General features: G+C 45.9%; 2 protein-coding genes and 1 pseudogene across 4 annotated transcripts; 2 read left to right on the top strand and 1 right to left on the bottom strand.

Annotated features, from left to right (window-relative positions):
* The first annotated feature begins 11,361 nt into the window (after window positions 1-11,361).
* Window positions 11,362-37,197, top strand: LOC141191695 (uncharacterized; annotated as a pseudogene).
* A 14,173-nt stretch (window positions 37,198-51,370) lies between these two features.
* Window positions 51,371-71,733, top strand: LOC141191696 (oocyte zinc finger protein XlCOF7.1-like). Of its 3 annotated transcripts, XM_073661636.1 has the most exons (8): window positions 51,421-51,487; window positions 52,157-52,342; window positions 52,486-52,621; window positions 52,751-52,930; window positions 53,013-53,136; window positions 53,220-53,317; window positions 53,513-53,603; window positions 70,293-71,733. In XM_073661636.1, exons 3-8 carry the CDS (start codon window positions 52,511-52,513, stop codon window positions 71,312-71,314), a joined length of 1,626 nt encoding a protein of 541 aa, XP_073517737.1. In that variant the 5' UTR covers window positions 51,421-51,487; window positions 52,157-52,342; window positions 52,486-52,510; the 3' UTR covers window positions 71,315-71,733. The 3 variants fall into 3 exon arrangements, with proteins under 3 accessions (XP_073517736.1, XP_073517737.1, XP_073517735.1); XM_073661635.1 differs by lacking the exon at window positions 52,157-52,342 and having other exon boundaries at window positions 51,371-51,487; XM_073661634.1 differs by lacking the exon at window positions 51,421-51,487 and having other exon boundaries at window positions 51,494-52,342.
* Window positions 71,734-131,918: 60,185 nt separating this feature from the next.
* LOC141191721 (acidic phospholipase A2 homolog) lies at window positions 131,919-134,844 on the bottom strand. The gene is made up of 4 exons (XM_073661659.1): window positions 134,704-134,844; window positions 134,391-134,535; window positions 132,908-133,008; window positions 131,919-132,154 (listed from the first exon to the last, which is right to left on the bottom strand). The coding sequence occupies exons 1-4, from the start codon at window positions 134,801-134,803 to the stop codon at window positions 131,934-131,936; spliced, it is 567 nt and encodes a 188-aa protein (XP_073517760.1). The 5' UTR covers window positions 134,804-134,844; the 3' UTR covers window positions 131,919-131,933.
* Window positions 134,845-144,179: the final 9,335 nt, after the last annotated feature.

A 144,179-nucleotide genomic window follows, 5' to 3' on the forward strand; every position in this document is an offset into this window, starting at 1 on the left:
ACAGAGTGAGTGATCTATTCCAAGTGCTTAGGCTCTCATTCTGTAGTGTCTCTTTGAACAGATGCAGAGGCCCCCTTTTTATAGTTCAAATTTGTCCTTTCAAGCCATCATTCACAAGTGAAGGGTTAGGGATGATGATATTAATTTACAATGCTCAAATATCCACAGCTCATCCCCCCCAAATGTTGGCTGGAAAACACCCTACAGTGGTATTTAACATACAGGTGCTTCTCACTAAATTAGAATATCAGCAAAAAGTTAATTTATTTTAGTTCTTCAATACAAAAAGTGAAACTCATATATTATATAGAGTCATTACAAACAGAGTGAGTGATCTATTCCAAGTGTTTATTTCTGTTAATGTTGATGATTATGGCTTACAGCCAATGAAAACACAAAAGTCATTATCTCAGCAAATTAAAATAATTAACAAAAAACACCTGCAAAGGCTTCCTAAGAGCTTAAAAATGTCCCTTAGTCTGTTTCAGTAGGCTCCACAATCACGGGGAAGACTTCTAACTTGACAGATGTCCAGAAGGCAGTCATTGGAACCTTGATTTCCAAATGAAAATTGGAACTCTGAGACCTTGTGGAGTGTGTCAGAGTCTGGAGGAAGAGTGGAGAGGCCACAATCCAACCTGCTTGAGGTCTAGTGTGAAGTTTCCACAATCAGTGATGGTTTGGGGAGCCATGTCATCTGCTCGTGTAGGTCCACTGTGTTTTATTCAGACCAGAACATTTTAGATCACTTCATGCTTCCCTCTGCCAACAAGCTTTTTGGAGATGGAAATTTCATTCTCCAGCAGGACTTGGCCCCTGTCCACACTGCCAAAAGTACCAATACCTGGTTTACACACAACAGTATCACTGTGCTTGATTGGCCGCAAACTCGCCTGACCTTAACCCCATAGAGAATCTATTATAGAGAATCTATGGGGTATTGTCAAGAGGAGGATGAGAGACCCCAGACCCAACAATGCAGACGAGCTGAAGGCTGCTATCAAAGCAACCTGGGCTTCCATAACACCTCAGCAGTGCCACAGGCTGATCGCCTCCATGCCACGCTGCACTGATGCAGTAATTGATGCAAAAGGAGCCACGACCAAGTATTAAGTGAATTTACTGAACATACATTTCAGTAGGCCGACATTTCGGATTTTAAAAACATTTTTCAAGCTGTTGTTATAAAGTATTCTAATTTACTGAGATAATGACTTTTGTGTTTTCATTGGCTGTAAGCCATAATCATCAACATTAACAGAAATAAATACTTGAAATAGATCACTCTGTGTGTAATGACCCAACATAATGAGTTTCACTGTTTGTATTGAAAATCAAACAAATTAACTTTTTGATTATATTCTAATTTAGTGAGATGCACCTGTATCTTAGGAAACATTCATTGTTCAGAGTCCCTGTATGGCAGATGATACATTGTAAGAGAGGATATAAGATGTAGATAACAGCCTTCGTCAATTACCAATATCTCCTCAAGTGATCAGCATTCAGATTTATACGAACAATAGTCTGTGTTGAGCAACCAAAGAAGAACACAGGTTAAAAGAGTCAACATAAAAATAAAGGTATATTGCTCTTGGCCATCAGAAAGTATATCTGGCATAATTAAGGAGGAAAGCTGTGTCGTCACATGGACTATCCTGCGGTGCAACCTTTCATCAATTTTTGTCTGTCTTCCACATCCAGGGAGATTAGCTACAGTGCCATGGGTTGCAAATGTATTGATTAGGTTGCGCACCAGACATCTGGAGATGGACTTGCAACCTTGAAATTGTTGATATTTTTCAACAATTTTGGCTCTCAAGTCCTCAGACTGTTCTCTTCACCTCTTTCTGTTCTTCATGCTTAGTGTGGCACACACATGCACACAATGCAAAGATTGAATCAACTTCTCCCTTTTTATCTGGTTTCAGGTGTGCTTTTCATATTGCCCACACCTGTTACTTGCCACAATTAAGTTTGAACAAGCTTCACATGCTTGAAACAATGTTGTTTACCCACAACTTTAGCAAGGTGCCAACAACTTTGTCTTGCCCATTTTTGGTGGTTTTGTGTGAAATTATGTTCAATTACTTCATTTTTTGGAACAATTTTAAGGGAACCAACACTTTCAGCATTTCATCCTCTACCTGTTCAACTATATTAGGAGGCTTGTAGCAAACTCCAATTAGCAGCTTTCCATTATTACCATTTCCATGTACAGTTACCCATACTAACTCTACATTGTCGAAGCTTCGCCCAATGTCGTCATTGATCACAAGTCTTAAGTTGGATTTAACGAAAATACACACCCCTCTACCTTTTTTTTCTTTCCTATCCTTTCTGAATGTAGTGTAACCCTCTATAGTTTCACCCAGTCATGGCTTTCATCCAGCCAGGTTTCCGTAATGCCCACCACATTGTAATCTGTGGCTGACATACGAGTCTCTAATTCATTCATTTTGTATGCAAGACTTCTTGAATTTGCCAGCAGACATATAATACTATTAAAACATTTATTACTCTTACTCGCCTCCTTTTGTTGAATGTCCCAGCCCCCTTAAATCCTCATTGACCTTTACTGTCTCACTGTGTGTACTCTCTCCCCTTATTTGCAAAACTACCCTCTCTCCCCCAAAATTCTAGTTTAAAAGCTCCTCCCTCCATCTGACCATTTTTTTTCCCTCACTCCCTCATCAAAGCTGCACCCTCCCCATTGAGGTGCAGCCTGTCCCTACTGTAGAGCCTGTAGCTGACAGAGAAGTCGGCCCAGTTCTCCATGAACCCAGACCCTTTCTTTCTGAAACATATTTATCTCCTTAAGCTCCTGCTGACTTTCTAGTGATGCTAGTGGAATCGGCAGTATTTCTGAAAGCACCACCTTGGAGGTCCAGTACTTCAGCTTCTCTCCTAATTCCCTGTAATTACTTTTAAAGACCTTTCACCTCCCTCTAACTTTGTTATTGGTAACAATGTGTACCATGACCGCTGTTTTCCCCAGCCCCACCCAATAATCTGTCTATTTGATCGCATGAATATCCGCCAAATTAACTTTGGAGTTATCTTAAGGACAATAATGTTTAAACTTAACGAGATATTGGAGACGGCGCCTGACCCACCTGGAACCAAGAACTCCCTCTACCCCAGACTCCTGATACCCTTTCAAATCCACCTTAACTATGGACCAGGTGTCCCCTCACATTTTTTTTAAAAGAGAAGAATGGAAAGAATTATTGATTTTCCAGGCAATAGGAAGTTGCAAGTTAACTGTCCCATGATTTAAAATAATAATTTTATTATGACCTTCATATTTAGGTGCAAACTTTGTAGACCTTTTAAGTGCAGATTTTTTGAGGACAACCACATAAAATCCCCCACCTTAAAGATAGGAGCCTTCCTACAGCTGCGGTTAGCAACTCTTTTTTCCCAGTCACTAACTACCAAAAGATCCCTTTTGACCTCCCACCAGACCTTAATTAATTGGGGGCAAAATCTCCTCCTCTGGCATGTAAGACTGTCATCCTGAAAAATTCCCAAACACTGGATGAAAACTACCACAGCTAATAAAAAAAAAAAAGGCAAGGTCCCTGTAGCCTTAGAGGATCGGTTATTTAAAGGAAACTTGATAAGGCACGGAAACTCCACCCAGTCTTTCTGTTTAGAGGAGACAATCCATAATACTGCTCTATTTCCTGTTTCATCCTTTCAGTTTGACTATCAGTCTCAGGATGATAACCTGAGAGAAAAGACAGCTTGATACCCAATCTGGAGCAAAATCTATACCACAAACTAGCCAGAAATTGAACCCCCTCAACCAGAAATTATGTTTTTGGGAACACAATGAACTTTAACGATATGAGAAATGAACAAAGTTGCTAAGCTGCTAGCAGTTGTCAACTTTTGAAGTGGGACCAAAAGAACCATTTTGCTAAAACGGTCCACCACCACGACAGTGTTACCACCAGAGTTAAGCAAATCTGTGGCAAAGTCCATGGACAAGTGGGTCAAGGGCTGGGACAACATTGTTACGAAAGAGATAACCCGCTGAGTTTGAAGAAAGGCTTTTTGCCCTGGCAAAGACTTTGCATTTAGGGTTCATACCCATAGGTGAGAAATAAAATGTTCCGTATTCTTGTCATGCGATTGCTATGCGATTTTCTCAATATATCTAGATAGATATTTTTATATATCTATCTCTCTCACACAAATTACTTCAAGTTGTCATTGATGTTATAGGGGGCAATACACAGTGTTAAGAACTGGGGTATGTGAACCTTTGATCAGGGTCATTCGGATGTTTTTGGTTGTCATTATGATTTAAAAAGAGAAAACACAGTAGTTTGACAACAAATGGCTTCACCCAACCAATAATCATGAGTGGAGAGAATAATGTGTGTGTGTGTATATATGAATATATATAATATGAATGAGAACAACAAAAAATCTCATCTCATCAAGAGAATGCCAAGAGTGTGCAAAGCAGTCATCAAAGCAAAAGGTGGCTACTTTGAAGAACCTAGAATATAAGACATATTTTCAGTTGTTTCACACTTTTTTGTTAACTATATAATTCCACATGTGTTAATTCATAGTTTTGATGCCTTCAGTGTGAATGTACAATTTTCATAGTCATGAAAATACAGAAAAATCTTTAAATGAGGTGTGTCCAAACTTTTGGTCTGCACTGTATATATACACACTGCTCAAAAAATAAAGGGAACACTGAAACAGCAGAATATAACTCCAAGTAAATCAAACTTCTGTGAAATCAAACTGTCCACTTAGGAAGCAACATTGATTGACAATCAATTTCACATGCTGTTGTGCAAATGGAATAGACAATAGATGGAAATTATTGGCAATCATCAAGACACCCTCAATAAAGGAGTGGTTCTGCAGGTGGGGACCACAGACCACATCTCAGTACCAATGCTTTCTGGCTGATGTTTTGGCCCCTTTTGAATGTTGGTTGTGCTTTTACACTCGTGGTAGCATGAGACGGACTCTACAACCCACAAAAGTTGCTCAGGCAATGCAGCTCATCCAGGATGGCACATCAATATGAGCTGTGGGAAGAAGGTTTGCTATGTCTTGTCAGCGTAGTGTCCAGAGGCTTGACGCTCTACCAAGAGACAGGCCAGTACACCAGGAGACGTGGAGGGGGCCGTAGGAGGGCAAAAACCCAGCAGCAGGACCGCTACCTCCGCCTTTGTGCAAGGAGGAACAGGAGGAGCACTGCCAGAGCCCTGCATAATGACCTCCAGCAGGCCACAATTGTGCATGTGTCTGCACAAACGGTTAGAAACCGACTCACTCCATGAGGGTGATATGAGGGCCCGACGTCCACAGATGGGGGTTGTGCTCACAGCCCAACACCCTGCAGGACGCTTGGCATTTGCCACAGAACACCAGGATTGACCAAGTCGCCACTGGTGCCCTGCGCTCTTCACAGATGAAAGCTGGTTCGCACTGAGCACATGTGACAGAGTCTGACATTGGCTTCAGGTGGAATGGGCGTGATGGTAAGTAGAGTTTAATTTAGATTATTAAAGGAGTCTGTCTTTATTTCAAATAAATTATTTTCTTTATGGTGTGGTTGTCTTTTTTTCACATATCATTATCACTGTGGGGTTAGTAATGGGGGTGTCTTATAGACGCCTCTCCATTACTAACCTGGGCTTTATGCCAGGTGGCATCATTAGCTGACATCAACCCCAACCGTATAACCCCACTGTCACCGCTAAAGAGCAGTGTGTAGATCGAGGCTAAGTGCCAGATTTGGCGCATTCTATGGATGTGCCATTTCTGTGGCAGCTGAGGGCTCCTGTTTCTAGGCTCGGAGGGGGCCAATATTCATGGCCCCTTCCTAGGCTATTAATATCAGCCCCCAGCTGTCTGCATAGTCTTTGCTAGCTGTTAAAATAGGGGTCCCCCATTTTAATAGCCAGTAAAGGCAAAGTATTCAGCTGGGGGCTGATATTAGTAGCCTGGGAAGCTCCGTGGATATTACCCTCTTCCCAGGCTTCAAACATCTGCCCCAGCTGTCTGCTTAACTTCTGCTAAAGTATAAAATTACGGGGAACCCCACGCCAATTTTTTTTTTTTTTATAAATTCTTTATTTTAACAAATGACAAGTACAGTAACCAGCAGGGTCACTGTACTACTTATGTATGTGACTGACATTTTTCTATCTACACACGTGGTCAAAATTGTTGGTACCCCTCGTTTAATGAAAGAAAAACCCACAATGGTCACAGAAATAACTTGAATCTGACAAAAGTAATAATAAATTAAAAATCTATGAAAATTAACAAATGAAAATCAGACATTGCTTTTCTGCTTCCACGGAATTTAAAAGAAAAATAAGCTCATGAAATAGGCCTGGACAGAAATGATGGTGCCCCTGAAAATAATGTGACAAAAGGGACATGTTAAATCACGTTGTGTCCACTAATTAGCATTAAAGGTGTCTACAATCTTGTAGTTAGTCAGTGGGCCTGTATATAGGGCTACAGATACTCACTGTGCTGTTTGGTGACATGGTGTGTACCACACTCAACATGGGCCAGAGGAAGCAAAGGAAAGAGTTGTCTCAGGAGATTAGAAAGAAAATTATAGACAAGCATGTTAAAGGTAAAGGTTATAAGACCATCTCCAAGCAGCTTGATGTTCCTGTGACTACAGTTGCACATATTATTCAGAAATTTAAGATCCATGGGACAGTAGCCAACCTCCCTGGACGTGGCCGCAGGAGGAAAATTGATGACAAATCAAAGAGACGGATAATACAAATGGTAACAAAAGAGCCCAGGAAAACTTTTAAAGAAATTAAAGGTGAGCTTCAAGCTCAAGGAACATCAATGTCAGATCGAACCATCCATCGTTGTTTGATCCAAAGTGGACTTCATGGGAGACGACCAAGGAGAACACCATTGTTGAAAAAAAATCATAAAAAAAGCCAGACTGGAATTTGCCAAACTACATGTTGACAAGCCATAAAGCTTCTGGGAGAATGTCCTATGAACAGATGAGTCAAAAATGGAAGTTTTGGGCAAGGCACATCAGCTCTATGTTCACAGACGGAAAAATTAAGCATATCAAGAAAAAAACACTGTCCCTACTGTGAAACATGGAGGAGGCTCTGTTATGTTCTGGGGCTGCTTTGCTGCATCTGGCACAGGGTGTCTTGAATCTGTGCAGGGTACAATGAAATCTCAAGACTATCAAGGGATTCTAGAGAGAAATGTGCTGCCCCGTGTCAGAAAGCTTGGTCTCTGTCGCAGGTCATGGGTCTTGCAACAGGATAATGACCCAAAACACACAGCTAAAAACACCCAAGAATGGCTAAGAGGAAAACATTGGACTATTCTGAAGTGGCCTTCTATGAGCCCTGACCTAAATCCTATTGAGCATCTTTGGAAAGAGCTGAAACATGCCATCTGGAAAAGGCAACCTTCAAACACGAGACAACTGGAGCAGTTTGCTCATGAGGAGTGGCCAAAATACCTGTCGAGAGGTGCAGAAGTCTCATTGACAGTTACAGCAATCGTTTGATTGCCTCAAAAGGTTCAACACAATATTAAGTTAAGAAGAACCATCATTTCTGTCCAGGCCGATTTCATGAGTTTATTTTTTTTTAATTCTGTGGAAGCAGAAAAGCAATGTCTGTCTTTCATTTGTTCATTTTCATAGATTTTTAATTTATTATTACTTTTGTCAGATTCAAGTTTTTTCTGTGACCATTGTGGGTTTTTCTTTCATTAAACGAGGGGTACCAACAATTTTGACCACGTGTGTATCTATTCTATGTGTGTTGTTCTATTCTTTCTATTCTAAATTGTCGGGTATCAATGTATTGCAACTGTACGGGGCTTATGAATTAACAGCTTTTCTAAAGAGAAGGGTGCGTGAAATGGCACTCGCATGGTCCATATGCCGTCCGTTTTTTTTCTAGGACCCATTGACTTGCATTGGCGAGTCTCGTCCGATATACGCAGCAAATCGCAGCATGCTGACGTTTTTTTTCTCAGTCCTATTTTAGCTGAGAAAAAAATTGCATATGAGATGTACCTCATAGATTAACATTGGTACGAGTGCAATCCGATTTTTTTATCGGATTGCTCCCGTCCGTTTTTCTCCCAAGTGAGTATGAGCCCTTACAGACATACTCTTTAATATCCTTAAGAGCATTCTGCCAACAAAAGGACCTAGATGGAGATCTCTGAATGGCAAATGAACCCGCATGTCCAGCTAAAACGGAATCATGTACTTTATTAATAAAATGTACGCATAAAGAGAGCGATACCTAAAGTTTGTTAATAGGTAACCCTTCCGTCGGCGACAAAACCAAACTGGCAAAAAATACAGGGTCCACCAAGCCTATCTGGTGTTTAAGCACTTAGTAGCATCAATATACAACAGGTTCTTATGATCGGTAAAGACCTTATATCTTGCCCCCTCCAACCAATGTCTCCATTTCTCAAAGACTCTACATCAAGGATGTAGATACCCACTTTTTTTTCCATGAAAGAACAGCTCTCATCCCAAAAGCAGAAGCGTCTACCTCTACTAAAAAAAGCAGATTCAAAAATGTAATTTATGAAAATTTTTTAAAGACTGCTGGAGCATTGGTTAACCCAAATGGCATCATCAAATTTTCAAAATGACCCTCAGGCGAATTGAACGCTGTCGTCCCTTCATCACCCTGACGTACGTGTATAAGGTTATATGCCCCTTTCAAGTCAAACTTGGAAAATCATTCATCTCTAGATAATTGTTTAAACATCTCAGGTTAAAGGACAGGTATTGTGAACCGTGATTTTATTAATCTCTCTAAAATCCAAGTACGGACATAACTCTCCATATATATATATTTTTTTAACAACACCCCCCACACACACACTGTGACTGGAGAGGTAGATGGAGGTGGATGGCCGAATAATACCCTTAGCCCTAAAATAGTAAAGTGCTGCGGAATATGTTCCCACAAGCTGGGAAGGGTAATTAATTATAAATAAAAGATATATATCTCTGCGCTGGATCGAGTGAGTACAGGAGTAAGATAAAATAGAAAATGGACTAAGATGCCAAGTGGATATTAAAAATATATGGTTTATTTAAACGAAGGTAGAGAATTAAAATCCGTTAAAAAAAGAGATCATGTAGGTGCTTCTTGTTCACTTCCGCGAGGCTTTGTCTGCAAGAACGTATAAGTAGGCTGGAGGCTCCGGTGGGGGAATCCAAAGAAGATAGATTAGAGATGAGGTAGAGAATTAGTATGGGTGTTGTTGACTGGGTGCACAATTGGGTGGGAAATACCTGATGTTCCTTGGTGCAGATCTGGACGTGCCGGATAGGGATAGATATGGTGGAGGTTTGGTATTTTTCTTTCTATTAGATTCTGAAAATAGACGATGGGATTAGATAAGTGCTATTGAGTAAGTAGCTAGAATAAGTAATAGACTTGATGAAATAAGCTATCTGGCAAAATACCTGGTGACCTTATCTGGTCTATGGAGTCTGTGACTGGTATGTGATAGCTAGTAAAAGGCTTGCCAATGTGGTTGAACCATCTAGAAGAGGAAGTATGTGAAGACCAGGAGTTCTGCGATGGCAGCGCAGCTGGGTGCTTGTGTCTCGTAGATGCCGGCATTGGCAGACTGTTTGGTGGTAGGACCTTTATACCGCTGATAGGTGGAGGGCGATGGATCTCTCCAGAGGTTAGGAGTAGGCCCGGCGGGCGGCACACTGGATACACTTAATCCCGGCCGGTGACTAAGTGGGAGGGTCGCCTCTGGAGGTTGGTGCGCTCGACACTTCAGAACCTGCGAGACACGTGGTTAGGATCCATACGGAGGTCACAGAGGACCAGTTTCTACCCGTTTCGGAAATCTAGTGGTTTCCTTCGTCAGGGATTGGCCTTCAGGGTTTGTGGACTTTTTATATCCGTGCTGGTAAATTGGATACAAATGTCATGTATCAATCAGTCGCATGATAATCCCCTTTCCTTGTTAGATTTAGTTGCAGGCAAATAGTTTGATTTCACTATTGAGGCCCTTTGGTCTCAGTGTCCAGTGTAAATATCCAGTGGCTTCTGCCCTGGAATCTGTTTAATGAAGTCACCCTTTCGCCAGTATTTCTGTACCACTTGAATACCCAGAACTTGGATATTCTCGATGGAGTCTCCATATTTTTCCATAAAGTGCTTTGATAGCGGATGGCCATCAAATTTATTCTTAATATTCCATATATGTTCGCCTATCCTCGTGCTCATCTGGCGAATAGTTTGTCCTGTGTATAATTTGTTGCATGGACATTTGAGGCTATACACTACACCTTTACTGGAACATGTTATGTGGTCTTTATAACAGTATTCGTTTACTCCACTACATGGCCACCTCGTATACACACAACTCCGCTCCTTACACCTCGTACACGCGCGGCTCTGCTCCGTACACCTCGTATACACACAACTCCGCTCCGTACACCTCGTATACACACAACTCCACTCCGTACACCTCGTACACGCACGACTCCGCTCCGTACACCTTGTACACAGGGCTCCGCTCCGTACGCCTCGTACACGCGCGGCTCCGCTCCGTACGCCTCGTACACGCGCGGCTCCGCTCCGTAAGCCTCGTACACGCGCGGCTCCGCTCCGTAAGCCTCGTACACGCGCGGCTCCGCTCCGTAAGCCTCGCACACGCGCGGCTCCGCTCCGTAAGCCTCGCACACGCGCGGCTCCGCTCCGTAAGCCTCGCACACGCGCGGCTCCGCTCCGTAAGCCTCGCACACGCGCGGCTCCGCTCCGTAAGCCTCGCACACGCGCGGCTCCGCTCCGTACGCCTCGCACACGCGCGGCTCCGCTCCGTACGCCTCGCACACGCGCGGCTCCGCTCCGTACGCCTCGCACACGCGCGGCTCCGCTCCGTACGCCTCGCACACGCGCGGCTCCGCTCCGTACGCCTCGCACACGCGCGGCTCCGCTCCGTACGCCTCGCACACGCGCGGCTCCGCTCCGTACGCCTCGCACACGCGCGGCTCCGCTCCGTACGCCTCGCACACGCTCGGCTCCGCTCCGTACACCTCGTACACGCTCGGCTCCGCTCCGCTCCGTACACCTCGTACACGCTCGGCTCTGCTCCGTACACCTCGTACACGCTCGGCTCCGCTCCGTACACCTCGTACACGCGCGGCTCCGCTCCGTACACCTCGTACACGCGCGGCTCTGCTACATCCACACTGTAAAACCCTCCTGACCCCACACATAAACTTCAGCTCATCCAGCACCATGACAACCAGCACAGCAGAGTCCTGCATCCACTGAGGCCCCTGATCATGTGACCCCTGACTCCTCCCCTCCTGTGACCTCATCACAGGTCCTGTGCGCACACAGCAGCCATATATGTGGTGGCGGCTCTGCAGGTGGAGGTATGTGGAGACCCCATTACTGGGCGCAGGGGGCATTAACCCCTTCAGCACGGAGACTCTTTTGGGGTCTTGTGTTGCCCCTTTATAAGAATCATAAGGTTTCTGTTTCCTGTGATAGATACATACGACCCAACTATGGAGACAGGAAGGGAGGAAACGTCTTGTTCTCATTAGTGATGAGGGCGCGTGGATTGTTAACCCTTCGGTGAGCGCGCTCGGTGCTCGGCATCTATGTTGGTGCCGCCGCGGCTCATGTGTCATGGCGGTTGGGCTGCTGTGACACATGCAGGGATTTGCCTAACAAACAGGCTGTTCATCAGACATGGTGCCATTAACAGACGCCTTCACCGAGGGTCTTGAATAAAGGGATCTAATGGAGTGAATAATAGGACCCACAAACCCAAACCTATTTAACAGCGAGAAGACGAACGACCAATTGACGGGTCAGACGCCTTCTCAGCGTCAATTAAGTGACATTTTATTGAATGAAATAAGTATTTGATCACCGACCAACCCGCAAGAATTCTGGCTCCCACAAACCTGTTAGTCTTTCTTTATGAAGCCTCCTACTCTGCACTCATTACCTGTATTAATTGCACCTTGTTAGATGTATAAAAGACACCTGTCCACACACTCAGTCAATCACATTCTAACCTCTCCACCATGGGCAAGTCCAAAGAGCTGTGTAAGGACACCAGGGACAAAATTGTAAACCTGCACAAGGCTGGGATGGTGTCACGGGTGTGTCAGATGTGACAGACCTCTGCCGGGGGAGCGGTCTGGAGGTGAACCAGTACTGGGGGAGGTAGCAGAACCCATGCAGTTAGGGGGTGCCTTTACATCATACATTTCCCCGGAGATTCGCAAGAAAAAAGGCGTATTTTTTTTTTCTGGGAAAAAGGGACATTTTATTAGGACCTGTCCTTCAATTCCTAAACAAAAGGACAACTCACAGCAGAGAGGATTCTCTTATAACATAACCTTCACTTATACCTATAAAACTTTATATCCTATATATCCATTACTGAATCAACATAACCCCTATTAACCTAAGGACACAAAAAGACTCATTACAGATATTTACAGGATACGGTCTCCGGATGAATATATCCAGTCCTGACTGTTAAATAACATTAATCATAATCTAAAGTGCTATTGTGCAATATAGAAAGAAAATGTTTGGTTCTCACCCATTTTGCATCTAGGCACCATCCGGGAATTTCTGTCTGTCTGTTGATCTTTTTCTGAGGACTGATGCCCCCCTGTCATGCCCCTGGGTTTAGCTCCCGCCCCGACACGGGCAGTACCCAAGTGTACCTTCTAACATATCCCACAAAAACCCTCCCGACACGTTTCTTTCTCCTTACGGAGAATTCATCAGGGGAGTATGTTTAGCATTTTGTGGAAGGCACAATTAATGCAAAGAGAGAAGGTGACTCTGTGCCAATAAAGTGTCAAAGTGAGTAAAACAAAAAATTCAATGAGGCTCACAATAGTGAGTGTTCATTACAGTCGTGCAGAGCGCTGCCTCCACTATTTTTCCAAAAACTGTATGAGGAGATAATCCCACACACTCACTTCCTGTATGTAAATAGGTTTACTTTCCCTCCTTTCCAGGGAGTCCTATGTCACTTCCTGGGCGGGGCTTATATGTGTCTTATATTTTGGTTGCTATAATTCCAGGGTTTATCTCTATCAAACCCATTCCTTTTTCAAATACATTATCCCATAATAGTGCTCTCATCAGACTCATTCCATTTTGACCACCTTATATGTATTCCCACTCTTTCAAAACATGTCATTTTCTGCAGCGCGGAGTCTCACAATCACATGACACGGCTGGGTCTCCCTCGATCGCATCATTTCCACCGCCCGACAAGCCGTGACGACGTGACACCGCCGACCGCATCATTTCCGGACGCCCGGCAGGTCACAATCACGTGACATACCCACGTGACATACCCAATCACATAATTTCTGGCCGCCCGGCATGCCGCGATCACGCAATGCAGCCCCATTTTTACAGCCGCCTACACTCAGCCATATGTTACAACATGTGGCCGTGGACTCCACAACGCTTCCGGTCACGTGGCACCCGAAACGCCTCAGTCACACGGCCGACCACATATGGTCACATGTCCCCATATATACCGTATTATTTCTCAATGATTACCACTGCCATAGTGACCATCAATCAAATCGCACATGATGCTCCTTCCTACTTGGGGTAGGCTGGCAGCTTTAAATACAAACTTCATCAGGCGACATAATTTAAATATACCAAAGAATACCCAAATAACTGGAAGTAAATGTATAGATCGCACAGTGCAAAAATAATAATAAATAATAAAGGGTATTTAGTTAACATAATTTTTGCTTCTTTGGTTTCTCTCTGTTCAGTGGCCTTGTGTGAACATGCATCCACATTTTGCATGCACATCAATTTATGTCTCAGTTCAGACCTCCAGGTTTTTTTTCTTTGCAGTCAGTATGCTTTAGTGCATATAAAAGGGTGTGGCCGCCCTTTGTCTGGGCTGACGCGCTCATTCTGCCACGGTTTTATGCTTATACTAGGGATCAAGTCTCTCTGCCTATGTCCATATGTATGTCACTTGACAAATGGTAAGGTTTTTAATACTAGAGTTAGGACTGTCCCATAAGGGTTGCCGTGAAGTTTCGGGATAGCTTATACATTATTTTGATCAAAATTATGTTAACTAAATACCCTTTATTATTTATTATTATTTTTGCACTGTGCGATCTATACATTTACTTTCAGTTATTTGGGTATTTTTTCTTGTCTTTGGTTTCTCTCTGTTCAATGGCCTTGTGTGAACATGCATCTACATTTTGCATGCACATCAATTTATGTCTCAGTTCAGACCTCCAGGTTGTTTTTTTTTATAATTTAAATATACTATTTCATTCTGAAAGCACTCTTTAAGCAGCCTGTTGCCCACAATGTCATATATTATATATCTATCCATAAATTTCCCTTCTTCCTAAGGGTATATAATCCTTAAGGATATAAATATCACCTTCTTTTGAAGGCACTCAAGATTTTAAAGGCTCAAAAATCTGATTTTGACAGGCTCATGTAATGGGACGCTTCACGTAAGCATGATCAAACGGGGGGAAGCGAGGGGGAGGATTTTGTAAGGTGGGGATCAGGAGATACTCCTTTCAGATAAAACAACTATAGCCAAGTTGCTCATTGAGCCACTTAGGGGTCATGGTGTTCAACCGGAAAATCCATCTTGCTTCTTTTTGCTGTAGGATTCTGTCCATGTCCCCCCCCACTATTCATTTTCATGCAACCAATTCCCGTAAATGATATTACTTTCGGATCCCCCCATGCACTAAATTTACATGTTTAGCAATGGGCGTGTCATTATTGATTGCAATATCATTTAGATGCTCTCCTATTCTTCTTCTCATTTCTCGTATGGTCTTCCCTATTTACTCCTTTTTGCAAATACATGTTGCTTTATATATCACAAATGTTGTTCTACAATTAATAAAACTTCTAATATCAAAGGACAGTCCTGTAACGTTACTCATAAAGGTTTTTGTAGTCTTATCATTCGGACAGGCCACGCATCCACTGCAATTGTAGCAGCCATTCGGTCTCCCTGGTAACCAAGACTTGTCCTTTTTAGATTGCACAAAATGACTTTTGACAACCCTGTCTCCAATCGTTTTGTTTCTGTGAAACGTGATTTGTGGTTTTGTACCAACAACTTTTTTCAAATCCTCGTCTATGGTAGAATTCCCGAATATTTTTCTATAATGACCCTTGCTTGTGGGGCACCATTATCGTATGTCGCAATCAACCTAATAAGTTCTTTTCCTTTTTCATTATCGTCTTTTGTTCTTGGAGAGAGCAGATTTTCTCTATTTTGTTTAAAAGCAAACTGGTGCGCCCTTCTCAAAACCCAATCAGGGTATCCCCTTCGTTTAGACCTCTCTCTCATTTCCTTAGCCTGCTGTATAAATTCACCATCAGTCGAACAATTCCTTCTCAGCCTGATGTATTGGCCTTTTGGTATTCCCTTCTTCAGAGGGGGGAGGATGGTGGCTCTCCCACCGAAGAAGGGAATTTGTAATGACGCGCCCCCTGGGCCGTGGGGTACCCGGAGCCGGGCCTTGTAAATGCTGGGGGTTGTAGTCACTGTGGCGGTGACCCGGTCCGTGACCCAGGGCGGTCAATCCAGGGCGTAATTTATATGGATAAGTGTTAATGTCCGACTGCGCCACCTGTGGATTTGTTAACCGCCGCTGCGGAGCAGTCCGCTGAAGCTGGTGGAATGTGCAGCAAGTGTAATATGACTCCCCACAGGAAGAGTGTAGCGTCAGGGCAGCGCGTGTGAATGATGGTGGTTGTGCAGGGCGTCCCAGTGCAGTTCGTGCTGGCGCGGTAAGAAACACGGAGACAAGATGGTGCAGTCCCAGGGTCTTTACTCACGGTTGTCAATCTCCAAGTTACACTGCAGATCATAACTTCCCACGTCGTGCTGTGCGTACTCAGTGAGGGGCTCAGTCCACCCTCGGGTATCTCCAGAGCACTTATCAGGACCCCGTTCTGTGTACCTTCCTCTGGCCTCTTCCTTGTACCTCACACCCAGCGCCGCTTCTATCCGGTACCCTCGGGCCTTAGCGGGCGACGTATGTTCCGTCCCCTGGTCCTATGTGGACACCTTCTTAGGGCCACTGGTGTGGATTATGGTTGCAGCATGTTAGACACTGTAACCGCCGGTTTCTAGTTGAGCCTTGAATGTTTCTCCACTAGTTGAGGGATCCGGTTCCCTATTCTGGCCTTGACCCCTCAACCTCCTGGTAGCAGCGGGCGTACGGGGGGCCTTCTGCATGGCCCGTACCCCTAGGGTCCCTTCTTTGTTCCTGGAGCCTTCCTGCTCCCTCTCCTTCTCCCAGGCTCAGGCCTCCTGACTAGGCCTGCCTGTGGAGCAGAGCTCATACAGAGCCTCCGCTCCCTGTCTCCTCCTCACTACTCCTCTGACTGTCGCTAAGATGGCTACTCTCTTTTATATTTCCCGCTATGTGCTCCCCTTAACTACTTCCTCCACCCATCCACTACATACAGTACAGACCAAAAGTTTGGACACACATTCTCATTTAAATATTTTTCTGTATTTTCATGACTATGAAAATTGTACATTCACACTGAAGGCATCAAAGCTATGAATTAACACATGTGGAATTATATACTTAACAAAAAAAATGTGAAACAACTGAAAATATGTCTTATATTCTAGGTTCTTCAAAGTAGCCACCTTTTGCTTTGATGACTGCTTTGCACACTCTTGGCATTCTCTTGATGAGCTTCAAGAGGTAGTCACCGGAAATGGTCTTCCGACAATCTTGAAGGAGTTATCAGAGATGTTTAGCACTTGTTGGCCCTTTTGCCTTCACTCTGCGGTCCAGCTCACCCCAAACCATCTCGATTGGGTTCAGGTCTGGTGACTGTGGAGGCCAGGTCATCTGGCGTAGCACCCCATCACTCTCCTTCTTGGTCAAATAGCCCTTACACAGCCTGGAGGTGTGATTGGGGTCATTGTCCTGTTGAAAAATAAATGATGGTCCAACCAAACGCAAACCGGATGGAATAGCATGCCGCTGCAAGATGCTGTGGTAGCCATGCTGGTTCAGTATGCCTTCAATTTTGAATAAATCCCCAACAGTGTCACCAGCAAAGCACCCTCACACCATCACACCTCCTCCTCCATGCTTCACGGTGGGAACCAGGCATGTAGAGTCCATCCGTTCACCTTTTCTGCGTCGCACAAAGACACAGTGGTTGGAATCAAAGATCTCAAATTTGGACTCATCAAACCAAAGCACAGATTACCACTGGTTTAATGTCCATTCCTTGTGTTCTTTAGCCCAAACAAGTCTCTTCTGCTTGTTGCCTGTCCTCAGCAGTGGTTTCCTAGCAGCTATTTTACCATGAAGGCCTGCTGCACAAAGTCTCCTCTTAACAGTTGTTGAAGAGATGTGTCTGCTGCTAGAACTCTGTGTGGCATTGACCTGGTCTCTAATCTGAGCTGCTGTTAACCTGCGATTTCTGAGGCTGGTGACTCGGATAAACTTATCCTCAGAAGCAGAGGTGACTCTTGGTCTTCCTTTCCTGGGGCGGTCCTCATGTGAGCCAGTTTCTTTGTAGCGCTTGATGGTTTTTGCAGCTGCACTTGGGGACACTTTCAAAGTTTGCCCAATTTTTCAGACTGACTGACCTTCATTTATTAAAGTAATGATGGCCACTCGTTTTTCTTTACTTAGCTGCTTTTTTCTTGCCATAATGCATGTTCTAACAGTCTATTCAGTAGGACTATCAGCTGTGTATCCACCAGACTTCTGCACAACACAACTGATGGTCCCAACCCCATTTATAAGGCAAGAAATACCACTTATTAAACCTGACAGGGCACACCTGTGAAGTGAAAACCATTTCCAGTGACTACCTCTTGAAGCTCATCAAGAGAATGCCAAGAGTGTGCAAAGCAGTCATCAAAGCAAAAGGTGGCTACTTTGAAGAACCTAGAATATAAGACATATTTTCAGTTGTTTCACACTTTTTTGTTAAGTATATAATTCCACATGTGTTAATTCATAGTTTTGATGCCTTCAGTGTGAATGTACAATTTTCATAGTCATGAAAATACAGAAAAATCTTAAAATGAGTAGGTGTGTCCAAACTTTTGGTCTGTACTGTATATGTAATATACAGTGAAGAAATAAGTATTTGATCCCTTGCTGTTTTTGTAAGTTTGCTCATTGACAAAGACATGAACAATCTATAATTTTAAGTGCAGATTAATTTTAACATTGAGAGATAGAATATCCAAACAAATCAAGAAAATCACAATGTTTAAATTAGATAAATTTATTTGCATTTTGCAGTGAGAAATAAGTATTTTATCCTGTCAGAAAAATATTAAGAATTCCCTCCCCCCCCAGACCCTCCTTCTTCTACCTCTCCCCTATACTATTTGTCAGGAGAGAAGAGCTGATAATCTACCATCTGTCTGTATGCAAATTATCACCACAGCAGAAGTGGCTTGGACAGATGCTGGCACAAAAAAGGTGCTACAACCCCAATTAGCATGTGAGTGTGTTTTCCTCTGACACAGACCTCCGACAATTTACATCTAGCTGAGGAGGACGCAGCTCGTTAACTAAGACAATTCCCCAGCTGCAAACTGCAGGATTTTCGGAGCTGAAATAAAAGATGGAATAACTAATGTTCCATACGTCCTATGATAATGGGGCCCATATTTTTAGTGACAGGGTCAGCCATGGAACTATATGCTTATTTTCCCGGAGCTGTGAGCCTCTCCGGGGAGAAAAATGGACTGCAGCTATACCGTGTGTGGTCTCTGGAGACTCAAGTGGGGTGTCTCCCCTCCAGCTATATTGAATCGTCTCTGCGATCATATAGTAAGTTTCTTCTTTAATCCTTATTATTTTGTGTAACTGCATATGTATTGTATTGTCCCCTTGTGTAAAATCTCCCTTTTGGATTAAATATAACTTTTAATAGTCCTGTTTCTTTTGCTCTGTAATCATTCCCTTCCCCGAAGCCATACACTACCTGAACGCAGGCGTCCGACCAGGCTTGTATTATATTTCAAATTTGGTCGGTGGTGGCAGCGAATAATAATAATTGGGCTATCGTGAAACTGGTAGTAACTGTACGAGATATGACATGGCAATTATGATGGAGGAGGTGGGGGGAGATATGGCAATGATGATGGAAGAGGTGGGGGAGATATGGCAATGATGAAGGATGTGGGGGGGATGGCAATGATGATGGAGGAGGTGGGGGAGATATGGCAATGATGGAGGAGGTGGGGGGAGATATGGCAATGATGATGGCAATATGAAAATGATGGAGAAGGTGGGAGAGAGCAATGATGAAGGAGGTGGGGGGAGAGCAATGATGGAGGAGGTGGGGGAGAGCAATGATGGGGAATTATTTTGACTCTATATGCTGTTAATATCTGGTCTGGTCACGGTGTGGTGGTATTTCTCCCTTGTATGTGGTATTATTCAGTCACTATGTGGTGGTAATATGTGGTCTGGTCACGGGTGTCACTGTATTTCTCCCTTGTATATAGTATTATTTGGTCACTATGGTGGTGGTAATATGTGGTGGTAATATGTGGTCTGGTCATGGTGTGGCAGTATTTCTCCCTTGTATGTGGTACTATTGCTGTTGGTATAGTGGGTTGTGTTGGGTATGGCGGTCATTTGTTCTTTCTGATATTAATTAGAAGATTCTTTATTTCCATTAGTGATTAAATATTTGGAACAAGATGCACTTACAGGGGTTCTCCGGGGAAAACAAGTAATCACCTCTCCACAGGATAAGTGATAAAGTATTGATTGGTGGGGGTCTGAATACTGGGACGTGCACCAATTGGTAGAATGTGGATTTTTTATTCCCATTAGAGTGGAGCTCATGTGCGACTTGACCACTGATCCATTCATTCCCTCAGTTGCTGTTCTTGTTTTTATCTGGAAGCCCCAAAGAGAATGAATGAGGCTGCGGTCAGACATCCCACCTGCTGCTGCATTTTAAAATGGGGATAAGTGTCCTGACAGGGATAAAACTTCCCCATTCTTCCGATAGGTGCGTTTTCCAATGTTCGGACCCAAACGATCAATAAGTTATCACTTATCCTATAGAGCCCATGGATCGGTGATAACTTGTTTTAACCAAACAACCCCTTTAATACAAACTACCTTAATTGTACATCCTAGTTATAGTGGTGCACAGTAGATGCAGGAGCCGCCTGCTATTTACAGTTGACGCTCCACTATAACAGGGATAACAGATAACAGGTATTTGCATATAGCTGTAGAGTGGGCCCCGAGGATCAATTCCCCCTGTGGGCCCCAGACACCCCAGTCTGACACTGGCTGTCTTACATAGTCACCAGTGTAAAAGACTCCTGTCCACAGACTCAATTAATCAGTCAAACTCTAGCCTCTACAATATGGGCAAGACCAAAGAGCTTTCTAAGGATTTCAGGGACAAGATCATAGACCTGCACTAAGCTGGAATGGGCTACAAAACCATAAGCAAGATGCTGGGTGAGAAGGAGACAACTGTTGGTGCAATAGTAACAAAATGGAAGAAATACAAAATGACTGTCAATCGACATTTATCTTGGGCACCATTTAAAATCTCACCTTGTGGGTTATCCTTGATCATGAGGAAGGTGAGAGATCAGCCTAAAACTACACGGGGGAACTTGTTAATGATCTCAAGGCAACAGGAACCACAGTCACCAAGAAAACCATTGGTAACACATTGCGCCTTTAAAGGTTTAAAATCATGCAGTGCCCGCAAGGTCCCCCTGCTCAAGAAGACACTTGTGCAGGCCCATCTGAAGTTTGCCAATGAACACCTGGATGATTCTGTGAGTTATTTGGAGAAGGTGCTGTGGTCAGATGAGACAAAAATTGAGCTCTTTGGCATTAACTCAACTCGCCGTGTTTGGAGGAAGAGAAATGCTGCCAATGGCTCAAAGAACACCGTCCCCACTGTCAAGCATAGAGGTAGAAACATTATGTTTTTGGAGTGTTTCTCTGCTAAGGGCACAGGACTACTTCACCGCATCAATGGAAGAATGGATGGAGCCCTGTCCTCCCTTCGCACTTGGCCGCTGAGCTCCCGACGGTAGCCGCATGGAGGTCAGCGGCGATGCAGCCGGGAGATGACCGGCGCTAGCTCGCAGCGGAAGTACCCGCACAGGCAGGGCCGCTCCCTGGTCCTCACTAACACGGTTCACTGATTGGTCGCGCCATCAATCAGCAACGAGCGCAGTCCGGCCGCGAATTGGCGCTGGATTTGAAACACGCTTCACTGATTGGTCGCACCTGCCCGGCCGCGACCAATCAGCGATATTGGCGCGAAATTTAAAACACCGCTTCTCTGATTCAGCGACTGGCACAGCCCGGCCACGAAGTGGCGCCAGATTTGAAACACGCAGGCCACCGTCGAGAGATCAGCGGCGACACAGCCGGGAGATGACCGGTGCTAGCCGGTCATCTCCCGGCTGCTTGCAGCAGAAGTACCCCGATCGGCGGCCTCGCTCCCCGGTCCTCCCTTCACACTTGCCGTCGGGAGATCAGCAGCCCTAGCCGCTGATCTCCCGATGGTAGCCGCATGGAGGTCAGCGGCGATGCTGCCGGGAGATGACCGGCAGTGCCGCTCCTCGGTCCTCACTAACACGATTCGCTGATTGGTCGCAGCCTGCGAACAGGAGACCCCTGGCTGCAGCCGCAAATAGTCGTGATGTAAGCGGAAGCAAGAGCCGGCTGCGGCCGGGGGAATTATGTGCTGGCTGTGCGTGGTCAGCGATGTTGTCACAAGCAGTATTGACAACATGACGTAATTACAAAATTCATTAGGGGCCCCGGGGGGATACATTGGTGGGTTAATTTAAAGTAGTGCACAACCCATTTAAACACTGCTTCGCTGATTAGTCGCGCCCGGTCGGCCGCATACATATTCTAGAATACCCGATGCGTTAGAATCGGGCCACTATCTAGTGTGTGTGTGTGTGTGTATATATATATATATATATATATATATATATATATATATATATATATATATATATATATATATATATATATATATATATATATATATATATATATATAATATTTTTCCCTTCGGCGGGCTCAATTTCAGCTATTGCTACGTCACTGTGATTTCTGTCTACGTCACTGTGTATAGAATGTGTATAGGATAACAGAGTATAAGAAAGTTCTTATGGACGTGACTTAACGAACATTGTGCAGTGAGTCTGGTTTCCCTATAGTGACAACTCTCATTAGTGCGATTGTGGTGCCCTGCGGGTCCAGTTGCCACAGAAGTGCTGCATCTCAGCCAGAGGTGTGGTACCCCACTCTCAGGTAAGGAGGGAGCACTACACGGGACCCAACCACTCACATCCAACACTACACTACTTCATAAGGGAAGGGCAAGATTGCTCCTAAGGGAGAGCACAGGCCTGATCCCTATCAGGAGGGTGGAACTAAGTGGAGGAGGTGGGTGGAGGAAATAGTTCAGGGGAGCTCAGACAGGAAGAGTAAAAGCAAGGGTAGAAACATCTAGAAGGGTCCATTTTCCTGGCTCCAGTGCTTGGAGCAGGAGTTCAGTGGAGAGTGAGGAGTGGGCCCAGCAGTAGGAGAGTGAGGGGAGAAGACCGGAGCAGTGGGAAAGGCTCCAGACATAGAAGGGATCCTAGGGGCACGGCGAGTGCGGGAAGCCACCCGTGCGCCCGAATTCACGCTGACCATAGAGGGATCAAGGCCGCAGGAGGGGACTGGCCCCAGACTAGTGGAGTACTTTAAAGCTCAGCTAGCAAACCGGAGGTTGCTATATCTTTAGGTGCCGTAGCCACAGTCCACACATAATCGCTGAAAAGGTGGCCATATAGGACCAAGGGGACAGACGAGACGTCGCCTGACAAGGCCCGCGGCCACTGGCTCGGGACACTGTGTCTGAGGCACAGGGCAGGATGGCGAGAGCCAGCGTAGTGAGACGGCCTGGAGAGGTACACCGAAAAGGGTCCCGTTCAAGTGCTCCTAGGATATTTGAGAGTTGGCTGAATCACTTCCCAGGAGGACACAGGACGACATGGGTGGTTGCAAACCGGTAACTGTAACCTGGAGAACTTAACAACTGTGAGTAAAACCTGAAGACTGCACCCCGCTGTGTCCTTGACTTAATTGCCCTGCCCTGCACTACACTGTCCCTGCTGACAACATCTACCTCATCAAGTCCTTTATACTGCCCTGGGGCATAGCTCTACCCGTGGAGAGCCAAACCATCTCTGCTGCGTCACCAACAGCCCCAGTGGATCTGCACCGCAGCGGGGGCCCCATATAGCCGCATACCACGGGTGGCGTCACGAACATTATCCCCAAATCTTTATTTCACCAAATTGACTTTCACTGTTCTTTTTTTGACCTCCCTGGGCCACGGACTGGGTCACTGCCACCGTGACTACCCCAATACAGAACCGGCCCGGCTACCGTGTACCCCACGACCACAGGGGGCGCGTCACGATCATACAACATACAATCCTCTGATTGCTCAGGTGATGCACTGTACTACTGTAGTGCGGTGTATTATCCTTGCCTGTTAGTGTAATCGTAACGGCTCCATACACATGAGATAAGTGTTGGCTGAACAGTCATTTGGCAGACGGCTATCTCTTCCATCTCCCTATACACACAAATATTCCAGCTTTCCTGTGGTCTGTATGAGAAAGTCGCCTCCAGACTCCTCTAGTGGACGATTATCTACAGGAAGAACAAACGGATTAGCCTCTGAAATTCAGGATGACAGATCCTTCTCTGCCCTAACATCATCTGTCGGGAGGCCCCCAAATACTTTATATAGTCGACCAAACCCCCCCCATGAGGCGTGGGGAGCACTGAATATTCATGCTCCTTAATAGCGGCACACAGTGTAGCAGCGGCGCCTGGTGCTGCCGGAATCACCTGTGCCCGCTGTTTAAGGGCATAAATATTCAACCTCTCTCCGTGGGGGGGGGTGAATATTCATGCCCTTTAATAGCAGGCACACGTGATCGCCCTGCAGCAGCAGGAGCCGCTCTGCGGCTACGCTGTGTGCCGGGTATTAAGGAGCATGAACTCACAGTTCCAGCGTGAGGAGCAGTGACTTCCAGTAGCTGATCTCCCTTTGTGAGCCTCGCATGGTAGTGACGCCATGCGCGGCTCACAAGGCAAGATCAGTGCGGGCAGATAGGACGCAGCGCTGGAGGAGAGAAGAAAGGTGAGTAGGAGTGTTTATTTTTTTATGTGCAGCATGATGAGGATTAGGGGGACCATGCATACCAGGATAAGGCTGAGGGGGGGCATACATAACAGGATAAAGATGAGGGGGGCATACATACCAGGATAAGGATGAGGGGCCATACATACCAGGATAAGGATGAGGGGTGCCATGCATACCAGGATAGGGATGAGGTGTGCCATGCATACCAGGGAAGGGATGAGGGGTGCCATGCATACCAGGACACGGATGAGGGGTGCCATGCATACCAGGACAGGGATGAGGGGTGCCATGCATACCAGGATGGGGATTGCTGTGCCATGCATACCAGGACACGGATGAGGGGTGCCATGCATACCAGGACACGGATGAGGGGTGCCATGCATACCAGGATAGGGATTAGGGGTGCCATGCATACCAGGATAGGTATGAGGGGTGCCATGCATACCAGGATGGAGGGGTTCCATGCATACCAGGATAGGGATGAGGGGTGCCATGCATACCAGGACAGGGATGAAGGGTGCCATGCATACCAGGACAGGGATGAGGGGTGCCATGCATACCAGGATAGGGATTAGGGGTGCCATGCATACCAGGATAGGGATGAGGGGTGCCATGCATACCAGGATGGAGGGGTTCCATGCATACCAGGATAGGGATGAGGGGTGCCATGCATACCAGGATAGGGATGAGGGGTGCCATGCATACCAGGATGGAGGGATGACAGGCATATCAGGATGGAAATGGGGGCCACGTATAAAAGGAAGGGGGGCATATATACCAGGATGGGGGATATTGTCAGAATTGGGGGACATTACCCCTATACCAGTGTCAGTAGAAGACCCCCTCCCCCTTAAAAGTGCATCGTGAACACATTTTATGCTTAAATTTTTTTTTCTATTTTCCTACTCTAAAACCTAGGTGCGTCTTATGGTCCGGTGCGTCTTATAGTCCGAAAAATACGGTATTTATGGTAATTTATAAGCCTTCCCTGTCTCCAAGACTATCAGAGCGGTAGCACATCCCTCTGGCCTGCCCTTGTATCCTATTACTGGTACCTCCTGAGAGGCGGAGAAGGAGGTAATACAAGGGCGGGCCAGACGAGTGAAAGAGGCCTGTTTTTCTGGGCACAGCACCGCTCTTTCTCTTCTTTCCATACCCCGGGCGTCCCAGACGCCTGCAGCTTGCTTCACTTACACCTTCCCGGTGAGGCGCCCCCTCACCTCGTCACTGCAGTCCTCAGGAGCGAGATCAGAGAGGCAGAGAAGGAGGTACCGGTAATAGGATACAAAGGTGGGCCAGAGGGATGTGCTGCCGCTCTGATAGTCTTGGAGACAGGGAGAGCTGGGCAGGCAGGAAGAGCTGACCAATCCAAGCAGGCTTTGTATACAACAACCAGCCAATCGCCGGTAAGGTTCATCACTTTAAAATTACCATATTGAAATCAAATCTGATTTTTTTTTTAACTTTTATTGTATGTGCGTTAGAAGAGGGGTAGTCTTATACATCGAGTATATCCCAAACTCTATATTTTAACTGGAAAAGTTGGGGGTCGCCTTATACACTCAGTCTTCTTATACTCCGGAAAATACGGTAGTTATTTCTCATGTCACGTGTAATGAATATCTCCTGCAGTATTGCTAATGCCGATTGTTGGTAAAGGAGACGAGATTTAGCGTCATGGAAGATGAGTCTATGAGAAATGTATTCAGCTTCCGACTCCGAGGAAGAAAGAAGAAAACTAAATACTGTAAAATAATAAATCTCCTCATATGTTTCCCTTATTATCTCCAGTAATTGTATTATTACACAGGATTTTTATGATGTTACATCTGCTCATCTTCTTCTCATTCAGATCCCTACAATATCAGATCCTCTCAGTGAAGATCTTCTATATAATAGAATTTTCCTTATTGATCCATAAAAGATGGATATGGACAGAGACAAGATGGTGGAGAGGATATTACACCTCACCCTAGAGATCCTCTTCCGGCTTACTGGAGAGGTGAGAGATTCTGATGACATCACATTACATCATTCTTATCTATGGGAATAACAGATGGACAGAACTGGAGAGGTGAGGACTCTGGAAATGTCTGGAGTGAGATTTATTACTGTGTCTCTCCATAACCAGGATTACACAGTAGTGAAGAAGACCTCTAGTGAGCGCTGTCAGGACCCTGCGTCTGAGGGATGGGGAAGACCCCTGAGCCCAGTCACAGGGCCTCCACCTCACCCCCTGATACATGAGGACATCAATGACCAGAAGATCCTAGAACTCACCTACAAGATGATTGAGCTTCTGACTGGAGAGGTGACACTGCTGGGAATGCTGGGACATTATACAGTAACGCTATGGAGGGATCGGGGGGATGACGGTATCATTGTATGTGTCAGGTTCCTATAAGGTGTCAGGATGTCTCCGTCTATTTCTCCATGGAGGAGTGGGAGTATTTAGAAGGACACAAAGATCTGTACAAGAACATCATGATGGAGGTTCCCCAGCCCCTCACATCACCAGGTAATAGACAGGATTAAATACACACTGCCTATAACTATCTGTATGTAAAGAATGAATTCAGTCCCTGTATGTGTTTCCCCCAGATCTATCCAGTAAGAGGACAACACCAGAGAGATGTCCCCGTCCTCTTCTTCCACAGGACTGTAAACAAGAAGATCCCAATGTTCCTCAGGATCATCAGGTAGATGGAGAGAAGGTGTCATGAGATCTCCCCTATGATGTGTAGACGGCTGTTAAGGTCTTGTGCTCAGTCTTGTTTTATTCACCATTATTATGTTTTATACTTGTGTAATGAGAACGGTGGAGATGGCAGGATTAGAGCTGATCATAGATGTGACTTCTCCTTCTGTCTGTCACTTTTACAATGTTTGTTTCAGGGTGAAAATCTGACCCATAATCATAGTACAGAGACATATGTGAGGGGTGATGAGCGGTGTAAGGAGGAGATTCCTACATATGACTACCCTGGTGAGTAGTAACCACTAAATACAGAGAAGTCACAGATTCTTCTCAGTCACCGGCTGTGGCTGCTTTATCGGTGGTGTAGTCCGGCTGTATCACAATCGTGTGATCACCATTTTGCCTCTAGATCACAAAATTCTTCTCCACCCAAAACTGTTCAAATGAATTTGGGCATTGAAAACCCTTTTCTAGAGAACTTGCAACCTGGGGATCCACCTACCCCCTGGGATTAGTAGACGCTGACCGTTACCTGCCCAGATCTGTAAACTACAAAGCCAAATGACAGCTTACGTAGAATGTGCTGACAAGTGAGAAAATCACTTGAAGGAAAATATTCTGATGGACCTGTAACAGAAAGCGGAGGGTAATGATGCTGTTGGCTTCCTAGATCCCTGATATCTTATTGGATGAATCTACCTTCTCTCCCTTCTGTGCTGCTGAATGTTCTCATATGGTCCCTACAAGACCAGGTCCAGTCTTTCTGGCCAAACTTCACTTTTATTATCGACAATATTAAATGTGCAGTGAGGGCCAAGTGTGAATTTCTGTACAATAACAACGGAGTTTCCCTTTATTCTGACTTTTTAATTTCTTTTAAAGCTGACTAACTTAAGCAGGAATGGGATAAAACTACATAAATAACATTACACCTGTGCCATGATATGTCTCTAAGCTGTGCGTGGCTGATGGCTGTAATATACATCTATTCACGCCTGCAGGAGATGTGGTGGCATGGCTCGAGCCCTGGTTTCATGGATTCACTCCACGTCATGAATTACATTATTTTTTCAATCCTAAAGAATTCAGATTCCTGCACAATCTCTCCTGAAATGGGGGCACTAATACTTTCTCTACTCTTCTGGTCAGGACTCATCATACCTCCAATGGTCCACCATAAATGAGAGCAACTCCAGTTTAGTGTTGGATTTCTCCCTTCATACATACATTGGTGTTGGGGATGTAACATATATTTTTATTGTTGTATTTTTTTTTACATGTTCATTCTGTATGATAGTTTATTTGGGGTCGGATCGGCCTGCCTCACCTATGTGAGTCTTTAACTACCTAGTAGTTACAGTTACAGACTGAAGGTTTTTTTTTTCTGAAGAAGACTGTTCAGCTTGATCGTTTCAGTCAGTGTTATTATCTGTAGTCACAGTTTTGCCCATTACCCTTTAATCCTTTCTTATGGATCTGGACTTACACAGAGACCCCTAGGCTTGGGCCATAGTGTTACTTGTTGTTCTGTAAAGTGAGATGGGAAGAAGAATAGTCAGGTAGCCATAACCAGGAGGGCAGAGAAAGTACAAAATCAGAATACACAAAAATAGTCAGTAAACTGGCCGGGGTCACAATGGAAAACAAATACACAAGCCGGGAGCTGAGCACAGAGGACTGAACCAGAGGAGAACACGGCTGGATCTGGCCGCTTCCGGCAATATGCTACCAGCTTTAGTAGGGTGCGGTGCTTTCCAATTGCCAGAAGTAGGGAGCAGGTTACTGCAGCTGGACAGCACACACACCCATACTGCCAGACTGGATGGTACTACTGGTTCCATGCAAACTAATCTAAGTGGCTGGACAGAGCCTGCGCCGCCCAGAACTTTTGGTCCCGACGTCTTCTCAATAACCAGCGCCGCCTGCAGAATAAATAGGACAGCACCTGGTGACTGAAGCAGACGTCGCAGGAGCAGGTCCCAGAGGATATGGGACACACCACACCATACAAAATGTCAGCAAATCAGACCAGTAGAAATTCCCATATATTGACTCCATTTTGAAATTATGACCCTCAATTAATTAATCTTTAGAAGTTGTCACTACTTTGACTCCACAGTCACTTTCCGAAAATTAGCACACAGTAGATGTTTCAAAGTGAAAATTACAAATATGCCATTTTATTGCCCAACACGTAGTGCCCAGATTGTGCTCCAGGAGACACACACACTGTAAATGAAGTGGGTTCTTCTCACTATAGTAATGCCAAATACATGGATGATAAATGTGGTTTGGGCGCACTGCAAGGCTCAGAAGAGAGGGGGAGATTTCACTTTGAGAGAACGAATATTGCTGGATTGGTTTTTAGAAACAAAGTTGCTTTTCCAGAGCCTTTAAGCCACTAATAATGTGAAAATCTCTGTTTTTCCACTGACAAATGATGGACCTGAGTGGGGACTTGTTTTTTGTGAGATGAGTAGAAGTTTTTATTGGTATTATTTTTGCCTATGTAACACCCCTTTAGGGCTACCACGGTACACTGGGTGTTATGGGGGGTCTCACCTCTCTAGGGCGCAGTGCCTCCACCAGAATCTTGATTCTAGCTCTCTCTCTGGGACTGCCGAAAGACTGTTATCTTCTGCCAGGGGCTGATTCGGGAAGCCCCTGCCACTGCTCAGTACACACTGACAGGGAACAGGAGTAAAACCGTTTAACAGGTTTATTGCTATACAGCAGAATTGAGGTGGGTTTAAAGGAATACAATACAAGTAACAGTGCTCTATAAAAGTCATATATCTACTTCTACTCCGACCCTGCAAATATAATGTAGCAGGCTTTCCCTTTTTGTTTTAAGTCAGTCCAAATGTTGGGGCCCAGTTGCCGCGGATGTTGGCGTGCAAATGAGAACCGTTGGTGCACTTAGATGAATATTAATGTCAATAGTCTGGGTTGCAGTGTACTCACTGTAAATAGTGCTGGTAGAACCACAAGTCTCAGAAGGGCACTCACTGTGTGTCTCAAACGGTCGGATGGTTCTCTGGACACCAGCTGGGGGCGACAGTATTCAGGACTTTATACGGTGGGAGTGCTGGTAGAACTCTCCGAGTCCTTGATGTAACTTGCTTCAGAGGGTGACAAGACCGCGCTCTCTCCAGCAGCGCGGGTATCTCAGAGGGGGCCGCCACACTTGGCAGCGTAGAGGAATGCAGATCCACACTGCTCCGTCCCTCACAGCAAGCTGCCATGCTCTTTTTTTTTTCTCTGAACTTTCACTTCCTGCCCAGCTCCCTCCCCCAAGTCCCTCCTCATCCAATCCACTCTCTCTCCTTCTATCCTCCCAGGCTGTGTCATCTGACTGAAACAAGGGTCCCTGGGAATTGTAGTCCACTCCAGCTCAGGGGAAAAACGGTTAATGTCTGTAGGTCCCTGTTTAACCGCAGCTGCAAAGCTCTTCTTAGTGTCTGTAAGCTCCAGTATACCGGTAGCTGCCCTGAAAATTCCCTCTGCAGGTGTTACATAATCCCCCTGGTGAGTCATTGAAAGTGTCCCATCACGACATGAGGACTCACCACCTGAAACATGAATGGGGGTTAAGGCATCCTGACTAACACCAAATTTACATGCACACAAACCACCACCTGGACACATGGGAGATACCGGGAAATAAGGCCAAACAATTTGAATTAGGGCGTATCAGCCTGGGGACCTCAGTGGTATGTCCCATTGTATGATAGGTCAGTATCATGGGTGGCCTAGTGTGCATGTAAATTTGGTGTTAGTCAGGATGTGTGTGGATTATTGTACCTTGAAGAAACGTACGGTCCCTGACCAGTACACTGTGCCCCGAGTCGATGAAGCTTTGGATTGCCTGCAAGGGAGCCAATGGTTTTCTGTGTTAGATCTCCTGAGTGGCTACTATCAGATACCCTTGTCAAAAGAAGATCAAGAGAAGACCGCTTTTATCTGCCCCATTGGGTTCTTTGAGTTTCAGAGACTGCCTCAAGGACTGACAGGTGCTCCAGCCACTTTTCAGAGATGTATGGACAAAGTAGTGTGGGACATGCACTTACGTGAGGTCCTGGTTTATCTAGATGATCTTATTGTTTTTGGGAAGACTCTGGAAGAACACAACCAGTGGTTGTTCAAGGTGCTGGATCGGTTGAAGGAGGCTGGGTTGAAGTTATCCCTTGACAAGTGCCGGATTTGCCAGACGACTGTGAAATATGTGGGGCACATAGTCAGCAGAGAAGGAATTTCCACCGACCCCACCAAAGTGGAGGCTATTGTAAACTGGCCTAAGGATTTTGTGGATATTACCGAAGATTTGTACCCCAGTACTCTCGGATTGCGAAGCCGTTAACTGCTCTTACCAAGGGGTATCCCCCTTCCGGGAGGACAGCCCACCCCTCAAGGTCAGGAAAGAGAGTCTATTTACGAGTTAATGAACTTTTTGGGAAAAGATGGACACCTGCATTCGAGAAACTGAAGTCATGTTTGACCCAAACTCCAGTGTTGGCCTATGCAGACCCCAGTAAACCATATGTGTATGTAGATGCTTCTCTCGACGGACTAGGACGGATTCTCTATCAGGACCTTGATGGCTGTCTGCTTCCCGTTTACTACATTAGTAGAGGATTGACTCCCAGTGAACGCAACTACTCAGCTCACTAACTGGAGTTTCTGGCTTTGAAATGGGCTGTAGTGGACACGCTGCATGACACGCTGAGGAAGAAGAAGGAGGATGGATAGAGGTCCCTGCCCCTGAGGTGAAGACTCTGTGCCATAGACATCAAACTAATGCCCTCCCTATGCAGTGCAGTGCTAAATTCTTAGGAGTATCCAGTGAAGCGCTCCCGTTGTTGTACTGCCGAGTGACAAATGTAACCCCTGACTCTCTCCCTCAACTGACTCGTAATCAAGTCAGAAAGGCGCAGCAGGAGGATCGGTCGGTGGGGGTAGTCCAATGGTGGGTTAAGAGGGGCTGGAGGCGCGAAAAGTATGCATTAAGAACAGAGGAGTATGTCCTGCTGACTCTGCAGCTAGAGTTTCTAGTAGTAAGAAATGGACTACTATACCGGGAGGCAAAGCGCCAGAAGGGAGGAGTCCGCAGACAGCTGGTGTTACACCTATATAACATTGTTTGGCTTTTTATTCCAGATTTGGGAGACTGAATGAACAAACAGTTGAACATCACGCTCTACTTGGTCTTGCTATGAAGTTTTCTATTACACTGTGAACTGTAATTTTCTTGGTGAATAATTCAATATTTTTTTTACATGAGTTGCTATTTTACAGTTTAAGTAGAAATGTTAAAAAATATATAATTCAAGAATATTTTATTCAAAAATAATTATTGGTTTTATTCTTGGCAGATGACTGTACCAGGAGATCAGAGGGACAGCTGACATCTTCAATTTTTAAATCAGACGATCTTGAGATCCCAGAGGATACAATTGAAGTGAATGCCATTACTCCAGATCTACCATCATCCCTTCACAGGAAAGATCTTTCACCTGATCCTTTGAAACAGGTCCTGTCTTCTGATTCATTACCGACTACTAAGGAAAATCAAAGTCACAAAATAAGCATTAAAAAACAAACTACTCCTAATTCAAAGAAGCCATTTTCACGTTCAGAATATGGAAATAGTTTTCTTAAACATCAAAATATTCACACAGCGGAGAAAAGATTTTTTTGTTTCAAGTCTGGGAAATGTTTTAATCATAAATCAAATCTTGTTAATCACCAGAGAACTCACACAAGGGAGAAGCCATTTTCTTGTTCAGAATGTGGAAAATGTTTTACAGAGAAATCAAGGTTTATCAGACATCAGAGAACTCACACAGGGGAGAAGCCTTTTTCATGCTCAGAATGTGGGAAATGTTTTAACCAGAAAGCGCATCTTGATAACCACCAGAAAACCCACACAGGAGAGAAGCCATTTTCTTGTTCAGAATGTGGAAAATGTTTTAACCAGAAATCTAGTTTTCTTAAGCACCAGAGAACCCACACAGTGGAGAAGCCTTTTTCAGGTTCAGATTGTGGGAAATGTTTTGTACAGAAATCATATCTTAATATACATCAGAGAACTCATACAGGAGTGAAACCTTTTTCCTGTTCAGAATGTGGGAAATGTTTTAACCAGAAATCAAATTTGGTCAGTCACCAGAGAACTCACACAGGGGAGAAGCCTTTTTCCTGTTCAGAATGTGGGAAATGTTTTAACCAGAAATTAGATTTGGTCTATCACCAGAGAACTCACACAGGGGAGAGGCCTTTTTCCTGTTCAGAATGTGGGAAATGTTTTAACCAGAAATCAGATTTGCTTAAGCACCAGAAAACTCACACAGGGGAGAAGCCTTTTTCCTGTTCAGAATGTGGGAAATGTTTTAACCGTAAAGCAATTCTTGATGGCCACCAGAGAACCCACACAGGGGAGAAGCCTTTTTCCTGTTTAGAATGTGAAAATGTTTTAACCAGAAATCAGATTTGCTTAAGCACCAGAGAACTCACACAGGGGAGAAGCCTTTTTCCTGTTCAGAATGTGGGAAATGTTTTAACCGTAAAGAGATTCTTGATAGCCACCGGAGAACTCACACAGGGGAGAAGCCTTTTTCCTGTTTAGAATGTGGAAAATGTTTTAACCAGAAATCAGGTTTGCTTAAGCACCAGAGAACTCACACAGGGGAGAAACCTTTTTCCTGTTCAGAATGTGGGAAATGTTTTAACCGTACAGAGATTCTTGATAGCCACCGGAGAACTCACACAGGGGAGAAACCTTTTTCCTGTTCAGAATGTGGGAAATGTTTTAACCGTAAAGAGATTCTTCATAGCCACCAGAGAACCCACACAGGGGAGAAGCCTTTTTCATGTTCAGATTGTGGAAAATGTTTTAACCAGAAATCAGATTTGGTCAATCACCAGAGAACCCACACAGTGGAGAAGCCTTTTTCCTGTTCAGAATGTGGAAAATGTTTTAACCAGAAATCAAATCTGGTTAAGCACCAGAGAACTCACACAGGGGAGAAGCCTTTTTCCTGTTCAGAATGTGGGAAATGTTTTAACCAGAAATCAGATGTTGTTATACACCAGAGAACCCACACAGGGGAGAAGCCTTTTTCCTGTTCAGAATGTGGAAAATGTTTTGTGAAGAAATCCTCACTTCTTAGTCACCAAAGTACTCACACGGGTGAGAAGCCATTTTCATGTTCTTAATGTGGGAAATGTTTTACACAGAAATCAACTCTTAATAAACTTCAGAGAAGTCACACAGGGGAGAAGCCCATTTCAATTCTAACCGAAAAATTGTATCTTCTTAAAGGGGTTTTCCACTTCTATTAGTACAACGCCTTCTCATTCCTCATGTTTGGCCTTTTTAAAATAAAAACACTCATACGCACCTCCCGTTGTGGCGCCGTTCCATTGGTGTCACAACTTGCATTTCTGGGGCTCACATAAGGTTATTACATCACACAGTCCTGCTCCCAATCAACGTCGCCTTCGGACGTATTGAAAATCAACAGGAAAGACATGGCCTGGACATAGCAATGAGAGCACTCTCTTCAGACCGGGTTCCTGGGGGAATTATAAGCAATTTCTGGCCTTAAACATGACGTCCGATATTAGAAAGAAAGACAAGAGATCTGAGGTTAATCTGAGGTCCTCCACCTCCGTCAGCATGTCTGATATGCAGTGTTTCTTATCGAAAGTCTTATCATCCTGCTCTGGAGCCATTACTGCCTCATCTCAGCTTGGAAAAAGAAGCAGTATTAACCCTCATGATGCCAGACCGCTCAAGCCTGTAAGCCCTGCACCAACTTCTCTCTTAATGTAGGCCTCACAAGAAAACATCTCCACAAATCTCCCTGTATTCTCACCAAAGCCCACATACTGAGCAGTGCTTGCTGCACAGGGAAATATACTGCCCCAGCCACAGGGGATTTTAATATGGGGAAAGCCATAATTGATTTGTATTTCATATTGCGTCTATCCCTACTAAACAAGAGATAGAGCAATATATACAAAGGCTGAAGACCACGTGCAAAACTGAAATACGTCCCCTCACTTCTAGCCTATCACAGCTTACTGACAAGGTACAGAGATAAGAGGATGATGTCATACAAGTTGTGGCCATCAAAATGCTCAGAAACAAACACTGGATCTTCACAGCCAGCAAATAAACAGTCTGTTTAATATCATTGATGACCAAGAAAATCACAATAATATCCTGAAATCATCAATGCACAAGCTATTATGCCAACACTGTGGACATTGTTCAATTATATCCTTGGTGACCCTATTGATAAGGAGCTGGAGATCGACAGGGCGCACCGTACATTAGGCAATCATGGCCCAGATCCTGAGTGTCCAAGGGACATTATCGGTCACATACATTTTTCCAATGTAAAAGAGGCCGTTGTGAGGAAAGCAGGGGATTTGGGTCCTGGTGATTTCAATGGAAAGCGCATACAATTGCTCACAGATCTATCCTGAATGGCACTTGCTCAAAGAAGGGTATTGACACCACTACTTGATACTCTCTAGGTAAATGGTCTTATGTACTCCTGTGGTACCCTTTCCAGCTGCAAGTCCGAAAAAAATGGAACATTGTATACTTTGAAAGATCAAAGCGCCATGAGACCATTCTGTGATGTCCTGGACATTCCCAGAATCCATATATCTGATTGGCCACCTTCTCCACCATTGCCACAGAGTTTCGGCACATCACAGAAGGCTTTCAATGGATCAGGAATTTGATGGTGATGCACCCAGACGGAAAAGGAACCTGCCAATCATATGAGCTCCTGAAATGAATCTTCTTTTCCCTGATGAGAGAGACAGTTTGCAGATGCGTACTTATTTCTTTCAGAATATAATAAGATATATCTAAATAGAGTTTTAGGTGCCACTCTTCCACTATACAGAACGTCTCAGTTCATATCTGTGAGGAGCTGCCCATTTTCTAAAGACTATGATACTTTTCCAGCAACGGACCACCATTTTTGTTAATATTATTATTTTGTTTTATTAGTGATTTACTTGTTATGTTTTATATAGTTCTGCTGACTTGTCAGTATGTGCACTAGATTCACTTGTAAAATGTCCAGCATTCCACTAATCTGTATCTCAGGAGTATCTAACCATTGTTCCAATAGCCAATAATCTCGTTATGTGTGTGTAGATTGTAGACACAGTGGAGCCATCCCCACAGGGGGTCTTACATGCAGTCTCAGATGAAGGCTTCTAGAATATTCTTCATTGTTTAGCGAAGAATGAATGTTTAAGGGGGAGGGTGTGATCACTTCTGACCTGGGAGGGGACTGAGCCCAGTGGAAGAAAGGACAGACATGTTTTAGGAGAGTTGGGTGAAAGGATTGGAGGAAGAGGATGGAGACAGTGAGTATGGCCTTATACAAAGCCAGTGGAACTACTGAACCCAGATTGGGAATTTGAGGACTGAGAGAACTGTTTTTTGGCCATTTACCTGGAATTGCTTATTACCATGGCTGTGATCAATAAAATATTGTTGCATTGTTAATCTGCCTAGGTGATTACTTACAACCCACAACCACAGATCTTTACAATATCTTATAACGGCATTTAATTTGAGTTCACATTATATTACTGTAATATCAGGCTGTATTACTTTGCTCGCTATATATTCTATGGTTCCCCCTAATAGGAACCCTAGAACTAAAGGTTTGACTTACACCTGTAAAGACAACCCCCAGTTAAGGACTTGCATTGGGATCTGCTTGTTTCGTAATTTCCTAGTGTTTGATATATTCATAATCTATACCTCTTGGCCACTGAGAGGTAGACATTACTATCTACCATCTATACCTCCTCTTTGCTCTTAATCTTTCTCTCCTCCTCCTTTTTTTTCATATAATATGACACAACTCAAAACTCGTTTATTGAATGTCAGAGGACTTAATGTTCGAGAGAAAGGAGCTCAAGTGTTTTATCATATGAATAAACAACAAGTTCATTTTCTCCTTCTTCAGGAGACCCACTTTAGAGGCGATCATATACTGTACCTCAGATTACTAACAGATATTATTCATCTTGGCGTCACAGTACAAATGCTGTTTTGAAGTCTAAGGTGCGGAGTATAGGCCGACACAGATCACTGCCGCATACCATTGTAGAAACACTGTCTGACACTGAGAGGAGGTATGTGTTTAAGATCTCCATCTATTCCAACATTTTGACTTTGGCAAACTTCTGTCTCCCTAATTGTGACCTAATTAAGACATGATGTCAGTACTTAAACTAAAACATTTTCTGTAGGACCTTATCATTGAAGGTGACTTTCATTTTGTCTTGGATCCTTCTTTAGAGGGTTCCTGGGATGGAGTCACCAATCTAAATCACCCAAAAGCTTTGCTAAACGTGCTCCGGTCTTTCCAACTGGTCGATGTATGGAAGATACAACATCCAGATGTAAAGAATTATACGTATTATTCTCCTATACTCAATATGCATAGCCGTAGAGACTTTTCATTAAATTTCCATCACTTGCTTACATGGCAACCTACATCTCTGATAGGGACTGCTATATGGTCAGATCATGCTCCTGTATATTGTTATCTGACTATACCTGACTCCACCAAGGCTTCAACTGTGGGAACTTAAATGATAATCTGCTGAAAGACTCACTCTGTGTCTCAGACCTTCTTGAGACTATAGACTCCTTCACAAATATGAGCATGATGAAACTGCCTTACCATTTCAATGGGAAGCTCTCAAATGCGTCCTCAGAGGGATATTAATAAAACATGGATGCCGGCTAAAAAGAGAAAGCAGCTAAAGTCTCCCATTTGCTTGAGCGGATTGATCTTCTTGACAAACAACATAAATGATCTGCTTCCCTCCAGACATACGCAGACCTGCTTAACGCTAGAAAGCAGCTAAGGTCGTTTCATGGATGGGTTACTCGCAAATATTGTTACTTATGGAAGGAACCAAGCGGAAGCTTCCATTCTCGGTACTAAATATGGGGCGTCCTCGAGAAAATGACCTAAAATGTCTTAAGCTAAAGTTAATATATAAGGTTTGGGATAGGGGTAAAAATATTCTGGGAATTGGAAAGTACACAAACTATACTCCTTTATGGCACAACTATAACTTACCAGAGTTACAGAAACTAAAAGATGTTAGTGAGTGGGAGGATAGGGGTAAATGTTTGGTATCAAAACTCTTGAGGAAGTGATTATTCAAGAGCTTTGAACAAATAAGGGCAGATTTTAACTTTCACATAGGATGTTTTATCAATATCTGCAAATACGTCATGCATATGTGGCACCCCAGGGGTCTGGTTACCACAGTAATAGCAATATTACGTCTGAGAGCAGGTGGGAGGTCTCCTGGTCAGGAACCCTAAGCATGCAACACTTCCTGCCCAGTCCTGGGAGGGGAAGAACTTCCCCTATATAAACTGGGGCTGAGGCGGGGTTAGAGGAGAAGAGGAGGAGTCCCAGACAGAGACACAGTCTGGTCTGGAGTGGAGCAGATACAGGGAGAGCAAGATCAGGAGCTCTGTGGGAGCAGTGATAAAAGGGGTCAGAGACTGGAAGCTGTAGAGCTCGTCCTGACTGAAGAGATCTCACCGGACACGGAGTCCGAGGCTGTGGGGACTGATCCATACCCAGCAGCAGAAACCGACCGGCAGGGGATTTCAGGTCCTCTGGCCAAGAAACCCGAAGGCACGGTCACACGCAAGGGACCAGCACCGCCGGCGTGGAGCGGAGGCTACCAGAAGGCCCCGAGTCACCGGCCATACGGGTGAGCACCACACGGTACACTCAGGGACGTGGGCTACTTCTACCCGCTTCTAGCAAGGTAGCCAGGAAGAGTACAATAGTTGGGGAGGCCTACAACTCCGCCTGGCCAGGGGAGATCCTATCTGCTCACAGACTGACCAGGCCCCGATCGCTAGCCAGTACTCCCGGGAGGGTCTACCTTTGCCACCAGTAAAGACCCTGAACTACACCGCACCGTCTCTGAGTGGTTCCTAGTGCCTGCGTGCAATTCTGCTATCCCCATCATCCACGTCCGCTGCCCTGAGGCCATACCCATCCCGTTGGGGGTTATACTATCCACGCTGCACAACTGTACCACCGGCCTCAGCGGTCTGCCGTGCAGCGGCGGCTTCATAACCGCATTCAACGGGTGGCGTAGTTGAACAATATAACATCTTATTCTAAGTTCTGCCACTTGGTTTGACACCCTGGGCACGGACCGGGTCACCGCCACGAGGACTACTACCCCTATCAGATCCGGCTCCGGGTATTCCCCGCATGCGCAACGCTGCACAACAGAGGCCCAGGGGGCGCGTCAACTTTGGCGTAGTCGGCAGGATCTCGTGCCCGCAACCACCGGGTACTGCGTGCCTGAAAAAGAGACTTTTATACTTACCTGTGGTGAAGTTTCCCGCCATCCGACGCCATCTTCTGCCTTCTTCCCGCCATCCGTGGAGTTTTCCCGCCATCCGACGCCATCTTCTGCCTTCTTCCCGCCATCCGTGGAGTTTTCCCGCCATTGGACGCCATCTTGGGGACGCCGCGCGGGAAGAAGAGGGGCGTGGACTCCGAAAGCGCGCGAGAACTGAAGCTCCGCCTCACGTCCGGACGTTGCGTAAGGTCCTGGAAGGAGCCCAGCAGACGCCGATGTCACAGGAGCGCGACGGAAGGTCCTCAACCCTGACGATCCACTGCGGAGCTGCGGCCTACGGAAGAGGATCATCGCAAGGTAGGCCACGGTCCACTAGGGGGGGAGGAGGATGTCGGATACAGAGGAGAGCTTCACTGCCACAGCCACCGCCAGCGCCACCGCTGCTGCGGTCATGCCTTTCACTATGCCCTATATCCCGGGGGCAGCCTGGCTACCCCAGTACTCAGGGGAGTCACATACCCTAAATGACTTCAGAGAAAGGCTGGATAGCCTCTTCCAGGTGTACCCCCTCACAGAGGAGCAAAAAGTGAGCATCCTGGTGGCTCAATTAACAGGGGCAGCCCAAAGGGAGGTAAAGTCCTGGCCACTCGGGAGGAGGAGGACTGTCGCAGAGATACTAGCCCGGCTGAAGGACACCTTTGATACCCGTACCTCAGCCGAGATCAAGCTTAGATTCTATGGGTGCAAGCAGCGAGCACATGAGAATATAAGGGACTATGCACTAAACCTACAAGAGGCCCTGAGAGCCATTAAGCAGGCCGACCCTGACGGCGTGGGAAACGAAGACAAGCTGTTGACTGAACAATTTATAGAGGGTCTACATTGCAATGCCCACCGAACCCAGTTGCGGGCAATGGCCTTACAGGACCCTCATCTGGACTTTGCACAGTTCAAGGACAGAGCCATCCGGGTGCTCCGAGAACCGGCTCCAGGTGGCGCTGTGACCCACAGACGCCCTACTACCACTTACCACCAGGAGACGGCGCCCTTGTCGGCAGGGCCTGTGGGAGCTGATGCGCAGGCTTTAAACAATGACCCGGCTACAGACCTGCACCATCAGGTCCAAGAGCTAACTAAAAGCGTTGCTGCGCTAACCCGAACTGTGCAGTCTTTACAGGTTTCTACTCCAGGGAAGATCCAGCTGGCATCTGGACCGGAGGACATCCCGTGGCGCCGACCAAGGAGGACCCCACCGGCCAGAGGAAAACCCAGCGACCGATACAACGAGGACGGACAGCCCATCTGCCGCCGCTGCAATCAACCCGGACATATGGCAAGGTACTGTCCTTTAAACTGGCACAACCTGGGGTAGAGGGCCAACCCCTAGGAATAAGATCACCAGGCCCATCGAACTGGCGTGACAAATACGTGGGAGGACGTCCAGTCTTGCCTGTGGTACTGGATGGCATTCCTATGAGTGCCCTACTGGACACCGGGTCACAGGTCACCACCATCCCATACGTGCTCTTCAAGCAGTACTGGAATGACTCGGATATAACCCGCTACCCTGACGACGACTTGAGTATCATCGCCAGCAATGGTCAGCCCGTGCCACAGATCGGATTTAAAGAGGTGACCATTAAAATCGGTAAAGTCGAACTGGCAGCACAGGGACTGATCATTGTGGACATTGACAAGCGCGAGAGTCACCCAAAGATAACTCTAGGAACTAATGTGATTGAAAATTGTCTTGCAGAGGTGATTCTCATTTTACAGCAGGTTGCCAAGAACGCCAGTTCCGGCCAGCAGCGAGTGCTCCAAAAAGAGATCCGGGCACTGATGCGACGGCAACAGGTGGAACTCTCCGGTGGTGAGATTGGTAGCGTGAGAATGTGTGACCCTTTCCCTATTGCCATGCCCCCGAAAAGTGAAATGATGATTTGGTGCCGGGCAGCTATTGGTCTGAGAGGTAGAGATTACCAGGCAATGGTGGAACCAGTCTACTCAGACAGTAGGCCCACCATTTTGACAGCACGGGGGGTGGTCGATGTACGCCATGGGAGGGTGCCCGTTCGCATCATAAATATCGAGGAGAGAGAAGTACACCTGCCCCGGTATGCCACGCTAGCCAAATTGTTCACCATAAACCAGAATTCTGTACAGGCCGTGGAACCCTTGCCTCCATCTCAACCAGAGGAAGGTAACGGCTCTAAGCAACAAATGGAGGACTGGTGTCAGCAACTACATTTGGGTACTGACTCCACTCCCTCACACCAGAAACAGGGAGTCTATCGGGTGGTTCAAGAGTACGAGAGAGTGTTTAGTAAACACCCGTTAGACTTCGGGCGAGTAAAGGGGGTAGAACACCACATCCCCACGGGAGACCATCCTCCCATAAAGGAGAGATACCGACCCGTACCCCCTGCACACTACCAACATGCCAAGGGGATGCTTAGAGACATGAAGGAGGCTGGGGTAATCAGGGATAGCTGTAGCCCCTGGGCAGCTCCACTAGTCTTGGTTAAAAAAAAAGACAACACCATGAGAATGTGTGTAGACTACCGGAAAATCAACCGTATCACACACAAAGATGCGTACCCCTTACCAAGGATAGAGGAGTCTTTGGCTGCTTTAAAATCTGCTAACTTCTTCTCCACTTTGGATCTCACTAGCGGGTACTGGCAGGTTCCTGTAGCAGAGGCGGACCGGGAGAAGACCGCATTCACCACCCCGATGGGACTTAGCGAGTTTACCTGCATGCCGTTCGGACTCTGCAACGCACCAGGAACCTTCCAACGATTGATGGAATGCTGTCTGGGACACCGGAACTTTGAGACGGTCCTGCTGTACCTGGACGATGTTATAGTTTATTCCAAAACCTACGAGGACCACCTGAAACACCTGGCGGAAGTGTTTGAAGCCCTGGCAAACTACGGTCTGAAGGTGAAACCGTCGAAGTGTCACCTGCTAAAACCAAAAGTGCAGTACCTGGGACACGTGAGTGCTGACGGAGTGGCTCCCGACCCTGATAAGATCACCGCGATTAAGGAATGGCCAAGACCCTCTAGCGTAAGGGAAGTACGGCAGTTCTTCGGGTTGGTAGGCTACTACCGAAGATTCATTCCCGGTTTCACCAAAAAGGCAGCTCCTATGCAGGACCTCCTGTTAGGCCAGTCCAGGAAGGCCAAGAACCAGAAGCCGCCCTTCAGATGGATGAAGCTGGAAGAAGAGTCCTTCCGCCAGCTGAAGATGGCCCTCACGGGGGATGAAATCCTGGCATACCCTGATTACAGCCAGCCCTTTATCCTCTACACCGATGCAAGTAACATCGGGCTAGGAGCCGTACTGTCCCAGATCCAGCAGGGAAGAGAACGGGTAATTGCTTACGCCAGCCGAAAACTGCGACCCACCGAAAGAAACCCTGAGAATTACAGCTCATTCAAGCTAGAGTTCCTGGCAGTGGTGTAGGCAGTCACCGAACGCTTTAAGCACTACCTCGCCTCTTCCCGGTTCACCGTGTACACGGATAACAACCCGTTGACACACCTGGACACTGCAAGACTCGGTGCCCTGGAGCAGAGATGGATGGCCCGCCTGTCCAACTATGAATTCATGATCAAATACCGGGCAGGACGCTCCAATACCAACGCGGATGCCTTGTCCAGAATGCCAAACCTACCGGACGTAGGGGAAGATCCAGAGGAACTGGAAGAAGTTGAACTCCCCGCGTTCCACCGTCATGGGACTACCCAGTATTCCCACCGTGTAAGGGGTAAGTAATCCGCTACGTTCAACCCCTTACCTCATTACAACTGGGCGGAAACGCAAGACAGTGACCCCGCCGTCCGACTGGTGAAGGAGATGCTGACTCAGCCAGATGCTCGCCTTGACCCAGACGCTCCGGAGGAAACCAAGCAACTGTGGGCTGAGAAGAGTCGACTGTTCCTTTACAAGGGGAAGTTGTGCCGTAGAATGGTTAACTCCCGGACGCATGAACTGATCTGGCAAGTAGTGGTGCCAAGAAGAGACGCGGCTATGGTACTGGAGGCATACCACGACGGAGCTGGGCACTTCGGATGGAAGAAGCTGGAGTTCCTGCTGCGCGGGCGGTTCCACTGGGTAGGCATGAGAGGAACCATCGAGAGGTGGTGCAGAGACTGTGGCCCATGCAACCTAAGAAGGAAGGACCGTGCCAGTCAGAAGACTCCCCTGCAGTCCATCGTCACCAGGCAGCCGTTGGAACTGGTAGCCTTGGATCATGTAAAACTGACCCCCAGCAGAAGTGGCTACGTCTATGCGTTAACCATCGTGGATCACTACTCCCGGTTCTTGGTTGTAGTCCCCGTCAAGGACTTAACGGCTCAAACAGCAGCTAGAGCCTTTCAGCAGCACTTCTGCCGTCCACACGGATACCCAGAGCAGGTGCTGACGGACCAGGGACCTGCCTTTGAAGCGGAAGTCTTCCAGGAGTTCTGCACTCTGTATGGCTGCCGGAAGATAAGAACAACACCCTATCATCCGCAAACCAATGGACTCTGCGAGAAGATGAACCAGGTGGTGATAGACCTTCTGAAAACGTTGCCCCTGGAAGAACGCAGTCAGTGGCCTGAGAAACTGCCTGATCTGGTGGACCTATACAACCACATCCCTGTAGGTTCTACCAACTGTACCCCGGCTTACCTAATGAGAGCAAGACCTGGTAAGCTGCCTGTTGATCTGGATATGGGAGTCCTGACACCCGAGGACACTTCACCAGAAGCAGACTGGGACACAGAGAGGCAGCAGCAGTACCGGAAAGTACAGGAGAGCGTTGAGCGAAGTCTCTGTCAAGCAAGAGAAAGACAGGAGAAGACTTACAACCAGTATGCTCCCGCTGTTCCCCTGGTACCTGGAGAGCAGGTCTTGAAAAGGAAGAGACGGCTCCACAAGTTGGACGACCAGTGGGAGAAGGACCCGTACACCGTACTGCCATCAAGCCATGAAAACCCCAAAATCTGCACAATCAGTAAGGATGGAGGAGAAACCACAGCCATTGTCTCCCGAGATCACCTGAAGAAGTGTCCCGAGCAGCTACGAAACCCTGAAGAAGATCAAGAAAACCCTCGACCCGCAGAGGAAAGGGAAGAAATGGTCAGTACTGTACTCGGAGACTTCCCTCGGTCTTGGACACAAGTAAATGGCGCTGTTGTGGTACCCGTCCTCACCTTCCTCCAGCCAGCATCCCAAGTGCCTACGGAAAAACAGGTAGAGCTGGAAGAGCAGCCGGTCCAGGAGGCAGAAGACCCCAAACAAGCAGACCAGGAGAATCGACCCTCTGCTTATAGTGAGCCTGCCGTGCCCCTAGTGAGCCAAAGAACCCGTAGACAGCTGCCCAGCTTACCTTTGACAGCTCCTACACCCTGTAGCTTAGGACCGGTCAGTAAGCTCCATAGGTCTACTAGGGCCACTAGAGGCCAGTTGCCAGTACGTTGGAGGATCTAAAGTGTTCAGACTGTTTTATTGGTATTTACCTGTTTACTGTTGCTTGTAAATAATTATGTTTTTCCAGTTATCTTATAGGTGTCTTTTGTGGATTAACCGGAATTCTTTGTATATATGTTTGGAGCGTAACCCAGGAATGGACTAAGACTGCTAAAGACTCGGGGTAGGACAGACCCCCACCTGGTTACGGCTCCCTGTTCTTTGGTGAAATGGACACCCTTATTGCTTCAAAAACTGCACCCGGTTGCGGACACGCTGTGACCGCCTTAACGTGTTTTCCCTTATTGTATTGTTCCTGTTTATACCCTGTTATGTTTTCAAAAATATGTTTAGTCCCGGAGTACTAAATTTTACTAGGGGGGAATGTGGCACCCCAGGGGTCTGGTTACCACAGTAATAGCAATATTACGTCTGAGAGCAGGTGGGAGGTCTCCTGGTCAGGAACCCTAAGCATGCAACACTTCCTGCCCAGTCCTGGGAGGGGAAGAACTTCCCCTATATAAACTGGGGCTGAGGCGGGGTTAGAGGAGAAGAAGAGTAGTCCCAGACAGAGACACAGTCTGGTCTGGAGTGGAGCAGATACATGGAGAGCAAGATCAGGAGCTCTGTGGGAGCAGTGATAAAAGGGGTCAGAGACTGGAAGCTGTAGAGCTCGTCCTGACTGAAGAGATCTCACCGGACACGGAGTCCGAGGCTGTGGGGACTGATCCATACCCAGCAGCAGAAACTGACCGGCAGGGGATTTCAGGTCCTCTGGCCAAGAAACCCGAAGGCACGGTCACACGCAAGGGACCAGCACCGCCGGCGTGGAGCGGAGGCTACCAGAAGGCCCCGAGTCACCGGCCATACGGGTGAGCACCACACGGTACACTCAGGGACGTGGGCTACTTCTACCCGCTTCTAGCAAGGTAGCCAGGAAGATTACAATAGTTGGGGAGGCCTACAACTCCGCCTGGCCAGGGGAGATCCTATCTGCTCACAGACTGACCAGGCCCCGATCGCTAGCCAGTACTCCCGGGAGGGTCTACCTTTGCCACCAGTAAAGACCCTGAACTACACCGCACCGTCTCTGAGTGGTTCCTAGTGCCTGCGTGCAATTCTGCTATCCCCATCATCCACGTCCGCTGCCCTGAGGCCATACCCCTCCCGTTGGGGGTTATACTATCCACGCTGCACAACTGTACCACCGGCCTCAGCGGTCTGCCCTGCAGCGGCGGCTTCATAACCGCATTCAACGGGTGGCGTAGTTGAACAATATAACATCTTATTCTAAGTTCTGCCACTTGGTTTGACACCCTGGGCACGGACCGGGTCACCGCCACGAGGACTACTACCCCTATCAGATCCGGCTCCGGGTATTCCCCGCATGCGCAACGCTGCACAACAGAGGCCCAGGGGGCGCGTCACATATAACACACAACTAGAATAAACGCCATACTGATTGATAGACATTACCCAATAGATACCATTGCTACAGCGGTGGATACAAAATGTCTAATATCCCTTATTTATAGGCAATTACTGGCCCTACTTTTGGATATGCTTTAATAGTTAAGACAAAATGGGAAGAGGATGTGTGTCCCTTAGCTGAGGAGCAATGGGGGGAAATACTGAATTTGATACCTAACCTTTCCTTGTCGAAGACACAAAGATTGTCCCAAATTCTTCTCATTCATAGGGTATATAGATCCCCAAGTATTTTATTTAAAATTTTAATACAAACTGATGACACATGCCCTAGATGTGGTCAAAATGCTGCCAACCTGATACATATGATGTGGGAATATTGGCGACTACTGTAATGTGGTGATCGCTCTTGTACTATCTGTATTTGGGATACAACTTCAGTTGGAACCTAAAATCTGTATCCTAGGACTCCTGGGAGAGGACGTAGACCAGACTCCCATATGGCAATAGCTAGCTCCAGAATATTATTCTAGCCAGATAGTTGTTGGCACTACATTGGATAGAAAATTCTCCCCCAACGATAACAGAACTAAAATCCAGGATAAATGACACTATGCTTGGAAAGGGAGCTTATATATGAAGAAACGCTGTCAAGAAATCCATACACATATGGAACAATGGTTAATTACCCCCGGTATGGCTTCAGAAAACCTTCTCAGAAATACTATACTGGACCGTTTGTCCATTTCCTTACAGTAACCCAGGAATTTATATCCTTATACCCAAGGTGTCAGCGAATAATAATTGTCTCAGTCCACATAATTGTCCCTTCTTAGATATATTCTTTTTCTTTTGATGTCCCAATAGGGAAAAAAATAATCAGTCAGGAATATTTCAGACATTTATGTACAAATGTAAAATTACTATTCCAAAACCTTGTACTATAGAGCGATATTGGGATTTGTATCATTGTACACCGGTTGTTGTATTGTTACTGGTTATTTATTTTTATTTATTTTTTTTGTCACAAAGTTTGTTTACAAAACAAAATGTTGGTAATTATTTCTTTTGTTCAAAATGATCTGATTGAAAAAAAGAAAGATGCGAAGGTCTATAATAGATCAAACATATGCAAAATATCAAGATCGCATGCAGAGGTATTCTTACAAATTCGCAGATAAATGTGGTCTCACATTGACAAGGAGGTTACATCCACACATGTAAAGGACATATGTATCCAGAATAAAAGGGGCACCCGGCTATAGATTCATAACCCCACTGACATAGAGGAAGCATTTCATTGCTATTATAGCTCACTATATAATATTCATGCACAATACCACGACGTGCCACCTAAGAGTCTTGAAACAAAAATTGACAAATATATTATGGACACTACCGTTCCTTCCTTACAGACCCCCGAGCAGGAGGTACTAGACAAAGCTTTCACTGAAGGAGAGATATGAGAGGCCATTAAATCATTCCCTATTGGGCAGGGAGTTAAGGAGATATAGGGGAAAGAGAAAATATACCTGTGTAGCTTATATAATGAGAGGAACAGATGTGTGACACAGTGTCTCACCAGAGAGATCTAGGACTGTAAAGAAAGACAGATACGATAGGTATCCACCACATCATAGACAGCCCCAGTGTCAGAGGAATACAGGCATACCATAGGATTTGTTCAGGATTTCCTAGGTCTGGCGTCCTGACGCGGTATTCACCGCTTGTCAGCGTGCGGCGCCTGTATCAGAGAGCACCCGGAAGTGTTTTATACAGGCATGCAATGAGCGTGCAGAGACCCCGGCCAATAGGAAAATTGTGACCACGGCGGAAGTGACGCTATCGGTTGCTAGGTAGATGAATATCCGGTCATGTGATGCCTATGGTGCGTTCCAGATGGGTGGAAGTATGTGTTCCAAGCTAGTGATAATACTATGGATCAGAGATATCACGTTCCGAGGCTGAGTACTATGTTTTAAATGGATACAAGGTGGATATGGGAAATGCAATGGGGCGGAAGAGGGAGAATGGGATGATCCAAATTAGTAGGACCAGCGGAAATATAATTTGATGTTCCAGAAGGGGGTTAATAGGATATTAACATTGGATCTAAAAAACAAGAAAAAACATGTCAATATCTCTCCAAACATGTAAACTGTCAAAGATCGACGGTTGGGTCGGGAGAGGAGGACTACTACTCCTCTCATCCGACCGCTGATAACAGCGAGAGCAGTAGTTTTCCTCAGCAGAGCCGGCATGCCCGCGGTGAAAAAAAGAAAGAAAAAAAGTAAAAAGAGAAAAAAAAAACTTATGCTCACCTGTCCGGCGACCCCCGGTGTCCTCGGTCCCAGCAATGCTCTCCTCCCGGCGGCTGGCGTTATACTGCTGGGAGTGCGCTCGCTCCTAGCAGTATACTGTGCTTCCAGGACCTGTGCTGACGTGAGCAATCAGCTGATTGGTCACGTGACCGATCAGCTGATGATCACGTGACCTCACCCTGGGAATACTCTCAAGTTCTGAGTGGTAAGCTCACCGGGGCTGATCTTAAGCTGATCAACCCCAGTGACCTTACTCCTGCAAAGCAATGTATACTGACAGGAGTGATTTTACACTTCTTGTCAGTGTACATTGCTGTCTTCTACAGCAGTGACATCAGTGATTGGGTGAATGGCAGTAGCTGATACGAAGCTCTTTTCTTTGGTGATCACAAGATGTCAATCAGACCTTTTCATGACCAAACCTAATTAAAGTTAAGTAAAGAGTTAAATAAACACACAGAAATAAAGCAAACACTTTATTTTAAATACAACAGGTACATTCTTTAATAATTTAAATTAACCAATATACTCACCCCAGTTCTGACGGTAATCCAAGGGTTTAAGCAATGTCCCATCAAATAACTTTATTTAGCTCCAAAAAACGCATAAAAAACAAGGCAAAACCGCACATTTTATCCGCAGCGTTTTTCCTGCCAAAGAGATGCAGAAACGCTCAGGAAATTTCTGCTTCAAATCCTGATCGTGCGCACATAGCCTCAATCTCAAAGGCAAAGAAAGATCTCCTTAGGCACTTTCTAACAGTCCTGGGAATCTGATGTAGTCTACAAATGGATACCTTAAAAACATAAAAATAGAGTTACAAAAACAAGATACTGTCCCTTGTTCACCAATTTATTAGAAAATATGGATCCCCCGCAGGTCCGACATAGTTCAGCTCTTCCCATGACGTTCCCTGAATCCGTTGATAAAAGTGTATGGAGAGTCTCCATAGGCTTTTAGCAGCCGCTACTCCCGGTTCCTGCTGCACTCTGAGACCCGGCGGCTCTGCACAGCAGTGACTTCAGTAACTATACTGCTCATCAGAGTCACCGGGGCACACTGTCCTCTGTTAGACCTGGCAATTCTGATGAGCAGTATAGTTACCAACGTCACCGCTGTTCAGAGCTGCCAAGTCCCACAGAGCATAGCGGGACCCAGGAGTGACTGCTGCTAAAAACCTATGGAGACTCAGAACAAATCTCCATAGGCTTTTATCGACGGATTCGGGGAACGTTGTGGGAAGCACTGGATTACATTGGACCTGTTATTTTCTAATAAATTGTTGAATGAGAGACAGTGCCTTGTTTTTGTTTCTCTCTTTTTATGTTTTTTTGGGTATCCATTTGTGGACTACGTTGGATTCAGTGGACTACGTCAGACCTGCATGTTTTTATTGTGTTTTTTAATAAATTTATGAACCAGGAAAAGTGTTGGGAAATGTTTATTCAAATGAAGTATTTTTTGTTTTTATTTTTGATTGCTGGGTCAGTAATTGGAGTGTCTTATAGACACCGCTTCATTACTAACATCAGGGCTTGATGCCAGCTGTGATTTGTGACAAATTACAGCTGACATCAACCCCAAGACACTTTACACTGATTGTCAATGCATCAGGGCAATTGGGAAGAGCAAAGGCAAAATGCCATAATTGGTGCATCTCATATACTTCTGGTATATTTAAGCTGGGAAGGGCCCAATAACCAGGACCTTCCCAATCTGATATCAGCTCTCTGCTGTATGCTTTACCTTTGCTGGTTACAAAAATAGGGAGGGGTGGGCACATCATTATTTTTAATTATTTATTTATTAGGTTAAACAAGGGTAAACGGCCATTAATGCCATTGGAAAGGCTGTAAAGGGTGAGAATTTATACAGTACAGACCAAAAGTTTGGACACACCTTCTCATTTAAAGATTTTTCTGTATTTTCATGACTATGAAAATTGTACATTCCCACTGAATGCATCAAAACTATGAATTAACACATGTGGAATTATATACTTAACCAAAAAGTGTGAAACAACTGAAAATATGTCTTATATTCTAGGTTCTTCAAAGTAGCCACCTTTTGCTTTGATGACTGCTTTGCACACTCTTGGCATTCTCTTGATGAGCTTCAAGAGGTAGTCACCGTAAATGGTCTTCCAACAATCTTGAAGGAGTTCCCAGAGATGCTTAGCACTTATTGGCCCTTTTGCCTTCACTCTGCGGTCCAGCTCACCCCAAACCATCTCGATTGGGTTCAGGTCTGGTGACTGTGGAGGCCAGGTCATCTGGCGTAGCCCCCCATCACTCTCCTTCTTGGTCAAATAGCCCTTACACAGCCTGGAGGTGTGTTTGGGGTCATTGGTCTGTACTGTATATGTAGGGGGGTTGTGAAATTATATGTAGGACATCTATCATCTCTCTAACTTCTTTCTATCATCTATCGATATCTGTACATAACATTGTTTTCTTAGTTTTGTAATCAGCTTTAGGTTACATAGAGGATTATAGTAAGTAAAAGACGATGTTAATGACGCATTGTATACGGATGCAGGAGAGAAAAAGATGAACGGGATGAACATCGGAGCGATTTATAATCTGCTGATGTGAACGATCCCTTATCTGGACTCTGAATATAGTCTATCAAGGCCGCCCTCCCTGGAAGGGGTTAAACATACGAGATTTCAGCATTTTAGCTCCTGGCATGAAGTGGATAGCACAATCATATGCCGCCATATAGTAGACGTCCGGGAACTGGTGATAATCACCTCATGTGTCGTCTATTTGTCTCCAGGAAAATCCCACGTTCACACTGTGCATCCACTGAGGCCCCTGATCATGTGACCACTGACTCCTCCCCTCCTGTGACCTCATCACAGGTCCTGTGCGCACACAACAGCCATATACGTGGTGGCAGCTCTGCAGGTGGAGGTATGTGGAGACCCCATTACTGGGCACAGGGGGCATTAACCCCTTCAGCACGGAGGCTCTTTGGGGGTCTCTGTGTGGTGTGAACAGTGAGGTAACAGCTGTGGGCAGAATGCGGCTTCGCTGGTTCCCGTCCACATTAGATCCCTTCAGACGACTGCAGGATGAAGGACAGAAGCCCAGAGACGTCCTCACACAATGGCCGTTCCTTCTCTCCTAGTTCCAGCACAGTGATGTAGATACTGGTGATAATCGCCCCCATATTCTCTTTATTCCTCCGGTGCGATGGATTTACCCTCAGGTTCAGCAATGCTCCTCCGCCATCTCTCCTCCACCTCAGCTATTTACCCTTTCAGTGCCACAAAACTGAACGTTCTTACAGTCCCCATTGTGTTCTCTTAGGAAATGTGTGGAATCGTTGGAGGGGTTAATGGCCGCGGGATTAGTGGGGTCTCCTATGTGCTCATTAATTCTCTGCCTTATTTACGGGAGCAGCAGCCGACATATCTGAAATTACACCCCAGACACTGAATGCCATATGCTACAAATTCACCGCTGCAGGCGATCCATTGTGTAATGAAATGTTTTTATTTAATGTGATTAAACCTATTTCTTGTGTTCGGCATATTTACATGGTGGACATTCATCAATGCCGCATCGGTGAAAACCCAGAGGTGTAAGGCAGGTTCTCGTTATCGGCTTCTCTTGGGATTAAACCAGGAGACAGGAGTTGTGAAACGGTCGGGGCCGAGAACAAACAACCATCTCGTAAAACCATCAGACAACCATCTCGTGACAAACGTATTCAGCTGCCGACTCCGAGGAAGAAACTGCTTGTCTGTGGCCTAAAATATAAAGGTTTTATTAGTAGATGTAAAGATGAAAATTAAATACTGTAAAATAATAAATCTCCTCATGTGTTTCCCCTTATTATCTGCAGTAATTGTATTATTACACAGGATTTTTATTATGTTACATCGGCTCATCTTCTTCTCATTCAGGTCCGTACAATATCGGATCCTGTCAATGAAGAGAATTTTCCTTATGGACCCATCAGAGATGCATATGGACAGAGACAAGATGGTGGAGAGGATATTACACCTCACCCTAGAGATCCTCTTCCGGCTTACTGGAGAGGTGAGAGATTCTGATGACGTCACATTACATCATTCTTATCTATGGGAATAACAGATGGACAGAACTGGAGAGGTGAGGACTCTGGAAATGTCTGTAGTGAGATTTATTAATGTGTCTCTCCATAACCAGGATTACACAGTAGTGAAGAAGACCTCTAGGGAGCGCTGTCAGGACCCTGTGTCTGAGGGATGGGGAAGACCCCTGAGCCCAATCACAGGATCTCCGTCTCACCCCCTGATACATGAGGACATCAATGACCAGAAGATCCTAGAACTCGCCTACAAGATGATTGAGCTGCTGACTGGAGAGGTGACACTGCTGGGAATGCTGGGACATTATACAGTAACGCTATGGAGGGATCGGGGGATGACTGTATCATTGTATGTGTCAGGTTCCTATAAGGTGTCAGGATGTCACAGTCTATTTCTCCATGGAGGAGTGGGAGTATTTAGAAGGACACAAAGATGAATACAAGGACGTCATGATGGAGGTTCCCCAGCCCCTCACATCACCAGGTAATAGACAGGACTAAATACACACAACCTATAATTATCTCTATGTAAAGAATGAATTCAGTCCCTGTATGTGTTTCCTCCAGATCTATCCAGTAAGAGGACAACACCAGAGAGATGTCCCCGTCCTCTTCTTCCACAGGACTGTAAGCAAGAAGACCCCAATGTTCCTCAGGATCATCAGGTAGATGGAGAGAAGGTGTCATGAGATCTCCCCTATGATGTGTAGACGGCTGTAAAGGTCTTGTGCTCAGTCTTGTTTTATCCACCAGGATTATATGTTTTATACTTGTGTAATGAGACCGGTGGAGGTGGCAGGATTAGAGCTGATCATAGATGGGACTTCTCCATCTGTCTGTGACTTATATATTTGTTTCAGGGTGAAGATCTGACCCACATTAATACTATAGAGACATATGTGAGGTGTGATGAGCGGCGTAAGGAGGAGATTCCTACATATGACTACCCAGGTGAGTGGTAACCACTAAATGCAGAGAAGTCACAGATTCTTCTCAGTCACCGGCTGTGGCTGCTTTATCGGTCGTGTAGTCCGGCCGTATCACAATCGTGTGATCACCATTTTGCCTCTAGATCACAACATTCTCCTCCACGAAAAACTGTTCAAATGACTTTGGGCAATGGAAGCCCTTTCTGTGCTGCTGAATGTTCTCATATCGTCCCTACAAGACCAGGTCCAGTCTTTCTGACCAAACTTCACTTTTATGATCGACAACATTTAATGTGCAGTGAGGGCCAAGTGTAAATTTCTGTACAATAACAACAGAGTTTCCCTTTATACTTTTCAATTTCTTTTAAAATTGACTAACTTCTAACAGGATTGTGATAAACTACATAAAAAACATTACACCTGTGCCATGATATACAGTGGGGGAAATAAGTATTTGATCCCTTGCTGTTTTTGTAAGTTTGCCCACTGACAAAGACATGAACAGTCTATAATTTTAAGGGTAGGTTAATTTTAACATTGAGAGATAAAATATCCAAAAAAATCAAGAAAATCACATTGTATAAATTAGATATTTTTTTTTTCATTTTGCAGTGAGAAATAAGTATTTGATCCCTCTAGCAAACAACACTTAATACTTGGTGGCAAAACCCTTGTTGGCAAGCACAGCAATCAGACGTTGTTTGTAGTTGATGATGAGGGTTGCGCACATGTCAGGAGGAGTTTTGGTCCACTCCTCTTTGCAGATCATCTCTAAATCATTCAGATTGTGATGCTGTCGCTTGGCAACTCTGAGCTTCAACTCCCTCCATAAGTTTTCTATGGGATTAAGGTCTGGAGACTGGCCAGACCACTCAATGACCTTAATGTGTTTCTTTTTGAGCCACTCCTTTTGTTGCTTTGGCTGCATGTTTTGGGTCATTGCCTTGCTGGAAGACCCAGCCACGAACCATTTTTAATATCCTGGCGGAGGGAAGGAGATTGGCACTCAGGATTTTACGGTACATGGCTCCATCCATTCTCCCATTGATATGGTGAAGTAGTCCTGTGCCCTTAGCAGAGAAACACGCCCAAAACATAATATTTCCACCTCCATGCTTGACTGTGGGGATGGTGTTCATTGGGTCATAGGCAGCATTTCTCTTCCTCCAAACATAGCGAGTTGAGTTAATGCTCAATTTTTGTCTCATCTGACTACAGCACCTTCGCGCAATAACTCAGAATCATACAGGTGTGCAATGGCAAACTTCAGATGGGCCTGCACATGTTCCTTCTTGAGCAGGGGGGACCTTGCGGGCACTGCAGGATTTTAAACCTTTAAGGCATAATTGTGGCACCCCAGGGGTCTGGTTTCCACAGTAATAGCAATATTACGTCTGTGAGCAGGTGGGAGGTTTCCTGGTCAGACATCCTATGCATGCCACACCTCCTGCCCAGTCCTGGGAGGGGAAGAACTTCCCCTATATAAAACTAGGGCTGAGGCAGGGTTAGGGGGAGAAAGAGCAGAGAACACAGACAGAGACACAGTCTGGTCTGTAGTGGAGCAGCTTTAGGAACAAGAAAGATCAGGAGCTCTGTGGGAGCTGTGCTAAAAGAGAATCAGGGGCTGGAAGCTGTAGAGCTCGCCCTGATTGAAGAGTTCTTACCGGACCCGGAGTCCGAGGCTGTGGGGACTAATCCTTACCCAGCAGCAGAAACCGCCCGGCAGGGGATTTCAGGTCCTCTGGCCAAGAAACCCGAAGGCACGGTCACACGCAAGGGACCAGCACCGCGACGTGGAGCGGAAGCTACCAAAAGGCCCCGAGTCACCGGCCATACGGGTGAGCACCACACGGTACACTCAGGGACGTGGGCTACTTTTACCCGCCTCTAGCAAGGTAGCCAGAAGAGTACGATTAGTTGGGGAGGCCTACAACTCCGCCTGGCCAGGGGAGATCCCATCAGCTCACGGACTGACCAGGCCCCGATCGCTAGCCAGTACTCCGGGAGGGTCTACCTTGTCACCAGTAAAGACCCAGAACTACACCGCACCGTCTCTGAGTGGTTCCTGCTACCCCCCCTTCAAACACGTCGGTTGCCCTGAGGCCATACCCCTCCCGTTGGGGGTTCTACCAGCTACGCTGCACAACCTTACCACCGGCCTCAGCGGTCTGCCCTGCAGCGGCGGCTTCATAGCCGCATTCAACGGGTGGCGTAGTCGAACACCGTACCATCTTCTGCTAAACTCTGCCGCTCAGTTTGACTCCCTGGGCACGGACCGGGTCACCGCCACGAGACTACTACTCCTATCTGATCCGGATCCGGGTAGGCTCCCGCGTGCGCAACGCTGCGCGACACAGGCCCAGGGGCGCGTCAACTTTTGGCGTAGTCGGCAGGATTTCGTGCCCGCAACCGCCGGGTACTGCGTACCTGAAAAAGAGACTTTTAAACTAACCTGTGGTGAAGAGATTCTCGCCATCCGGCGCCATCTTCAGCCTTCTTCCCGCCATCCGTGAAGTTTTCCCGCCATCCGGCGCCATCTTTTGCCTTCTTCCCGCCATCCGTGGAGTTTTCCCGCCGTTGGACGCCATCTTGAAGACGCCGCGCGGGAAGAAGAGGGGCGTGGACTCCGAAAGCGCGCGAGAACTGAAGCTCCGCCTTACGTCCGGACGTTGCGTAAGGTCCTGGAAGGAGCCCAGCAGACGCCGACGTCACAGAAGCGCGACGGAAGGTCCTCGACCCTGACGATCCACTGCGGAGCCGCGGCCTACGGAAGAGGATCATCGCAAGGTAGGCCACGGTCCACTAGGGGGGAGGAAGATGTCGGATACGGAGGAGAGCTTCACTGCTGCAGCCACCGCCAGCGCCACTGCTGCAGCGGTCATGCCTTTCACGATGCCCTATATCCCGGGGGCAGCCTGGCTACCCCAGTACTCAGGGGAGTCACATACCCTGAATGACTTTAGAGAAAAGCTGGATAGCCTCTTCCAGGTGTACCCCCTCACAGAAGAGCAAAAAGTGAGCATCCTGGTGGCCCAACTAACCGAGGCAGCCCAAAGGGAGGTAAAGTCCTGGCCACCTGGGAGGAGGACTGTCGCAGGGATATTAACCCGGCTGAAGGACACCTTTGATACCCGCACCTCAGCCGAGATCAAGCTTAGATTCTACGGGTGCAAACAGCGAGCACATGAGAATATAAGGGACTATGCACTAAACCTACAAGAGGCCCTGAGAGCCATTAAGCAGACCGACCCTGACGGCGTGGGAAACGAGGACAGGCTGTTTACCGAACAATTTATAGAGGGATTATATTGCAATGCCCACCGAACCCAGTTGCGGGCAATGGCCTTACAGGATCCTCATCTGGACTTTGCACAGTTCAAGGACAGAGCCATCCGGGTGCTCCGAGAACCGGCACCGGGTGGCGTTGTGACCCACAGACGCCCTACTACCGCTTACCACCAGGAGGCGGCGCCCTTGTCGGCAGGGCCTGTGGGAGCTGATGCGCAGGCTTTGAACAATGACCCGGCTCCAGACCTGCACCATCAGGTCCAAGAGCTAGCTAAAAGCGTTGCTGCGCTAACCCGAACTGTGCAGTCTTTACAGGTTGCTGCTCCAGGGAAGATCCAGCTGGCATCCGGACCGGAGGACATCCCGTGGCGTCGACCAAGGAGGACCCCACCGGCCAGAGGAAGGCCCAGCGACCGATACAACGAGGACGGACAACCCATCTGCCGCCGCTGCAATCAACCCGGACATATGGCAAGGTACTGTCCTTTAAACTGGCACAACCTGGGGTAGAGGGCCAACCCCTAGGAATAAGATCACCAGGCCCATCGAACTGGCGTGACAAATACGTGGGAGGACGTCCAGTCTTGCCTGTAGTACTGGATGGCATTCCTATGAGTGCCCTACTGGACACCGGGTCACAGGTCACCACCATCCCGTACGTGCTCTTCAAGCAGTACTGGAATGACTCGGATATAACCCGCTACCCTGACGACGACTTGAGTATCATCGCCAGCAATGGTCAACCCGTGCCACAGATCGGATTCAAAGAGATGACCATTAAAATCGGTAGAGTCGAACTGGCAGCACAGGGACTGATCATTGTAGACATTGACAAGCGCGAGAGTCACCCAAAGATAACGCTAGGAACTAATGTGATTGAAAATTGTCTTGCAGAGGTGATTTTCATTTTACAGCAGGTTGCCAAGAACGCCAGCTCCGGCCAGCAGCGAGTGCTCCAAAAAGAGATCCGGGCACTGATGCGACGGCAACAGGTGGAACTCTCCGGTGGTGAGATTGGTAGCGTGAGAATGTGTGACCCTTTCCCTATTGCCATGCCCCCGAAAAGTGAAATGATGATTTGGTGCCGGGCAGCTATTGGTCTGAGAGGTAGAGACTACCAAGCAATGGTAGAACCCGTCTACTCAGACAGTAGGCCCACCATTTTGAGAGCACGGGGGGTGGTTGATGTACGCCATGGGAGGGTGCCCGTTCGCATAATAAACATCGGGAAAAGGGAAGTGTACCTGCCCCGGTATGCCACGCTAGCTAAATTGTTCACCATAAACCAGAATTCTGTACAGGCCGTAGAACCCTTGCCTCCATCTCAACCAGAGGAAGGTAACGGCTCTAAGAAACCAATGGAGGACTGGTGTCAGCAACTACATCTGGGTACTGACTCCACTCCCTCACACCAGAAACAAGGAGTCTATCGGGTGGTTCAAGAGTACGAGAGAGTGTTTAGTAAACACCCGTTAGATTTCGGGCGAGTAAGGGGGGTAGAACACCACATCCCCACGGGAGACCATCCTCCCATAAAGGAGAGATACCGACCCGTACCCCCTGCACACTACCAACACGCCAAGGGGATGCTTAGAGACATGAAGGAGGCTGGGGTAATCAGGGATAGCTGTAGCCCCTGGGCAGCTCCACTGGTCTTGGTTAAAAAGAAAGACAACACCATGAGAATGTGTGTAGATTACCGGAAAATCAACCGTATCACACACAAAGATGCGTACCCCTTACCAAGGATAGAGGAGTCTTTGGCTGCTTTAAGATCTGCTAACTTCTTCTCTACTTTGGATCTCACTAGCGGGTACTGGCAGGTTCCTGTAGCAGAGGCGGACCGGGAGAAGACAGCATTCACCACCCCGATGGGACTTAGCGAGTTTACCTGCATGCCGTTCGGACTCTGCAACGCACCAGGAACCTTCCAACGGTTGATGGAATGCTGTCTGGGACACCGAAACTTCGAGACGGTCCTGTTATACCTGGACGATGTCATCGTCTACTCCAAGACCTGCGAGGACCACCTGAAACACCTGGCAGAAGTGTTCGAAGCCCTGGCAAACTACGGCCTAAAGGTGAAACCCTCCAAGTGTCACCTCCTGAAACCAAGGGTGCAGTACCTGGGACACGTGGTGAGTGCTGACGGAGTGGCTCCCGACCCTGATAAGATCACCGCAATTAAGGAATGGCCAAGCCCCTCCAGCGTAAAGGAAGTGCGGCAGTTCCTCGGGTTGGTAGGCTACTACCGAAGATTCATTCCCGGTTTCACCAAAAAGGCAGCTCCTATGCAGGACCTCCTGATAGGCCAGTCCAGGAAGGCCAAGAACCAGAAGCCGCCCTTCAGATGGGAGAAGCTGGAAGAAGAGTCCTTCCGCCAGCTGAAGATGGCCCTCACGGGGGATGAAATTCTGGCGTACCCGGATTACAGCCAGCCCTTTATCCTCTACACCGACGCCAGTAACATCGGGCTAGGAGCCGTACTGTCCCAGATCCAGCAGGGGAAAGAACGGGTAATTGCTTACGCCAGCCGAAAACTGCGACCCACCGAAAGAAACCCTGAGAATTACAGCTCATTCAAGCTAGAATTCCTGGCAGTGGTATGGGCAGTCACCGAACGCTTTAAGCACTACCTCGCCTCTTCCCGGTTCACCGTGTACACGGATAACAACCCGTTGACACACCTGGATACGGCAAGACTCGGTGCCCTGGAGCAGAGATGGATGGCCCGCCTGTCCAACTATGAGTTCACGATCAAATACCGGGCAGGACGCTCCAATACCAACGCGGATGCCCTGTCCAGAATGCCAAACCTACCGGACGTAGGGGAAGATCCAGAGGAACTGGAAGAAGTTGAACTTCCCGCGTTCCACCGGCATGGGACTATCCAGTATTCCCACCGTGTAAGGAGTAAGCAATCCGCGACGTTCAACCCCTTACCTCATTACAACTGGGCGGAAACGCAAGACAGTGACCCCGCCGTCCGACTGGTGAAGGAGATGCTGACTCAGCCAGATGCCCGCCTTGACCCAGACGCTCCGGAGGAGACCAAGCAACTGTGGGCTGAGAAGAGTCGACTGTTCCTTTACAAGGGGAAGTTGTGCCGCAGAATGGTTAACTCCCGGACGCATGAACTGGTCTGGCAAGTAGTGGTGCCAAGAAGAGACGCAGCTATGGTGCTGGAGGCATACCACGACGGAGCTGGGCACTTCGGATGGAAGAAGCTGGAGTTCCTGCTGCGCGGGCGGTTCCACTGGGTAGGCATGAGAGGAACCATCGAGAGGTGGTGCAGAGACTGTGGCCCATGCAACCTAAGAAGGAAGGACCGTGCCAGCCAGAAGACTCCCCTGCAGTCCATCGTCACCAGGCAGCCGTTGGAACTGGTAGCCTTGGATCATGTAAAATTGACCCCCAGCAGAAGTGGCTACGTCTATGCGTTAACCATCGTGGATCACTACTCCCGGTTCTTGGTTGTCGTCCCCGTCAAGGACTTAACGGCTCAAACAGCAGCTAGAGCCTTCCAGCAGCACTTCTGCCGTCCACACGGATACCCGGAGCAGGTGCTGACGGACCAGGGACCTGCCTTTGAAGCGGAAGTCTTCCAGGAGTTCTGTACTCTGTATGGCTGCCGGAAGATAAGAACAACACCCTATCATCCGCAAACCAATGGGCTCTGCGAGAAAATGAACCAGGTGGTGATAGATCTTCTGAAAACATTGCCCCTGGAAGAACGCAGTCTGTGGCCTGAGAAACTGCCTGATCTGGTGGACCTATACAACCACATCCCGGTAGGTTCTACCAACTGTACCCCGGCTTACCTAATGAGAGCAAGACCTGGTAAGCTTCCTGTTGATCTGGAGATGGGAGTCCTGACACCCGAGGACACTTCACCAGAAGCAGACTGGGACACAGAAAGGCAGCAGCAGTACCGGAAAGTACAGGAGAGCGTGGAGCGAAGTCTCTGTCAAGCTAGAGAAAGACAGGAGAAGACTTACAACCAGTATGCTCCCGCTGTTCCCCTGGTACCTGGAGAGCAGGTCTTGAAGAGGAAGAGACGCCTCCACAAGTTGGACGACCAGTGGGAGAAGGACCCGTACACCGTACTGCCCTCAAGCCATGAGAACCCGAAAGTCTGCATAATCAGTAAGGACGGAGGAGAAACCACAGCCATTGTCTCCCGAGATCACCTGAAGAAGTGTCCCGAACAGCTACGAAACCCTGAAGAAGAACAAGAAGACCCTCGACCCGCAGAGGAAAGGGAAGATATGGTCAGTACTGTGCTCGGAGACTTCCCTCGGTCTTGGACTCAAGTCAATGGTGCAGTTGTGGTACCCGTCCTCACCTTCCTCCAACCAGCATCTCAAGTACCTACGGAGAGACAGGTAGAGCTGGAAGAGCAGCCGGTCCAGGAGGCAGAAGACCCCACACAAGCAGACCAGGAGGATCAACCCTCTGCTTATAGTGAGCCTGCCGTACCCCTAGTGAGCCAAAGAGCCCGTAGACAGCTGCCCAGTTTATCTTTGACAGCTCCTACACCCCGTAGCTCAGGACCAGTCAGTCAGCTCCGTAGGTCCACTAGAGCCACTAGAGGCCAGTTGCCCGTACGTTGGAGGATCTAAGTGTTTAAACTGTTTATTTGTATTTACCTGTTTTCTGTTACTTGTAAATAATTGTGTATTTTTAGTTATTTTATAGGTGTCGTTTAGGGATTATCCGGAATCCTTTGTACATATGTTGGAGCGTAACCCAGGAATGGACTAAAGACTGTTAAGGACTCGGGGCAGGACAGACCCCTACCTGGTTACGGCTCCCGGTCTCTTGGTGAAATGGACACCCTTGTTTTCTTCAAAGACTGCACCCGGTTGCGGACATGCCGTGACCATCCTAATGTGTTTTTCTTTATTGTACTGTTTCTGTTTTTACTTGTTATGTTTTACAAAAATATGTTTAGTCCCGGAGTACTAAATTTCACTAGGGGGGAATGTGGCACCCCAGGGGTCTGGTTTCCACAGTAATAGCAATATTACGTCTGTGAGCAGGTGGGAGGTTTCCTGGTCAGACATCCTATGCATGCCACACCTCCTGCCCAGTCCTGGGAGGGGAAGAACTTCCCCTATATAAAACTAGGGCTGAGGCAGGGTTAGGGGGAGAAAGAGCAGAGAACACAGACAGAGACACAGTCTGGTCTGTAGTGGAGCAGCTTTAGGAACAAGAAAGATCAGGAGCTCTGTGGGAGCTGTGCTAAAAGAGAATCAGGGGCTGGAAGCTGTAGAGCTCGCCCTGATTGAAGAGTTCTTACCGGACCCGGAGTCCGAGGCTGTGGGGACTAATCCTTACCCAGCAGCAGAAACCGCCCGGCAGGGGATTTCAGGTCCTCTGGCCAAGAAACCCGAAGGCACGGTCATACGCAAGGGACCAGCACCGCGACGTGGAGCGGAAGCTACCAAAAGGCCCCGAGTCACCGGCCATACGGGTGAGCACCACACGGTACACTCAGGGACGTGGGCTACTTTTACCCGCCTCTAGCAAGGTAGCCAGAAGAGTACGATTAGTTGGGGAGGCCTACAACTCCGCCTGGCCAGGGGAGATCCCATCAGCTCACGGACTGACCAGGCCCCGATCGCTAGCCAGTACTCCGGGAGGGTCTACCTTGTCACCAGTAAAGACCCAGAAGTACACCGCACCGTCTCTGAGTGGTTCCTGCTACCCCCCCTTCAAACACATCGGTTGCCCTGAGGCCATACCCCTCCCGTTGGGGGTTCTACCAGCTACGCTGCACAACCTTACCACCGGCCTCAGCGGTCTGCCCTGCAGCGGCGGCTTCATAGCCGCATTCAACGGGTGGCGTAGTCGAACACCGTACCATCTTCTGCTAAACTCTGCCGCTCAGTTTGACTCCCTGGGCACGGACCGGGTCACCGCCACGAGACTACTACTCCTATCTGATCCGGATCCGGGTAGGCTCCCGCGCGCGCAACGCTGCGCGACACAGACCCAGGGGCGCGTCATAATGTGTTACCAATGGTTTTCTTAGTGACTGTGGTCCCAGCTGCCTTGAGATCATTAATAAGATCCCCCCGTGTAGTTTTAGGCTGATCTCTTACCTTCCTCATGATCAAGGATACCCCACGAGGTAAGATTTTGCATGGTGCCCCAGATCGATGTCGATTGACAGTCATTTTGTATTTCTTCCATTTTCTTACTATTGCACTAACAGCTGTCTTCTTCTCACCCAGTGTCTTACTTTTTTTTATTACTTATGGTTTTGTAGTCCATTCCATCTTTGTGCAGGTCTATGATCTTGTCCCTGACATCCTTAGAAAGCTCTTTGGTCTAGCCCATGTTGTAGAGGTTAGAGTCTGACTGATTAATTAAGTCTGTGCACAGGAGTCTTTTATACAGGTGACTATGTAAGACCGCTGTCTTTAATGCAGGTAATGAGTTGATTAGTAGCGTCTAACTGGTCTGTAGGAGCCAGAACTCATAATGGTTTGTAGGGGATCAAATACATATTTCTCACTGCAAAATGCAAAAAAAAAATATTTAATTTATACAGTGTGATTTTTTTGGGGATATTCTATCTCTCAATGTTAAAATTAACCTACCCTTAAAATTATAGACTGTACATGTCTTTGTCAGTGGGCAAACTTACAAAAACTGCAAGGGATCAAATACTTATTTTCCCCACTGCATCTCTAAGCTGTGTGTGGCTGATGGCTGTAATATACAGTACAGACCAAAAGTTTGGACACACCTTCTCATTAAAAGATTTTTCTGTATTTTCATGACTATGAAAACTGTTTCACACTGAAGGCATCAAAACTATGAATTAACACATGTGGAATTATATACTTAACAAAAAAGTGTGAAACAACTGAAAATATGTCTTATATTCTAGGTTCTTCAAAGTAGCCACCTTTTGCTTTCATGACTGCTTTGCACACTCTTGGCATTCTCTTGATGAGCTTCAAGAGGTAGTCACCGGAAATGGTTTTCACTTCACAGGTGTGCCCTGTCAGGTTTAATAAGTGGGATTTCTTGCCTTATAAGTGGGGTTGGGACCATCAGTTGTGTTGTGCAGAAGTCTGGTGGATACACAGCTGATAGTCCTACTGAATAGACTGTTAGCTGCTTTTTTCTTGCCATAATACAAATTCTAAGTAAAGAAAAACGAGTGGCCATCATTACTTTAAGAAATGAAGGTCAGTCAGTCTGAAAAATTGGACAAACTTTGAAAGTGTCTCCAAGTGCAGTTGCAAAAACCATCAAGCGCTATAAAGAAACTGGCTCACATGAGGACTGCCCCAGGAAAGGAAGACCAAGAGTCACCTCATCTTCTGAGGATAAGTTTATCCGCGTCACCAGCCTCAGAAATCGCAGGTTAACAGCACCTCAGATTAGAGACCAGGTCAATGCCACACAGAGTTCTAGCAGCAGACACATCTCTACAACAACTGTTAAGAGGAGACTTTGTGCAGCAGGCCTTCATGGTAAAATAGCTGCTAGGAAACCACTGCTAAGGACAGGCAACAAGCAGAAGAGACTTGTTTGGGCTAAAGAACACAAGGAAAGGACATTAGACCAGTGGAAATCTGTGCTTTGGTCTGATGAGTCCAAATTTGAGATCTTTGGTTCCAACCACCGTGTCTTTGTGCGATGCAGAAAAGGTGAACGGATGGACTCTACATGCCTGGTTCCCACCGTGAAGCATGGAGGAGGAGGTGTGATGGTGTGGGGGTGCTTTTCTGGTGACACTGTTGGGGATTTATTCAAAATTGAAGGCATACTGAACCAGCATGGCTACCACAGCATCTTGCAGCGGCATGCTATTCCATCCGGTTTGCGTTTAGTTGGACCATCATTTATTTTTCAACAGGACAATGACCCCAAACACACCTCCAGGCTGTGTAAGGGCTATTTGACCAAGTAGGAGAGTGATGGGGGGCTACGCCAGATGACCTGGCCTCCACAGTCACCAGACCTGAACCCAATCGAGATGGTTTGGGGTGAGCTGGACCGCAGAGTGAAGGCAAAAGGGCCAACAAGTGCTAAGCATCTCTGGGAACTCCTTCAAGATTGTTGGAAGACCATTTCCGGTGACTACCTCTTGAAGCTCATCAAGAGAATGCCAAGAGTGTGCAAAGCAGTCATCAAAGCTAAAGGTGGCTACTTTGAAGAACCTAGAATATAAGTCATATTTTCAGTTGTTTCACACTTTTTTGTTAAGTATATAATTCCACATGTGTTAATTCATAGTTTTGATGCCTTCAGTGTGAATGTACAATTTTCATAGTTAGGAAAATACAGAAAAATCTTTAAATGAGAAGGTGTGTCCAAACTATTGGTCTGTACTGTACATCTATTCACGCCTGCAGGAGATGTGGTGGCATGGCTCGAGCCCTGGTTTCATGGATTCACTCCATGTCATAAATTACATTATGTTTTCCATCCTAAGGAATTCAGATTCCTGCACAATCTCTCCTGAAATGGGGGGCGCTAATACTTTCTCTACTCTTCTGGTCAGAACTCATCATACCTCCAATGGTCCACCATAAATGAGTGCAATTCCATTTAGTGTTGGAGGTCTCCCCTCATACATACGTTCTTGTTGAGGATGTAACATGTTTTTTTCTTCTATGTCTTTTTTTACAGGTTCATTCTGTATGATAGTCTGATTGTGGTGGGATCTGCCGGCCTCACTTATGTGAGACTGTATCTCCCTGGTAGTCTATAAAAAAAGATCTCCATTGTCTCTTCCAAATGTCCGATATCTAAATTTAAGACTCTTCAGCTCTGCAGTATTATAACTATTTCTCTTTAAATGACTAATATTTCTTCTTGAATCGCATCTGATAGAAAATATTCTTCTCCTTTACATTTTTCACTGATGAAGACTGTTGAGTTTGATCATTTCAGTAGATGTGTTACTGTCTATACTCAGTTTTTGACTACAGTAGTTATTTCCCCCTAATACTCTGATTTAACCCCTTCCCGCAGACAGTTTTGTGTTCCTAATCAGGGACCATTTTTCAAATCTGACGTGTGTCACTTTACAGTGGGTACGGAAAGTATTCACACCCCTTTACATTTTTCACTCTTTGTTTTATTGCATCCATTTGGTAAATTCTAAAAAGTTTTTTTTTTTCTCATTAAAGTACACTCTGCACCCCATCTTGACTGAAAACCCCCCTGAAATGTAGAGATTTTTGCAAATTTATTAAAAAAAGAAAAACTAAAATATCACAGACCAAATGAGAATCATGAGCTCAAAGGAACTGCCCAAGGAGCTCAGAGACAGAATTGTGGCAAGGGACAGATCTGGCCAAGGTTACAAAAGAAGTCTTCCAAGACATGGGCTTCCAGCCAAACTGAACAATCGTGGGAGAAGAGCCTTGGTGAGAGAGGTAAAGAAGAACCCAAATATCACTTTGCCTGAGCTCTAGAGATGCAGTAGGGAGATGGGAGAAAATTCCACAAAGTCAACTATCACTGCAGCCCTCCACCCGTCGGGCCTTTATGGCAGAGTGGCCCGACGGAAACCTCTCCTCAGTGCAAGACATATGAAAGCCCGCATAGAGTTTGCTCAAAAACACATTAAGGACTCCCAGACTATGAGAAATAAGATTCTCTGGTCTGATGAGATGAAGATAGAACTTTTTGGTGATAATTCTAAGCGGTATGTGTGGAGAAAACCAGGCACTGCTCATCACCTGCCCAATACAATCCCAACAGTGAAACATGGTGGTGGTAGCATCGTGCTATGTGGGTGTTTTTCAAGTACAGGGACAGGACGACTGGTTGCAATTGAAGGAAACATGAATGCGGCCAAGTACAGAGATACCCTGGATGAAAACCTCCTCCAGAGTGCTCTGGACCTCAGACTTGGACGAAGGCTCACCTTCCAAGGAATGTCCGCTTATCTGCTTAATTTAAATATTACCTCTGCCCCTGCACGTCACAGAGCCCTGTAGCGTGCAGTCTAAAGCTGAACATCCCTCTTATGCACAATGTGCATATAGCTGAAGATGCTTTTTTTTCTCTCCCTGCGCTATTATACTGATCTGCTCTAGTGCGCAGTTGCCGGGAGTCACTGTGACTTCCGCTCCAGTGACCTCCGGCGTGCGCAACAATGAGGTTTGGTTCCCACTTCCTCTCGGCATCCTGCTATCCGAGAGGAAGGGGGGACCAAACCTCATTGTTGCGCATGCCGGAGGTCACTGGAGCGGAAGTCACAGTGACTCCCGGCGCCTGTGCACTAGAGCAGATAAGTATAATAGCGCAGGGAGAAAACAAATAGCACCTTCAGCTATATACTCATTGCGCATGCGCGGGATGTTTAGCTCTAGACTGCACGTCACAGGGCCATGTGACGTACAGGGGCGGGCAGGGGAGCAGGGGAATATTTAAATTAGGCATATGGTTGGGCATTTCTTGGCGTCCCCTGATGCCATGCTCAGGAAAATGGATTTAATAAAAATATATTTCTCTGCTATCAGACCTCTGATATGGGACATACAGGTAAGTATAGATTTACATTTCTATAACCTGTATGCCCATATTAGAGGTCTGATAACTCCCAGGGGGTGACAGATTCCCTTTAATTCTTCATTTTACACTGGATGTACTCAGCTGGGGCTGAATACAACTCCCATCATTGACAAGGGACAATGATGAGAGTTGGTTTCAGCAGCCAGCGCTTGGGATCAGTGCTAACTGTACTGCTTTTCCCAGGCGCCGGTACGTGTCACACTGACATACGGACTGCACACTGATGTGTTACACGGACGTACAGATACACGGATGTCACCCGTATGCCACAGAGATGTCACATACGGATGGCACATGGACACAGACCACGGATCTCACCAGTACTAGTTTTTCCTATATGGGAATCACCAGTACATGTGAAGGAGGCCTAAGAAGGTATATTCTTCAGCCAAGGCCTCAGATGCCAATCTATGTATTGTGACAGTGGCTCTGTTAGTGAATCTATGCCCGCCACAATTAGGGTGGCCCATAGGGGTTGTCAAATATTTGTGGAATTTTGGAATAAAATACCAATTGGCTTTTGTTTGGGTACATAATACGTTTTTCAGCCTTCTTTTAGAAATTTGCCGAGCTCTACAAAATTACGCAATAAAGATTGTAATTTATTTCTAAACTTAAAGTTCATTGCGGAAAAATCCGCAGCATGTCCATTAATTTTGAGGAAACGCGGCGTAATTGCCGCCATTGACTTGCATTGAATCGCATAATATCCGCATGACTGCATGTGCACATGCGGATATTAAGCGATTCAATGTGCGGATGGTACCCGGGGACCTTCCATGACGCCATTTAGTCATGTAACGGGTCACGCGACCGCTGACTTCATGGAAGGTCCTTTTACACCACCGCGAGCCGTCGAAGACACTGGAGAAGGAGACCGGAGGCCATCGGAAGGTGAGTATAATGGTTTTTTTTTATTTTTCACCATTTTATTCTTTTTTTACTATTGATGCAGCATCGTAACTTGATCACACTATATAAATCCATGCCGGTTGCATGGATTTATATAGTGTGACCAAGTTGTCAAGCACTTTCCAAGTGATGCTAAAATCGCTTGGAAAAGCGCTTGACAACTCGCATGCGGAAATGCATGCAAAAACACTTGACAAACGTTTCTACCTGGCAGGAAAAACGCAAGTAAAATCTGCATGAGTTTTTCCTGCCATGAGAAGCGGAAAAAATCTGGAGAATTTCAGCATCGTGTGAACTCAGCCTTAGCCTAAAAAACTTTACTTCAGGTTCTCAGATGCTGAGTGTGAATTCTGTTCTGTAGGCAGATAGCAAAGTCGCATCTCTTTGAAGGGAGACAACACTGAATCCTTGATACCTGATCACACCTGGAGTCTCTCCTGGTTTTCTGGATGTAATTAAAGGTTTCGGCAGTGCTGAATGTTTTAAACAGATGGATTTTTTTTACTGCTTTAAAAAAATCAAATTGAATATTTGCAAAGTCAAATTCATTCATTACATTTTAGTTTAAGCCCTTTAATAACAGTGAAGTGTTCGCCTCATCTATCATGAAGTCAGTCAAGTTACTAATAGTAAGATCTTTTGTATAGTTTCCGTCCAGTGTCTCCAAGCAACTTGCTTCTATTTTGTTCCTGTTTTTCTTGGGTCGTCTCCTCTGATCGATTTCCTAAAAGGATATTTAATGCACCGGGTGTGGAAAATGTTTTGGAGATTTTTCGCGGCGGTTTCTGGACAGACTGCTGGAAACTTTCTGATGTGCTGGAGTCTGAATCTGTAGTCCAATAATCAGTTGATCTTTTTTCTGATATTTCCGCTGTCTGATTTTTTTGTTGACCCCAGTGGAAAATCCAACCAGCGTTATAATCTGATTTGTCTCGTAAAAATGTATCTATCTTTCTTTCTCTGTTTTATTTCTGTCTGTATAGGGACCAATTTCTTCTCTAATTTGGAGAATAACGTTGTAACTGAATTATTTGTGCCTCTAGTGAGAAGTTGAAGTTCTATTTTTACTTTTTCCAACTCTATGGCTACTTCATTATATTCTTTTTCGTTCTGCTGAAGGATTAAATCCATCAGATTTTTTGTGTAGTTTAAGTGTATTTTTTTTCCCAAGATATCACAAAGTTCTTATTTTTGGGAAATTGAAACACCTCTTTGAAGACTCAGAGCGCCCTAGGGACTCGTTCACGTTCCTGATTAGATTTAAGGGAATTAATCTTCCAAAATAGGCAGTATCTCCTTTTCTGCTAAATGAGTAATTCTTCTTTCCCGAGACTGGATACTGATGACCTGTAACTCAGAGTTTAGGTTGCAGTCCATAAAAAACGCACCTGTGTCTGCAGATAGTGCCCAGATTGTGCTCCAGGAGACGCACACCGTAAATTAAGTGGGTTCTTCTCACTATAGTAATGCCAAATACATGGATGATAAATGTGTTTTGGGCGCACTGCAAGGCTCAGAAGTGAGGGGGAGATCTGACTTTGGGAGAGCGGATATTGCTGGATTGGTTTATGGAAGCCATGTTGCTTTTCAAGAGCCTTTGAGCCACTGATAATGTGGAAATCTCTGTTTTTCCACTGACAGATGATGGACCTGAGTGGGGACTTGTTTATTGTGAGATGAGTAGAAGTTTTTATTGGTATTATTTTCACCTACATAACATTGTTTGGTGGCTTTTTATTCCATATTTGGGAGGCAGAATGAACAAATAGTTGAACACCACGCTCTACTGGTTCATCCTATGAAGTTTTCTATTAGACTGTGAACTGTCATTGTCTTAGTGAATAATTCAATATATTTACAGAACTTACCCTTTTTACAGACAGTTTAAGTAGAAATGTTAAAAAATATAAATTTCAAGAATATTTTATTCAAAAATAATAATTGGTTTTATTCTTGGCAGATGACTGTACCAGGAGATCAGAGGGACGGCTGACATCTTCAATTTTTAAATCGGATGATCTTGAGATCCCACAGGATACAATTGAAGTGAATGCCATTACTCCAGATATACCATCATCCCTTCACAGCAAAGATCAATCATCTGATCCTTTGAAACAGGTCCTGTCTTCTGATTCATTACCGACTACTAAGGAAAATCAAAGTCACAAAATAAGCATTAAAAAACAAACTGCTCCTAAAGCAAAGAAGCCATTTTCCTGTTCAGAATGTGGGAAATGTTTTAACCAGAATTGGATCCTTGTTAATCACCAGAGAACTCACACAGGAGAGAAGCCTTTTTCATGCTCAGAATGTGGGAAATGTTTTGTAAAGAAATCACTCCTTAATAGACATCAGAGAATTCACACAGGGGAGAAGCCGTTTTCATGTTCAGAATGTGGGAAATGTTTTGTACAGAAATCACAGCTTATCTCACATCAGAAAACTCACACAGGAGAGAAGCCTTTTTCATGCTCAGAATGTGGGAAATGTTTTAACTACAAATCAGTTCTTGTTAATCACCAGAAAACTCACACAGGGGAGAAGCCGTTTTCATGTTCAGAATGTGGGAAATGTTTTGTAGAGAAATCACTCCTTAATAGACATCAGCGAATTCACACAGGGGAGAAGCCTTTTTCATGTTCAGAATGTGAGAAATGTTTTAAGTACAAATCAGTGCTTGTTAATCACCAGAGAATTCACACAGGGGAGAAGCCGTTTTCATGTTCAGAATGTGGGAAATGTTTTGTAGAGAAATCACATCTTATCCTACACCAGAGAACTCACACAGGGGAGAAGCCTTTTTCATGTTCAGAATGTGGGAAATGTTTTAACTACAAATCAGTTCTTGTTAATCACCAGAGAACTCACACAGGAGAGAAACCTTTTTCATGTTCAGAATGTGGAAAATGTTTTAACCAGAAATCAGATCTTGTTAGTCACCAGACACTTCACACAGGGGAGAAGCCGTTTTCATGTTCTTAATGTGGAATATATTTTACGAGGAAATCAGCTGTTAATAAACATCAGAAAAGTCACACAGTGAAGGAGCCTTTTTCCTGTTCAGAAAGTGGGAATTGTTTAACCATAAATTGATTTTTATTATTCACCAAATAACTCACTCAGGGGAAAAGCCTTTTTCATGTTCAGAATGTGGGAAATGTTTTAACCCCATTCTGATATTTGTGGTAATAGTACGTCATGGTGCCTTGGGCCTATTGGGCCAATGACGTACTATTACTTCATGTGGTGATCACGCCCGCACACAAGCGGTGCGGGCCGATCGCCGCTGAGTGTCAGCTGATTGTCACAGCTGACACCCGATTCTATGTGCAGGGAGCGGTCCCACATCGCTCCCTGCACATTAACCCCCGAAATGCTGAGATCGAGGTCAAGGAAAGGGAAGAGTCGATACTTACCTCCTCTGCCGGTGTCCCACGCTATCTGCGGTGGCTCCCGGATGTTGTTATGACGACCCGATGTCGTCATGACAACATCCGGGTCACCAGACAGCAGGAAGTTACTTTGGTCATGCGCAGTGCATGACCAAAGTAACTTCTCCCTCTGCAGCTGTGACAGCCTGGATAGCACAGAGATGCTGCTGCATTCCTAGGCTATACAGGCGATCTGAATGTGAAAAGTGAAAGTCCCATAGTGGGACAATGTGTAAAAGTACCAAAAGTCTCAGAAAGTGAAAAAAAAAATTGTACAAATATTTAAATAAATAATCAAAAAAAAAAAAATATATATATATATACTGTACCCATAAATAAATATTATTGTGAAAAAAAAAGCAATAAAATTACACATATGTGGTATCGCCGGGTCGAACGACCTGACCTATAAAACTGTCCCACTAGTTAACCCCTTTAGTGAACACGGTAAAAAAAAAAAACACAAAGCAAAAAACAATGCTTTATCATGATACCGCCAAATAAAAAATGCAATAAAATGCGATCAAAAAGACGAATGCAAATAGAAATGGTACCGCTGAAAACGTCACCTTGTTCCCCAAAAAACAAGCTGCCATACAGCTCCATCAGCCAAAAAATAAAAAAGTTATAGCTCTCAGACTAAAGAGATACAAAAAAAATATTTTTTGTATAAAATAGTTTTTATTGTGTAAAAGCGCCAAAACATAAAAAGATATAAATGTGGAACCACTGTAAACGTACTGACCCGAAGAATTATGCTGCCTTATCAATTTTACCACACGCGAAACGGCATAAAAAAAAACAATTCCTGAATTGTTGGTTTTTGTTTATTCTGCCTCCCAAAAATCAGAATAGAAAGCGATCAAAAAATGTCACTTTGCCTGAAAATGGTACCAATAAAAACGTCAACTTGTCCTGCAAAAAACAAGCCATCACATGACTCTGTCAGCCAAAATGTGGAAAAATTATACCTCTCAAAATATGGTGATGCAAAAACTAGTCTTTGCAAAAAAAAAAAAGCGTCTTTTAGTGTGACAGCTGTCAGTCATTAAAAACTGATATGATTCTGGTATCGCTGTAATCTTACCGACCCGAAGAATAAAGTCATCTAATCAATTATACCACACGAGGAATGGCGTAAAAAATAAACTCTAGAGTTGGGCTAGATTTAGGGTTGGGCTATGGTTAGGGTTGGGCTAGGGTTAGGGTTGGGCTAGGCTAGGGTTAGGGTTAGGCTAGGGTTATGATTGGGCTAGGGTCGGGGTTGGGCTAGGGTTATGGTTGGGGTTGGGCTAGGGTTATGGTTGGGTTAGGGTTGTGCTAGGGTTGGGATTGTGTTGGGGTTGGGATTTTTTCAACAGTAAAGAAAAAAATGACGACAATATGGCGACTAGTGTTGAGCGCAACTGCTCGCTACTTCAGTTTGCATCGGGAGCTTGGGTATGCACCGAGTATTGCGGGTGCTCGAGTCTCCACCCCATATGTTTTGCAGCTGTTTTACAGCCAAAAAAAACTTGCGGGAATTGCCTGCCATGCACAAGCGATCCCCCGCATGTTTTTTTTGGGGTGTCTAATAACCGTGAAACATGCGGGCGGGGACTCGAGCATGTCACTAGAGCACCCGCGATACATGGTGCATACCCGTGTACAAAAATGCAAACTCAAGTAGCAAGCACTTGTGCTCAAGACTAATGACAACTTATTCAATATGATGACCTACTGTTATCAAATTCTGTGTCCCACCTCTGGGTTCAAAATATATACAGTACAGACCAAAAGTTTGGACACACCTTCTCATTTAAAGATTTTTCTGTATTTTCTTGACTATGGAAATTGTACATTCACACTGAAGGCATCAAAACTATGAATTAACACATGTGGAATTATATACTTAACAAAAAAGTGTGAAACAACTGAAAATATGTCTTATATTCTAGGTTCCTCAAAGTAGCCACCTTTTGCTTTGATGACTGCTTTGCACACTCTTGGCATTCTCTTGATGAGCTTCAAGAGGTAGTCACCGGAAATGGTCTTCCAACAATCTTGAAGGAGTTCCCAGAGATGCTTAGCACTTGTTGGCCCTTTTGCCTTCACTCTGCGGTCAAGCTCACCCCAAACCATCTCGATTGGGTTCAGGTCTGGTGAATGTGGAGGCCAGGTCATCTGGCGTAGCACCCCATCACTCTCCTTCTTGGTCAAATAGCCCTTACACAGCCTGGAGGTGTGTTTGGGGTCATAGTCCTGTTGAAAAATAAATAATGGTCCAACTAAATGCAAACCGGATGGAATAGCATGCCGCTGCAAGATGCTGTGGTAGCCATGCTGGTTCAGTATGCCTTCAATTTTGAATAAATCCCCAACAATGTCGCCAGCAAAGCACCCCCACACCATCACACCTCCTCCTCCATGCTTCACGGTGGGAACCAGGTATGTAGAGTCCATCCGTTCACCTTTTCTGCGTTGCACAAAGACAAAGTGGTTGGAACCAAAGATCTCAAATTTGGACTCATCAGACCAAAGCACAGATTTCCACTGGTCTAATGTCCATTCCTTGTGTTCTTTAGCCCAAACAAGTCTCTTCTGCTTGTTGCCTGTCCTTAGCAGTGGTTTCCTAGCAGCTATTTTACCATGAAGGCCTGCTGCACAAAGTCTCCTCTTAACAGTTGTTGAAGAGATGTGTCTGCTGCTAGAACTCTGTGTGGCATTGACCTGGTCTCTAATTTGAGCTGCTGTTAACCTGCGATTTCTGAGGCTGGTGACTCAGATAAACTTATCCTCAGAAGCAGAGGTGACTCTTGGTCTTCCTTTCCTGGGGCGGTCCTCATGTGAGCCAGTTTCTTGCTAGCGCTTGATGGTTTTTGCAACTGCACTTAGGGACACTTTCAAAGTTTGCCCAATTTTTCGGACTGACTGACTTTCATTTCTTAAATTAATGATGGTCACTCGTTTTTCTTTACTTAGCTGCTTTTTTCTTGCCATAATACAAATTCTAACAGTCTATTCAGTAGGACTATCAGCTGTGTATCCACCAGACTTCTGCACAACACAACTGATGGTCCCAACCCCATTTATAAGGCAAGAAATCCCACTTATTAAACCTGACAGGGCACACCTGTGAAGTGAAAACCATTTCCGGTGACTACCTCTTGAAGATCATCAAGAGAATGCCAAGAGTGTGCAAAGCAGTCATCAAAGCAAAAGGTGGCTACTGTGAAGAACCTAGAATATAAGACATATTTTCAGTTGTTTCACACTTTTTTGTTAAGTATATAATTCCACATGTGTTAATTCATAGTTTTGATGCCTCAGTGTGAATGTACAATTTTCATAGTCATGAAAATACAGAAAAATCTTTAAATGAGAAGGTGTGTCTGTACTGTATCTCTCTGGTTTAAGGGCATAAAAATTCAAATTTTCAAAATTGCTGATTTTTTTCATGTTCAGCATGTGGGAAATGTTTTATCCAGAAATTGCATCTTGATAGCCACCAGAGAACCCACACAGGGAAGAAGCCTTTTTCATGTTAAGAATGTGGGAAATATTTTAGCCATCAATTAGCTTTTGTTAAGCACCAGATAACCCACACAGGGGAAAACCCTTTTTCCTGTTCAGAATGTGGGAAATGTTATGTGAAGAAATCATCTCTTCTTAATCACCAGAGAATTCACACAGGGGAGAAGCCTTTTTCATGATCAGAATGTGAGAATTTTTTTTTTTAATCAGTAAACTTTATTGAACACCAAATAACATAGTTTACAGCAGAATAATTATTTTACATGTCGTCATACAGTAAATGTACAGGAATTGTACCTATATAAACCAATTGCTCATTCAATGTCATTCAAATAACGACCATATAGTTCTCCCGTTCCCAATCCAGAAATAACATCCACCCTCCCCACCGTCTCTGACAGTGTACATTACAGTAAAACCATACCCACACTCAAGTAGGTGTTACTCTTAGACAGTTAGTCAAGTACATCAACCTACTACCCAGACCGGTGATGATCATAATTTATACGATCAGTAAATTAAATAAGACATCTCTAGCCAGCTCTTCCGAAACCACAGCTGTGCACCTAATCCAGTCTCCCCATACTTTACCCAATGTACCAATCGTCCCCTCTTGATATAAACCTTTTTTTCCATTAAAATAGTAGAGTTGAGAGCTTGGACCACTTCTTCTACACAGGGTTGTCTGGTTGCCAGCTAGTGTTTGGCAATGGATGGATCTTCTAGTCTGGCAGAGTATTTTAGCAATAACTAACTGTACCTGGGGAGATCCTCCCACCTCCCCCGTTAATACGAACACACAGGTTTTCGCACTAAGTGTGGTTTGAATATTAAACACTTCTGCTATTAATCTATGTCAGGGTTCCACAGGGACAACACCGGGGAGATCACACAATATCTCACCGCTGTCGTCATTCTGTCAGGATTTCGTCAGTGATCCGTGGGCACACGATCCAGACTACTCACTACGCAGATGACGCGCCCCCTGGGACATATTCCTTTTTGAGGGGAATACCCGGCACCGGATCAGATGGGGGGGGTTGTAGTCTCCGAGCGGCTGTGACCCGGCCCGTGCCCAGGGCGTCAAGCTCAGTGTTATGTGGCAGTCCTACAGATGTTATTAAGAGTTCTTTTGTGTCGACTACGCCACCCGTTGTGATGCGGTCACTGTGGCCGCCGCTGCAGCAGGGTCCGCTGAGGCTGATGGTGGGTGCGCAGCTTGGTGGGATAACCCCCAACGGGAGGGGTATAGCCTCAGGGGGGACAGGTACAGAGGATGGGGGTTGTGGTGGTGCAGTGCAGACGGCAATGAAGACAGAGTCGGGTCGTGCAGTTAAGGGTGTTTACTTACTGCAGATGTTGTACTGGTCACTCCAGCTTCGAGTGACCACCCGAGCCGTGCTGCGTCCACCAGGTCCTGGATCCAGCCAACCCCCAAACAAGTCCGGAGCGTGGCCCTGAGCTCTCCTTCTGTCCCGTTCTCTGGCCGTCCCCACCAGTGATCCACCTAGGTCCAGCTCCCTCGGGCCTTCTGTTGGGACACCCTTGGCCTTGGGTTCCCTGACCCTTCATGTGGTGTGCCTTCGGGGTGGATGTGATGGGTGACCGTGACAAACGCTGCCCACGGTCTCCGGTCTCTGGCTAGGGTGTGTTTTCTGCCCCCGCCAGTTTGGGATCCGGTACCCTGTGCCGACTCTTCACCCGGGGATTTAAGTTGGGATCTTGGAGTCCTTTTCTGCTGTTTCCCCCTCTGGGTCTCTCTCTCTCTTCTCCTCTCTCACTCTGGGTCTTTCTTCTCTGCTCTCAGACTTGTTCTCTGCATCTGACCCTGTTCTTAGTTGGTGCCCACCTTATATACACCCTCTATGTGTGAGCTCAGGTGACCAGCACCCAATGAGCTCCTATCTTTACCCAGGCTGCTCACCCTATCTGCCCCTACACTACTTGGGATGTACCACCCCCCTCCCACTCCAGCCAGGAACAGACTCGGTCGTACCTGCACATTTCTAAGTGGGAGTACCGTCGGCCTGTTCCCCGGAAATGGGATGTGTGTAGTGCATGCAGCCTACCGAGCTCAGATCCACTCTCCATCCTTGCCCGGGAGTGGAATATCACACCTCTGGGTTGAGGTGCAATACCCCTGTAGCAGCCGAATCCTCAGGGTGCTACATTCCCCCCTGGTAAATCACAGCACGTCCTCGGGCTGTAAGACATAAACACCAAACATACATTTTTTTTTTTTTCATAAACATATAAAACAACATATATTAGCAAATAAAACATTCTCGTCGCCTCTGGCTCCTCCTCCGGTCACTGTGCAACGTGTGACCGGGTAAAGTGCGACAGTCTCTCTGGACAACTGGTTCTCCTATAAAACCAGTAGGGGGCGCTTTAGGAAGCGCAACTATATACAGGGAAAGTTGGCCGCTCTCAGTCCTTGGCCAGGTAAAGGGAAGGGAATGGCTGCTCACAGTCCTCAGCCTGGTATGGATTACGGAATAACGGGTAAAAGTTCACTCATGCTGGTCCCAACGGGGACTATATATATGTAGCAACAGTTTCTTTGGTACCCGGTCGGGTAACTATTTACATCTACTGCTCTGCCGCACTCAACGGCGTCTTCCTCCTGCTCTTTGCTTATAGCTGGTTGTAACTTCAGACCCGTCCGGGTCCTCTTGCTCCTCCTCCTCGCACCGCAACTCCTCCTCCGTCAGGCGGTGTACGTGGAGGGCGTAAGGTCCTTTGGCACACTTGTGCCGGGTGAAAGTGACCTCGTCCCCGATGTAAAGGTCACGACCTCTGTGCCCCTCCGGCAGATGGGACTCCACGTCTCTGCGCGTGACAAAGACGTCGCCGGGGGTGTTGTTGTCTCTGATGAAGCCCCACCCATGCTGCAGGTTAAACTTTATTACAGTCCCGGTGGTACGGGGACTGTGCGCTGCACGGGGGTCCCTCCTGGTTCGGCTCTTCTGCTCGGCGCTCCTTATTTGGGCCTGTTGTTCCCGAACCCGCCTCTCTCTCCGCTCCCTCGCAAACTCCTCGAGCTGCTGTCGGCAGCACTCAGCACGCTCCGCTGCAGCTGCCCTGGTTTCCTGAGTGAACCCCATTAGGTCTTCTCCGGTGGGGTCCCACTCAAATTGGGTCTCTTCAAGCGGGGGCGAGATCCTTATCACGGGCTTCGGAGCCGGAATCAGGGGTGCACACATGGCCCCAACTCTCCTCTGGTGCTCCAGTTCATAATATCTCTGGGGCCAGATGAAAGGCTGCCCGTCCGGCCACGTGTGCTGGGCAAACAAGTCCTCTCCCAGACGCGGCACCCTTGGTTTTACGGGTGCGGGCGCGGTGGTGGTGGCGCCCGGGTTGCCCAGGCCTTGCGGCCAGGCCTGAGGCACCTGAAAGGTGAAGGGCACCGTTAGGACGGCGGCGCCCTGGGCTACCTGGCCTTGCGGCCAGGCCGGAGGCTCCGCGGAGGTAGGGGGCGCTGTTGGTGCTGCGACGCCCGGGAATTCTAGGCCCTGCGACCAGGCTGGTGTCACTTCCTGTTTTGCCACGTTCGGGGTCGATGCGCATGGCGTCACAGGGGTCGCGGCGGCGGCTTCCGGTTGGGGCCTAGTCTGCGTCGGTGACATGGCGTTTTCGGGCACAGCAGGGGGACTTTCGGGCTCTGCGACGGGGAGCTGGGGCAGGTAAGCGGTGTCCTGGTTTGGGGTATAGACGTCCCCTTTACCTGCCTCCAGGCGTTCGGCTCCCTTCTCGGCGCCGTCTCCGGCCTTGGGTCCTCCCGCGCCGTCCTCAGAGGCGGTCTGTCTCCTCATCTTGGCTGGCGTGCTCCAGGTCTTGGTTTGCTGGGCCATCTCTCGGCTCCACTCCGCCAATGTCTCTCGCTGTACCCGGGCCATCCTCCGTGCGAGGCCCTCCAGGGCAGTCTGTGCACACTCCCGGTCTCGGGGGAGTTGTGCAAGGACCTCCACTAGGCCTAGTGGGGTCGTGGTTTCCAGCAGGCTCCTGACCAACGGGTCGGTGCTGCTCTGCTCTTCTTCCAGCAGGCTCCTGGCCAGCGGGCCGGTGCTGCTCTGCTCTCTCGCCATCTCCGGGTGAGCTTCTCTGCTACTCTTCTCCAGGCTTCCTGCCTCCGGGTGCGCTCGCTCCAGACTGCTCCAGGCGGCACCCATCTTCGTTCTTTTCTTTCGTCTCCTCCCACTTCGAGGGCGGTCCCGGGGCAACTCGGTGACTGTCAGCTCCAGGGGTAGTTCTTTCACGCTGACAGACACCTCCAGCATCACAGTCTCTGTTGGTGGGGGCGGTTTCCACTTTTGGCGCCATTTTCTGTCCTGGCCCACGATGGGAGGCGGCCTCTTGCCCTCCTTTGGCACGCCCATAATGGCGTCCGCTGCTCTTCCAAGGCGGGAAATCTGCGGATTTGGCGGGAAGCGTCGCCCAGTGGCGGGAAACTCTGCAGATGGCGGGAACAAGCTGGAAATGTCGGACAATCGGCGGGAAACGACCTGTGATGGGGTCCGATGGCGTGGACCCTCCGGAACCGGCGGGAGACTTCTTTCTGAGGTAAACTTGCACTTTTCTTCAGGCACGCAGTACCCGGGTGTTGCGGGCACGTAATCCTGCCGACTACGCCAAAGTTGACGCGCCCCCTGGGACATATTCCTTTTTGAGGGGAATACCCGGCACCGGATCAGATGGGGGGGGTTGTAGTCTCCGAGCGGCTGTGACCCGGCCCGTGCCCAGGGCGTCAAGCTCAGTGTTATGTGGCAGTCCTACAGATGTTATTAAGAGTTCTTTTGTGTCGACTACGCCACCCGTTGTGATGCGGTCACTGTGGCCGCCGCTGCAGCAGGGTCCGCTGAGGCTGATGGTGGGTGCGCAGCTTGGTGGGATAACCCCCAACGGGAGGGGTATAGCCTCAGGGGGGACAGGTACAGAGGATGGGGGTTGTGGTGGTGCAGTGCAGACGGCAATGAAGACAGAGTCGGGTCGTGCAGTTAAGGGTGTTTACTTACTGCAGATGTTGTACTGGTCACTCCAGCTTCGAGTGACCACCCGAGCCGTGCTGCGTCCACCAGGTCCTGGATCCAGCCAACCCCCAAACAAGTCCGGAGCGTGGCCCTGAGCTCTCCTTCTGTCCCGTTCTCTGGCCGTCCCCACCAGTGATCCACCTAGGTCCAGCTCCCTCGGGCCTTCTGTTGGGACACCCTTGGCCTTGGGTTCCCTGACCCTTCATGTGGTGTGCCTTCGGGGTGGATGTGATGGGTGACCGTGACAAACGCTGCCCACGGTCTCCGGTCTCTGGCTAGGGTGTGTTTTCTGCCCCCGCCAGTTTGGGATCCGGTACCCTGTGCCGACTCTTCACCCGGGGATTTAAGTTGGGATCTTGGAGTCCTTTTCTGCTGTTTCCCCCTCTGGGTCTCTCTCTCTCTTCTCCTCTCTCACTCTGGGTCTTTCTTCTCTGCTCTCAGACTTGTTCTCTGCATCTGACCCTGTTCTTAGTTGGTGCCCACCTTATATACACCCTCTATGTGTGAGCTCAGGTGACCAGCACCCAATGAGCTCCTATCTTTACCCAGGCTGCTCCCCCTATCTGCCCCTACACTACTTGGGATATACCACCCCCATCCCACTCCAGCCAGGAACAGACTCGGTCGTACCTGCACATTTCTAAGTGGGAGTACCGTCGGCCTGTTCCCCGGAAATGGGATGTGTGTAGTGCATGCAGCCTACCGAGCTCAGATCCACTCTCCATCCTTGCCCGGGAGTGGAATATCACACCTCTGGGTTGAGGTGCAATACCCCTGTAGCAGCCGAATCCTCAGGGTGCTACACAGATATCGGCAAGCGAGCAGAAAGCGAATGGAGTCACACCTCCGGATTCCAACACATGGAATATGTGTATACTCCCCTGTACGGTTATTGCCAGCTTCGCGATAGCCCAATTATTATTATTCGCTGCCACCACCGGCCGAGTTTGAAATATAATACAGGCCTGGCCGGATGCCTGCGTTCTGGTAGCATGTGACTTCGGTTGAGGGAACGATTACAGAGCAAAAGAAACAGAGCTATTAAATTTTATATTTAATCCAAAAGGGAAGCAATGTTTATGAAAAATATACAAGATTTTACAAAAGGGGACAATACAATACATATGCAATTACACAAATAAAACAGGATTAAAAAAAACTTACTATACGTTCACAGAGACGACTCAATATATAGCTGGAAGGGAGCTCTCCTATGACTTGACCGTTACCGAACGGGATCCGTTGCTTAGACTAAATATATACTTCCAGCAATGACTACTACTCCATCCTCCGTAGATTCTTTTATGCCTAAAGGGAGACGTGCCCACACACCCCATGGGATGACATCACGTGTGCTGGGCTCTAGCCTGCACATTTTTTTTTAAATATCTGTTTATCGTTGGTTGATCATAGAGGCCCGAAAGTGATACCATTTTTTCCGTTATGAATTTACCTTCCGGTAGAGACCACACATGACACAGTTGCGGTCTGCTATTTTGTTACTTTTGCACCACAGCTTAGTTCTGTAATTGCTAAAGTTGATCCAGAGGAGGGCAAAAACCCCAAATGATTTGGCCAATCTTCACCTGAGGAAAAATTCCCTCCCGACTCTGAAACCAGCAGTCAGAATAAATCCCTGTATCAACCTACTATTTTATTTTTAAGTATATGCTGAAATCTGCCTGGTATCTAGAAATGCATCCAGTCCCCGCTTGAACTGGTGTAGTAAATCCGACATTACCGTCTCCTCACTCAGTGAATTCCATATTCTCACTGCTCTTACCGTAAAGAACCCCTTCCTATGCTGGTGCTGAAACCTTTTCTCTTCCAGTCTTAGTGAGTGCCCTCTTGTTACCGTAATATCCCTCCTTTTGAATAAATCCCAGGCAAGTTCTCTATACTGTCCCCTAACATATTTGTACACATTTATTATGTCCCCCCTCAACCTTCTCTTTTCCAGGCTGAATAGTCCTAGTTTTGCCAACCTCTCTGGGTATTGCAGTCCCTCCATTCCCTTTATTAATTTTGTTGCCCTCCTTTGTATCTTTTCAAGCTCATTTATATCCTTTCTATATATTGGGGCCCATAACTGAGCACAGTATTCCAAGTGTGGTCTGACCAGTGCTTTGTACAGTGGAAGAACAATGTTCTCATCCTTTGCAGCTATACCTCTTCTGATACATCCCATTACCCTGTTTGCCCTTACAGCAGCGGCCTGACTTTGGGCACTCCAATTTAGCTTGCTATCAATCAAGATGCCCAAGTCCTTCTCCATCTCTGAATTCCCCAATGATTTCCCATTCAGTGAGTACTGGTGACTTCCATTTTTCCTTCCCATATGTATGACCTTACATTTCTCCTCGTTAAACCTCATTTGCCATTTAATGCTCCACCTACCCAGCTTATCCAAATCCCTCTGTAGGTCTGCACTGTCCTCTTTTGTATTAATTGTTTTACATAACTTTGTGTCATCTGCAAATATTGATATTTTACTATTTATCCCGTTGACTATGTCGTTAATAAAGATATTAAATAACATTGGGCCTAGTACAGACCCCTGTGGTACCCCACTAGTGACGCTTACCCAATCTGAGTATATTCCATTTATAACCACCCTCTGCCTTCTATCCTTTAGCCAGTTAGCTACCCACTTGCAGACATTTTCCCCCAGCCCCATCATTCTCATTTTGTATACCAACCTATTATGTGGCACACTATCGAACGCTTTTGAGAAGTCGAGATACACGACATCCACTGGTTCCCCCTGATCTACTCGAGAGCTAACCTCCTCGTAGAAGTCAATCAGGTTTGTTTGGCAGGAGCGATTCCTCATGAATCCATGTTGGTTCGGGATTAAAAGATTATTAGCATCAAGATGCTCCGTAATTGCCTCTTTAATGAAGCTTTCAAAAATTTTGCCCACAACGGACGTCAGACTCACCGGCCGATAGTTTCCGGCGTCACTTTTCGATCCCTTTTTGAATATTGGCACTACATTCGCCTGTCGCCAATCAAGTGGCACAGACCCAGTCTCAACAGAGTCCTTAAATATAAGATATAACGGTCTGTCTATCACATTACTTAGTTCCCTTAGTACCCGTGGGTGTATGCCATCAGGTCCTGGTGATTTGTTTATTTTAATGTTACTGAGGCGTTTCTGTACCCCAGTTTGGGTTAGATTTGTCATACTTAGTGGAGGATTAAGTTTGTCACTTCTCATTTCTCCTGTTAGTTCGATTTCCTTTGTGAAAGTTGTCGAAAAAGAATTATTTAATAGATTAGCTTTATCCTCATCTTTCTCTATGATTTTGCCTTCCTCACTTTTTATCGGTCCAATATTATCCGATTTAATCCTTTTACTATTTATATACATAAAGAACAGTTTGGGATTTGATCTACTTTCCCTAGCAATACGTTTCTCTGTTTCCTCCTTCGCTATTTTTATTTGTTTTTTACAGGTTCTCGTTTTTTCCTTGTAACACATTAGTGCTTCCTTACTGTTTTCCTGTTTTAATCTCTTGAATGCCTCTTTTTTGCTATTTAATGCCCCTTTTACGTTCTTGTTCAACCATATTGGTTTCCTCTTATTTCTGGCCCTTTTATTCCCATACGGTATATATCTCTCGCACTGAGTATTCAGAATTCTTTTGAAGGTTTCCCATTTACTATTCGTATTTCCTTGATTAAGAACTTTGTCCCAGTCAATAAGTTGAAGGTTTTCTTTCAGCTGATCAAACTTCGCCCTCCTAAGGTTTAATGTTTTTGTTGTTCCCTTATTGATAACCCTACTGAAGGGCATTTTGAAATTGATAATATTATGATCGCTATTACCTAGGTGCCCCCCTATCTGTATCTCAGCTATTCTATCAGGCCTATTAGTCAATATTAAGTCCAACACGGCCTTCCCTCTCGTTGGTTCCTGCACTAGTTGGGAGAGATAATTATCCTTAATATTTGTCAAGAACCTTTTTCCTTTCTGAGATCTACAGGTTTCTGTTTCCCAGTCAATATCCGGGTAGTTGAAATCCCCCATTACAATCACTTCATTATGTTTTGCTACTTTGTCTATTTGTCCTAATAGCAGATTCTCATTCTCCTCTGTTATATTGGGTGGCTTATAGCAGACCCCCAGTAATATTTTATTATTATTTTTTGCCCCCTCTATCTCTACCCACATGGACTCGACCCCCTCTTCTCCCTCTCCTATATCTTCCCTTAGTCTGGGTTTTAGACATGACTTTACATATAAGCAGACTCCTCCGCCTTTCCCTTGTTTCCGGTCCCTTCTAAATAAACTATAATCTATTAAATTTACTGCCCAGTCGTAGCTATCGTCTAGCCAAGTCTCTGTTATACCTACGATGTCATACCTCTCCTCCGATATAAGCGCCTGCAGCTCATCCGCCTTATTGGTCAGGCTTCTTGCGTCGGTCAGCATGCAAGATAAAACTTTGGGGTTATTTAGCATCCTATTCTTCTCTAACGATCTAACTGTACTATCCCCACCCCCCTCTCCACCCTCATTATATTCACATCTCCCCTTCCCCCTTGCTTGCCTCACATCCCACCTATTTCCTTGGTTTCCCCCCCCGTCTCTAGTTTAAAAACTCCTCCAACCTATTAGCCATCTTCTTCCCCAGCACCGCTGCACCCTCCCCATTGAGGTGCCGCCCGTCCCTACGGTAGAGCCTGTAGCCGACCGCGAAGTTGGCCCAGTTCTCCATGAACCCAAACCCTTCTGCCTTGCACCAACTCTTTAGCCACTTATTCACCTCCCTAACTTCCCGTTGGCGCTCCTGTGTGGCTCGCGGGATTGGTAGTATTTCTGAGAAAACTACCTTGGAGGTCCTTGCCCTAAGCTTCCTACCTAGGTCCCTGAAATCATTTTTAAGGACCCTCCATCTACCACTCACTTTGTCATTGGTGCCGATGTGGACCATGACCTCTGAGTCTTCGCCAGCCCCACCCAGTAACCTGTCAACCCGATCCGCGATGTGCCGGACTCGAGCGCCAGGGAGGCAGCACACCGTTCGGCGATCCCGGTCTTTGTGACAGATTGCCCTGTCTGTCCCCCTAATAATAGAGTCACCCACTACCAGAACCTGTCTTGCCTGCCCTACACTTCCCCCCTCCCCCTCATTACTGGAGCATACACTCCCCCGGCGGTCAGAGGATCTGTCGTGCTCCAATAATGCCGGTTCTGAACCAGCCTTCCTATATTTCTTCCCTCTATCCCTCCTAACTGTTATCCAGCTCCCTGCCTGTTCAGCCTGCACTTCCCCTCTATGCTCCACCCCCAGTATTGACCCATTGAGTGTTTGCTCGGTGAGCAGCAAACTCCGTTCCATGTTGTCGATGCTCCTCAGTACCGCTATCTGAGCACTTAGATCCAGAATTTGGGCTTCCAAGTGCACGATATGCTCACATCTCTCGCAGCAGTATGGATCCTCGAGCGGTTGCTCACGGAATGCATACATTGCGCAAGATGTACACTGCACGGCTCCGGCCAAAATGGACGTCATTCTAAATATGGGGATACAGTCAGTATATATATACAAGTGCAAAACACAATTATTTATATATAGGTGTATGGACGGGGATCAATTAGGGATGTGCAAGTGTATCAATTAGATATCGGCGGGGGATCAGTTAAGTATGGACGGGGGAATCAGATAAGTAGGTCAGGTAGATTAATTAAGTAAAAAGTAAAGTAAAGAAAGAATGAAATACAGTCAGCAATTCAGTCCTAAGTCCTCCCTTCCAAACTCCCTGAATCCAAAGTCACTGAAAAACAAGTCACACACTTACTTTCGTTCGCACTTACGCTCCGGACACATGCAGCTCGTTCACACTCGCAAACTAAGAGATTTAAAGAGGTTTTTTTTTTTTTTTTTTTTTTTTTCTTTTTTCTTCCTTTTCCAGCAATGTACCCTTCACCTCAATGCACTTCCAAAAGTACAGGATGTAACTCAGGATCAGTAATGTAATTCATGTGCACAGTGACTGCACCAGCAGAATAGTGAGTGCAGCTCTGGGGTATAATACAGGATGTAACTCCGGATCAGTAATGTAATGTAATCTATGTATACGGTGACACCACCAGCAGAATAGTGAGTGCAGCTCTGGAGTATAATACAGGATGTAACTCAGGATCAGAAATGTTAAGTATGTACACGGTGACTACACCAGCAGAATAGTGAGTGCAGCTCCGGAGTATAATACAGGATGTAACTCAGGATCAGTAATGTAATGTATGTACACAGTGACTGCCCCAGCAGAATAGTGAGTGCAGCTCTGATCAGCTGCTGCTCAGTGTGCTGATTGTGGGTGTGGTGGCTGCAGATCCTGCTGTGTGCTCTAGCTCTCCTGAGAACCTACACCTCTCCACCTGGGGACCTGCTCTCTCTCCTACCCAGGGAGGGAGTGGGATTCCTGGGATGAGTGATGGAGCCAAGTCCCAGGCTTTTGCTTCCCGAACCAGGCCGGCGGGGGGCAGGAGAAACCAGCAACCGGCCTGCACATCGGAGGACTCAGGGGTGAGACGCTTCCCAGGAGTTGCAGCAATGTGGCTCCTACTGCCCCCGGGACTGTGGAGACTCCCAGAATCCGCAAGGCTGCCAGCCTGGAAGTAAAGCCTAACAGCGTCGTGCATGATGGCGCTCCTTCCGGAGGAAAGCTGAGTGCTCATGGAGGTGAGGCCGACTTACCTGAGGGGGCTTGGGGGCTGCAGGGACCCCGGGAGTATGTGTCCACGTATGCCTCCCTGGTCATGATCCACCTCCGTGAGTATGAAGGTGCGAGTAAGCTCATCAGGAGGCTCCGGGAGGAGCTGCACTGCACAAGCGCCAAAGCTGCAGGTGCCTCCAAACAGAGGAAGGCTAAACTCCAGGCCAAAGTAAAGAGGCTAACATCTGAAATTAAAATGCTGGAACTAAGAAAAGCCACCATCAGAGAGCAGAGTGGTCCATTCAAGGAAAATCTGATAAATGAAGACCGCTTCAGAGAAATGGCTGATAACAGAGAGCAGAGGCAGATGGGCTGCAGCCTGAGAGCCAGGTGGATGATGAGAGTGATGATGACCAGCAGGAAGCACCTCCTGGCAGCCTGCAAAGTCACCCGCAGGCCACGTGCAGGGAGCTCCCTGCAGGACAGGCGACAGTGACATCCGGTCGCAGTTCTGCCGGCTCTGGGGAGGACAGTGACAGCAGCGGCCAGGGAGGGGCGCTAATGGCTGAGATAAAGCTCCTGGATTTCCCAGTGTGCCTCCAAAACTTCCATCTTGGTGACGATCTACCAGAAGAGGCACCTTGGGGCCATAAAAGGCTAAGAAGACCAAGCCAAAGCTGCAGGAAGCGGTAAGCTATGTGTATGCCCCCCTCCCTGTACCCCCTGAGTCGGCGGCAGGCTCAGCTCGCTGTATAAGCCCCGTTGCCCAGCCCAGCCCGGGTTCTGCTGTGGATCCGGTGCGCAGGCGCCGGGAGATTGCACATCGCGGTAGTGAGGCTCAGAGCTCCGTCTCTGCTTGTAGTAGCGGGGACGTAGTGGGAGGTGCATCAGCCGAGAGGCTGGACAGTGAAGGCGGCCTGGTGGCGGGCATTCGGTCAGGCCACGATACTGTGGTGCGCTCCTCAGTGGGAGGGGTGAGGGCCCGTTGTCGGGACCAGCTCCGGTAGCCTCTGCGCCTAAGAATGCTGTTGCCGCTGATCACTTAGTTGAGAAACAGCGGCAGTGTGAGGAGGCTGTCGGGGCTGAGCGTTGCAGTCCTCCCACCAAAGTGCTATTCTGTGTTGGCGCCACTGGTCAGGAAGATCCTGATGCTAAAGATCAGCGGCGCCTCACAACAGCTAAAGATCAGCGGCGCATCGCTACAAATGCAAAACAACGGAAATTACAAACTGATGATGTGGAGGACACACATAAGACCAGGGGTGAGGTCGCCTCCAGTTCTATGGAGGTGACTGAGCCCCTTGTGCCTGATGATGCTGAGGTCAAAATGTCATCCACCATTTTTACTGGTCCAGCAGGAATGAATGTGGTGGTGGGTGTGAATGAGGCCAATTCATTGTCTAGAGGTGTGGTTGCTGGTTTGGTGGAGGGTGAGATGGAGGTGGGTAATGGTGATGCTGTTGGGGCTGATGTAGTCACTGGTCCGGTTGCCCCCCCGGGGGTGGCAACGCCTGTCCAGATTTATGCCAGTGTCACCTCCAGGGCAGATAGGGCATCCTCCTCGTCTCTGGGCTTTGGGGACGGCATGTTGCAACGGCTCCTTCCGGAGTCTCTAAAAAAGGGGGAGAGATCACTAATGGTAAAGGGTCGAGAGGTTGATCTATCCTTCTGGATAGAGAGGTATGGCCTCGGGGCCTTCTGAGAGCAAAAAGGGGGGGATACAGTGTGGTCCCTCCCAACAGCCGGGCCAGGCAGTGTGCGTAGGAATGTGGTCCGTCTTCGGTGGAGGGGCAGTGATGCATGTCCTCCAAGGTCTAAAGTTGTGGAGCTCCTGCTGAGGAATGGGCTTCAAGGCGATTGACATCTACTTCTTGACACATCCCTATTCCACGCCTGAGTTTGATGTCAGCTTTGATCGGCTGGAGGGGCTTGAGCTCTTCTGGACGAATTATGAGTTGGCAAAAAATGAGCCCGGCTGGCGAGAATTTGCCATTCAGGCAGTGTCTCGCCAAAACCAAATCAAGAAAGTCACTGTGATGACTCGTAACGAGTCGCTTTCTTGTTAGGACATCATGACTTGGCTTGGTCGGTATGGAGAGGTGGTGGAGATGCCAAAGAAAAACCGCGACGAGTTTGGTATCTGGTCAGGGGCCTGGACGTTTATGGTAAAACTTAAGCATTCAGGTGGTACGGTTGCCCACATTCCATCATCCGCCTTCCTGGGTAGGGATCGTATCCTGGTCTTCTACCAGGGGCAACCGAAGCTCTGTCACAGGTGCGGCGACCCCACACACTTCAGTGCAAACTGCACTGTGCAGAAATGTGTGTTGTATGGGGGTGTCAGCCATCTTGCTGCCTCTTGTGTGGAGATTAGGTGCCACCTGTGTGGTGAGTTAGGTCACCCATTCAGCCGTTGTCCTCGCTCCTTCGCTAATGCAGTCGAGACCCCGGTGGAAGAAAGCCGTGAGGCCGATTCTGCTGGTGAGGTGACTAACAGGGGTGGGGGAGCTGAGGGTCCTGGGAAGAAAAGCAATAAAAAGATGCCTGCCTAGCTGCGGCGTCTAGACAAGTGCAGACAGGAGAGGGAGCGGGGCGAGCCCCGGGCTACTGGGGCGGCCCCTTTCCTGAATTCCAGTTTTGCTGCTGAGGCCCCGAGGGATGATGAGTTGGATGAGGAGGTCAGGAGGATCCACAGGGAGGAAACCGCCTCTGTCTCAAAATCCTCCCATTATGAAAGTATGGATGAGCATAGTAAGCGGTGGCTAGAGAACAAGCGTAAGCTCGGCACCAAAAAGAAGAGAAAGCAGGGAGATAAAACATCTTCTCCCGGTCTGACCAAGGTACCTAAGGAAGGTAAAACTGACTCCCCTCTAGTTGGTCTTTCTAACCGGTTCCATGCTCTTGATAACATCTCTTCCTCAGAAGAGGAGGCTGAGGGCGAGGATCCGGCTTCGGCGGAGCTTACAGGGGGCGCCGAGTCTCCTTCTCCTGGGGATGCAAGGTCCTTGGGGGGAGGGACTGGCCCAGAGTCCGGAGATGAGGATGAAAAAAGAAGGAAAAATGTGGGAATGGACACCTCTGTGTCATTAAAGAGGGGGAAGTATTCCTCGTCTGAAGCAGAGGATAAGAGGAGTGAGAAGAAGAAAAGCCATCTAACTCAATCACCAATGATGGCGGTACCCACTCCGTTGACGCTGGCGTCCATTAATGTCGCCAGAATTAAGTCAAATATGGCTAGATTTGCGGCCTTTGATTTTCTCAGCCGGGTTGAAGCTGACATTTTCTTTTTGCAAGAGACCAGGCTGCCAAATATGGCATAGGTGTTTATAGCTAAGAGGGAGTGGAGACTCGGGCCCTCCTATTGGTCTCTTGCGGCCGAGCCATATAGCGGAGTGGCGGTCCTTTTTACCGCACCGGTAGAATGCCGACGGGTTATTGAGTTAGAAATGGGGAGGTGCCTGATATTAGATGTCCTCATGAAGGGACAGGAGCTTCGGCTCATTAACATTTATGGTCCCCAATCTAAGTGGGACCTGAAGTGTCTCTTTACGAGGATCAAGCCCTACCTTTTTACGAGTCGGCAGGTCATCTTTGGAGGGGACTTCAACACTGTCACGAGGCCCCGGGATAGAGGAGGTTCCAGAGACAAGCTGACTTATGATAGCGTCGCCCTTAATAATAATAATAATAATAATAATCTTTATTTATATAGCGCCAACATATTCCGCAGCGCTTAACAATTCACAGGTTCATGTACAACAGTCATAAGTAACATAGCTAAAGATAATACAATAATTACAGCAAAAATAATGACGACCCTGCTCCTAAGAGCTTACAATCTACAATGAGGTGGGGGTGACACAAAGTACAATGGCTTATTTACAAGGATGGTCCAGCCATCTTGAGGGGATGAGGGATAGATAGAGGCTGCATGAGCTTATCACCAGCCAGTATCTAGTGCTTTTTGGTTGGGTGGAGACTTATGTTTGGAGAAATAAGGAATGGGCTATAAGAATATAAAAGGACTTTGATTAGGGAACGTGATAGGCCACCCTAAACAGATGTGTTTTTAGGGAGTGCCTAAAACTGTGTAAATTGTGGTTCATCCTAATTTCTTGGGGTAGAGCATTCCAAAGAATAGGTGCAGCTCGGGAGAAGTCTTGAAGCCGGGAGTGGGAGGTAAGGATTAGTGAAGATGTTAGTCGAAAGTCGCTTGCAGAGCGTAGAAAACGGGTAGGCTGATAGACAGAGATGAGGGAAGAGATGTAGGGGGGTGCCACACTGTGGAGAGCTTTGTGGGTGAGAACAAGCAATTTAAATCGGATCCTATAATTCATGGGCAGCCAGTGCAATGACTGGCACAGAGCGGAAGCGTCTGAGTAACGATTAGCCAGATAGATGACCCTGGCTGCAGCATTAAGGATGGACTGGAGGGGGGAAAGTCGAGTGAGGGGGAGGCCAATTAAGAGAGAGTTACAGTAGTCAAGGCGGGAGTGGATCAGGGCAACAGTGAGGGTTTTTGTTGTTTCCAAGGTGAGAAAGGGGCGGATTCTAGAGATGTTCTTCAGGTGCAAGCGACAAGAGCGGGCAAGAGATTGTATGTGGAGGGTGAAGGAGAGATTGGTGTCAAACACAACGCCCAAGCAACGCGCCTGCTTGCTCGGCCTTATTGTGGTGCCACACACTGAGAGAGAGATGTCAGATTTAGAGAGGTGAGTGGACGGCGGGAACAGAAGAAGTTCAGTTTTTGAGAGGTTGAGTTTCAGATAGAGAGCGGACATGATTTTAGAAACTGCGGCCAGACAGTCACTGGTGTTCTGTAGTACAGCGGGGGTAAGGTCAGGGGATGAGGTGTATAGTTGTGTGTCATCAGCATAAAGATGATACTGCAAACCAAATTTGCTGATTGTCTGTCCAATTGGGGCTGTGTAGAGAGAGAAGAGAAGAGGGCCAAGGACTGAACCCTGAGGAACCCCAATAGTGAGAGGAAGAGGGGAAGAAGTGGAGCCAGCGAACGATACACTGAAAGAGCGGTCAGATAGGTAGGAGGAGAACCAGGAGAGAGCAGTGTCCTTTATGCCGATTGAGTGAAGCATAGAGAGTAGGAGGTGGTGGTCAACGGTGTCAAAGGCTGCAGAGAGGTCAAGAAGAATGAGCAAAGAGTGGTCACCATTGTGTTTTGCTGTCAGAAGGTCATTGGTTACTTTGATGAGTGCAGTTTCTGTAGAATGTAGAGGGCGGAAGCCGGACTGTGATGGGTCTAGAAGAGAGTGAGTGGAGAGGTAGCTGGTAAGGCGGGAGTAGACCAGGCGCTCCAAGAGTTTAGAGATGAAGGGAAGATTGGAGACTGGTCTGTAGTTGTTTGTGCAGGAAGGGTCAAGAGAGGGCTTTTTTAATAATGGAGTGATGATGGAGTGTTTGAAGGAGGAGGGGAAGATACCCGAAGAGAGGGAGAGGTTGAAGATTTTAGTTAGGTGAGTAGTGACGACTGAAGAAAGAGGCTGGAGTAGATGTGAGGGGATGGGGTCAGTGGTGCATGTGGTGGGATGAGAAGAAGAGAGGAGCCTGGAGACTTCGTCTTCTGTGACTGGGTCAAATGTGGAGAGGGATCCAGAGGGGATGTGCGGGGGGGGTGGGAGTCACGGCACTTTGTGGCTGGGAGCTGATTTCCTGACGGATGGTGTCTATTTTCTCTGTGAAGTAGGAGGCCAGGTCTTCAGCACAAATGTCCGTGGTGGGGGCCTGCGCTTTAGGACTGAGGAGGGAGTGAAAGGTATCGAAGAGTTTTTTGGGGTTGTTGGATAGAGAGGAGATCAGGGTGGTGAAGTAGGTCTGTTTGGCGAGGTGAAGGGCAGAGTTATATGTTTTTAACATAAATTTGTAGTGGATAAAGTTTTCTGGTGTCCGAGTTTTCCTCCATAGCCGTTCGGCACTTCTAGAGCATCGCTGGAGAAATCGGCTTTGCGGTGTGAGCCAGGGCTGTTTTACTCTGTGTTTAGAGGTTCTGAGGGTGAGGGGCGCTAATTGGTCCAGCATGCTTCTGAGAGTGTCATTGTAGTGGTTTACAGCCAGATTAGGACAGGAAGAAGAGGAGATTGGTGACAGTGATGAGTTAAGGGAGTCTGTGAGTGTATGAGGGTTAATGGCTTGTAGATTTCTGAATGTGTGATAGGTAGGAGTGTGCTGGGGCGGGCGAGGATTTGTGAGCGTGAAGGAGAGAATGTTGTGATCAGAGAGGGGAAGAGCGGAGTTATTTAGGTGGGGGATTGAACTAAGCCAGACAAAGACCAGATCAAGGGTGTTTCCATCTTTGTGTGTCTCAGAGGTTGAAAGCTGTGAGAGGCCGAGAGAAGTGGTTAAAGATAGAAGCTGGGATGCGGATGAGGAGGTGGGGCTGTTTATGGGGATGTTGAAGTCTCCCAGGATAAGGGTTGGTAAATCTGAGGACATGAAGTGTGGCAGCCAGGCAGAAAAATGGTCAAGGAACTGGGTGGGTGAGCCTGGGGGACGGTATACGACCGCTACTCTGAGGGAAAGGGGATGGAAGAGCCTGATGGTGTGTACCTCAAAAGAAGGGAATGAGAGTGATGGTACTGGCGGGATGACCTGGAAGGTGCATTGTGGGGACAGGAGTAAGCCGACTCCACCACCAAGTCTGTTCGCAGGTCTCGGGGAATGGGAAAAATGCAAGCCGCCATGAGAAATAGCAGCAGGGGAGACAGTGTCAGAGTCCTGGATCCAGGTTTCAGTGAGGGCCAGCAGATTGAGAGAGTTGGACAGAAAGTAATTGTGCAGGAAAGGAAGCTTGTTGCATACAGACCGTGGATTCCACAGTGCGCAGTTGAAGGAGGGAGATGAAGGAGTACAGCTGATGTTAATTAGGTTAGCAGGGTTTCGATGTGAGGTGGGGGAGAGGTTGAGGTTGGTGGAGGGTGGTCCGGGGTTAGGAGAGATGTCCCCTGAAATGAGTAGTAGCAGTAAAAAGAGAAAGAGCAGATAGTTTTTGGATTTGTGACATGATTTCTTGTGCAGTACCTTTGGATGGGACAGAGTGAGATTTTTCAGGAAATTCAGAAGAGCATGGGAGCTGTACATGGGAGAGGGAAGGAGTGAGGGGCAGATATGGATGTGTGGTGCTGGAGGGGGGATCGGGCGGTGAGTGTGTATGAAAAAAGCACATAGAAATAAGGACGCAGGAATAAAATACATAGATAGCAAAGAGTACAGAGTGTGGGTTACCTGACTCCTGACCTGAATGACTGCCATTGAAATGACTGTCAGAGACACTTGTCGAATAGGACACTTTGCTGAATAAGGACACGTGCATGCACCCCACACCACGTGCACCCCTTACAATGCATCTAGATTTATAGGAAGGACTATAGCATCAGGTGAGAGGGATTGTGGGACTGCTTGTGACTAAATTGCCAGCTGTTCAGCTCACCAGGGGAGTGGAGGCCTGATCAAAGACACAGACCTAACACACTATGCCTGACACAGTATAACACCTTTCACCATCAGATAAAGTCTACAATGATGGAAGGACACAGTGACTATTGAATACAATGCATCAAATACCAGAGCACAGATCCAGCAAGCAGAGATTGTATACCATAGAATAGTTTCAACATGAGGGTTCAGCAGATGACAGAAACAGCAAGCAGAGATTGTATACCATAGAATAGTTTCAACATGAGGGTTCAGCAGATGACAGAAACAGCAAGCAGAGATTGTATACCATAGAATAGTTTCAACATGAGGGTTCAGCAGATGACAGAAACAGCAAGCAGAGATTGTATACCTGTGTGAAGATAGAAGACATGGATGGACGTTAGTCAGTTGCCATTGAAATGACTGTCAGAGACACTTGTCGAATAGGACACTTTGCTGAATAAGGACACGTGCATGCACCCCACACCACTTAATAGAATAGCTAGTGAGGCTCGCCTGGTGGATGTCCACTTCCGGCACACCCCAGGCCACGAGGGGTTCACCTATCATAGAGGTAACTGTAGGTCCAGGATAGACAGGTTTTATTTAAAGGAGGAAGCCGTCTCTTCAGCAGTATCTGTTGTGGAGGTGGAGTTCTCCGATCACTGTTTGATTTTGTTTTCCCTGAATGTTACAGAGACCCCCCGGATGGGAAGAGGCTTTTGGAGGCTCAATTCGTCTCTCTTGGAAGAAGCGGAAATAAGACAGTCCTTTGAGGATTTTCTTCAGAGTCAGGTACCCTTACTGGATCTTTGTAGTAGTAAGTCAGAGTGGTGGGAGATGTTTAAGAAAAGGGTGGCGAGATTCTTACGCCAGCTCTCGAGCCTCAGGAGCCTGGACAGGTATCTCCTGTATCAGGGCCTGAGGAGGAAACTCGAGCATCTTGTCTCAACTGGAGGTAGCCGCGAGGAGATCTCCAGAGTGAAATCTTTGCTAATGAGGTGTCAGTATGATAGACACGCATCTTTGGTTTTTGAGAGGGATTACGGGAAGTACCGCTCGCCCGACCCTTACAGAAACTGCAAGATGTCAGTGAATAGTAAAGTTGTTACAGGACTGCTTGACACTGCGGGGTCCCTGAAAAGATCCAGATCAGGGATCCTGGAGGTCGTCAGATCCTTCTACTCGCACCTCTTGGGGAAGAGGGATCTGGATTGGGATGAGATGTCGGCTTTTCTGGCTGAAGCCGTCCCCGAACCAGGAGTAGACCCCTCTCTTGGTGTTTTGACAGAGATGATCAGGGAAGAGGAAGTTAAGTTGGCGATTGAAGGGCTTGCCCTAAAGAAATCTTCAGGTCCAGATGGCTTAACATCTGAATTCTATAAAACCTTTAAGGACGCCTTGGTTCCCCTCTTGACTGAGGTATTCAATGAGTGTCTTTCCTCGGGCACTCTGCCAAAGTCAATGAGGAGGTCTGCCCTGATCATCTTGTCAAAGGTTAAGGACCCATCTTGCATTGAGAATTGGCGTCCCATAGCGCTTCTCAATGCAGACAGGAAGGTTTTGGCAAAGGTGCTGTTTAATCGGTTGGTGAAATTTGCACCCCAGCTCCTTTCGGGGGCCCAGCATTGCTCTATTCCGGGCCGCAGTACAATTAGTGCTGTACTCTGTGTCCGAGAGGCGGTGGAGCAGGGTAGGGCTGGTCACTGGAAGGGGTACATGCTGTCATTGGACCAGGCAAAAGCTTTTGATCGGGTTAATCATGAGTACCTCTGGTCTGTCCTTCTGAGATATGGCCTGCCGGGGGGCTTTCTTGATTGGCTTAAGACCTTGTACGCTGGGGCAGAGAGTTTCCCGCTTGTGAACGGTTGGATTGGCAGCTCTTTTGAGGTTGGGTGTGGTGTTCGCCAGGGTTGTCCCTTGAGCCCGCTACTGTACGTGTTTGCGATTGACCCACTTCTTAGGAGGGTGGAGCGTGGACCGTTGGGTGGGATCGGGATGGACCGGGCAGCACCGGAAGCCACTCTGAGAGTGGTGGCGTATGCCGATGACGTCACCGTTTTTGTTTCCTCTGATGAGGAGGCAGAATGGCTGATGACAGAGGTAAATCGCTACTCGGAGGCATCCGGGTCTAAGATCAACCGGGATAAGTGTGAGAGTCTCTGGCTGGGAGGAGGAGATCCTGGTTTTGATCTTCCGGACACCCTTCCAGAACCCAAAGTTTCTGCAAAAGTTCTTGGCATCGAATTTGGCCAGGGGGATTACCCGAAACAAAATTGGGACAGCAGGCTAGAGATCGCCACTCAGAAGGTGAACCAATGGAAGGGTTGGTCTTTGACCCTAAGGGAAAGGGTAAACCTGATCAAAACTTACCTGATCCCTTTGCTGATCTATCTGGGCAGTGTGTGCATCTTGCCGGAGCCTCTCTGGACTCGGGTCTACAGTTTGTTCTTTCAACTGTTATGGGGGAATAGACTGAACCTGGTCAAGAGGGAGGTTACTTACCGTACGAGGAGACTAGGAGGGTTGGGTATGGTCAACCCTGTGGTATTCCTTGTGAATACCTTCATTAAGATCAATATTGCAAACCTCTGGAAAGAGAGGGCTCCTCCATGGGTATTCTCCTGTAAGGGATGGTTTCAGCCTTTCTTCCAGGAATGGGAGACAGGAGGGCAAGTGAAGGATCTCCGCACACCGCATGGACATCTCCCAGCTTACGCTACCGTGGTTCTGAAGGTAATTCGCCGGTGGGGTCTGGGAATGTGGGAGGTCAGGACTCTGCCAAGGAAGCTCCTTGACAAAAGGGTTCTGTTGACCCATTTTCAGAGGCCTCTGGCGCTGAGGGATTGCCCAAGTCGGGATCTTGGGGTGGGTCTGCATCTTTTGAATTCTATCAGGATCCCCTCGAAGGTTTGGGACTTGGCTTGGCGCTGCTTCCATTGGAAACTGTGTGTGAGGGACAATCTGAAGTGTAGGAGCTCTGAGGACAGGAACTGTCCTCGGAAGCATTGTGGTACCATGCTTGAAAGCATGGACCACTTCCTGCTTCGTTGTCCCTTTAACACAGAGGTGTACAACAGGGTGGGCGCCTCCATTGGCTGGCCCCGGCTGGCCGGTCTCTCTTATGCGGAATGGGCCTATGGAGCATTCGGGGACCTGGGTGGTCGGGACCGCTGCACCTTATTTCTAGTTAGCGCAGTGGTTAGGTATCACACGTGGAACGCACGGTGCTTAGTATCGACGCAGCGGAAAATCCTTCCAGTGGACGATGTGTTTAGGACCATACTCGGTGACCTGGTGAAGGTGCGTTCTCTGGAGTATGAGAGACTGGGTACATGGAGGGCCGCTCTCCTCTGGAGGGGATTTTCCTTTAGTGTGCCCTAGTCTGGTCATCTCCTCTCCTGGTGGTGGGCTGCTGCTGACACCATAGATTTTTGTTTTGTTTTGATCAGTAGACAGTGATGTAGGGCAGCAGGCGCCGAACTTGGGCTTTGTCAGTTGTGGTTATTGTATTGTTTGTTTCTGTATATATTGTATATATGGGTTTGGGTGGAGGTGTTAGGTTGGGTGGAGGGAAAAGGGGGGAGGTGGGTTCATCTTGTGGGACACTGGTTATTTGGGTGAAAAACTGGCACTGCCTGATCTGTCCTATAGACGTTGGACATGGACTGAGGCATGAGACGCAGGACCAGCTCTCAGGTCAGTGCCGGGGAGGGACTGGTGGGATCAAGTGTGGGGGGTTTTGTTTTGTCTTGTATATATTTGTATAGTTAGTATTTATTTTATTTTATTTTATTTTATTTATTTAAAAAAAAAAAAAAAAAAAAGAATGTATATATTAGTTTGTATATAATTTGTCGGTTATTGTTTATTATATTGTTATTTTTTTGTTTGGTAACCGGACCAGATGTCACAGTGTAAGTTGTTATTATTGTGTATATATGTATAATATGTGTGTGAGGAGAGAGGGAGCGGCTGGACCAGTTCATTACATTGTTTATTTTCTGGTTATTAATTTTGTTATGTTTCTGTTATTATTATTGTTATGTTTTTCATTTTTATAATAAAAGATCTACAGGATATAACCCAGCATCAGTAATGTAATGTCTGTACACAGTGACTGCACCAGCAGAATAGTGAGTGCAGCTCTGGAGTATAATACAGGATGTAACTCATGATCAGTAATATAATGTATGTACTCACGACTGCACCAGCAGAATAGTGAGTGCAGCTCTGGAGTATAATACAGGAGGTAACTCAGGATCAGTAATGTAATGTATGTACACAGTGGCTGCACCAGCAGAATAGTGAGTGCAGCTCTGGAGTATAATACAGGATGTAACTGAGGATCAGTAATGTAATGTATGTACACAGTGACCGCACCAGAAGAATAGTGAGTGCAGCTCTGGAGTATAATACAGGATGTAACTCATGATCAGTAATGTAATGTATGTACTCACGACTGCACCAGCGGGATAGTGAGTGCAGCTCTGGAGTATAATACAGGATGTAACTCAGGATCAGTAATGTAATGTATGTACACAGTGACTACACCAGCAGAATAGTGAGTGCAACTCTGGAGTATAATGCAGGATGTAACTCAGGATCAGTAATGTAATGTATGTACACAGTGACTGCACCAGCAGGATAGTGAGTGCAGCTCTGGAGTATAATACAGGATGTAACTCATGATCAGTAATGTAATGTATGTACACAGTGACTGCACCAGCAGAATAGTGAGTGCAGCTCTGGAATGTAATACAGGATGTAACTCAGGATCAGTAATGTAATGTATGTACACAGTGACTGCACCAGCAGGATAGTGAGTGCAGCTCTGGAGTATAATGCAGGATGTAACTCAGGATCAGTAATGTAATGTATGTACACAGTGACTGCACCAGCAGAATAGTGAGTGCAGCTCTGGAGTATAATGCAGGATGTAACTCAGGATCAGTAATGTAATGTATGTACACAGTGACTGCACCAGCAGGATAGTGAGTGCAGCTCTGGAGTATAATACAGGATGTAACTCAGGATCAGTAATGTAATGTATGTACACAGTGACTGCACCAGCAGGATAGTGAGTGCAGCTCTGGAGAATAATACAGGATGTAACTCAGGATCAGTAATGTAATGTATGTACACAGTGACTGCACCAGCGGGATAGTGAGTGCAGCTCTGGAGTATAATACAGGAGGTAACTCAGGATCAGTAATGTAATGTATGTCCACAGTGACTGCACCAGCAGGATAGTGAGTGCAGCTCTGGAGTACAATACAGGATGTAATTCAGGATCAGTAATGTAATGTATGTACACAGTGACCGCACCAGCAGAATAGTGAGTGCAGCTCTGGAGTATAATACAGGATGTAACTCAGTATCAGTAATGTAATGTATGTACACAGTGACTGCACCAGCAGAATAGTGAGTGCAGCTCTGGAGTATAATACAGGATGTAACTCAGGATCAGTAATGTAATGTATGTACACAGTGACTGCACCAGCAGAATAGTGAGTGCAGCTCTGGAGTATAATACAGGATGTAACTCAGGATCAGTAATGTAATGTATGTACACAGTGACTGCACCAGCAGAATAGCGAGTGCAACTCTGAAGTATAATACAGGATGTAACTCAGGGACAGTAATGTAATGTATGAACAAAGTGACTGCACCAGCAGAATAGTGAGTGCAGCTCTGGAGTATAATACAGGATATAACTCATGATCAGTAATGTAATGTATGTACTCAGTGACTGCACCAGCGGGATAGTGAATGCAGCTCTGGAGTATAATACAGGATGTAACTCAGGATCAGTAATGTAATGTATGTACACAGTGACTGCACCAGAAGAATAGTGAGCGCAGCTCTGGATTTTAATACAGGATGTAACTCTGGATCAGTAATGTAATGTATGAACACAGTGACAACACCAGCAGTATATTGAGTGCAGCTCTGGAGTATAATACAAGAGGTAACTCAGGATCAGTAATGTAATGTATGTAGACAGCGACTGCACCAGCAGAATAGTGAGTGGAGCTCTGGAGTATAATACAGGATGTAACTCAAGATCAGTAATGTAATGTATGTACACAGTGACTGCACCTCTAGAAAAGTGAGTGCTGCTCTGGAGTATAATACAGGAGGTAACTGAGGATCAGTAATGTAATGTATGTACACAGTGACTGCACCAGGAGAATAGGGAGCGCAGCTCTGGTGTATAATACAGGATGTAACTCAGGATCAGTAATGTAATGTATGAACACAGTGACTGCACCAGCAGAATAGTGAGAGCAGCTCTGGAGTATAATACAGGATGTAACTCAGGATCAGTAATATAAGGTATGTACACAGTGACTGCACCAGCAGAATAGTGAGTGCAGCTCTGGAGTATAATACAGGATGTAACTCAGGATCAGTAATGTAATGTATGTACACAGTGACTGCACCAGCAGAATAGTGAGTGCTGCTCTGAAGTATTATACAGGATGTAACTCAAGATCAGTAATTTCATGTATGTACACAGTGACTGCACCAGCATAATAGGGAGTACAGCTCTGGAGTATAATACAGGAGGTAACTCAGTATCAGTAATGTAATGTATGTACACAGTGACTGCACCAGCCGAATAGTGAGTGCAGCTCTGGAGTATAATACAGGATGTATCTCAGGATCAGTACAGGATCAGTAATGTAATGTATGTACACAGTGACTGCACCAGCAGAATAGTGAGTGCAGCTCTGGGGTATAATACAGGAGGTAACTTAGGATCAGTAATGTAATGCATGTACACAGTGACTGCACCAGCAGAATTGTGAGTGCAGCTCTGGAGTATAATACAGGATGTAACTCAGGATCAGTAATGTAATGTATGTACACAGTGACTGCACCAGCAGAATAGTGAGTGCAGCTCTAGGGTATAATACAGGAGGTAACTCAGGATCTGTAATGTTATATATACACAGTGACTGCACCAGCAGAATAGTGAGTGCACCTCTGGAGTATAATACAGGATGTAACTCAGGATCAGTAATGTAATGTATGTACACAGTGACTGCACCAGCAGAATAGTGAGTGCAGCTCTGGGGTATAATACAGAATGCAAGTCAGGATCAGTATTGTAATCTATGTACACAGTGACTGCACCAGCAGAATAGTGAGTGCAGCTCTGGAGTATAGTACAGGATGTAACTCAAGATCAGTAATGTAATGTATGCACACAGTGACTGCACCAGCAGAATAGTGAGTGCAGCTCTGGGGTATAATACAGGATGCAACTAAGGATCAGTAATTTAATGTATGTACACAGTGACTGCACCAGCAGAATAGTGAGTGCAGCTCTAGAGTATAGTACAGGATGTAACTCAGGATCAGTAATGTAATGTATGTTCACAGTGACTGCACCAGCAGAATAGTGAGTGCAGCTCTGGAGTATAATACAGGATGTAACTCAGGATCAGTAAAGTAATGTATGTATACAGTGAGTGCAGCTCTGAAGTATAATACAGGAGGTAACTCAGGATCAGTAATGTAATGTATGCACACAGTGACTGCAACAGCAGAATAGTGAGTGCAGCTCTGGAGTATAATACAGGATGTAAATCAGGATCAGTAAAGTAATGTATGTATACAGTGAGTGCAGCTCTGAAGTATAATACAGGAGGTAACTCAGGATCAGTAATGTAATGTATGCACACAGTGACTGCAACAGCAGAATAGTGAGTGCAGCTCTGGGGTATAATACAGGATGCAACTCAGGATCAGTAATCTAATGTATGTACACAGTGACTGCACCAGCAGAATAGTGAGTGCATCTCTGGAGTATAATACAGGATGTAACTCAGGATCAGTAATGTAATGTATGTACACAGTGACTGCACCAGCAGAATAGCGAGTGCAACTCTGAAGTATAATACAGGATGTAACTCAGGGACAGTAATGTAATGTATGAACAAAGTGACTGCACCAGCAGAATAGTGAGTGCAGCTCTGGAGTATAATACAGGATATAACTCATGATCAGTAATGTAATGTATGTACTCAGTGACTGCACCAGCGGGATAGTGAATGCAGCTCTGGAGTATAATACAGGATGTAACTCAGGATCAGTAATGTAATGTATGTACACAGTGACTGCACCAGAAGAATAGTGAGCGCAGCTCTGGATTTTAATACAGGATGTAACTCTGGATCAGTAATGTAATGTATGAACACAGTGACAACACCAGCAGTATATTGAGTGCAGCTCTGGAGTATAATACAAGAGGTAACTCAGGATCAGTAATGTAATGTATGTAGACAGCGACTGCACCAGCAGAATAGTGAGTGGAGCTCTGGAGTATAATACAGGATGTAACTCAAGATCAGTAATGTAATGTATGTACACAGTGACTGCACCTCTAGAAAAGTGAGTGCTGCTCTGGAGTATAATACAGGAGGTAACTGAGGATCAGTAATGTAATGTATGTACACAGTGACTGCACCAGGAGAATAGGGAGCGCAGCTCTGGTGTATAATACAGGATGTAACTCAGGATCAGTAATGTAATGTATGAACACAGTGACTGCACCAGCAGAATAGTGAGAGCAGCTCTGGAGTATAATACAGGATGTAACTCAGGATCAGTAATATAAGGTATGTACACAGTGACTGCACCAGCAGAATAGTGAGTGCAGCTCTGGAGTATAATACAGGATGTAACTCAGGATCAGTAATGTAATGTATGTACACAGTGACTGCACCAGCAGAATAGTGAGTGCTGCTCTGAAGTATTATACAGGATGTAACTCAAGATCAGTAATTTCATGTATGTACACAGTGACTGCACCAGCATAATAGGGAGTACAGCTCTGGAGTATAATACAGGAGGTAACTCAGTATCAGTAATGTAATGTATGTACACAGTGACTGCACCAGCCGAATAGTGAGTGCAGCTCTGGAGTATAATACAGGATGTATCTCAGGATCAGTACAGGATCAGTAATGTAATGTATGTACACAGTGACTGCACCAGCAGAATAGTGAGTGCAGCTCTGGGGTATAATACAGGAGGTAACTTAGGATCAGTAATGTAATGCATGTACACAGTGACTGCACCAGCAGAATTGTGAGTGCAGCTCTGGAGTATAATACAGGATGTAACTCAGGATCAGTAATGTAATGTATGTACACAGTGACTGCACCAGCAGAATAGTGAGTGCAGCTCTAGGGTATAATACAGGAGGTAACTCAGGATCTGTAATGTTATATATACACAGTGACTGCACCAGCAGAATAGTGAGTGCACCTCTGGAGTATAATACAGGATGTAACTCAGGATCAGTAATGTAATGTATGTACACAGTGACTGCACCAGCAGAATAGTGAGTGCAGCTCTGGGGTATAATACAGAATGCAAGTCAGGATCAGTATTGTAATCTATGTACACAGTGACTGCACCAGCAGAATAGTGAGTGCAGCTCTGGAGTATAGTACAGGATGTAACTCAAGATCAGTAATGTAATGTATGCACACAGTGACTGCACCAGCAGAATAGTGAGTGCAGCTCTGGGGTATAATACAGGATGCAACTAAGGATCAGTAATTTAATGTATGTACACAGTGACTGCACCAGCAGAATAGTGAGTGCAGCTCTAGAGTATAGTACAGGATGTAACTCAGGATCAGTAATGTAATGTATGTTCACAGTGACTGCACCAGCAGAATAGTGAGTGCAGCTCTGGAGTATAATACAGGATGTAACTCAGGATCAGTAAAGTAATGTATGTATACAGTGAGTGCAGCTCTGAAGTATAATACAGGAGGTAACTCAGGATCAGTAATGTAATGTATGCACACAGTGACTGCAACAGCAGAATAGTGAGTGCAGCTCTGGAGTATAATACAGGATGTAAATCAGGATCAGTAAAGTAATGTATGTATACAGTGAGTGCAGCTCTGAAGTATAATACAGGAGGTAACTCAGGATCAGTAATGTAATGTATGCACACAGTGACTGCAACAGCAGAATAGTGAGTGCAGCTCTGGGGTATAATACAGGATGCAACTCAGGATCAGTAATCTAATGTATGTACACAGTGACTGCACCAGCAGAATAGTGAGTGCAGCTCTGGAGTATAATACAGGATGTAACTCAGGATCAGTAATGTAATATATGTGCACAGTGACTGCACCAGCAGAATAGTGAGTGCAGCTCTGGAGTATAATACAGGATGTAACTCAGGATCAGTAATGTAATGTATGTACACAGTGACTGCACCAGAAGAATAGTGAGTGCAGCTCTGGAATATAATACAGGATGCAACTCAGGATCAGTAATGTAATGTATGTACACAGTGTCAGCACCAGCAGAATAGTGAGTGCAGCTCTGGGGTATAATACAGGAGGTAACTTAGGATCAGTAATGTAATGTATGTACACAGTGACTGCACCAGCAGAATAGTGAGTGCAGCTCTGAAGTATAATACAGGAGGTAACTCAGGATCAGTAATGTAATGTATGCACACAGTGACTGCACCAGCAGAATAGTGAGTGCAGCTCTGGGGTATAATACAGGATGCAACTCAGGATCAGTAATTTAATGTATGTACACAGTGACTGCACCAGCAGAATAGTGAGTGCAGCTCTGGGGTATAATACAGGAGGTAACTCAGGATCAGTAATGTAATGTATGCACACAGTGACTGCACCAGCAGAATAGTGAGTGCAGCTCTGGGGTATAATACAGGATGCAACTCAGGATCAGTAATTTAATGTATGTACACAGTGACTGCACCAGCAGAATAGTGAGTGCAGCTCTGGGGTATAATACAGGAGGTAACTTAGGATCAGTAATGTAATGCATGTACACAGTGACTGCACCAGCAGAATTGTGAATGCAGCTCTGGAGTATAATACAGGATGTAACTCAGGATCAGTAATGTAATGTATGTACACAGTGACTGCACCAGCAGAATAGTGAGTGCAGCTCTGGGGTATAATACAGAATGCAAGTCAGGATCAGTAATGTAATCTATGTACACAGTGACTGCACCAGCAGAATAGTGAGTGCAGCTCTGGAGTATAGTACAGGATGTAACTCAGGATCAGTAATGTAATGTATGTACACAGTGACTGCACCAGCAGAATAGTGAGTGCAGCTCTGGAGTATAATACAGGATGTAACTCAGGATCAGTAATGTAATGTATGTACACAGTGTCAGCACCAGCAGAATAGTGAGTGCAGCTCTGGGGTATAATACAGGAGGTAACTTAGGATCAGTAATGTAATGTATGTACACAGTGACTGCATCAGCAGAATAGTGAGTGCAGCTCTAGGGTATAATACAGGAGGTAACTCAGGATCTGTAATGTTATATATACACAGTGACTGCACCAGCAGAATAGTGAGTGCACCTCTGGAGTATAATACAGGATGTAACTCAGGATCAGTAATGTAATGTATGTACACAGTGACTGCACCAGCAGAATAGTGAGTGCAGCTCTGGGGTATAATACAGAATGCAAGTCAGGATCAGTAATGTAATGTATGTACACAGTGACTGCACCAGCAGAATAGTGAGTGCAGCTCTGGAGTATAATACAGGATGTAACTCAGGATCAGTAAAGTAATGTATGTATACAGTGAGTGCAGCTCTGAAGTATAATACAGGAGGTAACTCAGGATCAGTAATGTAATGTATGCACACAGTGACTGCAACAGCAGAATAGTGAGTGCAGCTCTGGAGTATAATACAGGATGTAACTCAGGATCAGTAATGTATGTTTACAGTGAGTGCAGCTCTGAAGTATAATACAGGAGGTAACTCAGGATCAGTAATGTAATGTATGCACACAGTGACTGCAACAGCAGAATAGTGAGTGCAGCTCTGGGGTATAATACAGGATGCAACTCAGGATCAGTAATTTAATGTATGTACACAGTGACTGCACCAGCAGAATAGTGAGTGCAGCTCTGGAGTATAATACAGGATGTAACTCAGGATCAGTAATGTAATATATGTGCACAGTGACTGCACCAGCAGAATAGTGAGTGCAGCTCTGGAGTATAATACAGGATGTAACTCAGGATCAGTAATGTAATGTATGTACACAGTGACTGCACCAGAAGAATAGTGAGTGCAGCTCTGGAATATAATACAGGATGCAACTCAGGATCAGTAATGTAATGTATGTACACAGTGTCAGCACCAGCAGAATAGTGAGTGCAGCTCTGGGGTATAATACAGGAGGTAACTTAGGATCAGTAATGTAATGTATGTACACAGTGACTGCACCAGCAGAATAGTGAGTGCAGCTCTGAAGTATAATACAGGAGGTAACTCAGGATCAGTAATGTAATGTATGCACACAGTGACTGCACCAGCAGAATAGTGAGTGCAGCTCTGGGGTATAATACAGGATGCAACTCAGGATCAGTAATTTAATGTATGTACACAGTGACTGCACCAGCAGAATAGTGAGTGCAGCTCTGGGGTATAATACAGGAGGTAACTTAGGATCAGTAATTTAATGCATGTACACAGTGACTGCACGAGCAGAATTGTGAATGCAGCTCTGGAGTATAATACAGGATGTAACTCAGGATAAGTAATGTAATGTATGTACACAGTGACTGCACCAGCAGAATAGTGAGTGCAGCTCTGGGGTATAATACAGAATGCAAGTCAGGATCAGTAATGTAATCTATGTACACAGTGACTGCACCAGCAGAATAGTGAGTGCAGCTCTGGAGTATAGTACAGGATGTAACTCAGGATCAGTAATGTAATGTATGTACACAGTGACTGCACCAGCAGAATAGTGAGTGCAGCTCTGGAGTATAATACAGGATGTAACTCAGGATCAGTAATGTAATGTATGTACACAGTGTCAGCACCAGCAGAATAGTGAGTGCAGCTCTGGGGTATAATACAGGAGGTAACTTAGGATCAGTAATGTAATGTATGTACACAGTGACTGCACCAGCAGAATAGTGAGTGCAGCTCTAGGGTATAATACAGGAGGTAACTCAGGATCTGTAATGTTATATATACACAGTGACTGCACCAGCAGAATAGTGAGTGCACCTCTGGAGTATAATACAAGATGTAACTCAGGATCAGTAATGTAATGTATGTACACAGTGACTGCACCAGAAGAATAGTGAGTGAAGCTCTGGAATATAATATAGGATGCAACTCAGGATCAGTATTGTAATGTATGTACACAGTGTCAGCACCAGCAGAATAGTGAGTGCAGCTCTGGGGTATAATACAGGAGGTAACTTAGGATCAGTAATGTAATGTATGTACACAGTGACTGCACCAGCAGAATAGTGAGTGCAGCTCTGGGGTATAATACAGGATGCAACTAAGGATCAGTAATTTAATGTATGTACACAGTGACTGCACCAGCAGAATAGTGAGTGCAGCTCTAGAGTATAGTACAGGATGTAACTCAGGATCAGTAATGTAATGTATGTACACAGTGACTGCACCAGCAGAATAGTGAGTGCAGCTCTGGAGTATAATACAGGATGTAACTCAGGATCAGTAAAGTAATGTATGTATACAGTGAGTGCAGCTCTGAAGCATAATACAGGAGGTAACTCAGGATCAGTAATGTAATGTATGTACACAGTGACTGCACCAGCAGAATAGTGAGTGCAGCTCTGAAGTATAATACAGGAGGTAACTCAGGATCAGTAATGTAATGTATGCACACAGTGACTGCAACAGCAGAATCGTGAGTGCAGCTCTGGGGTATAATACAGGATGCAACTCAGGATCAGTAATTTAATGTATGTACACAGTGACTGCACCAGCAGAATAGTGAGTGCAGCTCTGGAGTATAATACAGGATGTAACTCAGGATCAGTAATGTAATATATGTGCACAGTGACTGCACCAGCAGAATAGTGAGTGCAGCTCTGGAGTATAATACAGGATGTAACTCAGGATCAGTAATGTAATGTATGTACACAGTGACTGCACCAGAAGAATAGTGAGTGCAGCTCTGGAATATAATACAGGATGCAACTCAGGATCAGTAATGTAATGTATGTACACAGTGTCAGCACCAGCAGAATAGTGAGTGCAGCTCTGGGGTATAATACAGGAGGTAACTTAGGATCAGTAATGTAATGTATGTACACAGTGACTGCACCAGCAGAATAGTGAGTGCAGCTCTGAAGTATAATACAGGAGGTAACTCAGGATCAGTAATGTAATGTATGCACACAGTGACTACACCAGCAGAATAGTGAGTGCAGCTCTGGGGTATAATACAGGATGCAACTCAGGATCAGTAATTTAATGTATGTACACAGTGACTGCACCAGCAGAATAGTGAGTGCAGCTCTGGGGTATAATACAGGAGGTAACTTAGGATCAGTAATGTAATGTATGTACACAGTGACTGCACCAGCAGAATTGTGAATGCAGCTCTGGAGTATAATACAGGATGTAACTCAGGATCAGTAATGTAATGTATGTACACAGTGACTGCACCAGCAGAATAGTGAGTGCAGCTCTGGGGTATAATACAGAATGCAAGTCAGGATCAGTAATGTAATCTATGTACACAGTGACTGCACCAGCAGAATAGTGAGTGCAGCTCTGGAGTATAGTACAGGATGTAACTCAGGATCAGTAATGTAATGTATGTACACAGTGACTGCACCAGCAGAATAGTGAGTGCAGCTCTGGAGTATAATACAGGATGTAACTCAGGATCAGTAATGTAATGTATGTACACAGTGTCAGCACCAGCAGAATAGTGAGTGCAGCTCTGGGGTATAATACAGGAGGTAACTTAGGATCAGTAATGTAATGTATGTACACAGTGACTGCACCAGCAGAATAGTGAGTGCAGCTCTAGGGTATAATACAGGAGGTAACTCAGGATCTGTAATGTTATATATACACAGTGACTGCACCAGCAGAATAGTGAGTGCACCTCTGGAGTATAATACAGGATGTAACTCAGGATCAGTAATGTAATGTATGTACACAGTGACTGCACCAGCAGAATAGTGAGTGCAGCTCTGGGGTATAATACAGAATGCAAGTCAGGATCAGTATTGTAATCTATGTACACAGTGACTGCACCAGCAGAATAGTGAGTGCAGCTCTGGAGTATAGTACAGGATGTAACTCAGGATCAGTAATGTAATGTATGTACACAGTGACTGCACCAGCAAAATAGTGAGTGCAGCTCTGGAGTATAATACAGGATGTAACTCAGGATCAGTAATGTAATGTATGTATACAGTGACTGCACCAGCAGAATAGTGAGTGCAGCTCTGAAGTATAATACAGGAGGTAACTCAGGATCATTAATGTAATGTATGCACACAGTGACTGCACCAGCAGAATAGTGAGTGCAGCTCTGGGGTATAACACAGGATGCAACTCAGGATCAGTAATTTAATGTATGTACACAGTGACTGCACCAGCAGAATAGTGAGTGCAGCTCTGGAGTATAATACAGGATGTAACTCAGGATCAGTAATGTAATATATGTGCACAGTGACTGCACCAGCAGAATAGTGAGTGCAGCTCTGGAGTATAATACAGGACATAACTCAGGATCAGTAATGTAATGTATGTACACAGTGACTGCTCCAGCAGCATACTGGGTGCAGCTCTGATCAGCTGCTAGTCGGTGTGGTGATTGCGGGTGTGGTGGCTGCAGATCCTGCTGTGAGCTCCTGATCTCTGAGAAACCAACACCTCTCCGCCTGGGGACCTGCTCTCTCTCTTTCCCAGGGAGGGAACGGGTTTCTGGGATGAGTGAAGGAGCCAAGCCCCAGGCTTCTGCTTCCCGAACCAGGCCGGCGGGGGGCAGAAGAAACCAGCAACCGGCCTGCACATCAGAGGACTTGGGGGTGAGACGCTCCACCAGGAGTAGCAGCAATGTGGCTCCTACTCCCCCTGGGTTTGGGGAGACCCAGATAAGCCGCAAGGCTTCCAGCATGGAGGAAAAGCCTGACAGCGGCGTGCATGATGGCGCTCCTTCCGGAGGAAAGCTGATTGCTCACGGAGGTGAGGCCGACCTCCCTGAGGGGGGTTGGGCGCTGCAGGGACCCCGGGAGTCTGTGTCCTCCTATGCCTCCCGGGTCATGATCCACCTCCGTGAGTATGAAGATGCGAGTAAGCTCATCAGGAGGCTCTGGGAGGAGCTGCGCTGCACAAGCGTAAAAGCTGCAGGGGCCTCCAAACCAAGGAAGGCCAAGCTTCAAGCAGAGATAAAAAGACTGACCAGTGAAATTCATTTCCTGGAACTTAGGAAAGCCTCCATCTTAGAGCAGAGTGGTCCTTTCAAAGAAAAACTTATAAATGAAGACCGCTTTAGAGAAATGGCTGATACCAGAGAGCAAAGACAGATGGGGCTGCAGCCTGCGAGCCAGGTGGATGATGAGATTGATGATGACCAGCAGGAAGCCCCTCCTGGCAGCCTGCAAAGTCACCCGCAGGCCACGTGCAGCGAGCTCCCTGCAGGATAGGCGATAGTGACATCCGGTCGCAGTTCTGCCGGCTCTGGGGAGGACAGTGACAGCAGCGGCCAGGGAGGGGCGCTAATGGCGGAGATTAAGCTCCTGGAGTCCCCAGTGTGCCTCCAAAACTTCCATCTTGGTGACGATCTACCAGAAGAGGCACCTGGGGGTCACAAAAAGGCAAAGAAGACCAAGCCAAAGCTGCAGGAAGCGGTAAGCTATGTCTATGCCCCCCTCCCTGTACCCCCTGAGTCGGCGGCAGGCTCAGCTCGCTGTATAAGCCCCGTTGCCCAGCCCAGCCCGGGTTCTGCTGTAGATCCGGTGCAAAGGCGCGGGGAGATTACAGAGAACGGTAGTGAGGCGCAGAGCTCCGTCTCTGCTTGTAGTAGTGGGGACGCAGCAGGAGGTGCATCAGCCGAGAGGCTGGACAGTGAGGGCAGCCCGGAGGCGGGCGTTCCGTCAGGCCATGATGCTGTGGTGTGCTCCTCAGTGGGAGGGAGGAGCAGCCCGGTGTCGGGGGCAGCTCCGGTAGCCTCGGCACCTCTGAATGCTGTTGCCGCTGATCACTTAGTTGAGAAGCGGCGGCAGTGTGAGGGGGGCTGTTGGGGCTGAGCGTTCCGGTCCTCCCACTAAAGTGCTATTTTGTGTTGGCGTCGCTGGTCCGGAAGATCCTGATGCTAAAGATCAGCGGCGCCTAACAGCAGCTAAAGATCAGCGGCACATTATACCAAATGCCAAACAGCGGAAATTACCGACCGATCATGTGGAGGGCACACATGAGACCAGGGGTGAGGTCGCCTCCAGTTCTATGGAGGTGACTGAGCCCCTTGTGCCTGATGCGGAGGTCAAAAGGTCATCCACCATTGTTACTGGTCCAGCAGGAATGAATGTGGTGGTGGGGGTGAATGAGGCTAATTCATTGAGTTTGATGTCAGCTTTGTTCGGCCGGAGGGGCTTGAGCTCTTCTGGGCGAATTATGAGTTGGCAAAAAATGAGCCCGGCTGGCGAGACTTTGCTGTTCAGGCAGTGTCTCACCAAAACCAGATCAAGAAAGTGACCGTGATGACTCGTAACGAGTCGCTTTCTTGCTATGACATCATGACGTGGCTTGGTCGGTATGGAGAGGTGGTGGAGATGCCAAAGAAAAACCGCGACGAGTTTGGTATCTGGTCAGGGGCCTGGACGTTTATGGTAAAACTTAAGCGTTCAGGTGGTACGGTTGCCCACATTCCATAGTCTGCCTTCCTGGGTAGGGATCATATCCTGGTCTTCTACCAGGGGCAACCGAAGCTCTGTCACAGGTGCGGCGACCCCACACACTTCAGTGCAAACTGCATTGTGCAGAAATGCGCGTTGTGTGGGGGTGTCGGCCATCTTGCCGCCTCTTGTGTGGAGATTAGGTGCCACCTGTGTGGTGAGTTAGGTCACCCATTCAGCCGTTGTCTTCACTCCTTTGCTAATGCAGTAGAGACCCCGGTGGGAGTAAGCCGTGAGGCCGATTCTGCTGGGGAGGGGACTAGCAGGGGTGGGGGAGCTGAGGGGCCAGGGAAGAAAAGCAATAAAAAGATGCCTGCCCAGCTGAGGCGTCTAGACAAGCGCAGACAGGAGAGGGAGCGGGGCGAGCCCCAGACTACCGGGGCAGCCCCTGTCCTGGATGCCAGTCTTGCTGCTGAGGCCCCGAGGGATGATGAGTTGGATGAGGAGGTCAGGAGGATCCACAGGGAGGAAATGGCCTCTGCCTCAGAATCCTCCCATTATGAAATTATGGATGAGGATAATAAGCGGTGGCTAGAGAACAAGCGTAAGCTCGGCACCAAAAAGAAGAAAAAGAAGGGAGATAAAACATCTTCTCCCGCTCTGTCCAAGGAAGGTAAAACCGACTCCCCTCTGGTTGGTCTTTCTAACCGGTTCCAAGCCTTTGATAACATCTCTTCCTCAGAAGAGGAGGCTGAGGGTGAGGTTCCGGCTTCAGCGGAGCTTACAGGGGGTGCCGAGTCTCCTTCTCCTGGGGATGCAAGGTCCTTGGGGGGAGGGACTGGCCCAGAGTCCGGAGACAAGGATGAGAAAAGAAGGAAAAATGCTGGAATGGACACCTCTGTGTCATTAAAGATGGGAAGGATTCCTCCTCTGAGGCAGAGGATAAGGGGATTGGGAAGAGGAAAGCCATCTAACTCAATCACCAATGATGGTGGTACCCACTCTGTTGACGCTGGCGTCCATTAATGTTGCCAGCATTAAGTCAAATATGGCTAGATTTGCGGCCTTTGATTTTCTCAGCCGGGTTGAAGCTGACATTTTCTTTTTGCAAGAGACCAGGCTGCCAAATATGGCAGAGGTGTTTATAGCTAAGAGGGAGTGGAGACTCGGGCCCTCCTATTGGTCTCTTGCGGCCGAGCCATATAGCGGAGTGGCGGTCCTTTTTACCGCACCGGTAGAATGCCGACGGGTTATTGAGTTAGAAATGGGGAGGTGCCTGATATTAGATGTCCTCATGAAGGGACAGGAGCTTCGGCTCATTAACATTTATGGTCCCCAATCTAAGTGGGACCGGAAGTGTCTCTTTACGAGGATCAAGCCCTACCTTTTTACGAGTCGGCAGGTCGTCTTTGGAGGGGACTTCAACACTGTTACGAGGCCCCGGGATAGAGGAGGTTCCAGAGACAAGCTGACTTATGATAGCGTCGCCCTTAATAGTATAGCTAGTGAGGCTCGTCTGGTGGATGTCCACATCCGGCACACCCCAGGCCATGAGGGGTTCACCTATCATAGAGGTAACTGTAGGTCCAGGATAGACAGGTTTTATTTAAAGGAGGAAGCCGTCTCTTCAGCAGTATCTGTTGTTGAGGTGGAGTTCTCCGATCACTGTTTGATTTTGTTTTCCCTGAATGTTACTGAGACCCCCCGGATGGGAAGAGGCTTTTGGAGGCTCAATTCGTCTCTCTTGGAAGAAGCGGAGATAAGACAGTCCTTTGAGGATTTTCTTCAGAGCCAGGTACCCTTACTGGATCTTTGTAGTAGTAAGTCAGAGTGGTGGGAGATGTTTAAGAAAAGGGTGGCGAGATTCTTCCGCCAGCTCTCGAGCCTCAGGAGCCTGGACAGGTATCGCCTGTATCAGGGCCTGAGGAGGAAACTCGAGCATCTTGTCTCAACTGGAGGTAGCCGCGAGGAGATCTCCAGAGTGAAATCTTTGCTAATGAGGTGTCAGTATGATAGACACGCATCTTTGGTTTTTGAGAGGGATTACGGGAAGTACCGCTCGCCCGACCCTTACAGAAACTGCAAGATGTCAGTGAATAGTAAAGTTGTTACAGGACTGGTTGACACTGCGGGGTCCCTGAAAAGATCCAGATCAGGGATCCTGGAGGTCGTCGGATCCTGGAGGTCATCAGATCCTTCTACTCGCACCTCTTGTGGAAGAGGGATCTGGATTGGGATGAGATGTCGGCTTTTCTGGCTGAAGCCGTCCCCAAACCAGGGGTAGACCCTTCTCTTGGTGTTTTTACAGAGATGATCAGGGAAGAGGAAGTTAAGTTGGCGATTGAAGGGCTTGCCCTAAAGAAATCTCCCGGTCCAGATGGCTTAACATCTGAATTCTATAAGACCTTTAAGGACGCCTTGGTTCCCCTCTTGACTGAGGTATTCAATGAGTGTCTTTCCTCGGGCACTCTGCCAAAGTCAATGAGGAGGGCTGCCCTGATCATCTTGTCAAAGGGTAAGGACCCATCTTGCATTGAGAATTGGCGTCCCATAGTGCTGCTCAATGCAGACAGGAAGGTTTTGGCAAAGGTGCTGTTTAATCGGCTGGTGAAATTTGCACCCCAGCTCCTTTCGGGGGCCCAGCATTGCTCTGTTCCGGGCCGCAGTACAATTAGTGCTGTACTCTGTGTCCGAGAGGCGGTGGAGCAGGGTAGGGCTGGTCACTGGAAGGGGTACATGCTTTCATTGGACCAGGCAAAAGCGTTTGATCGGGTTAATCATGAGTACCTCTGGTCTGTCCTTCTGAGGTATGGCCTGCTGGGGGGGTTTGTTGATTGGCTTAAGACCTTGTACGCTGGGGCAGAGAGTTTCCCGCTTGTGAATGGTTGGATTGGCAGCTCTTTTGAGGTTGGGTGTGGTGTTCGCCAGGGTTGTCCCTTGAGCCCGCTACTGTACGTTTTTGCGATTGACCTACTTGTTAGGAGGGTGGAGCGTGGACCATTGGCTGGGATTGGGATGGACCGGGCAGCACCGGAAGCCACTCTGAGAGTGGTGGCGTATGTCGATGGCGTCACCGTTTTTGTTTCCTCTGATGGGGAGGCAGAATGGCTGATGTCAGAGGTAAATCGCTACTCGGAGGCATCTGGGTCTAAGATTAACTGGGATAAGTGTGAGAGTCTCTGGCTCGGAGGAGGAGATCCTGGTTTTGATCTCCCGGACACCCTTCCAGAACCCAAAGTCTCTGCAAAAGTTCTTGGCATCGAATTTGGCCAGGGGGATTACCCCAAACAAAATTGGGACAGCAGGCTAGAGATCGCCACTCAGAAGGTGAACCAATGGAAGGGTTGGTCTTTGACCCTAAGGGAAAGGGTAAACCTGATCAAAACTTACCTGCTCCCTTTGCTGATCTATCTGGGCAGTGTGTGCATCTTGCCGGAGCCTCTCTGGACTCGGGTCTACAGTTTGTTCTTCCAACTGTTATGGGGGAATATTTTACTTAGAAAAACAGAGTAATTACACATGCAGCAATTTTTGTGAAAAAGTATAAGTCCATTTATTTTACATATATGCTGACAAACAATTAAAAACAGTTATTTAACAGACAGTGAGCCATAGTAAATGATGAACCGATCAATTGGGGTGGTTTGCAGGTTTACAAGTGTTTATCCTGAGTGGCATTAACATCAATCAAATCACATTGCAGTAAACAGTTTAACACCAGTCTTTTTAGTAATCAGAAGGGCTTTATCTTCCCCTCTCCACGGGAGGTAGCAAACAGCAGGCAGAGAAAACACAAGTCACAGTTTAACAGCACGCCATTATATATATATATATATATATATATATATATATATATATATATATATATATATACCTCAGTCTATGCCTCAAGTGTAATCATGAATACAGGCTGCAGACTATCAGTGCTCATGTACCCAGTGCACAGTTACCCTGTGCTGAAATCTCAGACCCCAGTTAGTGTCACCTCACTGAATCAAGCAAGAATATCTCATTTTGCGGTGTTAGCAGTGTCAAATCATGTGTTACATGCTATTACCAGTCAGGAAAGCTGTTAGAACCCACTTACCACGTGACCCCTGGCCCCAATGCGCATTTCGCACTAGCTTTCTCAAGGGGGCGTGGCTACAGGCTCAGCCAATCACTCTTTTATGTCGGGCTAAGAGATCACGTGCTTCAATCTGTCCAATGCCGATCAGAAGGCGGTGCATGCATTCAGCCCCTCCTACCCTCCCTCCCCCCCCCCCCACCCGCTCCTCAACCACGCATACCCGGACATCAGGATTGCATCACCTGCTTCCTGACAGTGATGGACTGTGGAGAGGGAGGGGGGCGCAAGGCACCTAATCAGGAACAGGAGAGAGAGAGCACTGTAAACAAAGGTTAACCCTATAGAGTCTGTTTTGGGGCCGAGTGCCAGAAAATCAGATCTTAAAGGAGAACACACAGATAATCTCTACAGAACATTCCTCAATCTGTTTATTACATTTTCAAATGTCAATGTGCAGACCGGCATGACATGAATCTTGCAGAACCCAAAACCTTATAAATTAACCACTTTTTTAGTAAACTTCATTATTACATTACCTACTGGGCTTCTGCAAAACAATGTCTGCCAGTCTGCACTCACATAGTTCCTTCAAATAGGAGTCATGCAGACTTTATGTGGGATGTCAATTTCTTTAGTGTTCTGTCTTTCATATTCAACATGTGGAATCATCAGAATGAATCGACATTCGGCCTGAAAATAACGAGGGCAATTTGATTAGAGCCCGAATATACATAAAATGAGAGAATGTGGTCAGAAAAGACAAACAGGTTAAAAAATATTTTTTTAAATAAAATGGTTTTGTTAAAAACCAAGGCAATTTTCATAAGTTTCAATTGACCAAAGGGTGCTGCTGATGCGGAGCGTTCTAATAGAACATGAGCCCTAGGGGAATAGACTGAACCTGGTCAAGTGGGAGGTTACTTACCGTACGAGGAGACTAGGAGGGTTGGGTATGGTCAACCCTGTGGTATTCCTTGTGAATACCTTCATTAAGATCAATATTGCAAACCTCTGGAAAGAGAGGGCTCCTCCGTGGGTATTCTCCTGTAAGGGATGGTTTCAGCCTTTCTTCCAGGAATGGGAGACAGGAGGGCAAGTGAAGGATCTACGCACACCGCATGGACATCTCCCGGCTTACGCTACCGTGGTTCTGAAGGTAATTCGCCGGTGGGGTCTGGGAATGTGGGAGGTCAGGACTCTGCCAAGGAAGCTCCTTGACAAAAGGGTTCTGTTGACCCATTTTCAGAGGCCTCTGGCGCTCAGGGATTGCCCAAGTCGGGATCTTGGGGTGGGTCTGCATCTTTTGAATTCTATCAGGATCCCCTCGAAGGTTTGGGACTTGGCTTGGCGCTGCTTCCATCGGAAACTGTGTGTGAGGGACAATCTGAAGTGTAGGAGCTCTGAGGACAGGAACTGTCCTCGGGAGCATTGTGGTACCATGCTTGAAAGCATGGACCACTTCCTGCTTCATTGTCCCTTTAACACAGAGGTGTACAACAGGGTGGGCGCCTCCATTGGCTGGCCCCGGCTGGCCGGTCTCTCTTATGCGGAATGGGCCTATGGAGCATTCGGGGACATGGGTGGTCGGGACCGCTGCACCTTATTTCTAGTTAGCGCAGTGGTTAGGTATCACACGTGGAACGCACGGTGCTTAGTATCGACGCAGCGGAAAATCCTCCCAGTGGACGATGTGTTTAGGACCATACTCGGTGACCTGGTGAAGGTGCGTTCTCTGGAGTATGAGAGACTGGGTACACGGAGGGCCGCTCTCCTCTGGAGGGGCTTTTCTTTTAGTGTGTCCTAGTCTGGTCATCTCCTCTCCTGGTGGTGGGCTGCTGCTGACAGCATAGATTTTTGTTTTATTGATCAGTAGACAGTGATGTAGGGCTGCAGGCGCCGAATTTGGGCTTTGTCAGTTGTGGTTATTGTATTGTTTGTTTCTGTATATATTGTATATATGGGTTTGGGTGTAGGTGTTAGGTTGGGTGGAGGGAAAAGGGGGGAGGTGGGTTCATCTTGTGGGACACTGGTTATTTGGGTGAAAAATCGGCACTGCCTGATCTGGCCTATGGACGTTGGATATAGGCATGAGACGCAGGACCAGCTCTCAGGTCAGTGCCGGGGAGGGACTGGTGGGATCGAGTGTGGGGGGTTTTGTTTTGTCTTGTATATATTTGTATAGTTAGTATTTATTTTATTTAAAAAAAAAAAAAAAGAATGTATATATTAGTTTGTATATAATTTGTCAGTTATTGTTTATTATATTGTTATTATTTGTTTGGTAACCGGACCAGATGTCACAGTGTAGATAGTTATTATTCTGTATATATGTATAATATGTGTGTGAGGAGAGAGGGAGCGGCTGGACCAGTTCATTACATTGTTTATTTTCTGGTTATTAATTTTGTTATGTTTCTGTTATTATTATTGTTATGTTTTTCATTTTTATAATAAAAGATCTACAGGATATAACCCAGCATCAGTAATGTAATGTCTGTACACAGTGACTGCACCAGCAGAATAGTGAGTGCAGCTCTGGAGTATAATACAGGATGTAACTCAGGATCAGTAATGTAATGTATGTACACAGTGACTGCACCAGCAGAATAGTGAGTGCAGCTCTGGAGTATAATACAGGATGTAACTCAGGATCAGTAATGTAATGTATGTACACAGTGACTACACCAGCAGAATAGTGAGTGCAGCTCTGGAGTATAATACAGGATATAACCCAGCATCAGTAATGTAATGTATGTACACAGTGACCGCACCAGCAGAATAGTGAGTGCAGCTCTGGAGTATAATACAGGATGTAACTCAGGATCAGTAATGTAATGTATGTACACAGTGACTGCACCAGCAGAATAGTGAGTGCAGCTCTGGAGTATAATACAGGATGTAACTCAGGATCTGTAATGTAATGTATGTACACAGTGACTGCACCAGCAGAATAGTGAGTGCAGCTCTGGAGTATAATACAGGATGTAACTCAGGATCAGTAATGTAATGTATGTACACAATGACTGCACCAGCAGAATAGTGAGTGCAGCTCTGGAGTATGATACAGGATGTAACTCAGGATCAGTAATGTAATGTATGTACACAGTGACTGCACCAGCAGAATAGTGAGTGCAGCTCTGGAGTATAATACAGGATATAACCCAGCATCAGTAATGTAATGTATGTACACAGTGACCGCACCAGCAGAATAGTGAGTGCAGCTCTGGAGTATAATACAGGATGTAACTCAGGATCAGTAATGTAATGTATGTACACAGTGACTGCACCAGCAGAATAGTGAGTGCAGCTCTGGAGTATAATACAGAATGTAACTCAGGATCAGTAATGTAATGTATGTACACAGTGACTGCACCAGCAGAATAGTGAGTGCAGCTCTGGGGTATAATACAGGATGTAACTCAGGATCAGTAATGTAATGTATGTACACAGTAACTGCACCAGCAGAATAGTGAGTGCAGCTCTGGAGTATAATACAGGATGTAACTCAGGATCAGTAATGTAATGTATGTACACAGTGACTGCACCAGCAGAATAGTGAGTGCAGCTCTGGAGTATAATACAGGGTGTAATTCAGGATCAGTAGTGTAATGTATGTACACAGTTACTGCACCAGCAGAATAGTGAGTGCAGCTCTGGAGTATAATACAAGATGTAACTCAGGATCAGTAATGTAATGTATGTACACAGTGACTGCACCAGCAGAATAGTGGGTGCAGCTCTGGAGTATAATATAGGATGTAACTCAGGATCAGTAATGTAATGTATGTACACAGTGACTGCACCAGCAGAATAGTGAGTGCAGCTCTGGAGTATAATACAGAATGTAACTCAGGATCAGTAATGTAATGTATGTACACAGTGACTGCACCAGCAGAATAGTGAGTGCAGCTCTGGAGTATAATACAAGATGTAACTCAGAATCAGTAATGTAATGTATGTACACAGTGACTGCACCAGCAGAATAGTGAGTGCAGCTCTGGAGTATAATACAAGATGTAACTCAGAATCAGTAATGTAATGTATGTACACAGTGACTGCACCAGCAGAATAGTGACTGCAGCTCTGGAGTATAATACAGGAGGTAACTCAGGATCAGTAATGTAATGTATGTACACTGTGACTGCACCAGCAGAATAGTGAGTGCAGCTCTGGAGTATAATACAGGATGTAACTCAGGATCAGTAATGTAATGTATGTACACAGTGACTGCACCAGCAGAATAGTGAGTTCAGCTCTGGAGTATAATACAGGATGTAACTCAGGATCAGTAATGTAATGTATGTACACAGTGACTGCACCAGCAGAATAGTGAGTGCAGCTCTGGAGTATGATACAGGATGTAACTCAGGATCAGTAATGTAACGTATGTACACAGTGACTGCACCAGCAGAATAGTGAGTGCAGCTCTGGAGTATAATACAGGGTGTAATTCAGGATCAGTAGTGTAATGTATGTACACAGTGACTGCACCAGCAGAATAGTGAGTGCAGCTCTGGAGTATAATACAAGATGTAACTCAGGATCAGTAATGTAATGTATGTACACAGTGACTGCACCAGCAGAATAGTGAGTGCAGCTCTGGAGTATAATACAGGAGGTAACTCAGGATCAGTAATGTAATGTATGTACACAGTGACTGCACCAGCAGAATAGTGAGTGCAGCTCTGGAGTATAATACAGGGTGTAATTCAGGATCAGTAGTGTAATGAATGTACACAGTGACTGCACCAGCAGAATAGTGAGTGCAGCTCTGGAGTATAATACAAGATGTAACTCAGGATCAGTAATGTAATGTATGTACACAGTGACTGCACCAGCAGAATAGTGAGTGCAGCTCTGGAGTATAATACAGGAGGTAACTCAGGATCAGTAATGTAATGTACGTATGTACACAGTGACTGCACCAGCAGAATAGTGAGTGCAGCTCTAGGGTATAATAAAGGAGGTAACTCAGGATCAGTAATGTTATATATACACAGTGACTGCACCAGCAGAATAGTGAGTGCAGCTCTGGAGTATAGTACAGGATGTAACTCAGGATCAGTAATGTAATGTATGTACACAGTGACTGCACCAGCAGAATAGTGAGTGCAGCTCTGGAGTATAATACAGGAGGTAACTCAGGATCAGTAATGGAATGTATGTATGTACACAGTGACTGCACTAGCAGAATAGTGAGTGCAGCTCTAGGGTATAATACAGGAGGTTACTCAGGATCAGTAATGTTATATATACACAGTGACTGCACCAGCAGAATAGTGAGTGCAGCTCTGGGGTATAATACAGAATGCAACTCAGGATCAGTAATGTAATCTATGTACACAGTGACTGCACCAGCAGAATAGTGAGTGCAGCTCTGGAGTATAATACAGGATGTAACTCAGGATCAGTAATGTAATGTATGTACACAGTGACTGCACCAGCAGAATAGTGAGTACAGCTCTGGAGTATAATACAGGAGGTAACTCAGGATCAGTAATGTAATGTATGTACACAGTGACTGCACCAGCAGAATAGTGAGTGCAGCTCTAGGGTATAATGCAGGAGGTAACTCAGGATCAGTAATGTTATATATACACAGTGACTGCACCAGCAGAATAGTGAGTGCAGCTCTGGAGTATAGTACAGGATGTAACTCAGGATCAGTAATGTAATGTATGTACACAGTGACTGCACCATCAGAATAGTGAGTGCAGCTCTGGAGTATAATACAGGATGTAACTCAGGATGAGTAATGTAATGTATGTACACAGTGACTGCACCAGCAGAATAGTGAGTGCAGCTCTGGAGTATAATACAGGAGGTAACTCAGGATCAGTAATGTAATGTATGTATGTACACAGTGACTGCACCAGCAGAATAGTGAGTGCAGCTCTGGAGTATAATACAGGGTGTAATTCAGGATCAGTAGTGTAATGTATGTACACAGTGACTGCACCAGCAGAATAGTGAGTGCAGCTCTGGAGTATAATACAAGATGTAACTCAGGATCAGTAATGTAATGTATGTACACAGTGACTGCACCAGCAGAATAGTGAGTGCAGCTCTGGAGTATAATACAGGAGGTAACTCAGGATCAGTAATGTAATGTACGTATGTACACAGTGACTGCACCAGCAGAATAGTGAGTGCAGCTCTAGGGTTTAATACAGGAGGTAACTCAGGATCAGTAATGTTATATATACACAGTGACTGCACCAGCAGAATAGTGAGTGCAGCTCTGGAGTATAGTACAGGATGTAACTCAGGATCAGTAATGTAATGTATGTACACAGTGACTGCACCAGCAGAATAGTGAGTGCAGCTCTGGAGTATAATACAGGAGGTAACTCAGGATCAGTAATATAATGTATGTACACAGTGACTGCACTAGCAGAATAGTGAGTGCAGCTCTAGGGTATAATACAGGAGGTTACTCAGGATCAGTAATGTTATATATACACAGTGACTGCACCAGCAGAATAGTGAGTGCAGCTCTGGGGTATAATACAGAATGCAACTCAGGATCAGTAATGTAATCCATGTACACAGTGACTGCACCAGCAGAATAGTGAGTGCAGCTCTGGAGTATAATACAGGATGTAACTCAGGATCAGTAATGTAATGTATGTACACAGTGACTGCACCAGCAGAATAGTGAGTGCAGCTCTGGAGTATAATACAGGAGGTAACTCAGGATCAGTAATGTAATGTATGTACACAGTGACTGCACCAGCAGAATAGTGAGTGCAGCTCTGGAGTATAATACAGGAGGTAACTCAGGATCAGTAATATAATGTATGTACACAGTGACTGCACTAGCAGAATAGTGAGTGCAGCTCTAGGGTATAATACAGGAGGTTACTCAGGATCAGTAATGTTATATATACACAGTGACTGCACCAGCAGAATAGTGAGTGCAGCTCTGGGGTATAATACAGAATGCAACTCAGGATCAGTAATGTAATCCATGTACACAGTGACTGCACCAGCAGAATAGTGAGTGCAGCTCTGGAGTATAATACAGGATGTAACTCAGGATCAGTAATGTAATGTATGTACACAGTGACTGCACCAGCAGAATAGTGAGTGCAGCTCTGGAGTATAATACAGGATGTAACTCAGGATCAGTAATGTAATGTATGTACACAGTGACTGCACCAGCAGAATAGTGAGTGCAGCTCTGGAGTATAATACAGAATGTAACTCAGGATCAGTAATGTAATGTATGTACACAGTGACTGCACCAGCAGAATAGTGAGTGCAGCTCTGGGGTATAATACAGGATGTAACTCAGGATCAGTAATGTAATGTATGTACACAGTAACTGCACCAGCAGAATAGTGAGTGCAGCTCTGGAGTATAATACAAGATGTAACTCAGGATCAGTAATGTAATGTATGTACACAGTGACTGCACCAGCAGAATAGTGAGTGCAGCTCTGGAGTATAATACAGGGTGTAATTCAGGATCAGTAGTGTAATGTATGTACACAGTTACTGCACCAGCAGAATAGTGAGTGCAGCTCTGGAGTATAATACAAGATGTAACTCAGGATCAGTAATGTAATGTATGTACACAGTGACTGCACCAGTAGAATAGTGGGTGCAGCTCTGGAGTATAATATAGGATGTAACTCAGGATCAGTAATGTAATGTATGTACACAGTGACTGCACCAGCAGAATAGTGAGTGCAGCTCTGGAGTATAATACAGAATGTAACTCAGGATCAGTAATGTAATGTATGTACACAGTGACTGCACCAGCAGAATAGTGAGTGCAGCTCTGGAGTATAATACAAGATGTAACTCAGAATCAGTAATGTAATGTATGTACACAGTGACTGCACCAGCAGAATAGTGAGTGCAGCTCTGGAGTATAATACAAGATGTAACTCAGAATCAGTAATGTAATGTATGTACACAGTGACTGCACCAGCAGAATAGTGACTGCAGCTCTGGAGTATAATACAGGAGGTAACTCAGGATCAGTAATGTAATGTATGTACACTGTGACTGCACCAGCAGAATAGTGAGTGCAGCTCTGGAGTATAATACAGGATGTAACTCAGGATCAGTAATGTAATGTATGTACACAGTGACTGCACCAGCAGAATAGTGAGTTCAGCTCTGGAGTATAATACAGGATGTAACTCAGGATCAGTAATGTAATGTATGTACACAGTGACTGCACCAGCAGAATAGTGAGTGCAGCTCTGGAGTATGATACAGGATGTAACTCAGGATCAGTAATGTAACGTATGTACACAGTGACTGCACCAGCAGAATAGTGAGTGCAGCTCTGGAGTATAATACAGGGTGTAATTCAGGATCAGTAGTGTAATGTATGTACACAGTGACTGCACCAGCAGAATAGTGAGTGCAGCTCTGGAGTATAATACAAGATGTAACTCAGGATCAGTAATGTAATGTATGTACACAGTGACTGCACCAGCAGAATAGTGAGTGCAGCTCTGGAGTATAATACAGGAGGTAACTCAGGATCAGTAATGTAATGTATGTACACAGTGACTGCACCAGCAGAATAGTGAGTGCAGCTCTGGAGTATAATACAGGGTGTAATTCAGGATCAATAGTGTAATGAATGTACACAGTGACTGCACCAGCAGAATAGTGAGTGCAGCTCTGGAGTATAATACAAGATGTAACTCAGGATCAGTAATGTAATGTATGTACACAGTGACTGCACCAGCAGAATAGTGAGTGCAGCTCTGGAGTATAATACAGGAGGTAACTCAGGATCAGTAATGTAATGTACGTATGTACACAGTGACTGCACCAGCAGAATAGTGAGTGCAGCTCTAGGGTATAATAAAGGAGGTAACTCAGGATCAGTAATGTTATATATACACAGTGACTGCACCAGCAGAATAGTGAGTGCAGCTCTGGAGTATAGTACAGGATGTAACTCAGGATCAGTAATGTAATGTATGTACACAGTGACTGCACCAGCAGAATAGTGAGTGCAGCTCTGGAGTATAATACAGGAGGTAACTCAGGATCAGTAATGGAATGTATGTATGTACACAGTGACTGCACTAGCAGAATAGTGAGTGCAGCTCTAGGGTATAATACAGGAGGTTACTCAGGATCAGTAATGTTATATATACACAGTGACTGCACCAGCAGAATAGTGAGTGCAGCTCTGGGGTATAATACAGAATGCAACTCAGGATCAGTAATGTAATCTATGTACACAGTGACTGCACCAGCAGAATAGTGAGTGCAGCTCTGGAGTATAATACAGGATGTAACTCAGGATCAGTAATGTAATGTATGTACACAGTGACTGCACCAGCAGAATAGTGAGTGCAGCTCTGGAGTATAATACAGGAGGTAACTCAGGATCAGTAATGTAATGTATGTACACAGTGACTGCACCAGCAGAATAGTGAGTGCAGCTCTAGGGTATAATGCAGGAGGTAACTCAGGATCAGTAATGTTATATATACACAGTGACTGCACCAGCAGAATAGTGAGTGCAGCTCTGGAGTATAGTACAGGATGTAACTCAGGATCAGTAATGTAATGTATGTACACAGTGACTGCACCAGCAGAATAGTGAGTGCAGCTCTGGAGTATAATACAGGATGTAACTCAGGATGAGTAATGTAATGTATGTACACAGTGACTGCACCAGCAGAATAGTGAGTGCAGCTCTGGAGTATAATACAGGAGGTAACTCAGGATCAGTAATGTAATGTATGTATGTACACAGTGACTGCACCAGCAGAATAGTGAGTGCAGCTCTGGAGTATAATACAGGGTGTAATTCAGGATCAGTAGTGTAATGTATGTACACAGTGACTGCACCAGCAGAATAGTGAGTGCAGCTCTGGAGTATAATACAAGATGTAACTCAGGATCAGTAATGTAATGTATGTACACAGTGACTGCACCAGCAGAATAGTGAGTGCAGCTCTGGAGTATAATACAGGAGGTAACTCAGGATCAGTAATGTAATGTACGTATGTACACAGTGACTGCACCAGCAGAATAGTGAGTGCAGCTCTAGGGTTTAATACAGGAGGTAACTCAGGATCAGTAATGTTATATATACACAGTGACTGCACCAGCAGAATAGTGAGTGCAGCTCTGGAGTATAGTACAGGATGTAACTCAGGATCAGTAATGTAATGTATGTACACAGTGACTGCACCAGCAGAATAGTGAGTGCAGCTCTGGAGTATAATACAGGAGGTAACTCAGGATCAGTAATATAATGTATGTACACAGTGACTGCACTAGCAGAATAGTGAGTGCAGCTCTAGGGTATAATACAGGAGGTTACTCAGGATCAGTAATGTTATATATACACAGTGACTGCACCAGCAGAATAGTGAGTGCAGCTCTGGGGTATAATACAGAATGCAACTCAGGATCAGTAATGTAATCCATGTACACAGTGACTGCACCAGCAGAATAGTGAGTGCAGCTCTGGAGTATAATACAGGATGTAACTCAGGATCAGTAATGTAATGTATGTACACAGTGACTGCACCAGCAGAATAGTGAGTGCAGCTCTGGAGTATAATACAGGAGGTAACTCAGGATCAGTAATGTAATGTATGTACACAGTGACTGCACCAGCAGAATAGTGAGTGCAGCTCTAGGGTATAATACAGGAGGTAACTCAGGATCAGTAATGTTATATATACACAGTGACTGCACCAGCAGAATAGTGAGTGCAGCTCTGGAGTATAGTACAGGATGTAACTCAGGATCAGTAATGTAATGTATGTACACAGTGACTGCACCAGCAGAATAGTGAGTGCAGCTCTGGGGTATAATACAGAATGCAACTCAGGATCAGTAATGTCATCTATGTACACAGTGACTGCACCAGCAGAATAGTGAGTGCAGCTCTGGAGTATAATACAAGATGTAACTCAGAATCAGTAATGTAATGTATGTACACAGTGACTGCACCAGCAGAATAGTGAGTGCAGCTCTGGAGTATAATACAAGATGTAACTCAGAATCAGTAATGTAATGTATGTACACAGTGACTGCACCAGCAGAATAGTGACTGCAGCTCTGGAGTATAATACAGGAGGTAACTCAGGATCAGTAATGTAATGTATGTACACTGTGACTGCACCAGCAGAATAGTGAGTGCAGCTCTGGAGTATAATACAGGATGTAACTCAGGATCAGTAATGTAATGTATGTACACAGTGACTGCACCAGCAGAATAGTGAGTTCAGCTCTGGAGTATAATACAGGATGTAACTCAGGATCAGTAATGTAATGTATGTACACAGTGACTGCACCAGCAGAATAGTGAGTGCAGCTCTGGAGTATAATACAGGATGTAACTCAGGATCAGTAATGTAATGTATGTACACAGTGACTGCACCAGCAGAATAGTGAGTGCAGCTCTAGGGTATAATACAGGAGGTAACTCAGGATCAGTAATGTTATATATACACAGTGACTGCACCAGCAGAATAGTGAGTGCAGCTCTGGAGTATAGTACAGGATGTCACTCAGGATCAGTAATGTAATGTATGTACACAGTGACTGCACCAGCAGAATAGTGAGTGCAGCTCTGGAGTATAATACAGGAGGTAACTCAGGATCAGTAATGTAATGTATGTATGTACACAGTGACTGCACCAGCAGAATAGTGAGTGCAGCTCTGGAGTATAATACAGGGTGTAATTCAGGATCAGTACTGTAATGTATGTACACAGTGACTGCACCAGCAGAATAGTGAGTGCAGCTCTGGAGTATAATACAAGATGTAACTCAGGATCAGTAATGTAATGTATGTACACAGTGACTGCACCAGCAGAATAGTGAGTGCAGCTCTGGAGTATAATACAGGAGGTAACTCAAGATCAGTAATGTAATGTACGTATGTACACAGTGACTGCACCAGCAGAATAGTGAGTGCAGCTCTAGGGTATAATACAGGAGGTAACTCAGGATCAGTAATGTTATATATATTCAGTGACTGCACCAGCAGAATAGTGAGTGCAGCTCTGGAGTATAGTACAGGATGTAACTCAGGATCAGTAATGTAATGTATGTACACAGTGACTGCACCAGCAGAATAGTGAGTGCAGCTCTGGAGTATAATACAGGAGGTAACTCAGGATCAGTAATGTAATGTATGTATGTACACAGTGACTGCACTAGCAGAATAGTGAGTGCAGCTCTAGGGTATAATACAGGAGTTTACTCAGGATCAGTAATGTTATATATACACAGTGACTGCACCAGCAGAATAGTGAGTGCAGCTCTGGGGTATAATACAGAATGCAACTCAGGATCAGTAATGTAATCTATGTACACAGTGACTGCACCAGCAGAATAGTGAGTGCAGCTCTGGAGTATAATACAGGATGTAACTCAGGATCAGTAATGTAATGTATGTACACAGTGACTGCACCAGCAGAATAGTGAGTGCAGCTCTGGAGTATAATACAGGAGGTAACTCAGGATCAGTAATGTAATGTATGTACACAGCGACTGCACCAGCAGAATAGTGAGTGCAGCTCTAGGGTATAATACAGGAGGTAACTCAGGATCAGTAATGTTATATATACACAGTGACTGCACCAGCAGAATAGTGAGTGCAGCTCTGGAGTATAGTACAGGATGTAACTCAGGATCAGTAATGTAATGTATGTACACAGTGACTGCACCAGCAGAATAGTGAGTGCAGCTCTGGAGTATAATACAGGAGGTAACTCAGGATCAGTAATATAATGTATGTACACAGTGACTGCACTAGCAGAATAGTGAGTGCAGCTCTAGGGTATAATACAGGAGGTTACTCAGGATCAGTAATGTTATATATACACAGTGACTGCACCAGCAGAATAGTGAGTGCAGCTCTGGGGTATAATACAGAATGCAACTCAGGATCAGTAATGTAATCCATGTACACAGTGACTGCACCAGCAGAATAGTGAGTGCAGCTCTGGAGTATAATACAGGATGTAACTCAGGATCAGTAATGTAATGTATGTACACAGTGACTGCACCAGCAGAATAGTGAGTGCAGCTCTGGAGTATAATACAGGAGGTAACTCAGGATCAGTAATGTAATGTATGTACACAGTGACTGCACCAGCAGAATAGTGAGTGCAGCTCTAGGGTATAATACAGGAGGTAACTCAGGATCAGTAATGTTATATATACACAGTGACTGCACCAGCAGAATAGTGAGTGCAGCTCTGGAGTATAGTACAGGATGTAACTCAGGATCAGTAATGTAATGTATGTACACAGTGACTGCACCAGCAGAATAGTGAGTGCAGCTCTGGGGTATAATACAGAATGCAACTCAGGATCAGTAATGTCATCTATGTACACAGTGACTGCACCAGCAGAATAGTGAGTGCAGCTCTGGAGTATAATACAAGATGTAACTCAGAATCAGTAATGTAATGTATGTACACAGTGACTGCACCAGCAGAATAGTGACTGCAGCTCTGGAGTATAATACAGGAGGTAACTCAGGATCAGTAATGTAATGTATGTACACTGTGACTGCACCAGCAGAATAGTGAGTGCAGCTCTGGAGTATAATACAGGATGTAACTCAGGATCAGTAATGTAATGTATGTACACAGTGACTGCACCAGCAGAATAGTGAGTTCAGCTCTGGAGTATAATACAGGATGTAACTCAGGATCAGTAATGTAATGTATGTACACAGTGACTGCACCAGCAGAATAGTGAGTGCAGCTCTGGAGTATAATACAGGATGTAACTCAGGATCAGTAATGTAATGTATGTACACAGTGACTGCACTAGCAGAATAGTGAGTGCAGCTCTAGGGTATAATACAGGAGGTAACTCAGGATCAGTAATGTTATATATACACAGTGACTGCACCAGCAAAATAGTGAGTGCAGCTCTGGAGTATAGTACAGGATGTAACTCAGGATCAGTAATGTAATGTATGTACACAGTGACTGCACCAGCAGAATAGTGAGTGCAGCTCTGGAGTATAATACAGGAGGTAACTCAGGATCAGTAATGTAATGTATGTATGTACACAGTGACTGCACCAGCAGAATAGTGAGTGCAGCTCTGGAGTATAATACAGTGTGTAATTCAGGATCAGTACTGTAATGTATGTACACAGTGACTGCACCAGCAGAATAGTGAGTGCAGCTCTGGAGTATAATACAAGATGTAACTCAGGATCAGTAATGTAATGTATGTACACAGTGACTGCACCAGCAGAATAGTGAGTGCAGCTCTGGAGTATAATACAGGAGGTAACTCAGGATCAGTAATGTAATGTACGTATGTACACAGTGACTGCACCAGCAGAATAGTGATTGCAGCTCTAGGGTATAATACAGGAGGTAACTCAGGATCAGTAATGTTATATATATTCAGTGACTGCACCAGCAGAATAGTGAGTGCAGCTCTGGAGTATAGTACAGGATGTAACTCAGGATCAGTAATGTAATGTATGTACACAGTGACTGCACCAGCAGAATAGTGAGTGCAGCTCTGGAGTATAATACATGAGGTAACTCAGGATCAGTAATGTAATGTATGTATGTACACAGTGACTGCACTAGCAGAATAGTGAGTGCAGCTCTAGGGTATAATACAGGAGGTTACTCAGGATCAGTAATGTTATATATACACAGTGACTGCACCAGCAGAATAGTGAGTGCAGCTCTGGGGTATAATACAGAATGCAACTCAGGATCAGTAATGTAATCTATGTACACAGTGACTGCACCAGCAGAATAGTGAGTGCAGCTCTGGAGTATAATACAGGATGTAACTCAGGATCAGTAATGTAATGTATGTACACAGTGACTGCACCAGCAGAATAGTGAGTGCAGCTCTGGAGTATAATACAGGAGGTAACTCAGGATCAGTAATGTAATGTATGTACACAGCGACTGCACCAGCAGAATAGTGAGTGCAGCTCTAGGGTATAATACAGGAGGTAACTCAGGATCAGTAATGTTATATATACACAGTGACTGCACCAGCAGAATAGTGAGTGCAGCTCTGGAGTATAGTACAGGATGTAACTCAGGATCAGTAATGTAATGTATGTACACAGTGACTGCACCAGCAGAATAGTGAGTGCAGCTCTGGGGTATAATACAGAATGCAACTCAGGATCAGTAATGTCATCTATATACACAGTGACTGCACCAGCAGAATAGTGAGTGCAGCTCTGGAGTATAATACAGGATGTAACTCAGGATCAGTAATGTAATGTATGTACACAGTGACTGCACCAGCAGAATAGTGAGTGCAGCTCTGGAGTATAATACAGGAGGTAACTCAGGATCAGTAATGTAATGTATGTATACAGTGACTGCACCAGCAGAATAGTGAGTGCAGCTCTGGAGTATAATACAGGAGGTAACTCAGGATCAGTAATGTAATGTATGTACTCAGTGCTTGCACCAACAGAATACTCCAGAGCTGCACTCACTATTCTGCTGGTGCAGTCACTGTGTACATACATTACATTACTGATCCTGAGTTACATCCTGTATTATACTCCAGAGCTGCACTCACTATTCTGCTGGTGCAGTCACTGTATACATACATTACCTTACTGATCCTGAGTTACATCCTGTATTATACTCCAGAGCTGCACTCACTATAATACAGGATGTAACTCAGGATCAGTAATGTATGGACACAGTGACGCCACCAGCAGAACATAGATGTTGAATATCCCCCCATCTCGATGATATCACTGCAGCCTTCTTAGTTGTGTCCTCGGTTTTTAATAACAATTACTTGGAGGAATACAGTGTAAAGTTCTTATGAGAACTGAGACGAGAAAAATGATTTTATTACTGACAACTTCGTTAAGTATGATTCATCATCATCATCATCATCACTGCATGGATTAATTTTCCTGTAACAATTTTGTCTATATTTTGAGTTCTCTTCTGAATTCTTGGTGTCCATTAGACATATCGCGGCTTTCCAGTCGCACTCACAGGTTTGTGTGGCACATTCTCCTATGTACCTATTCCGATCTGCGGGAGTAACAGAAACATTTATCATTATGGACGAACCGTGGCTGAGACATGAGACAAAGGATCTGTAATCTGATTTAATAGTGAATGGTGCGGACATCAAATTTCCAGTTTATGTGAAAAGAATGAAAGAAGTTTTATAAAATAACTCAGCCGTGATAAAGCGACTTCTTGTTGAGTAAATAAAGATTAATGGCTGCCGATTCTGAATTCAATACTTCTGTATCTTTCTAATAGGCTTTCAATCGATTAGTCAAACAGTTTGCACCATGAATGTGGCGTAAAACTGAAATTTTGTAACTTCTGCCATTTTTCTGCCAGTTCTTCTAACTTTTGAAAAGTGGGTGGAGCTTAGCGGAGAGTGTGGTCGAGCACGACCTGAAAAATTCATTATAATATATAGCAGGAAAATGGCATAAAGTAATATAGAATTAAACTCTGATCCGTGACTACAGCACAGTTCTGTCCGTGGTGCCCGGCAGCTGAACGATGCACCAGATTCACTATGACCTCTACGCTTCAACGGAGCGTCTTACTCCAGCGCAACCGGATCATAACTGGAAATGAAAACATCAGTTTTGGTGAATCAGGGCCGTTATACCTAAAACTCCTATACAAGTTTAATGAATGAAGTGAATGAGCTAAAACATTTTTTCTCTAGCTAAAAAATTGTAATCACAGCTGAGGGTTTGTTACACTCGTATCTCACAATGTCACCTTGTATCCTGACCCCAAAGAGAACGGAGCACTTACCACAAGTGATGGTCCCGTTACTGTAAGTGTAAGAGTATTTCTGATATCCAGTGTGACAGATACGGTTATCATTATAGCAGCATTGTCTTATATCGCAGCACCTGAAGGAGCAAGAGAGTAATGTCACCGGGGCGAAACTATAATGTGTTCAATCCCACCTGGGCCCTGGAGGCAAAAAAGAAAAAAATCCTGGTGGTCTGTAGGAGAAGACCCTTACTATTAACCCTTGTGTGTGCGTCAGCACGATGACTGCTCGTTGGCCTGTCCGGACCTTGTCAGCGGACTCATCTGGATCCTGTATTAGGTGAATATCTGATGTTTTTTATATAATAGAAGCTTGTGGGGGTATCATAAACAATGGGGACCCTCATACACTGCAGGGGTAATTGTGGGGGTCCCTGAAATGGTGTGTGAGGGCCCTCATACTTTATAGGAACCACTCTTGGGGCACTTGTAAAGTGTGGGGGCTATTATACAGTTTGATAACTCTCTTAGTAATCTAGTAGAGGTCACCTGCAGTCCTATGTAACACCATAGATAACACAGTGATAACTCTCTGAGTACAGATAATGTAGTAGAAGTCACCTGCAGTCCTATGTAACACCACATATAACACAGCGATAACTCTCTGAGTGCAGATAATGTAATAGATGTCACCTGCAGTCCTATGTAACACCACAGATAGCACAGTGGAAACTCTCTGAGTGCAGATAATGTAGTAGATGTTACCTGCAGTCCTATGTAACACCACAGATGAGACAGTGATAACTCTCTGAGTACATACATTGTAGTAGATGTCACCTGCAGTCCTATGTAACACCACAGATAACACAGTGATAACTCTCTGAGTACAGATAATGTAGTAGACGTCACCTGCAGTCCCATGTAACACCACAGATAACACAGTATTAACTCTCTGAGTACAGATAATGCAGTAGATGTCACCCGCAGTCCCATGTAACACCACAGATAACACAGTGATAACTCTCTGAGTTCAGATAATGTAGTAGATGTCACCTGCAGTCCTATGTAACACCACATATAACACAGTGATAACTCTCAGAGTACAGATAATGTAGTAGACGTCACCTGCAGTCCTATGTAACACCACATATAACACAGCGATAACTCTCTGAGTACAGATAATGTAGTAGATGTCACATGCAGTCCTATGTAACACCACAGATAACACAGTGATAACTCTCTGAGTACAGATAATGTAGTAGATGTCACATGCAGTCCTATGTAACACCACAGATAACACAATGATAACTCTCTGAGTACAGATAATGTAGTAGACGTCACCTGCAGTCCTATGTAACACCACAGATAACACAGTGATAACTTTCTGAGTACAGATAATGTAGTAGATGTCACCTGCAGTCCTATGTAACACCACAGATAACACAGTGATAACTCTCTGTGTTTTATCTGTGGTGTTACATAGGGCTGCAGGTCACATCTTGTATAGATTTTCACTTACGTTCGAATATGACCCAATAATTGATCATTTGTTGTTTTCGCACAATTGCAGTTATTAGGAAGAGCATCTGATATCTCTTTGCTCGTTGTTTCCTTCACCATATCTGTGAAATCTTTGAGATGGATTCTGACGCCGTCCACCGACCCTAGAAGATAAAAGCCGCCATCACTTGTTGTGTGACACTGATCGGAGCAGTCACCAGGAATGACGGATGTTACAGGGAATATTCCTCTTCTGGATCAGGAGCTGCCTGGAGATCAGTCCCTACTATATTCCCATTACCTGAGGGGCTCCAGATAATATCAGGACTTACCGAGACTAAGGAGGAGCAGCAGACAGGTTATCATTGTGCCCAGGAGACACAGGGGAATATACAGGAGAAGACGATCTGTAAGAACAGCAGATACCACCATGCTTTATATCCTCCTGATATATGCACTACATATTCCTACCACTAGGTGGGGCTGCAGAGCGCTAATTGCTATTGGCTGCCCGGGGGCTTATTACCTAATAACAGCATCTTATGATCAGGTGAGCCTGTACAGAAACATTAACCCTTACCTGTACAGTGCACGTGAATTTAGGGAAACAAAATTGTTCCCACGGAATCAATAGGTGGTGGAATGTGTGTGACAATGACCACGGAGTGAAAATGTAACAACACAAAATATTGGCAGAACGGAACGTTTTGGGGAGAGTAGTGTAAGGCAGCGCTAGTCATCATACTAGGGTTACTCGCTTCGCTGCGTCAATCAATGCACACGTGCAATGTCTTTACGTATTTTCTCACAATGCTGCAGTTTATTACTTCATAAGCCACAGTTCGCCGGGTCCAACTCCGTGGCACGCCGACACACATTAACACAATGTTCATGAGCCAAGTGGCACACAGGCCCACTTGCTCCAGGTTACAGCTTACGGCAAGGTAATGAAATAGCAATGTTCATATCACAATGTCCATATAGCACAGGGTATTACCTTTGCCGGGTTTAGCTGTCTCAGTCCATTCCTCTTGCCACCACTGTGGCTTTGTGGCTTCCCAGGTAGGGGTCTCTAGCCGTCGTCCCCTCTTAGGCTACTGGTATGTCTTCCACACTTGACATCCAGCCTGCGCCTTTCAGGGTTCCTCAACAAGCCGGCTCTCCCTCAAAGGCCACTGACATCCACGCACCGGATCCAGGCTTGGCCTTTCAGGCTGCCAGGCTTCACTCTCGGCCTCACTAGGCCTCTCACAAACGGTGTCCCACACACAGGCCTCACGCCTCACACCGAACACACCTGTCTCAAATCACCAGGGTTTATATATCCTGTGCACAGACACCCACATACTGACAGGACCTTGCTGATGTCACAGTCATGTGATCAGTCACCTGTGGGTATAGGTCCTGTGTGCTGTCCCAGTCATGTGTACAGAGCTTTACTGTGCATACAGGACCTGTGTGATGTCACAGTCATGTGACCAGTCAGTTAAAGGGGAAGGTACATGGTCAGGTAAAACACATCCTGGACCTTTTACAGTAATGCTAGCAAGCTGCTGCATTACAGTAGGCATTTTCACCAAAGTAACAATTACTAGATTAAATTCTAATATACATGGACTTAAATTCCCGTCAATTTTCAGTTTTGTTTTTTTATTCCGTTTTTGTCTTTTCCTCCCCTTCTTCCTAGAGCCATAACTTTTTTTATTTTTGTCTGTGCTCATGGTTGTACGAGGACCTGTTTTTTTACGGGATGAGTTATATTTTTGAATGACATCATTTATTTTATCATGTGATGCATCAGAAAGCGGGAAAAAAATTCCAAGTGAGTTGAAATTTCTAAAAAAAAGTGCAATTCCGCAATTGTTTAATGTTTTTTGTTTAGTTTTCATTCCCCATCTTCTCTTCTCTATATTATTTCCCATCTTCTCTTCTCTATATTATTTCCCATCCTCACTTCTCTATATTATTTCCCATCTTCTCTTCTCTATATTATTTCCCATCTTCACTTCTGTATATTATTCCCATCTTCACTTCTCTATATTATTTCCCAATTTCTCTTCTCTATATTATTCCCATCTTCACTTCTCTATATTATTCCCATCTTCTCATCTTTATATTATTTCCCATCTTCACTTCTGTATATTATTCCCATCTTCACTTCTCTATATTATTTCTCATCTTCACTTCTCTATATTATTTCCCATCTTCTCTTCTCTATATTATTTCCCATCTTCACTTCTCTATATTATTTCCCATCTTCTCTTCTCTATATTATTCCCATCTTCACTTCTCTATATTATTGCCCATCTTCTCTTCTCTATATTATTTCCCATCTTCACTTCTCTATATTATTTCCCATCTTCACTTCTCTATATTATTCCCCATCTTCACTTCTCTATATTACTTCCCATCTTCACCTCTCTATATTATTTCCCATCCTCACTTCTCTATATTATTTCCCAACTTCACTTCTCTATATTATTTCCCATCTTCACTTCTCTATATTATTTCCCATCTTCACTTCTGTATATTATTCCCCATCTTCACTTCTCTATATTATTCCCCATCTTCACTTCTCTACATTACTTCCCATCTTCACTTCTGTATATTATTTCCCATCTTCACTTCTCTATATTATTTCCCATCTTCTCTTCTCTATATTATTCCCATCTTCACTTCTCTATATTATTGCCCATCTTCTCTTCTCTATATTATTCCCATCTTCACGTCTCTATATTATTTCCCATCTTCTCTTCTCTATATTATTTCCCATCTTCACTTCTCTTTATTATTTCCCATCTTCTCTTCTCTAGATTATTTCCCATCTTCTCTTCTCTATATTATTCCCATCTTCACTTCTCTATATTATTGCCCATCTTCTCTTCTCTATATTATTCCCATCTTCACTTCTCTATATTATTGCCCATCTTCTCATCTTTATATTATTTCCCATCTTCACTTCTGTATATTATTCCCATCTTCACTTCTCTATATTATTTCTCATCTTCACTTCTCTATATTATTTCCCATCTTCTCTTCTCTATATTATTTCCCATCTTCACTTCTCTATATTATTTCCCATCTTCTCTTCTCTATATTATTCCCATCTTCACTTCTCTATATTATTGCCCATCTTCTCTTCTCTATATTATTTCCCATCTTCACTTCTCTATATTATTTCCCATCTTCACTTCTCTATATTATTCCCCATCTTCACTTCTCTATATTACTTCCCATCTTCACCTCTCTATATTATTTCCCATCCTCACTTCTCTATATTATTTCCCAACTTCACTTCTCTATATTATTTCCCATCTTCACTTCTCTATATTATTTCCCATCTTCACTTCTGTATATTATTCCCCATCTTCACTTCTCTATATTATTCCCCATCTTCACTTCTCTACATTACTTCCCATCTTCACTTCTGTATATTATTTCCCATCTTCACTTCTCTATATTATTTCCCATCTTCTCTTCTCTATATTATTCCCATCTTCACTTCTCTATATTATTGCCCATCTTCTCTTCTCTATATTATTCCCATCTTCACGTCTCTATATTATTTCCCATCTTCTCTTCTCTATATTATTTCCCATCTTCACTTCTCTTTATTATTTCCCATCTTCTCTTCTCTAGATTATTTCCCATCTTCTCTTCTCTATATTATTCCCATCTTCACTTCTCTATATTATTGCCCATCTTCTCTTCTCTATATTATTCCCATCTTCACTTCTCTATATTATTGCCCATCTTCTCTTCTCTATATTATTCCCATCTTCACTTCTCTATATTATTTCCCATCTTCTCTTCTCTATATTATTTCCCATCTTCTCTTCTCTATATTATTTCCCATTTTCTCTTCTCTATATTATTTCCCATCTTCACTTCTCTATATTATTTCCCATCTTCTCTTCGCTATATTATTCCCATCTTCACTTCCCTATATTATTGCCCATCTTCTCTTCTCTATATTATTCCCATCTTCACTTCTCTATATTATTTCCCATCTTCTCTTCTCTATATTATTTCCCATCTTCTCTTCTCTATATTATTTCCCATCTTCTCTTCTCTATATTATTTCCCATCTTCTCTTCTCTATATTATTTCCCATCTTCTCTTCTCTATATTATTTCCCATCTTCTCTTCTCTATATTATTCCCATCTTCACTTCACTATATTATTTCCCATCTTCTCTTCTCTATATTATTTCCCATCTTCTCTTCTCTATATTATTTCCCATCTTCTCTTCGCTATATTATTTCCCATCTTCACTTCTCTATATTATTGCCCATCTTCTCTTCTCTATATTATTTCCCATCTACTCTTCTCTATATTATTTCCCATCTTCTCTTCTCTATATTATTTCCCATCTTCACTTCGCTATATTATTTCCCATCTTCACTTCTCTATATTATTTCCCATCTTCACTTCTCTATATTATTTCCCATCTTCTCTTCTCTATATTATTTCTCATCTTCACTTCTCTATATTATTTCCCATCTTCTCTTCTCTATATTATTTCCCATCTTCACTTCTCTATATTATTTCTCATTTTCACTTCTCTATATTATTTCACATCTTCACTTCTCTATGTTATTTCTCATCTCTTCTCTATATTATTTCCCATCTTCTCTTCTCTATATTATTTTCCATCTTCTCTTCTCTATATTATTTCCCACCTTCTCTTCTCTATATTATTTCCCATCTTCTCTTCTCTATATTATTTCCCATCTTCACTTCTCTATATTATTTCCCATCTTCTCTTCTCTATATTATTTCACATCTTCACTTCTCTATATTATTTCACATCTTCACTTCTCTGTATTATTTCTCATCTTCACTTCTCTGTATTATTTCTCATCTTCACTTCTCTATATTATTTCCCATCTTCACTTCTCTATATTATTTCACATCTTCACTACTCTATATTATTTCCCATCTTCACTTCTCTATATTATTTCCCATCTTCACTTCTCTATATTATTTCTCATCTCTTCTCTATATTATTTCCCATCTTCACTTTTCTATATTATTTCACATCTTCACTACTCTCTATTATTTCCCATCTTCACTTCTCTCTATTATTTCCCATCTTCTCGTCTCTATATTATTTCCCATCTTCTCTTCTCTATATTATTTCCCATCTTCTCTTCTCTATATTATTTCCCATCTTCTCTTCTCTATATTATTTCCCATCTTCAATTCCCTATTAGTGTTGAGCCACCCCCGTAGTGTTCGAGTTCGGTTCGGTTCGTCGAACACCCGTGTGTTCGCCGAACTGTTCGTCGAACTGTTCGTCGAACACCTTCGAACACCGTTAAAACCAATGGCAGGCAAACAAAAACACATAGAAACACATAGAAAACACCTTCAAAGGTGTCCAAAAGCTGACAAACTGCTCAGAAGACACAACTAACACATGGAAAAGTGACAAGTACATATAGTCATGAGAAAAGAAAAGAGGTGGAGGAGTAAAAGGAGGGGGAGACACAGATATAGGCATGTCATGCCCTTCTAAAATCCAAAAGTGAGAAGCCGACACGTTCAGTCCGCTCCTGCCCGTGCCACCTCCGTGTCGCCGGGTTTGTGCCAGAGCCGCGGTGAACCCTGACGGCCAGCCCCCCTCTCCCAATACTGGTGCCTGTCCGCTGGTGGGTCGAGCGAGCCCCCCTGTGGTGGAGGCAGCTCTAAGCTTTTTAATTTAAATTGTCTCTCTAATTTGAATGAATACACTTTAAATCCATTTACAAGGATCTATTGGAGGGCAAGTCTCATGCCAGCAGCTGCGTAATTCCAGCTCCAGTAGCGTCCACTAAAGCTGCTGCAGTTAAAAAGCTTTTATAAGGATCGAGCTCGGCTGTCCACCGCAAGGCATCCTACTGCCAGTCCCAGCCCCTATGCCTTGGGGTGCCTCCTGATGCTCTTCACTGAGTATCCCGTGGTCCCGAAGCATTTCCTTTGAAAAAATTAAGTGTCCAAACTACAGGTGGTGTAGCTTGCTTAACAGCCGGGATAATCCGCTGACTAGCAGACACTGCTACTAGGCACAAAGTATTTCCTGGGCTAGATGCAGTTAAAAATTTGTAATTAGATACTCTCATTGGATGCTGAGAAAGCATTCCATAGAGTCTCCTGGCACGCCATATATGATTCTCTTAAAAAGCTTGGGGTAGGGGTCTAGGGGACCCTTTTTTAGCCAAAATCACGGCCCTGTATCGCAATACGTCACCTAGGCTGAAGATAAATGGAACTGTAGCACCCTGAGGGCTCGGTTGCTACAGAGGTATTGCACCTCACCCAGAGGTGTGATATCTCACTCTCAGGTAAGGATGGAGTGTGGATCAGGACCCGACACCTGCATGCATTACACCACATTGCCGTGGGGCAGGGCGACCAATATGCCCCTGAGATGGGCACGACAGTCCCTGTCCCTGGCTGGAGTGGGGGGAGGGAACACTGAGGAAGGGCAACCCTGTAGTGCAGGAGCAGGGAGGAAGCAGTTACTGGGTGCATTGAGAAGGGAGTATAAAAGGTGGGCACCATCTTAGTTCAGTGCAGAGAAGTCTGAGCAGAAGTGGCAGGGAGCAGGGGCTCTGCATGAGCTCTGCTCCGGAGGCGGGCCTAGTAACAGAGACCCAGGCCTGGAAGAGGGAGAAGGAAGGAAGAGGAGCGGAGAAGGCTCCAGGAACGAGGAACGAAGGGATCCCAGGGGTGCGGACGGGCGAGTCGCCACCGCACGCCCGAATCCACCTGCATGGAGGGGTCAGGCCAAAGGGGGAGACCGGTCCCCGAAACTAGTGGAGGCAGGAAACGACCCTCAGCTAGAAACCGGAGGCTGTGTCATTTTATGTGGCGCAGCCCCTCGCTACACCCGCTAGGAGGGCAGCACATAGGGTCAGGGAAACTGGCGCCAAGTTTACCAAGAGGAGGCCCTAGGCAGCCGGACAGAAGGGTTGGTAAGAAAGGCCAGACAAAGGACACACAAAGGGGGTCCTGTGAAGCGCTCCAAAGTTATCTGGGAGTTGTCTGAGCCTCTCACCTGGTGAGCACAGTACGACGTGGGCAGCCGTTACCTGCAGACGTGGTCTGGATAATAAGAACTGTGAGTAAAGGCCCTGGACTGCATCACTGACTCCGTGTCGTTACTGCTGCTGCCCTGCACCATCACTCCCATCCTCCGCATACACTGCCCTGAGGCTATACTCCTCCCGTGGGGAGTTATGCTACGCTCTGCTGCACCCACAACACCAGCCTCAGCGGTCTGCCCTGCAGCGGCGGTTCACTCTGACCGCAATCCACGGGTGGCGTAGTCGGACATTTAAACATCAAAACCACATAAATAGTTCCGCCACTGGTTTGACCACCCTGAGCCACGGAACCGGGTCGCCGCCACGAAGACTACAACCACCAGCATCCACCAAAAAGGGTCCGGCTCCGGGTGTCCCAAGGCCCAGGGGGTGCATCAGAACATTTTCATCACCTTTCACAATCACCAATGGGACAAGGCAGGGATGTCCTCTGTCCCCTCTCTTATACATCCTAGTGACGGAGCACCTGCTCTCATCAATTCGCCATAACCCCAATATTAGGTGGATTGAGGTGGGAGGCACCGAGTACAAGTGCTCTCTATTTGCTGATGATGTACTAGTATATATCACGCAATCACATATATCCATCCATGCTGTTATGGCTGAAATAGATCACTTTGTTACATGGTCAAATTTTAAAATCAATGCAGCGAAGTCTGAGGCCCTCGATGTCTCCCTCCCCAAATCCATATAGGATTCCATCCAGTCCAAATTTCCCTTTGCCTGGCCCTCACAGGGTATCAAATACTTAGGAATTCTTATTCATAGAGACCTCTCCCATCTATGTTATCTTAATTTTGGGCCCTTTATTGAACAACTCCATACAGACCACGGTTGGCAAGTTAGAACTGTAAGATTCACTACATGAACCACTGGTGTTTTGTGGAAAAGCACATGTACACTGTGTTCCAAATTATTATGCAAAAAGTGTTTAGGAGTGATAAGGGAAGAATTTGTTTGTCAGTTAAACTCATTGATGGTGATGTGTGTCAGGGCTCTTTATATCACTGTAAGCAATTGCAGACACCTATGCTAATTAGTTTGGCAGGTGTGTCCAATGAAAGGCAAGACTACTTAAGAAGGCTGTCTCACATTATTAAGCAGCCTACATTTTCTGCCAAAATGGGAAAGAAAAAGGATGTGTCGGCTGCTGAGAAGCAACAAATTGTGGAGTGTTTAGGTCAAGGCGTGACTACAATCAACATTGTGCGATGATCAGGATGAAGTGTCTTGGCAATCAAGAAGTATGTAGCTGATTCACAGTACACACGTGTGCGTGCTAATAAGGGCAAATTGAGGACTCTTTTCTACAGGCAATTACGTCAGGTTAAAAGAGCAGCGGCAAAAAAGCCTTGTCATAGCAGCAGACAAGTTTTTGAAGCTGCTGGTGCCTCCAACGTCCCCCGAACAACAAGATGCAGGGTCCTTCAGAGGTTTGCAGCTGTGCATATGCCATCCTGTCGACCTCCTCTATCCACTTCACACAAGCAGAAACGGCTCCAGTGGGCCAAACATTACATGAAGACTGATTTCAAAACTGTTTTGTTCACGGATGAGTGCCGTGCAGCGCTCGATGGTCCAGATGGATGGAGTGGAGGATGGTTGGTTGATGGACACCCCACGCAAACACGGCTACAGCGCCAACAAGGAGGAGGTGGAGTAATGTTTTGGGCTGGAATCATGGGGAGAGAGATTGTCGACCCCTTTAGGATCCCTGAAGGCGCTAAAGATGAACTCCATAATGTATGTGGATTTTCTCAAACAGCACTTCCTGCCATGGTTCAAGAAGAAGAACCATGTATTTCACAGCAAGATCATTTTTTTGCATGATAATGCACCATCTCATGCTGCACATAAAACATCTGCATCTCTGGCTGATATGGGCATAAAAGGGGACAAACTTATGGTGTGACCCCCATGCTCCCCTGACCTCTACCCCATTCAGAACCTCTGGAGCATCATCAAAAGGAGTGTCTATGATAGCGGGAGGCAGTTCACATCTAAGCAACAGCTCTGGGAGGGTATTCTGTCCTCATGCAAAATAATTGTAGCAGAAACCATCCAAAACCTGACAAATTCAATGGACGAGAGAGTTCAGAAGCTCCTTTCAAACAAGGGGTCCTATGTGAAAATGTAACATCACCTAGAATAAAGTTTTGAGTTGAAAACTGTTTGATTTCAGTTTCTAATAACCTGCTAATGCTTATAATTTCAAAAATGACCATTTTTTTGTTCTTTATTAAAATGAAAAGGTTGATCAAAAAGTTTGGGGGATCTAAGAGTGTGGCAACCCAGTAGTCATGATTACTTCGAATTCTGACAATATGAGGGTCATGTTGCAGGTAGTGCAGCAAGAAGGCACTTATGTGTCTTGCGCATCTCGGAGCCCCAAAATTATTTTCCGGGCTAGATGCAGCTAAAAATTATTATTAATTTTAAATCTGGTGGAGCTTAGTATAGATGGGCTAATAGGATCAGTGCTGCACACTGCTACAAAGCCCAAATTATTTTCCAGTCAAGATACAGATAAACATGATTAGTAATTTGAAAGCTTAAAACGGTTGGTAGGGTGATTTTAACCAATCATCAAGCTTTTACTCTCCCCAGGATGACACAGGGGTAGAAAAGTCGTTTCGGATCCATGATTTGTTCATCTTTATGAACGTGAGTCTGTCTACATTATCAGTGGAGAGCCGCGTGCGCTTATCTGTCAGCAC

The sequence above is a fragment of the Phyllobates terribilis genome, unplaced genomic scaffold (genome assembly GCF_046119375.1).
Source record: "Phyllobates terribilis strain yellow unplaced genomic scaffold, ASM4611937v1 Scaffold_51__1_contigs__length_9155689, whole genome shotgun sequence".
Taxonomy (NCBI): domain Eukaryota; kingdom Metazoa; phylum Chordata; class Amphibia; order Anura; family Dendrobatidae; genus Phyllobates; species Phyllobates terribilis.

What these genes read in the sequence shown, in the direction of transcription:
- LOC141191696 (XM_073661635.1), top strand. Translation starts at nt 52,511, where the DNA reads ATGAAGAGAATTTTCCTTATGGACCCATCAGAGATGCATATGGACAGA. An exon ending in TCTTCCGGCTTACTGGAGAG is followed by an intron (nt 52,622 to 52,750) that starts GTGAGAGATTCT and finishes CTCCATAACCAG; the next exon opens with GATTACACAGTAGTGAAGAA. An exon ending in TCCTACATATGACTACCCAG is followed by an intron (nt 53,604 to 70,292) that starts GTGAGTGGTAAC and finishes TATTCTTGGCAG; the next exon opens with ATGACTGTACCAGGAGATCA.
- LOC141191721 (XM_073661659.1), bottom strand. Translation starts at nt 134,803, where the DNA reads ATGGTGGTATCTGCTGTTCTTACAGATCGTCTTCTCCTGTATATTCCC. An exon ending in GCTGCTCCTCCTTAGTCTCG is followed by an intron (nt 134,536 to 134,703) that starts GTAAGTCCTGAT and finishes TTTATCTTCTAG; the next exon opens with GGTCGGTGGACGGCGTCAGA. An exon ending in TTATTGGGTCATATTCGAAC is followed by an intron (nt 133,009 to 134,390) that starts GTAAGTGAAAAT and finishes TTGCTCCTTCAG; the next exon opens with GTGCTGCGATATAAGACAAT.